The 144,179-nt window shown below is 45.5% G+C and overlaps 1 protein-coding gene across 2 annotated transcripts; it reads right to left on the minus strand.

The window, feature by feature from the left end:
• Positions 1–48,674: 48,674 nt before the first annotated feature.
• LOC138669655 (gastrula zinc finger protein XlCGF57.1-like) lies at positions 48,675–102,709 on the minus strand. Of its 2 annotated transcripts, none has more exons than XM_069756315.1 (7): positions 102,616–102,709; positions 74,612–74,760; positions 74,303–74,482; positions 74,096–74,219; positions 73,915–74,012; positions 73,626–73,716; positions 48,675–50,347 (listed from the first exon to the last, which is right to left on the minus strand). In XM_069756315.1, the coding sequence occupies exons 2-7, from the start codon at positions 74,681–74,683 to the stop codon at positions 49,044–49,046; spliced, it is 1,869 nt and encodes a 622-aa protein (XP_069612416.1). In that variant the 5' UTR covers positions 74,684–74,760; positions 102,616–102,709; the 3' UTR covers positions 48,675–49,043. The 2 variants fall into 2 exon arrangements, with proteins under 2 accessions (XP_069612416.1, XP_069612415.1); XM_069756314.1 differs by having other exon boundaries at positions 48,675–50,350.
• Between the last annotated feature and the right edge of the window lie 41,470 nt (positions 102,710–144,179).

A 144,179-nucleotide genomic window follows, 5' to 3' on the forward strand; every position in this document is an offset into this window, starting at 1 on the left:
GAGATGACAAACATGCATATACTGAGGTGAAAATGAGAGGTGTGAGGTGAAAATGAAAAGGTGTGAGTACAAAATGAGAGGAGTGAGGGAAAATAGTGGAGTGATCAGAAAATGACAGATGTGAGGTCGAAATGACAAGTGTTAGGGGGGAATGAGAGGAGTGAGGGATAAAATGAGAGGTGTGAGGGAGAAAATGAGAGATGTGAGGGGGAAAATGAAAGATGCGATTGGGAAAATGAGAGGCGTGATGGGAAAATAAGAGACGTGAGGTGCTATAACTAACCACAGATATTTACTATGCCCAGGCAACGCCGGGCTCTTCAGCTAGTCTATAATATAACGCTGGGAGCGCCACTCTGTCCGAAGCCTTAATAGACTGCTCAGGCGCGACGCTGCTAGCGTTACATTATAGAAAAAATGCCGCCGAGAGCAGGGGGTTGGGAACACGGGGACGCCGTCTACTTATGTGCGCCATGATTATGCAAATAATCCGCCGCCATAATAAGTTTTTACTTACGCTATTCGTTTCGGGCGCCATTGTCTTGCTCCTGGTGCCGGAATCGGCACCTGCGCTGTCCGCGCTTTCCGGCGCCATTTTCTTGAAGACACACTGCTGTGAATCAGGTAGCGTAAGTAACAAATTGCTGTGCCATGAGGCTGTGGCACTTCATGCCACAGCTATTTGTTACTTACGCCACCTGATGGGGGTCATAAACCTTTATGGAGCAGCGTATGGGGCATATGGATGGGAGCAGCACATGACAGAACGGGGGCGCAGGATGGGAGCAGCACATGACAGAATAGGGCAGCACATGACAGAACGGGGGTGCAGGATGGCAGCAGCACATGACAGAACGGGGGCGCAGGATGGGAGCATCACATGACAATAGGGCAGCACATGACAGAACGGGGGTGCAGGATGGCAGCAGCACATGACAGAACGGGGTGCAGGATGGAAGCAGCACATGACAGAACGGGGGCGCAGGATGGGAGCAGCACATGTCAGAACGGGGGCGCAGGATGGCAGCAGCACATGACAACGGGGGCGCAGGATGGGAGCAGCACATGACAGAACGGGGGTGCAGGATGGCAGCAGCACATGACAGAACGGGGGTGCAGGATGGGAGCAGCACATGACAGAATGGGGGCGCAGGATGGAAGCAGCACATGACAGAACGGGGGTGCAGGATGGAAGCAGCACATGACAGAACGGGGGCGCAGGATGGGAGCAGCACATGACAGGATGGGGATGCAGGATGGGAGCAGCACATGACAGGATGGGGGCGCAGGATGGGAGCAGCACATGACAGAATGGGGGTGCAGGATGGGTGCAGCACATGACAGGATGGAGGCGCAGGATGGGTGCAGCACATGTCAGAATGGGGGCGCAGGATGGGTGCAGCACATGACAGGATGGGGACGCAGGATAGAGCAGCACATACCAGGATGGAGACCATATACCAATATAAATGCTCGCCACCCGGGCGTAGAACGGGTTCAATAGCTAGAATATATATATACTAGATGGCAGCCCGATTCTAAAGAATCGGGAGTCTAGAATCCATATATACTTTATTTATTCAAATGTAAGAATAATACAATTAATAAATAATAGTAAGAAAGAACAAAAATAATAGGCAGCATATGGAGAAAACACCAAACAAAAGTTCAAAATTGGTGTGAAAATGTCACTGAACCACTTCACAACTAAATATATATAGTTTTGGTAAATGGTATTATCATTTTTTTGACGAAATTCGGCAGGAGCTTGAAGAGCAACGTCACTGGGCCCGCCTCCACGCAGTAGAAACTTGCTGTGAGGTAAAAATTCAAAAATCACACCAAAATGGCGGGCGGAGTGTGTCACAGTACGGCACGTTTCTGATTGGTTGCCGCCTGCTGCGAGCGACCAATCAGACACTGGACACTGTTGACGTCACTTATCTCCGGACATTAGCTCCGGACATTAGCTCCGGACATTAGCTCCGGACAAAGCCACGGAAGTTGGCACAAATTGCAGGAAGTAGTATTCTAGGCAATTAATCTCCGGACATTAGCTCCGGACATTAGCTCCGGACAAAGCCACGGAAGTTGGCACAAATTGCAGGAAGTAGTATTCTAGGCAATTATATATTAGATATATATACAGTTAGGTCCATATATATTTGGACAGAGACAACATTTTTCTAATTTTGGTTATAGACATTACCACAATGAATTTTAAACAAAACAATTCTGGTGCAGTTGAAGTTCAGACTTTCAGCTTTCATTTGAGGGTATCCACATTAAAATTGGATGAAGGGTTTAGGAATTTCAGCTCCTTAACATGTGCCACCCTGTTTTAAAAGGGACCAAAAGTAATTGGACAGATTCAATAATTTTAAATAAAATATTCATTTTTAGTACTTGGTTGAATACCCTTTGTTGGCAATGACTGCCTGAAGTCTTGAACTCATGGACATCACCAGACGCTGTGTTTCCTCCTTTTTGATGCTCTGCCAGGCCTTCACTACGGTGGTTTTCAGTTGCTGTTTGTTTGTGGGCCTTTCTGTCTGAAGTTTAGTCTTTAACAAATGAAATGCATGCTCAATTGGGTTGAGATCAGATGACTGACTTGGCCATTCAAAAATATTCCACTTCTTTGCTTTAATAAACTCCTGGATTGCTTTGGCTTTATGTTTTGGGTCATTGTCCATCTGTAGTATGAAACGGCGACCAATCAGTTTGGCTGCATTTGGCTGGATCTGAGCACACAGTATGGCTCTGAATACCTCAGAATTCATTCGGCTGCTTCTGTCCTGTGTCACATCATCAATAAACACTAGTGACCCAGTGCCACTGGCAGCCATGCATGCCCATGCCATCACACTGATTCCGTCGTGTTTTACAGATGATGTGGTATGCTTTGGATTATGAGCTGTACCACGCCTTCGCCATACTTTTCTCTTTCCATCATTCTGGTAGAGGTTGATCTTGGCTTCATCTGTCCAAAGAATGTTCTTCCAGAACTGTGCTGGCTTTTTTAGATGCTTTTTAGCAAAGTCCAGTCTAGTCTTTTTATTCTTGATGCTTATGAGTGGCTTGCACCGTGCAGTGAACCCTCTGTACTTACTTTCATGCAGTCTTCTTTATGGTAGATTTGGATATTGATACGCCGACCTCCTGGAGAGTGTTGTTCACTTGGTTAGTTGTTGTGAAGGGGTTTCTCTTCACCATGGAGATAATTCTGCGATCATCCACCACTGTTGTCTTCCGTGGGCACCCAGGTCTTTTTGCATTGATGAGTTCACCAGTGCTTTCTTTCTTTCTCAGGATGTACCAAACTGTAGATTTTGCCACTCCTAATATTGTAGCAATTTCTCGGAAGGGTTTTTTTATGTTTTCGCAGCGTAAGGATGGCTTGTTTCACCTGCATGGAGAGCTCCTTTGACAGCATGTTTACTTCACAGCAAAACCTTCCAAATGCAAGCACCACACCTCAAATCAACTCCAGGCCTTTTATCTGCTTAATTGAGAATGACATAGCGAAGGGATTGCCCACACCTGTCCATGAAATAGCCTTGGAGTCAATTGTCCAATTACTTTTGGTCCCTTTAAAAACAGGGTGGCACATGTTAAGGAGCTGAAACTCCTAAACCCTTCATCCAATTTTAATGTGGATACCCTCAAATGAAAGCTGAAAGTCTGATCTTCAACTGCATCTGAATTGTTTTGTTTCAAATTCATTGTGGTAATGTCTATAACCAAAATTAGAAAAATGTTGTCTCTGTCCAAATATATATGGACCTAACTGTATATATATATATATATACCTATTCTATGTGTACACATTTATTCTACCTATTCTACTGTAAGCTGTCAGTGTGATTTTACTGTACACCGCACTGAATTACCGGCTTTTCTCTCTAACACCGCTGCGTATTTCTCGCAAGTCACACTGCTGGTCCGTGTGTAATCCGTATTTTTCTGGCTTCCATAGACTTTCATTGGCTTTTTTTTGCGCAATACGGTGACAAACGCAGCATGCTGCGATTTTCTACGGCCGTAGAAAGCCGTATAATACTGATCAGTAAAATACGGCTGATAGGAGCTGGGGCATAGAGAATAATTTTGTGCCGTGTGTAATGCGTGTTTTACGGACGTATTTTATGCGCTCATACGTCCGTAAAACTCGCTAGTGTGACGCCGGCCTAACTGCTGCCTCATGATGGTGAATGGATTCCTCGGAGGTTTCATCTGTCACATCACTTGTAGATTAAGGCTGGTTTCACATTTGCGCTTAAATCTGCAGCGTTTTAAACGCATCCGCAAGTGGTGAAAAAAACGCATGTAAACGTGTACAAACGCTACGTTTTTTAGACGCATGCGTCTATTTCTGAAAAATACCCATGAAGTCAAAATTGTCACTACACCTGTAGATAAATTCCTCAAGGGGTATAGTTTCCAAAATGGGGTCACTTGAGGAGGGATTCTGCTCTTCTAGCAATTAGGGGCTCTGTATATGGAGTCTGCAAACTGTTCTAGGAAGATCTGCGCTCCAGGAGGCAAATAGCCATGTGGAGAGACTCAGGAGGAATGGAGCGCTAAGTAGTACTGTACAGCCACATGTGGGGTATTGCCAGGTTTAGTAGAAATTGTGGGACTAATTTTGGTGCCATTTTTACTCACTTCTTGTGTGAAAATGTAAAATCTGGGGCGAAAACAACATTTTGGTGGTAAAAATGTAGTTATTTTTTCCCTTCACAGCATTGACAACAAACCTGAGAGAGGAATCCGCCCAGCCAGCACAGGACCCCACTGAAATAAAAGGGTGGTACCTCTCCCCTACTTCAGTTGGGTTCTTGTCCTTGATGTAATGGGTGAAGAGAAAACGATGGTCTCAGGCCTGTCCCATCGTCGGAAGAGCAGGCTGCATACCTGTGGTGCTGGCCTTCAAGGTGTCTGGAAGCGCCGTCCACGGGTCCCCCCGGGGGCTTGGTGTACATGCTGGCGGCACAGTCATTGCTGTTTGGGCTCGGTCTGCCACGCCGCCCTTACCCTGCTGCTCTTACCATGTCGGCTCCTTCTGGTCTCATTGGTGATATCCGGCAAGTACCACTGATGTCAGGGGCGCTGGGTATGGGCGTGCCTGAGTGACGTCAGGAGGGTGCGCAGGAAAAAAGATGGCTGTGCAGGACGGCATGCCCTGTCGGCTTTCGTGTGGGGAGGCAATCGTCTGGACCAGAAGGGAGTCACCACAAGATGACGCTGGCTACCCCTTCTTAAAAGTGAACAGCAGAGCAGGTCCCTGCTAAAGGCTCCAAGTCATCTTACCAGGTGAACATGGACCAAGGCAATCTTCAACAGCCACAGCAGCTCACCATCAGCGTGGACACAAAGGAGGCAGCCGTCCCAGTCAGATGTGCAGGGCATCACAAGACCCTTGGTGTCCAGAGAAAAAATACATTATGTGTCCCACCACAACCTCCGAATCCGGTACCCTTGAATGACAGCGTGTGGTGAGTGATCTCCGTGAATGTCACCATTTGTTAATAGGCCCCTTATTGTTTGTTTGAATCATTAGGAGAGGCCTAGGAAAGCTAGCTTAAGAAAAGAAACTGAGTGTGCGCTATGCAACAGCTCACTAGCAGTGGACTGGCAGAAGGACCTCTGCTCCGACTGCATCCACAGGACCATTAGTGAGGAGACCCCTGACTTTGCAACCCTTCGGTCAATTATTAGATCCGAAGGGGAGGGTTCCCTTAAAACCCTGTTAAAAAAAGGGAAGAAAAAGCTCAGAGAGGGTTCTTCTAACTCTCAACTCTTCTCTAAAATCACAAGGACAATGCTATACCGAGTCCTCGTCCTCCTCCTCGGACAGTGACATGGGGGGGGCAGACCGTGCTTTTTAGTGGAGGACACGGATGAGCTGCTTAAAGCCATTAGAACTATGGGCCTAAAGGAGGAGAATGCCAAGTCTCTTGAGGGCGTGATGTTTGGAGGATTAGAGAAAAAGAAGAAACACACCTTCCCGGTCAATGCTAAAGTCCAGGCTCTCATTAGCAGAGAGTGGAAGAGGCCGGAGAAATCTGGTGCGTTGCCGTGATCCTCGAAAAGGAGATATCCTTTTGAGGAAAAGGATAGAGTTGTGGGACAAGGTCCCTAAAATCGATGGCGCTGTGTCTAGGTCTTCTAAGAGGTCAGCACTTCCCTTGGAAGTTTCGGGGGTACTCGGGTACCCATTAGATAAGAAGGCAGACACTTATCTAATGCATACATGGGAAGCGGCAGCAGGAGGTCTGAAACCTGCGATCACCGGAATGTGTACCACACGTTCCCATGTTCTACAACAGCTGGAGGAACAGCTTAAGTCCAACATGCCAAGAGGATAGAATTTTGTCAAAGATGTCTCTGTTGTACGGAGCCGCAGCATTCCTAAACAGATACAGTGGTTACGGAAAGTATTCAGACCCCTTTAAATTTTTCACTCTTTGTTTCATTGCAGCCATTTTTTTTAATTCAAAAAAGTTCAATTTTTTCACATTAATGTACACTCTGCACCCCATCTTAACGGAAAAAAAAATATAGAATTTTTTGCAAATTTAATAAAAAAGTAAAACTGAAATATCATATGGTCATAAGTATTCAGACCCTTTGCTCAGACACTCATATTTAAGTCACATGCTGTCCATTTCCTTTAGGAGTCCAGCTGTGTTTAATTAAACTGATAGGTCTTGATTTGGAAAGGCACACACACCTGGCTATTTAAAGGGAACCTGTCGCCCCCAAAATCGAAGGTGAGCTAAGCCCACCAGCATCAGGGGCTTATCTACAGCATTCTGTAATGCTGTAGATGAGCCCCCGATGTATCCTGAAAGATGAGAAAAAGGTTAGATTATACTCACCCAGGGGCGGTCCCGGTCCGGTTCTGGTTTGATGGAACCTCACAGCAAAAAATCAATAATTGATGGAGTAAAATTCACATAAACAATTCACAGAAAAACACCAAAAATACTAAAAGATACCTTTATTACCTTATTTGTTAAAAACTAGTGCACACAAAACCATCACCATAGAAATTTAGCAGTTAAATAGAAAAGACCTAGGGAGGTGCCTATCACTTATCAACACCCTACTTGACAGCGGAGGTTGGCACCCTAGACCTGCGCAATGGCGCCCCCGCTCACCTTTGACTGTCCCTTCAATCCGAACACTCCCTATGAGGGGAGGGAGAGAAATGTGTATGTATATAATACTAACAGATAGGGGCCAAATGGGGATAAGGACTGTCCCTTAATCTGGCCCTGCCTAACAGCGGAGGTTGGCACCCTAGACATGCGCAATGGTGCCCCCGCTCCTCGACAGCTGTCCCAAAGAAGAAATGCCCTACTAGATTAGTATCAGGGCCACATATAGCTTCAGTGTAAGGCTGTGTGCATACAATAAGCATCCCATCATTTAGAATGAATTCCGCATTTTTTGTGCACATGATGCGTTTTTTTTTCGTGAAAAAAAACGCATCATGGTAAAAAACGCAGCATGTTCATTAATTTTTGCGGATATTTTTTTGCGGATTTACCACTACAAAATGCATTGGGAAATGTCCGGAAAAAAACGCATCAATAACGTGGCAAAAACGCATGCAGATTTCTTGCAAAAAATTTCAGGTTTTTCTCAGGAATTTTTTGTGAGAAATCCTGAACGTGTGCACATAGCCTAAAGGTACCGTCACACTCAGCAACTTTGCAATGAGAACGACAACAATCTGTGATGTTGCAGCGTCCTGGATAGCGATCTCATTGTGTTTGACACGCAGCAGCGATCTGGATCCCGTTGTGCCATCGCTGGTCAGAGCTAGAAGTCCAGAACTTTATTTGGTCGCTAGATCGGCGTGTATCGTCATGTTTGACATCAAAAGCAATGACGCCAGCAACGTTTTTACATGGAGCGAGAACGATAAGTGAGTCGCTGTTACGTCACTGGATCGCTCCTGCATCGTTCTGGAGTTGCTGTGTTTGACGTCTCTACAGCGACCTAAACGGCGATGCTCCAGCGATCTAGTTTACGTCGGATCGTTGTCTATATCGCTGCAGCGTCGCTGAGTGTCACGGTACCTTTAGGTGTTAAAACGTAAGACCGTGGTGAACCATGGGGGAAGGGGAAAAAAAATAGGGGAATCTTGCAATTGGGATTTGCAGGAGTTGTTGTAATCAACAAAATAGAAAAAAAACCTGCATCCCATAAAACCCAGGTTCACACACTTTTAGTAGAACCATGAATAGATCTACATAGATCAGTCTCTCAGACTCTAAAGCTCATACATCCATAGATAGGCATGAATAAATCAGTCTCACAAATTCACAAACTCTAGAACTCATAGTTCCATAGATAGGCATACAAAAGTCAGTCTCATGAACTCAACGCGTTTCTCCTCCCAAAAGAGGTTCATCAGGAGTGTATTCACATATTATCAGAGACCGCTACGTAGCTTGTTGTGTTAGTTGTCCATAACGATACAGGACGTCAGCACGTCAGGTGTATACCCTCCAGATGAAGTGCCTATGGTCAAGTGTCCAAAACGCCCAAAATAAAGATTCACATGATTATTAGATTGAACACACCTGAATAATTCGGCGTGCAACATATCATAACAACGCTCCACCTACCGCAACTGCCCATCACTTGGCGTGCGTGTCGTATACCGGAAGCCCCTCGTCCAAAGCGTTTCACCCAGCGCAGGCGCACACGGGTCCATCTGCATGTGACACCGCATCACCCATAAATTGGTTTGCGTGTCAAACGCCGTCCAATGCGGTCCACCTAGAGCCTGCGTACATGGATCTGCCTGAATGCGAGACACCGGAAGTCGACCGTCTCGATGTATGGAAGCCGAATGCGGAAATGCTGCTGCGCGTGACATAACATCCACTGCGCAGGAGCAGATGTCAATTCTCCTACGTTCCAAATATGTCTCACCCCACACAGGCGCACTTAGGTACTTCAATAAATATAGTGTATATCCAAGATTATCCGTCTAGTCATTTGGATGTGTTGGCTAAAGGAACGATCCATATGATCTCTTAAGTATACATATTCAGGAGACCTGTCATATCATACATAGATCTTACACGTCACTAGCCACTGCTCACATATATATGCATCTGCTCTCCAGTTCAAAAGAACTATCCATCCCATGTGAGACAGTGGCTCAACGCCTATGTCCTCTTCCGATCAAAATACAATCATGGAGACCCCCATGCCATATATGATCTACAAACGTTACAATAATAGGCATATTGCTACAATGTACAATTAATTTGGTGGATGCCATCCTGAAAAGATAGACAAAACAAGGCCCCAAAGGGTTAAATAATAATGAAACTGTAATGAAAGTTCTGAGTCAGTATTTGAGTGGCGAGTCGCAAAATATTTAGCATCGCCAGGTAAGGTTGCCTGGTGAACATTTGCTCTCAACAATGGAGAACCGAAAGCATATATGGCCCATTTCGGCCAATAATTAAGGCTTCAAAACTCACAGGGAATAAAAAAATACGGAATTCACAGGAAACATCCAAAATTCATCTGTTCATTAAGACCCATAGGAGAGACAGTGCTCATCCTATTATCCACCGAAGCTCCTTCTGAAGAATCTTTTTGTCCAAATTTCCTCCCCTGGCTGATGGGTTGATGACCTCAATAGCACAGAAGGAGAAGGACTTGAGATCACCATGATGTACCTCACTAATATGTCTCGAGATAGGAGTATCTCTAGCATGTTTAATATCTCCAATGTGATCCCCAATCCTTCTCCTAAACTCCATTATAGTCTTTCCCACATAGTTCAAGGGACATGTACATGTGAATAGATAAATCAAACCAGTAGTCTTGCAGTTATCAAAATGCCTACTTTTGAATATTTGTCCAGTGCTCACACTCAAACTCTCCACCAGTTCCTACAGTGGGGCAAAAAAGTATTTAGTCAGTCAGCAATAGTGCAAGTTCCACCACTTAAAAAGATGAGAGGCGTCTGTAATTTACATCATAGGTAGACCTCAACTATGGGAGACAAACTGAGAAAAAAAAATCCAGAAAATCACATTGTCTGTTTTTTTAACATTTTATTTGCATATTATGGTGGAAAATAAGTATTTGGTCAGAAACAAAATTTCATCTCAATACTTTGTAATATATCCTTTGTTGGCAATGACAGAGGTCAAACGTTTTCTGTAAGTCTTCACAAGGTTGCCACACACTGTTGTTGGTATGTTGGCCCATTCCTCCATGCAGATCTCCTCTAGAGCAGTGATGTTTTTGGCTTTTCGCTTGGCAACACGGACTTTCAACTCCCTCCAAAGGTTTTCTATAGGGTTGAGATCTGGAGACTGGCTAGGCCACTCCAGGACCTTGAAATGCTTCTTACGAAGCCACTCCTCCGTTGCCCTGGCGGTGTGCTTTGGATCATTGTCATGTTGAATGACCCAGCCACGTTTCATCTTCAATGCCCTTGCTGATGGAAGGAGGTTTGCACTCAAAATCTCACGATACATGGCCCCATTCATTCTTTCATTTACCCGGATCAGTCGTCCTGGCCCCTTTGCAGAGAAACAGCCCCAAAGCATGATGCTTCCACCACCATGCTTTACAGTAGGTATGGTGTTTGATGGATGCAACTCAGTATTCTTTTTCCTCCAAACACGACAAGTTGTGTTTCTACCAAACAGTTCCAGTTTGGTTTCATCAGACCATAGGACATTCTCCCAAAACTCCTCTGGATCATCCAAATGCTCTCTAGCAAACTTCAGACGGGCCCGGACATGTACAGGCTTAAGCAGTGGGACACGTCTGGCACTGCAGGATCTGAGTCCATGGTGGCGTAGTGTGTTACTTATGGTAGGCCTTGTTACATTGGTCCCAGCTCTCTGCAGTTCATTCACTAGGTCCCCCCGCGTGGTTCCGGGATTTTTGCTCACCGTTCTTGTGATCATTCTGACCCCACGGGGTGGGATTTTGCATGGAGCCCCAGATCGAGGGAGATTATCAGTGGTCTTGTATGTCTTCCATTTTCTAATTATTGCTCCCACTGTTGATTTCTTCACTCCAAGCTGGTTGGCTATTGCAGATTCAGTCTTCCCAGCCTGGTGCAGGGCTACAATTTTGTTTCTGGTGTCCTTTGACAGCTCTTTGGTCTTCACCATAGTGGAGTTTGGAGTCAGACTGTTTGAGGGTGTGCACAGGTGTCTTTTTATACTGATAAGTTTAAACAAGTGCCATTACTACAGGTAATGAGTGGAGGAAAGAGGAGACTCTTAAAGAAGAAGTTACAGGTCTGTGAGAGCCAGAAATCTTGATTGTTTGTTTCTGACCAAATACTTTTTTTTTTTTTGTTTAAATAGTTTTTTATTGAAAGCAAATGTGAACAATACAATTTATGCATTTTCCAGTATTTTGCAAAATTTTAACATTTTCCAAGCCCCCAACAATCCCAACAAAACCCAACCCCCCCCTCCCCTGACAGCTCATACCCAGTTATACTTTTGTTACCAGTATTGATGGTTCTTTGAGCCATTTGACTCACTTATGTCCGCTTGTTCCTCTAGCACTCTCTTCCTTTCAGAGGCCCTCATCCTCCCATTTCCCATAACTACTCATCCCAGCTCGAGCCACGGAGACCACATTTTGTCAAATGTTTCTATTTTCCCACGTCTTTTATAGACCCCCTTTTCCAAATTGAGACCATATTTAACATAATTCAGGAATTCACCCCTTGTAGGCGGTTCCTCTTTGATCCAGTTCCTTGCTATTACCTTCCTTGCCATATATAATAGCCTAGCTATTGCTATCTTCCAGGTGTTATCCACTCTGATTTCCTCTACATGTCCCAGTATACACACTATCGGATCCCTCGGCACTCTGCATTTATACGCCCCTTCCACACGGCTCATTACCACCAACCAGAAAGCAACCAGTCTTGGACATGTCCACATCATGTGGTATATTCCTGCATTCTCAGTCCCACATCTCGGGCATTCGGAGTCAGCACGCAACCCCGCTCTGTGCAACACTTCCGGTGATTTATAGACTCTGTGTAAGATGTACAGCTGCGATAGTCTGTACGGCTCACTCAGTGACACTCGTGGAACCCACTCCAACACCGACTCCCAGGTTTCATCCTCCATTGGGCCTAAATCTCTTTCCCATTTCGCTCTCGCTTTTAAAGGGAAGTCTAGCAGATGTGCATGTAGAAGGTCCTTATAAAGGGTGGTAATGACTCCCCTTGTGGACCCTTCCCCACACACGTATTCCAGAACTATGTCCTCCTGGATCTCAATACCACCACCCTTGTTCTGAGCTTTAAAAGCATGTTTCATCTGAGCATATTGATATTCCCCAGTCGGTCTCAGTCCAAACTCCCCTTGCAGCTGCGAAAAGGACTTTAATCCTTGTTGTTGAATTATCTGAGCCACCAAGTGGATTCCTTTGGCCTGCCACTCCGCCAGCACTCCAAGGGCCGCAAACTCAACCAAATTATTATTAAACCATATCGGTGTAAATTTAGTCAGCCCCGTGACCCCCCGAATCTGTCGCAGTCTGGTCCATAATTTATATATCAAAAACATAGTTGGGTATAATTTCCCCAATGCATCCAAGGAACCATCCTCCAGACACTGCGCTACCGGTCGTCGGTCCGTCATCCCCTCCATCAAGTGCTGTACCGCACTGGAAGACGCCTCCCGCGCCCAGCCCTTCAAATGTTGGCTCTGGGCTGCAAGAAAATATAACTCAGGATTAGGTAAAGCCAATCCTCCATCTTCCTTGGGTCGCTGAAGCGTCTCCAGGCGAATACGTGGGCACCGCCTCCCCCATATCAGACTTCTAAATAGAGCATTAATCTGCCGGAATTTCCCACGTGGAATCCAAACTGGCGCATTATGTAGGACGTAGAGTAATTTGGGCATCACAACCATTTTAATGAGATTAACCCTACCTACCACCGATAAGTGTAATTTATTCCACGCATCCACTTTTGCTTTAAGAGCGCCCATGAGAGGTGTCAAATTCCTATATAAAAACTCTGTAACTGGCATCGAGATCCATATTCCCAGGTATTTGAAAAGGGATACTACCTTAAGCCGCCCCTCTCCCAATGGCTCACTTCTACTCTCCTCCACCTCATCCACCTCAAAGAGGACCGATTTATCCCAGTTTATCCTCAATCCCGATAAGTCTCCAAATTTCCCAACGATCTCGATAGCCCCCTTCAAGGCTTCATCCGGGTCCGCCAGGAACAGTAAGATGTCATCTGCATATAATGCAATCTTCTCCTCCACACTCCCATATCTGAACCCAGGGACCTCATCCGATTGCCGGATCTTGGCGGCCAGTGGCTCCACAGCTAAGGCAAACAGAAGGGGCGACAGTGGGCAACCCTGCCTCGTACCTCTGGCCAGCTTTATAGGCTGAGAAAGCTCCCCATTCACTCTAATTCTAGCTGTTGGTAGTGAGTATAACAGTTGAGTCCACGCCACAAATTGCGGACCAATACCCATACATTTCAACACCCGCCAGAGATATCCCCACTCCACACTGTCAAACGCCTTATGGGCATCCAAGGATGCAATAACCCTTCGGCCACAATTGTCAGACTTCAGCTGCAGGTTCATATGCAGCCTCCGCAGATTAACCGCTGTAGATCTGTCAGGCATAAAACCAGATTGATCCGGATGTACAAGGTTAGCAATGACGCTGGACAAACGGGTAGCTAACACCTTGGCCAAGAGCTTGACATCGACGGTTAACAGAGAGATTGGCCGATATGACTCAGGCTTCCCCAGATCCTTATCCTCCTTCGGAATAACCACTATATTAGCCTCCCTCATAGATGCTGGGAGAAACCCTTGGCATCCAGCCTCCTCCAGTACTAACTTTAATCTGGGAATCAGCACTTCCTCCAAACTTTTATAGATTTCGGCTGGTAACCCATCAACCCCAGGTGCCTTCCCATTGGCCATAGACTTCAGCGCCCGACTCAGTTCCTCCTCGGTGATAGGGGCATCGAGGTTCACCCTATCCTCCTCACTCAATTTCGGAAGACCCAGACTCTCAAGGAAAGTCTCCGTTTCTCCGGCTGACTCATTGACCTTGGAGGAATATAAGTCCGCGTAAAAGTCCGCAAAGACCTTTATAATATCCGGTGTTTCAGATACCCTGCTCCCCCCATCCGAAACCAACGAGTGTACATACGAGGTACTACGCTGAGCCGCGGCTACCACCGATAGCATGTGTCCAACTGTCTCTCCCTCCTGAAAATAAGCCACCCTCTGAAACTCCCGCTTCCTTTCAGCTTTCCCCAGCAGAATCTTTTCCATACAATTTTGCGCTGTTCTCAATCTTTTCTCTGCCTCGGAAGTCCCCAGCACAACCATCTCGTCCTCCGCGGCTTTCAGCTCCTCCAACGCCACTCTCTCCGCTTCCCTCGTCTTCCTCTTACACCTACTAATGTCTCTAAATAGTAACCCTCTCAGGTACGCTTTCATTGCATCCCAAACGGTTAGAGCATCTGTACTCCCATCATTTAACGCAAAGAATTCCGTCACCTCCTTCCCTATACCGTCCAAGTCAATGCTCTGTAACCAGTTAGGATGGATCTTCCATTCTCTCCCGCTTGCGGTCCGTGTCCCCAACAACCTAACCTCTACCTCAATTGGACTATGATCCGAAAGGGCCCTCGGCAGATAACGCACCTCCCCCACCATTGTGTCCAACAGGCGATTACCCAGTGCCATATCAATTCTGGATAGCGTAGCATGAGCCGGTGAATAGCACGAGTATCCTCTCTCCCCAACATGTCTGACTCTCCATAGATCAATCATGCCTAATTCACGCACATAGGTTCCAAATGTTGTAGTGTGCCCCTCCGACCTATTCTGGGTGTTCTTATTTTTATCCCAAAAGTCATCACATATATTGTTCAAATCCCCAATAATTAAGATTGGCATTGGCTCCCATCGTCCCACCCTCTCCAATACCTCCCTGATCTTCTTACTTGAATATGGAGGTGGAATATACATTGCCGCAACACACAATCTCACTCCATACAATATACATTGTATCACCACATACTGACCCTCAGCATCCACGCATACTTTCACCTCTTCATATTGCACTCCCATCGGCACCAACACTGACACACCTCTTGAGTACGTCGAAAAGGTAGAATGATACCCCTTCTGTATCCAACGTCTATTCAGTACGTCCACTTTCTCCTGTATCAAGTGCGTCTCTAGCAAGCATATCATAGAAGCCCGTTGATCCTTCGCATACTGCAAGCTCGCAGCTCTCCTAGACTTATCCGCCAGGCCTCTCACATTCCAGCTCAATATCTTAAAGCGGTCCCCTATTATGTGACTCATCATCTTTAGTTGTGTCGTTACTCCCGGTTCTGAGCTGTCTAACTTCCCTCCCCACCCTCACCCCACTCCCCCCTCCCCCACACCCCCCAATACTATACATTCTGCCTCTTATCAAGAGTGGGGCACCATCACCCATTGCGAACACTCTTGTTAACGTAACCTTCTCCTTCCGCCTCCCGCTACCGTTTATAACAGAATTCGGCGCAATTCTTAGAAGAACAATATAATTGAACCTGTATTGTATTACAACTGCAAGAAACTAAATAAACTTTTAGTACGCTGCACACCCTTCCTCCCTCGTACTTCTCCGCCGCATCAGCACTCCCAGTGCTTTCCCTGAGTAATATCCAACTCCACCCTCCAACCTTCACATTTCAATTACCAGTGTACTGTCAATCAATCTCTTTTTTTCCCCCCTTTTTGAAAGATTTAAGATATCTCCCGACCAACCCGCCTCACATTTTCAATCTCCTTTCCCTTTAAGTTTTTTAGCGTTAAGATCTATCCACTGGGTAGCGTCCTCCGGCGTCTGGAAAAAATGAATCTTATCCAACGCTACCACTCTCAGTCGTGCCGGAAACATCATGGAGTATTGCACTCCCAGTTCTCTCAGCCGTCTCTTGATACCCGTGAACATCATCCGTTGTTTCTGTACCAGGGCGGAATAGTCAGGGTAAATAGCAATTCTTTGACCTCCAATTGTCAGATCCGTCATGTCTCTAGCCTTCCTCAGGATAATGTCTCTGTCTCTGTAGTTTAGGATTTTGGCAAGCACGGTACGGGGACTTGCTCCAGGGACAGGTGGTTTCGGTGGGACCCTGTGGGCTCTCTCTACCGCAAATACTTTTGTCAGTGCTGCATCACCAAAGGTCTCAAGGAGCCAGCTTTCAATATACTCCGTGGGATTCCTCCCCTCAGTTTTTTCAGGGACACCCACTATACGAATGTTATTTCTTCTGGACCTATTCTCCAGATCCTCATTTTTTGCAGCTAGCTCCGATATTGTTTGAGCAAACTTCCTCTCCGCTTTCTGCAGCTGCACTATATGGTCTTCTGCAGTGCTCACTCTTTCCTCCACAGCCCCCACACGTTTGTCAATCTTTTGCAGGGCTGCATTTATCTGGGCTGTATCCCCTTTAACCTCCTGTAGCTGCTGGGTCAGGGATTGTTTGCAGGATGATACCAGTGCAAAGACATCTCTAAGGGTGGGCTCTGCTCCTGACTCCTTATCTTCAGGTCCCCCCGCTACCACCGCCATGTCACCATCCCCACTCTCCTGTTGTACCTCCTGCTCCTCTGCTGGGCTTTCCTCCTCTCCTTCTGTGTCTGTGTCCCCTCCGGCGTCCTCCTCTGCTTTTCCTGTGTTCCCTGCGGCTTCCACTCTAGCAAACTGCTGGAGCTTTGCCGCCACCGCCATTCTTTTCTGGCATGCCGCGTTGTCCTTCTCCGCCTTCTCCCTGGCGTCGGCGCCATCTTGGCCGGTCCCTGCCTCGCCGGCTCCGGCGTCTCTTTGTCTCCTCCTGGTCATGTTTGCCGATCTCGGGGCCGCCGCTATTCACCGCCGCACTCCCGGGACTCTCCTGCAGCCGGTAAGCGCTGTGAATCGCCGCTCAGCTGCGGCTTATCAGGATAAACTCAGCGTTAGCAGCGGGAGCGCTCTGTCACGCGTCCGCTTACATGGACGTTCAGGCCACGCCCCCTTCTGACCAAATACTTATTTTCCACCATAATATGCAAATAAATTGTTAAAAAAACAGACAATGTGATTTTCTGGATTTTTTTTTCTCAGTTTGTCTCCCATAGTTGAGGTCTACCTATGATGTAAATTACAGACGCGTCTCATCTTTTCAAGTGGTGGAACTTGCACTATTGCTGACTGACTAAATACTTTTTTGCCCCACTGTATATAGTCACAAAATGAACAACCACCACATCTAAAAGGTTCTCATTTGTCTCTTCTCCAGCCATGTTCCGCCCTTCTTCGGTGGATTGAAGGTACTATGGACCAATTGGTCCTTTATAGACCTTCCCCTTCTATATGTGATAGAAGGTCTTGAAGCTAATCAGTCTTTTATATCTGTGTCTGCCAGCAGGATATCCCAATATCTGGTGATGATGTCTCTTACTTCTGATGAATGGTCATCAAAATTCCCTATAAGTCTCAATAGGGAATCAAAGCCATCTCTAGGTTTAGGTTGAAGAAGGTTAGTCCTCGACAGGGGATCAACTTGTTTAAAGGCATCATGTAAAATATTTCTTGGATAGCCTCTCTCAATAAATCTATCCTTAAGATTACGTGCCTCATGATAAAAGGATACATCAGATGAACAATTCCTCTTTACCCTTAAATATTGCCCCTTAGGGATCCCTCTCCTAAGGCTGAGCGGGTGGTGGCTGTTCCATCTCAGTAAATTGTTGGTGGAGGTGGGCTTCCTAAATATACTTGTTTGTAAACGACCCTCATCTTTTTTAATGGTAATGTCCAAAAAATTAATAGAGTTCACATCAATTTCATAGGTAAATTTTAAACCTCTCTCATTGGTGTTCAAGTCCTGGACAAATCTTTCAAAAGAGAGGATGTCCCCAGTCCACAAAACAAAAATATCATCAATGTAACGCCCCCAGAATAATACCTGGGGGCGCCACCAGGACAATTCATCCTCTCCAAAAATCACAGTGTACTCCCACCAGCCCAGGAGCAGATTGGCATAGGAAGGGGCACAGGGGCTACCCATTGCCGTACCCCTGAGCTGGTGGTAAAACTTGCCGTCAAATAAAAAATAGTTATGAGTAAGTATATATATTGAAGTAACTGGACAAGGAATCGGTTATGCTCCTCAAAGTGGATCCCCTTGTTCTCAGGAAAAAATCAACCGCCTTCAATCCCATGTCATGGGAATGCTACTATACAACGCCTCGACGTCAATAGATGCCAAGTAAGTATTTTTATCAACAATAATGTCCTCAATCTTTAACAACAAATCCGATGTATCGCGTATGTAGGAAGGCAACGCAGTGACAAATTGTCTTAATACCTTATCAATATAAACTCCACAGTTCTAAGAAACTGAGTCATTGCCGGACACAATTGGCCTCCCTTTCAAAGGTGAAAGACCCTTGTACACCTTTGGAAGGGCATAAAAAACTGGTATTGTTGGTGTCTTTTGCAACATAAAATCCTTTTCATTTTTAGATAGCAGCCTGTTGTGAATTCTGTGGTCGAGCTCCCTCCTGTGGTCATGAGTGGTACTTTGGCTGGTTCTGTCTATGAGCTTCCTCTGGTGGATGTGAGTGGGGCTGCGGCTTCTGAGTTTCCTTCCTCAGGTGACGAGGTTAAGTCGTTAGGTGCTGCTCTATTTAACTCCACCTAGTTCTTTGTTCCTTGCCTCCAGTCAATGTTCCAGTATTGGTCTTGCTCTCTCCTGGATCGTCCTTGTGGCCTGCATAAGCCAAGTCTGCTTGTGTTTCTTGGTTTGCTATTTTTTCTGTCCAGCTTGCCATTTTGGTTTGTCTTGCTTGCTGGAAGCTCTGGGACGCAGAGGATGCACCTCCGTACCGTTAGTCGGTGCGGAGGGTCTTTTTGCGCCCTCTGCGTGGTTGTTTGTAGGTTTTTGTGCTGACTGCAAAGCTATCTTTCCTATCCTCGGTCTATTCAGTAATTCGGGCCTCACTTTGCTAAAATCTATTTAATCTCTGTGTTTGTATTTTCATCTTTACTCACAGTCATTATATGTGGGGGGCTGCCTTTTCCTTTGGGGAATTTCTCTGAGGCAAGGTAGGCTTATTTTTCTATCTTCAGGGCTAGCTAGTTTCTCAGGCTGTGCCCGAGGCGCCTAGGTCTGGTCAGGAGCGCTCCACGGCTACCTCTAGTGTGGTGTGATAGGATTAGGGATTGCGGTCAGCAGAGTTCCCACGTCTCAGAGCTCGTCCTATGTTATTAGTAACTATCAGGTCACTTTGTGTGCTCTTAACCACCAGGTCCATTGTGTTTCTGAACCACCAGTTCATAACAGCAGCTCCATGCTGTACGCGTCCGACAATAGGCCATTCAATTCCTTATTAAACCTTTCGGTAGGGTCACCACGTAACAGACCATAAGTAGATGTGTCAGTCAAAATCCTCAGACATATATCCCTATATTTGATATGGTCCATAATTACAAGGTTGCCACTCTTGTCTGATGGTTTTATTACTAATTCACTTTTTGTATCCAAAGTATCAAGAGCCGTCCTCTCATCGCGAGAGAGATTTGATTGTATTGCTCTCTTTTTATCATTAAGCTTCTTCAGATCATTGATCACTAATTGAGTAAAAATGTCAATGCTAGTATTCATGGACAAGGGTGGCATCCTTGTACTGTTTGGTCTTAAATCAGTAAATGGACCAACTCCCATTGGTCTTGAGTTTTCATCCAAGAGATCAGTCAGGATCCTCACATCCGTGAGTGTTGTGAATTCCGCTCTTGGGCTCCCTCCGGTGGTTGTAAGTGGCACTTTTGTGAGTTCTGCTCTTGGGCTCCCTCTTGTGGTTTCTAGTGGTATGGCTGCTCCTTGGAGTTAGTTGTCATCAGCTGCCTCCACTTATCGTCTCTTCTGCTCAGCTATTTAGGCCTGGCTCTTTCTTCAGCCAGTGCCACTTGTAAATGGTTCCTGGTTGGATTCACATCTCTTTGGAGTTCCCTGTTATCCTGACCAGTTCAGCAAAGCTAAGTTTTTGCTTGCTATTTTCTGTCCATAGATTGTGGACTTATCCATTCTGTGCTTTCTATGTTTGTCCAGCTTATCAGTGTGAATTAATTCTGTCTTGCTGAAAGCTCTGGGAGGAAGATTTGCCCTCCACACCTTTAGTCAGGTGTGGAGATTTTTTGTAAACTCTGCGTGGATTTTTGTAGTGTTTTATACTGACCGCACAGTATTCCATCCTGTCCTATCTATTTAGCTAGACTGGCCTCCTGTGCTCATCCTGGTTTCATTCTGTGTATGTCTTTTCCCTCTCCACTCACAGTCATTATTTGTGGGGGGCTAATCTATCCTTTGGGGATTTTCTCTGAGGCAAGATAGCTTTCCTGCTTCTTTCTTTAGGGGTAGTTAGCTCTTAGGCTGTGACGAGATGCCTAGGGAGAGTTAGGAGCATTCCACGGCTACTTCTAGTGTTGTGTTGAACTTAGGGACTGCGGTCAGTACAGTTACCACTTCCTTCAGAGCTCGTTCCATGTTGCTCCTAGACCACCGTATCATAACACGTGAGGTCCATAATGTCAATACCTAAGGCCGTACATTCAGCTTGATCATGATTTTTTTTTTAAATTTCCATTTAAGCTTCCTTGCAAACAAATTTATATCCTTAATCCATTCAAATTCATTGAATCTAACAGTAGGTACAAAGCCAAGTCCCTTATTCAATACCGATACCTCAAAATCAGACAGAATATGCGAAGAAAGATTTATGATCTTATTGTCATCACGTTCTCTAATCAATATCGCGGAGCCCCCAGTCTTTCTCTCAGCTGGTAGGGAAAAGTTCTCTCTGAAAAAGGAGGAGGATGTAGAGGGTACAGAGGTGGAGGGCACCCCAGGTGATGGCATTTGATAGCCCAACCCCCCTCTTGAATGACCAAACCTTTTTCTTCCAGACCTTCCCCATATTTCTCTCCGTGGTCTGCTCTCCCGATATATATTGTTGACACTTGTATTTCTATTTGTATCACTTTTCTCACTGTCTGAAACTTCTAAATCTGAGGAAGAAATGTTAGAGACCTCCCCTGTCCGATTGGGACCCTCTTCAAATAGGAAGCCAAAGACTTGATTTTCCTTGAAATCCCGACTATCTCTACTAAATTGTTTATGCTTTCTATCCTTTATGTCTGCTTGAAATTTTTCTATATTTGTCTGTAAAGTTGATTCATGTCTACTAAAGTCTGGATCACTCTTAAATTTGGTTATATTGTCAATCAGCTCAGTGAGTTTTTTTTACTAGTTCTATCAAAAATATTTCTCTCTTCCTGCAAAAGGATTTGCATAAACTTAACTGAACTATCAATTCATTTTGCCATTTATGTAGGAGCTCAGGTGTGCTAGTTCTCTTTGCTGGAGAAATATACAATCTCAATCCCTTCGGTACAATCCTATTCTTGATATAATTTTCGAGGGACTGGACCTCCCACCAGGACCAGGATATTTTCCCTATAACACCCAGTTAGATCCTGGAAGAGATCTCTGAGGTCTGGCGACCTAGTAGAATTACCTGTGGTCGTACCCTCATTGAATATATCCTTGGCGTCCAAAGCCCATGGTTCCCTATTTATCAGCCGACTTCCGGTGTTTCGCATTCAGGCAGATCCATGCACGCAGGCTCTAGGTGGAACACATTGGATGGCGTTTGACACGCACACCAATTTATGGGTAGTGCGGTAGGTGTCACATGCAGATGGACCCATATGCGCCTGCGCTGGGTGAAACACTTTGGACCAGGGGCTTCCGGTATACGACACACACACGAAGTGATGGGCAGTTGCGGTAGGTGGAGCGTTGTTATGATATGGTGGATTCCTATGTATGAGGGGGCGGCGATTACAGTCCTTCAGCACATGGTATGCACTCCAAATTATTCAGGTGTGTTCAATCTAATAATCATGCGAATTTTTACTTGGGGCGTTTTGGACACTTGACCATAGGCACTTCATCTGGAAGGTATACACCCGACGTGCTGACGTCCTGTATCTTTATGGACAACTAACACAACAAGCTAAGTAGCGGTCTCTGATAATATGTGAATATACTCCTGATGAACCTCTTTTGGGAGGAGAAACGCGTCGAGTTTGAGACTAACTTTTGTATGCCTATCTATGGAACTATAAGTTCTAGAGTTTGTGAATTTGTGAGACTGATTTATTCATGCCTATCTATGAATTTATGAGCTTTAGAGTCAGAGACTGATCTATGTAGATCTATTTATAGTTCTACTAAAAGTGTTTGTACCTGGTTTTTATGGGATGCAGGTTTTTTCTATATGAACGCTTGTACATAATCAGTGGCCTGTTTCAATATTACTGTGTGGCATTGTGCAATATATCTTTGTTATCCAGGATAACTGTTTTGGCACAATCAACATCTTGTGCCTTTTTTTCTAGAGATTTATGGTTATTATTTAGATTAAAACTGTGCAATATTGGTATTTTGTTGCTTACAACTCCTGCAAATCCCAATTGCAAGATTCCCCCTTTTTTTTTTCCCCCTCTTCCCATGGTTCACCACGGTCTTACATTTTAACACCTTACACTGAAGCTATATGTGGCCCTGATACTAATCTAGTAGGGCATTTCTTCTTTGGGACAGCCGTCGAGGAGCAGGGTGCGCCATTGTGCAGGTCTAGGGTGCCAACCTCCGTTTTTAGGCAGGGCCAGATTAAGGGACAATCCTTATCCCCATTTGGCCCCTATCTGTTAGTATTACCGTATTTTTCCGACCATAAGACGCACTTTTTTTCCTCCAAATTTGGGAGGAAAGTGTGGGTGCGTCTTATGGTACGGATGTAGCATGTGGGGAGGGGGGCAGCAGTGAGTGGGATCGCACTGTTATCCCACTTCAGGATGTCCCCGCTGCCCAGAATCAGCTGGAGAAACCATGTGCTCCCGATGATTAAGTGCAGTGAATATTCATTAGCGGCTCCCCGCCCACCTATCAGCTGAGTGGTGAGCCTGGAGCAGCAAATGCTTAAGCAGGGACACACATGGCTTCTCCAGCACTGATTCCTGCAGCAGCTGGGGAGGTCTGTGTGTCCGGGGGAGAGGAGGCAGCAGCAGGGGCCAGAGGAGAGAGGAGATCGCTGCATACCTGCCTGCCATGCCTGGGCTGGACGCTGAGTTCTGTGCAGGAGGACCTGTGATGATGTCAGGAGTGGGCGGGCTGGAGCATCACATGGCAGCTCAGAGCCCTCCCTCTTCCTGACATCATCACAGGTCCTTCAGGCTCTCCAGTCTCCACTAGAATCTGCAGCTTCCTCATAACCTGTGCTGTGGAAAGGAAAGCAGTCATGGGATGCTACAGCTTTAACCTCACCACAGTGTGGCTGCCTGCCACATTTAAGAGGTTAGTCTTTACAAAACACACTAAAGCACTCTGCCACTCCTCTGGTGAACTATAACTCCCAGCATGTCATAGGATCTGCAGGACATGCTGGGAGTTATAGTTCTCCCATGGGATTTTAAAGCAGCACTCCAGTGTTATTTTGCAGTGCTGGAGTGGTGCTTTAAATATAAACCCTGTGCCCCCATTCTTATACTCACCCTCCAGCATCTTCATATAGTGCTTTACAGACACCGCACTGGTCTCACAGCTTCCAACATAATAACATACTATTATATATAATAACACCACATATAATAGTATGTCATTTATGTTATTAAATATTTTACCACATTTTTTAGCTTCAAATATTTTTTTTCCCTATTTTCCACCTCTAAAACCTGGGTGCGCCTTATAGTCCGGTGCGTCTTATAGTCCGAAAAATACGGTATATAAATACACATTTCTATCCCTTCCCTCATAGGGAGTGTTAGGATAGAAGGGACAGTCGACGGTGAGCGGGGGCGCCATTGCGCAGGTCTAGGGTGCCAACCTCCCCTGTCAGGTAGGGTGTTGATAAGTGATAGGCGATTAGGGATAGGCACCTCCCTAGGTCTTTTCTATTCAAGTGCTAAATTTCTATGGTGATGGTTTTGTGTGCACTAATTTTTAACAAATAAGGTAATAAACGTATCTTTTAGTATTTTGGGGGGTTTTCTGTGAATTTTTCTGGTCCGACAGGTGTCACTGTCCGGTCGGGGCCTCCCATCTTCTTACGATGACGTTCTTGTTCTTGTATTCACGCCGCGGCTCCTGTTGAGGGCAGAGCAAAGTACTGCAGTGCGCAGGTGCCGGGACTCTCTGACCTTTCCCGACACCTGCGCACTGCAGTACTTTGTCCGACTTGTTGAGGGCAGAGCAAAGTACACCTGCGCTGGAGCCGCAGCGTGAATACAAGAAGAGGATGTCATCATAAGAAGCTGGGAGGCTCTGGACCAGACCACGATGTCCATCGGACTTGGCCTGCAGCAGGACCGCCCCTGGGTGAGTATAATCTAACCTCTTTTTCTCATCTTTCAGGATACATCGGGGGCTTATCTACAGCATTACAGAATGCTGTAGATAAGCCCTTGATGCTGGTAGGCTTAGCTCATCTTCGATTTTGGGGGTGACAGGTTCGCTTTAAGGCCTCACAGCGCATGTCAGACCAAATGTGAATTATGAGGTCAAAGGAACTGAACAAGGAGCTCAGAGACAGAATTGTGGTAAGGCACAGATCTGGCCAAGGTTCCAACAGAATTTCTGCAATACTAAAGGTTCCTAAGCACACATTGGCCTCCATAATCCTAAGGGTATGTGCACGTGTTGCAGATTTGCCTGCGGATTTTTCTACACTAAATCCGCAGCTCTTGTCAGAAAACGCAGGTGCGTTTTTTATGCGTTATTTGTGCGGTTTTGATGCGTTTTTTATGTGTTTTTGAAAGCTAAATAAAGATGTATTATTGAGCAAAAAAAAAAAAATTGTTTTGACATTTCTTGTCCAACCTCCTCTTTTACATTTGTCCAACCCACACTCCATTACACATAGATAGATTAGATAGATAGAACTATAGATATATGAATAGATATCTATGGATAGATGTATTCAAATGAAAAACAGGCAGCACTCCATCTTAATCAAATGTGCAGGGTTTATTAGACCCACATGTCTATACCACAACGTTTCGGCTCCAAATGAGCCTTTCTCAAGCAGTGGGTAAGCTGTTCAAGTGCATATAAATACATTTCCAACCATAACTTGCCTTAATGAGCCATTAGTGAAACAGTGCATGTGTTCATGATTTACATATTGATCATACTCATTAACATTATAAAGTGCCAAAGTGCATCATACAGTACTTCCCATGTTTGTGCTTTTATATGACATAATCTTTATCTCATATTCCACATCTCATACCTCCGGAGCAGCTACCTGGTAATGGAGGACGTCTTCATATTGTTCGGCGTTCTCTAAGCGCAACTGCGCATGTCCGCTACGTCACAATACTGTGTCTGACCGTAGACCAATCAACCAGCACCAGCGCCTGCGCATTGGCACTCTATACCGCCATCTTTGTAGTGGCACACTTCATTGGAAGGTCAATCTTCCACAAAACGGACATACTGCACTCGTAATTCATGGCAATAACCTGTAATAACCAGTACTGTTTTCGGCCTCTCTATAACCATATTTGTTCTGAATAAGTCCTCATCTTTTAGAGCATACCATCTCCATATATTCATGCCATATGGACATTAAAGGTGCATACATTTGCCCTGACTCTCCAGATCTGACCTGCAGTAAGCCATAATCTGGGGGTCATACAGTCCCATACCTAGTAGCAGGCTAACCCTCTCAGGCTAGCATGCCCCAAGCCTAGCCTGTAATAGGCGACAGCACCTATGTCTTGGCCTTTAAGGCCATGTTCACACAGTGCGTTTTTTACTGCGGAACCGCAGCGGTTTTGCCGCTGCGGTTCCGCAGCTGTTTTCCATGCAGGGTACATAACAATGTAACCCTATGGAAAACAGTCACTGCTGTGCACATGATCCGGAATTTCGTTTAAAAAGCCGCGCAGAATAGCTACGGCAAAAAAGAAGGAGCATGTCACTTCTTTTTCCTGAACCGCAGCGGTTCTGCACCCATAGACCTCCATTGTGAGGTCAAAACCGCAGTAAAACCCGCAGATCAAAAATATATCTGCGGGTTTTACTGCGATTTGATGTGCAGAACCGCTGCAGCAGGAAGTGCGGGGGAGCGGGCGGAAGTGCGTGGGCGGAGTGTGGCTGCCCCCCCGTGCTCCGATCCCGCCCCCCGTGCTCCGATGCCCCCCCCCCGTGCTCCAATGCCCCCCCCCCGTGCCCTAATCTCCCCCCCTTATACTTACCCGGCGTCCCGATGTCCGTCCGGCTGTCTTCTCCCTGGGCGCCGCCATCTTGCAAAATGGCGGGCGCATGCGCAGTGCGCCCGCCGAATCTGACGGCTGGCAGATTCGCTCCAAAGTGCATTTTGATCACTGAGATATAACCTATCTCAGTGATCAAAATAAAAAAATAGTAAATGACACCCCCCCCCCCCACTTTGTCACCCCCATTGGTAGGGACAATAAAAAAATTAAGAATTTTTTTTTTTTTTTTTCACTAAGGTTAGAATAGGGGTAGGGTTAGGGGTAGGGTTAGGGTTAGAAAACTGCATAAAAAAAAAGGATAAAAAAACTCATCAAAAAACGCATCAAAAAAGGACAAAAAAGGACCAAAAAAAGGACCTGCGTTTTCTGCCAAGAGCTGCAGTTTTTTAAAAAAACAGTCCTGAAAAAAAAAGGATGGAAATCCTGAACGTGTGAACATACCCTAAGTTCTATTGAGGTACAGATTGCATAAAAAAAAGTAAAAAATAAGAAATAAATTATTTTAGAATGGTTTTATCTGCTTTTATTAATTAATCCACGGTCTACCACAGTACTGGACCAAAAAGATAATATATTACATTATTGTAACAATCTTTAACATCTGGCATGTATCTATGTGTCCTCCATATCCATATGCTGCCCCCCGGTGGTACTTTGCTCTCATCACATGGAATCTAAATAAAATTAAAAAATGCAATATATGTTACATCACATTTTCCAAGTTCACATGGAATCTAAATAAAATTAAAAAATGCAATATATGTTACATCACATTTTCCAAGTTTCTAAATAAAATAAAAAAATGCAATATATGTTACATCACATTATAATAATTATAGGTCCCTTTGATTCAGTAATGTGATTACTTGCTTTTTAACTTGGAAAATGTGATGTAACATATATTGCATTTTTTAATTTTATTTAGATTCCATGTGATGAGAGCAAAGTACCACCGGGGGGCAGCATATGGATATGGAGGACACATAGATACATGCCAGATGTTAAAGATCGTTACAATAATGTAATATATTATCTTTTTGGTCCAGTAATGTGGTAGACCGTGGATTAATTAATAAAAGCAGATAAAACCATTCTAAAATAATTTATTTCTTATTTTTTACTTTTTTTATGCAATCTGTACCTCAATAGAACTTAAAGGCCAAGACATAGGTGCTGTCGCCTATTACAGGCTAGGCTTGGGGCATGCTAGCCTGAGAGGGTTAGCCTGCTACTAGGTATGGGACTGTATGACCCCCGGATTATGGCTTACTGCAGGTCAGATCTGGAGAGTCAGGGCGAATGTATGCACCTTTAATGTCCATATGGCATGAATATATGGAGATGGTATGCTCTAAAAGATGAGGACTTATTCAGAACAAATATGGTTATAGAGAGGCCGAAAACAGTACTGGTTATTACAGGTTATTGCCATGAATTACGAGTGCAGTATGTCCGTTTTGTGGAAGATTGACCTTCCAATGAAGTGTGCCACTACAAAGATGGCGGTATAGAGTGCCAATGCGCAGGCGCTGGCGCTGGTTGATTGGTCTACGGTCAGACACAGTATTGTGACGTAGCGGACATGCGCAGTTGCGCTTAGAGAACGCCGAACAATATGAAGACGTCCTCCATTACCAGGTAGCTGCTCCGGAGGTATGAGATGTGGAATATGAGATAAAGATTATGTCATATAAAAGCACAAACATGGGAAGTACTGTATGATGCACTTTGGCACTTTATAATCTTAATGAGTATGATCAATATGTAAATCATGAACACATGCACTGTTTCACTAATGGCTCATTAAGGCAAGTTATGGTTGGAAATGTATTTATATGCACTTGAACAGCTTACCCACTGCTTGAGAAAGGCTCATTTGGAGCCGAAACGTTGTGGTATAGACATGTGGGTCTAATAAACCCTGCGCATTTGATTAAGATGGAGTGCTGCCTGTTTTTCATTTGAATCTATGGACTAAGGAGAGCCGGTGGACGGGCTACCTGGAGGCTTTGCACCCAGAAGATAAGTAGAACGTTGTGCTGTTCCGTTTTTTCTACTATTATGGATAGATGTAGATAGATATATGGATAGTTAGGCTACTTTCACACATGTTTTTTTTCCGTCTGGCAGGATCCGGCGAATTTTTGAAAAAACGGATTAGTTGCAAATAGTGAAAAACTGATGCAACTGATCTGTTTTTTTTTTGAGAGAGTGAGAAACAGCTTTTTTGATGGATCCGGTGTACTGTATGTCTATATGTTCTGAATATGTGTACTGTTGTATGTGCTGTTGTATGTACTGTATGTATGTACCGTGTCATATGTTGTATGTACTATTGTATGTTCTGTATGTCATGTGTTATATGTACTGTATGTTGTATGTACCTGTCATATGCTGTATGTACTGTATGTGTGTGTGTTTTTTTATTTTTTACATTTAACACATTAGCCGGATGTTACGTGTTACGGAACCCCACAGCACCCAGTATATGTTGAGTTATATGTATGTATAATAGGTTCCATGTGAGATGCATCAGCCCACAGGCTGCGCTCCTTGGCAGAGGGGACAAGATATCCCCCTTCTGTCCTCCCCCCACCTTTGTAATTCCCACAGTAAATATCGGCAGGCTCCGGCCCCCTGCGGCTATTGTAATGTATGTCTGGCCTGCTGCTTTTCTATTGGTCCGCCCTCTGTATCTGTGTGATATATTCTGTGTCCTGTGAATAAAGTGTTGTCAGACTGGAAATACGTGGAGAAGCAGTGAGATTTTATATGCGCCCATGTAACCAAGCGATTCCAGCCAGCGTCCTTCATTCAGACTCCAGCCAAAGAAGAGTGGACCTCCTGAAACACGGGGTGGTACTAGAAGAGGTACCCCAGCTTGGCAGACCCCGTTACACTGGTGGCAGACAGCGGGATGTGATACCCCTTCTACAGGAGGAAAGGAATGAATGGAAAACAACTACCAGAAGTTAAAGAGGACTACATTAAAAGATCTGGTGGAAGCCCGAGGGTTAATCGCCAGCAACAAAACAAAAGTGGATTTGATAGCAGCCATCATGGAACACGACAGTGCAGTGCACCCCAATGTGAACGTGGAGGAGACTGAATTCCAGAGGGAGGTAAAGAACAGACTGGCGTTCTATGGCCCAAACCCTGCAGTAGAGATCATACGAGAGGTGATGGCTGATGTGCGTACTGATCTGAAGGAAAAGATGGCCGAGCGGACCAGGATAGAGCTAGCCAAGATGGAGATGGCAGAGAGGACCAAAGTGGAGCTGGCCAAGATGGAGATGGCAGAGCGGAGAGAGGAGAGTCAGCGAGCAGGGGGAGCTCTGGCCTCCGACCAGGTACCTTCAACAGTAAGCCACAAAAAGATCCAGTATAATGCCTTCCGACAGTTGGGGGAGGCAGAGGAAGACATTGATGGCTTTCTGCAGGACTTTGAGCGGTAGTGTGCCCTTCATCAAGTGAAGCCGGAGGAACGGGTTCAGATTCTGGCCAGCAAGCTGACAGGACGGGCAGCAGACGCCTATCGCACGGTATCTGATGAGGACTGTATGGACTATGAGCGGATCAAAGAAGTGATCTTGGTCCGATATGCGCTGACACCAGAGGCATACCGCCAAAAGTTCAGCGGACTTATAAAACGAGTAACCGATACCCACGCTGAATGGGCCTGTAAATTACTGCGGTCACTGCTACAGTGGGTACAAGGGAGCCAAGCAACCACTAAGCAGGACGTCCTCCAGCTGGTCTTGTTAGAATGATTCTTTAATGGACTAACCCCCGAGACACAGGAATGGCTTCGGGACAGGCTGCCAACGACTCTTGAGGAAGCCGCTCGTCTGGCCGATGAACATCATGATGCCAGGAGGCCTCAGTTGTCCGGATCAAAGATGGTCACTAGGGGTCCGCCCATGGACCTGGAGGGGCCCAAACCACCGAAGATTGTAGGGGGACCAGCTAGAAACCCGGCCTACCACAGTTCCTCTGGGGCGCGATGCCACACCTGCCGTCAGCTGGGCCACCTGCAAAGACAATGTCCCAACCGGACTCAGCATACCCAGTGGCCAAAGGCGGGAACAGCTACCTTCTTTCGGGCCACTGTACACTGCTACCAAGGCGAAGCTGACCCGGCATTGGGGGCTACAACTAACCAAGGGGTGGAAGAGATGGAGGAAGTGCTGCATGAAGTAGACTCCGTGCAGGCAGCTCGGGCAGATAATCGTCAACAGCATCGACAGGTCGTGTGGGTTAATGGGAAACGTATGCAGGGTATAAGAGATTCAGGGGCAACTTTGACCCTTGTGAAGCCTCATCTCGTCAGAGACCAAGAGAAGATGGACCGGACAGTGGCAGTCCGTGTAGCAGTGGAAGCCATACATCGACTGCCCACTGCCAGGATTCACCTGAACTGGGGAGTTGGGGATGGCCTTGTTGAGGTCGGCTTGATGGAGGATTTGCCTGCAGACGTCTTGCTGGGAAATGACTTGGGGCCCATGTTGTCTGCATTCTCGGTTGCCCCTCTGGCTGAGACATATCCTGTGACCACCCGGAGACAAGCTCGAGCTGCGGAGGTGGAATCACACTCAGAGGAGGCCCAGGTAAGACATCCCAGCTCTACACATATTCCCATAGCCAGACACATTTCTTGGGCCACCCCAGATGAATTTAAGAGGGAGTTACTTGAGGATCCTTCATTGGAGGGATATCGTGGGAAGGCACAGGAGGGGAGAGGGGTACTGGAAGGGGAACAGTTTGTATGGAAGCAGGGACTCCTCTACCGGATCACAGAGCAGCACCACACCGGGACGAGCCCCACTATAAAACGACAGCTGGTAGTTCCCAAGAAGTATAAGCAGGAGTTACTGCGAATCTCTCATGACATACCCTTGGCCAGGCACTTCGGCGTCAGTCGCACCAGGCATTGTCTGACACAAAACTTCTTTTGGCCGGGGGTAACCTATGATGTTTGTCAGTACTGCCAGACCTGTGACAGTTGCCAGCGCATTGGCAAGAGGGGAGATCGATGCAAGGCCAAATTATGCCCCCTCCCCATTGTGGAGGAACCATTTAGCCAAGTAGTGGTCAATCTGATAGGGCCATTAGCCAAACCCAGTCAGTCAGGGAAAAGTTATATATTGACAGTGGTAGATTATGCCACATGGTATCCAGAGGCGGTTGCATTACCTAACATACTGGCAGAGACGGTGGCGGCAATCCTGCTCCAGGTTTTCTCACGGGTTGGATTTCCCCAGGAGATTATCTCGGACCAGGTAGTGAAGAAAATAGCCGACACTACCTATAATGTCGCCGATTGTGACAACCCCAGGGTTATCCGCATGTTCCACGTGAAGATGCTGAAGCCCTACCGGGAGCGCCCTGAAGAGGTAGTGGCCATCTGTGCACCTGAAGCAGAGGATTTAGCCGAACTTCCCTTGCCTGATGTCTTAGGGGAAAGGACTCAGTCTAAAACATGGGACCAGGTACACTTGGGTGAAGACCTAGGCCCCCGGGAGAGACAGAAGGCGGAGGAGTTGTTGAGGCAGCGACAGAGGATGTTTTCGGGGAGACCAGGGTACACTCGTCTGGCACAACGCAAGGTTGAGACCCAGGATCAGACTCCCCTGCGACAACCCCCCTTCCACGTCCCTGAGTCTGTACGAGAAGGGATGCGACAAGAGATACAAGAGATGTTGCGTTTAGGGGGTCATTGAAGAGTCAGATAGTCCCTGGGCATCCCCCGTAGTGTTAGTGCCCAAGAAGGATGTGACTACACGGTTTTGTGTAGACTATCGTAAGCTCAATGAGAAAACAGTGATGGATGCATATCCCATGCCACATGTGGATGAGTTGTTAGACCGGCTGGGGGGGGCAAAGTATTTGACCACCATCGATCTATGCAAAGGCTACTGCCAGATTCCCCTTAGTCCTGACGCTATTCCCAAGTCGGCATTTGTCACCCCGTTCGGCTTATTCCAGTTTCGAGTTATGCCATTCGGGATGAAGAATGCCCCGGTGACCTTCCAGAGGCTGGCTGACCGGCTTCTGGATGGTCTCCAGGACTATGCTTGTGCCTACCTGGACGATATCGCCATCTACAGCGCGACATGGGAAGAGCATCTAAATCACAGAGACACTATTGGACAGGATCCACAAGGCCGGAATCACCCTGAACCCAAACAAGTGTCACGTGGGCAAAGCAGAGGTTTAGTATTTAGGGCATTGGGTGGGAAGTGGGAAACAGAGACCAGAACCAGCCAAGATTGAGGCCATAGCCAAATGGCCCACCCCACACACTAAAACCCAGGTCATGGTGTTTCTAGGGACAGCGGGGTATTACAGGATATTCGTTCCCAATTACAGCAGCGTAGCCAAGCCCCTCACTGATCTGACCCGTAAGAACCAAGCCCGCCAGGTAACCTGGATCCCAGAGTGTGAGGAAGCCTTCCGCCAGCTAAAGGACGCCCTCACCAATACCCCTGTATTGGCCGCACCCAATCCAACTAAACGTTTCCTTGTTCACACAGACACTTCTATGTTTGGATTGGGGGCAGTACTGAGCCAAGTCGGGCCGGACGGCCAAGAACACCCGGTAGCTTACCTGAGTAGGAAACTACTGCCCCTTGAAGTAAGCTATGCGGCCATCGAGAAGGAATGCCTGGCAGTAGTATGGGCACTCAAAAAGTTGCAACCATTTTTGTATGGACAAGTTTTCCCTCCTAACGGACCATAATCCCCTAGTCTTGCTTAATTGGGACTCCGGAGACAACGCCAGATTGCTGCGGTGGAGTTTAGCCCTACAACCTCTGGACTTCACCATCCACTACAGACCCGGCAAACAAAACGGTAATGCCGATGGACTAAGTCGACAAACGGAACTTGTACCAACCCCATAAACTTTGGTCATCCCCAAACCGATCCGTTAAGGATGACTGTGTATGCCGATTGCATTGCTGAAAAGGGGAGCCATGTTACGTGTTATGGAACCTCTCAGCACCCAGAATATGTTGTGCAGTTATATGTATGTATAATAGGTTCCATGTGAGATGCATGTCCCTAATGCATCAGCCCACAGGCTGCGCCCCTGGGCAGAGAGGACACGATATTCCCCTTTTGTCCGCCCCCCACCTTTGTAATTCCCACAGTAAATATCGGCAGGCTCCGGCCACCTGCGGCTATTGTAATGTATGTCTGGCCTGCCGCTTTTCTATTGGCCTGCCCTCTGTATCTGTGTGATATATTCTGTGTCCTGTGAGTAAAGTGTTGTCAGACTGGAAATACGTGGAGAAGCAGTGATCTTTTATATGCTCTCATGTAGCCAAGCAATCAATTCCAGCCAGCGTCCTTCATTCAGACTCCAGCCAAAGCAGAGTGGACCTCCGGAAACACGGGGTGGTACTGAAAGAGGTACCCCAGATTGGTAGACCCCGTTACACGTGTACATTATCAGCAGCTGACTGCCCCTATATATGGTGGCATACTGGGCTCTGCGCATTGGGGGATGCCTGCTCTCCTAAAACCATTCTGATGCACTATATCTATGAATTTTTTTGTATCTATTTCTGTATTTATTTATGTATTATTAATGGATATTTTGTATATCAAATAAAGCTTTACTATTTTTAAACCTATATACTCCTCTTTCTCTTTGCATAGTCTAATTATGGAGTGGGTTACTTTTGCCTTTGGCTTCGGGTTTCTTTTCACTATTTAGTGTAAAAATTCCCTTCCTGTATTCTGGTTCTGTTACAACAGTTTTGATCTGGCTTGCAAATCTCCTGGCCAACATTTAATCCATAGAGCTCTACGGGCTGCGTTAGAAAGGGCTGAAGATATGGCGGCTAATTTAACAGAATCTGCCGACGCGTCTGACAGAAAAGCTGCTGCCTCCTGAATTATAGGTAGGAAGGACAGGATCTCATTCCTGGGAGCCTTATTCTTGAGTTGATCCTCTAAGCAGTCAAGCCACACCATCAGTGACCGTGCTGAGCAGGTGGCTGCAATCGCTGGTCTTAGGGATCCTGCTGATGTTTCCCAAGCCCCTTAAGGCTATGTGCACACGCTGCGGTTTTTGCTGCGAATCCGCAGCGGTTTCCCTTGAGTTTTCAGTATAATGTAAACCTATGGGAAATGAAAACCACAGTGCACATGCTGCGGAAAAAAACATGCGGAAACGCAGCTGTTTACATTCCGCAGCATGTCAATTCTTTCTGCGGATTCCGCTGCGGGTTTACACCTCCTCCAATAGAAAACTGTAGGTGTAAACCCGCAGCAGAAACCGAAATAGAAACCGCGATAAATCCGCAGTAAAAAACGCAGCGGTTTTGAACTGCGGTTTTTCCAAATCTGCTGCGGAAAAATCCGCAGTCCTCCAGAATACGTGTGCACATACCCTTAAGGAAAAAGTCAGCCTTCCTAACTAGTGGATCTTTTAGATTTCCTAGATCTTCAAACAGAAGAGAGGTCCTTTTGCACACCTTGGCCACTACTGCGTCGAGTTTCGGAGCCTTGACCCAGCTTCCTCCTCGAATGGATATTTCCTCTTAAATGCTGGTGGAAGCGAACCTTTCCTTTTGGTTTTTTTCCACTCTTTTGTAATTAATGTATTTATCTTACCACCACCAGAAAAGACCTTCGGGATTTTCGATCTAGGCCTTTAAACATAATGTCCTGCATGGAGCATTCTGACTGGGTCTCCTCAATCCCCATTGTGTTGTTTACCGCTTTAACAATGTGGTTAATTCTGTCCAGCGGCAAGCAGGAGTGACCGGACTCGGTGTCTATAGATGAAGAGGATGACAGAAAGGAATCAGAGCTCAGTTCACCCGAGTCCGAACCCAAATCCGAAACTGGGGACCTAATATGTTTGCTTCTCCCGAGATCAGTTTTCAGGGACATGGATTTAATAGAACCTCTAACTTCCTGTCTAACCATATCCCTTAGAGTGGAAGTAAGGTCAGGGGCTTCTACCTCAATTAAGCGTTGTATGCAGGGTTTATGTAGCTTTCTGTCATGGCCATCTGGGAGTGGTTCCCCACATTCGGCACATTCCCTATGGTTGGCTTTGACGGAACATTTTCTCCCCTAATAAGGAGAGTGGGAATATAAGGAGGAACAGGAAATCACTAAGTGAACTTTCACGTAGATCACTTACCCAAACGTGCAGTGATTGGTACCGTAATCAGCGGGTTTTCCTTCTTAGCCGGCGATGTTTTACGGCTTGAGGACTTGATCTGCCTCGATTTTTGGGTATTCTTTTCTCCACCAGCGCGACTACTGCCACTAGATCACCGCTGGGATATAATTCGAGGCTCCTCAATGGGCTGAATCTGCTGATGCTACTTGTCAGGCAGTGGAGCTCCCTGATTCAGCGACTCCATCATCCAAATGAGTCAGAAGCACTCAGCAGTCGTCACACTCCTCATTAAATAGTGCTGCTACTGGCGGTCACATGTGCCGCTACTTAAGAGAAATTAATATTCTTGGATTCATTCATCATTTGACTATTTAATATTGAACGATATTCAAGCGGGACTAGACGAAGAAAACCCTAAAATCGTGAATCGTGTTAACCGAAACACATATCTACTATATAAAGCTGAATGTGTGTGTGTATGTGTGTATGTCCGGGATTGGCATCTGCACCGTTGCAGCTACAGCCACAAAATTTTGCACAGTCACACGTCTGGACCCCGAGAGCGTCATAGGCTATGTTGTGAGGTGAAATTTTAACCCCGCGCGTTCCAATTCACCAAACAATTTTGCCCCTATCTACATAATGGGGAAAAAGTGAAAGGAAAAGTGTTGGAGGCGTCGCAGCTACAGCCACAAAATTTTGCACAGTCACACGTCTGGACCCCGAGAGCGTCATAGGCTATGTTGTGAGGTGAAATTTTAACCCTGCGCTTTCCAATTCACCAAACAATTTTGCCCCTATCTACATAATGGGGAAAAGTGAAAGGAAAAGTGTTGGAGGCAAATTGACAGCTGCCAGATGTGAACAAGGGGGACTTAAAGAATGAGAGCGATGGCGCCAAAGAGTATATACCGTACAGTTGCTAAGGTGGGGCCCCGACATGGGATACTCACCACACACGGGGATATAAACACACACACAAAATGCGCCACACACTACCACGTGCTTGAACACATATACCACCCTCAGCACACATTTCACCACAAATACACCAACCTCGCCACATCAAAGTCAAAACACAAAAGTCGCCACTCAAAACTCGCCACGCGCAGAACTCCCCACATGCAAAAACTAGGCTCTTGCAAAACTCGCCACAAGTGCAAAATTCTGCTCATGAAAAACTCGCCACACGCAAAACTTGCACACGCGGAAAAATTGCCACATGCACAAAAGTTGCAACACATGCAAAAGTTGCCTCACACAAAACTTGCACATACTCAAAAGGCACCACACATAATACTCGCAACGCGCAAAACTCGCCATGCGCAAAACTTGCTGCACACAACTTGCTACACTAACCTGTCACATGTAACTCGACACACAAAAAGTTGCTACACGCATGTTGCTACACAAAACTCATCTCACAAAAGTCGCCACATGCATGTCGCCACACGCAACTCAACACACACAAATTGACAAACGAAACTCGCCCTAAAACACACACAAGTCTGGTATTATCCTTCAAAAATAAAAATCTGATTAATAAGCAGACAAACTACAAGAGCAACAAATGTACCATATAGGAAATACGGCAGCTGTCAGTCACATGACCTGTCTATTATGTGTATGTGTGAGCTAATATATACTGCCAGGGGGAGGGCTTCCTGTTGGCTGGGGATTTATCAGGCTGCCAATTTAGCTTACAAATACTGAGGTAAAAATACTGACCAAATAATGTGTGAACGAGGTCTAATACAGGAGGAGATGACATACAGATATATACTATGTACAGGGGAGATAACACACAGGTAAATACTATATAGAGGAGATGACATACAGGTACATACTATATACAGGAGGAGATGACATACAGGTATATACTATATACAGGAGGAGATGACACAGGTATATGCTATATACAGGAGATGACACAGATATATACTATATACAGGGGAGATGACACACAGGTATATACCATATACAGGAGGAGAGGACATACAGGTATATACTAGATATAGGAGATGACATACAGGTATATACTATATACAGGGGAGATGACATACAGGTATATACTATATACAGAGGAGACAACACAGCAGGTATACACTATATACAGGGGAGATGACATACAGGTATATACTATATACAGGAGATGACATACAGGTGTATACTATACAGTGGGGCAAAAAAGTATTTAGTCAGTCAGCAATAGTGCAAGTCCCACCACTTAAAAAGATGAGAGGCGTCTGTAATTTACATCATAGGTAGACCTCAACTATGGGAGACAAACTGAGAAAAAAAAATCCAGAAAATCACATTGTCTGTTTTTTTTATCTTTTTTTTGCATATTATGGTGGAAAATAAGTATTTGGTCAGAAACAAACAATCAAGATTTCTGGCTCTCACAGACCTGTAACTTCTTTAAGAGTCTCCTCTTTCCTCCACTCATTACCTGTAGTAATGGCACCTGTTTAAACTTGTTATCAGTATAAAAAGACACCTGTGCACACCCTCAAACAGTCTGACTCCAAACTCCACTATGGTGAAGACCAAAGAGCTGTCAAAGGACACCAGAAACAAAATTGTAGCCCTGCACCAGGCTGGGAAGACTGAATCTGCAATAGCCAACCAGCTTGGAGTGAAGAAATCAACAGTGGGAGCAATAATTAGAAAATGGAAGACATACAAGACCACTGATAATCTCCCTCGATCTGGGGCTCCACGCAAAATCCCACCCCGTGGGGTCAGAATGATCACAAGAACGGTGAGCAAAAATCCCAGAACCACGCGGGGGGACCTAGTGAATGAACTGCAGAGAGCTGGGACCAATGTAACAAGGCCTACCATAAGTAACACACTACGCCACCATGGACTCAGATCCTGCAGTGCCAGACGTGTCCCACTGCTAAAGCCAGTACATGTCCGGGCCCGTCTGAAGTTTGCTAGAGAGCATATGGATGATCCAGAGGAGTTTTGGGAGAATGTCCTATGGTCTGATGAAACCAAACTGGAACTGTTTGGTAGAAACACAACTTGTCGTGTTTGGAGGAAAAAGAATACTGAGTTGCATCCATCAAACACCATACCTACTGTAAAGCATGGTGGTGGAAACATCATGCTTTGGGGCTGTTTCTCTGCAAAGGGGCCAGGACGACTGATCCGGGTACATGAAAGAATGAATGGGGCCATGTATCGTGAGATTTTGAGTGCACACCTCCTTCCATCAGCAAGGGCATTGAAGATGAAACGTGGCTAGGTCTTTCAACATGACAATGATCCAAAGCACACCGCCAGGGCAATGAAGGAGTGGCTTCGTAAGAAGCATTTCAAGGTCCTGGAGTGGGCTAGCCAGTCTCCAGATCTCAACCCTATAGAAAACCTTTGGAGGGAGTTGAAAGTCCGTGTTGCCAAGCGAAAAGCCAAAAACATCACTGCTCTAGAGGAGATCTGCATGGAGGAATGGGCCAACATACCAACAACAGTGTGTGGCAACCTTGTGAAGACTTACAGAAAACGTTTGACCTCTGTCATTGCCAACAAAGGATATATTACAAAGTATTGAGATGAAATTTTGTTTCTGACCAAATACTTATTTTCCACCATAATATGCAAATAAATTGTTAAAAAAAACAGACAATGATTTTCTGGATTTTTTTTTCTCAGTTTGTCTCCCATAGTTGAGGTCTCCCTATGATGTAAATTACAGACGCCTCTCATCTTTTTAAGTGGTGGAACTTGCACTATTGCTGACTGACAATACTTTTTTGCCCCACTGTATATAAGGGAGATGACAAACATGTATATACTGAGGTGAAAATGAGAGGTGTGAGGTGAAAATGAAAAGGTGTGAGTGCAAAATGAGAGGACTGAGGGAAAATAGTGGAGTGATCAGAAAATGACAGATGTGAGGTCGAAATGACAAGTGTTAGGGGGAATGAGAGGTGTGAGGGAGAAAATGAGAGATGTGAGGGGGAAAATGAAAGATGTGATGGGGAAAATGAGAGGCGTGATGGGAAAATAAGAGAAGTGAGGTGCTATAACCAAACACAGATATTTACTATGCCCAGGCAACTCCGGGCTCTTCAGCTAGTATATATATATATATATATATATATATATATATATATATATATATATATATATATATATATATATATATATATATATATACACACACACACAGTTAGGTCCATATATGTTTGGACAGAGACAACCTTTTTACTAATTCTGGTTATAGACATTACCACAATGAATTTTAAACAAAACAATTCAGATGTACGTAGTTGAAGTTCAGACTTTCAACTTTTATTTGAGGGTATCCACATTAAAATTGGATGAAGGGTTTAGGAGTTTCAGCTCCTTGACATGTGCCACCCTGTTTTTAAAGGGACCAAAAGTAATTGGACAGATTCAATAATTTTAAATAAAATGTTCATTTCTAATACTTGGTTGAAAACCCTTTGTTGGCAATGACTGCCTGAAGTCTTGAACTCATGGACATCACCAGACGCTGTGTTTTCTCCTTTTTGATGCTCTGCCAGGCCTTCACTGTGGTGGTTTTCAGTTGCTGTTTGTTCGTGGGCCTTTCTGTCTGAAGTTTAGTCTTTAACAAGTGAAATGCATGCTCAATTGGGTTCAGATCAGGTGACTGACTTGGCCATTCAAGAATATTCCACTTCTTTGTTTTAATAAACTCCTGGGTTGCTTTGGCTTTATGTTTTGGGTCATTGTCCATCTGTAGTATGAAACTATGACCAATCAGTTTTGCTGCATTTGGCTGGATCTGAGCACACAGTATGTCTCTGAATCCCCCAGAATTCATTCAGCTGCTTCTGTCCTGTGTCACATCATCAATAAACACAAGTGACCCAGTGCCACTGGCAGCCCTGCATGCCCAAGTCATCACACTGCCTCTGCCATGTTTTACAGATGATGTGGTATGCTTTGGATTATGAGCTGTACCACGCCTTCGCCATACTTTTCTCTTTCCATCATTCTGGTAGAGGTTGATCTTGGTTTCATCTGTCCAAAGAATGTTCTTCCAGAACTGTGCTGTGTTGGCTTTTTTTAGATGTTTTTTTTTTAGCAAAGTCCAGTCTAGCCTATTTATTCTTGATGCTTATGAGTGGCTTGCACCGTGCCGTGAACCCTCTGTATTTACTTTCATGCAGTCTTCTCTTTATGGTTGATTTGGATATTGATACGCCGACCTCCTGGAGAGTGTTGTTCACTTGGTTGGCTGTTGTGAAGGGGTTTCTCTTCACCATGGAGATTATTCTGCGATCATCCACCACTGTTGTCTTCTGTGGGCGCCCAGGTCTTTTTGCATTGATGAGTTCACCAGAGCTTTCTTTCTTTCTCAGGATGTACCAAACTGTAGATTTTGCCACTCCTAATATTGCAGCAATTTCTCGGATGGGTTTTTCTGTTTTCGCAGCTTAAGGATGGCTTGTTTCACCTGCATGGAGAGCTCCTTTGACCTCATGTTTACTTCACAGCAAACCCTTCCAAATGCAAGCACCACCCCCCAAATCAACTCCAGGCCTTTTATCTGCTTAATTGAGAATGACATAACAAAGGGATTGCCCACACCTGTCCATGAAATAGCCTTGGAGTCAATTGTCCAATTACTTTTGGTCCCTTTAAAAACAGGGTGGCACATGTTAAGGAGCTGAAACTCCTAAACCCTTCATCCAATTTTAATGTGGATACCCTCAAATGAAAGCTGAAATTCTGAACTTCAACTGCATCTGAATTGTTTTGTTTAAAATTCATTGTGGTAATGTCTATGGCCAAAATTAGAAAAATGTTGTCTCTGTCCAAATATATATGGACCTAACTGTATATGTATATATATATATATATATATATATATATATATATACAGTGGGGCAAAAAAGTATTTAGTCAGTCAGCAATAGTACAAGTTCCACCACTTAAAAAGATGAGAGGCGTCTGTAATTTACATCATAGGTAGACCTCAACTATGGGAGACAAACTGAGAAAATAAAATCTAGAAAATCACATTGTCTGTTTTTTTAACATTTTATTTGCATATTATGGTGGAAAATAAGTATTTGGTCAGAAACAAAATTTCATCTCAATACTTTGTAATATATCCTTTGTTGGCAATGACAGAGGTCAAACGTTTTCTGTAAGTCTTCACAAGGTTGCCACACACTGTTGTTGGTATGTTGGCCCATTCCTCCATGCAGATCTCCTCTAGAGCAGTGATGTTTTTGGCTTTTCGCTTGGCAACACGGACTTTCAACTCCCTCCAAAGGTTTTCTATAGGGTTGAGATCTGGAGACTGGCTAGGCCACTCCAGGACCTTGAAATGCTTCTTACGAAGCTACTCCTTCATTGCCCTGGCGGTGTGCTTTGGATCATTGTCATGTTGAAAGACCCAGCCACGTTTCATTTTCAATGCCCTTGCTGATGGAAGGAGGTTTGCACTCAAAATCTCACGATACATGGCCCCATTCATTCTTTCATGTACCCGGATCAGTCGTCCTGGCCCCTTTGCAGAGAAACAGCCCCAAAGCATGATGTTTCCACCACCATGCTTTACAGTAGGTATGGTGTTTGATGGATGCAACTCAGTATTCTTTTTCCTCCAAACACGACAAGTTGTGTTTCTACCAAACAGTTCCAGTTTGGTTTCATCAGACCATAGGACATTCTCCCAAAACTCCTCTGGATCATCCAAATGCTCCCTAGCAAACTTCAGACGGGCCCGGACATGTACTGGCTTAAGCAGTGGGACACGTCTGGCACTGCAGGATCTGAGTCCATGGTGGCGTAGTGTGTTACTTATGGTAGGCCTTGTTACATTGGTCCCAGCTCTCTGCAGTTCATTCACTAGGTCCCCCCGCGTGGTTCTGGGATTTTTGCTCACCGTTCTTGTGATCATTCTGACCCCACGGGGTGGGATTTTGCGTGGAGCCCCAGATCGAGGGAGATTATCAGCGGTCTTGTATGTCTTCCATTTTCTAATTATTGCTCCCACTGTTGATTTCTTCACTCCAAGCTGGTTGGCTATTGCAGATTCAGTCTTCCCAGCCTGGTGCAGGGCTACAATTTTGTTTCTGGTGTCCTTTGACAGCTCTTTGGTCTTCACCATAGTGGAGTTTGGAGTCAGACTGTTTGAGGGTGTGCACAGGTGTCTTTTTATACTGATAACAAGTTTAAACAGGTGCCATTACTACAGGTAATGAGTGGAGGAAAGAGGAGACTCTTAAAGAAGAAGTTACAGGTCTGTGAGAGCCAGAAATCTTGATTGTTTGTTTCTGACCAAATACTTATTTTCCACCATAATATGCAAAAAAAATGATTAAAAAACAGACAATGTGATTTTCTGGATTTTTTTTTCTCAGTTTGTCTCCCATAGTTGAGGTCTACCTATGATGTAAATTACAGACGCCTCTCATCTTTTTAAGTGGTGGAACTTGCACTATTGCTGACTGACTAAATACTTTTTTGCCCCACTGTATATATATATATATATATATATATATATATATATATATATATACACATACATACATACATACACACTTCGTAAGTTTATACACCACTCCAATGTCAGGAATAGATAGTATGTGAAAATACAGTATATACCGCTCAGGAAAACACTTTACTTTCAGAGATAATCTCCATATTCATACTAAATAACGGCACAGATCTTCCAGACATTATGATTGCACACATCCCTAGTCTTTATAACGATATTGCACTCATTCCTTGACAGACCGCAGCATGGCCATTAGTTAGAAGCTGCTATTGATCTTTGCAGCAGGTGAGTTTCCCTGAGTGGTACATATTGGGACGTCTGAAAACGGAGTTTAGTCTAGGACAATTTGTCTGCACTACTAATTAACAGCTGTTACAATACCAAACTAGGGCAGTCCCTATAGGAGAAAAAAAAACACAAATTATACTGTATTTTCACATACTATCTATTCCTGACACTGGAGTGGCGTAAAAACTTATGAAGTATATAGTTTGAGGTCTGAGATTTGCCAATATGTGGCTGGTTTTCTGACTGCTTCGGATAACATGATACATGATTTTTTTTTTTTTTTGTCTACTCTTGCTTGAAAATAGGTCAATATTAAATAGTCTCCTGATGAGTCGCCTTTGGTGAGGACAATGAAACCCGTAGAAATGAGAGGCTTGGAGAGTGAGTGTGTATACATCTCCTCACCCTATATACTGAACCGTGGGGTACACGTTTTTTCTGTTAGTCACCTACTGACTAACCTTCAGAGGGTGAATTATGGGTATAGTTTTACATTTGGAATTAATAAAGTTTAGTTTTATCCTTTTGTCAGCAAACATGAGGAATGACAAGAGACAAACCATATAAGATTACATTTTGGTTAACCCCTTAACGACCGCCGATACGCCTTTTAACGGCGGCCGCTAAGGGTACTTAAACCACAGCGCCGTTAATTAATGGCGCTGTGGAAAAAGTAAATAGCGCCCCCCAGAGTCGGATTTTCTCCGGGGTCTCGGCTGCCGGGGGTAGCAGAGACCCCAGAGAACATGATTCGGGGGGTTTTTTACCGACCCCGCATTTGCGATAGCCGGTAATTAACCGTTTACCGGCGATCGCAAAAAAACAAAACAAAAACGCAATTTCTTTTTAATTTCTCTGTCCTCCGATGTGATCGCACATCAGAGGACAGAGAAAAGGGGTCCCAGATAGCCCCCCGATACTCACCTGTCTCCCCCGGTGCTCCTCGTGGCTCCCGATGGGCGCTGCCATCTTCAAAATGGCGGGCGCATGCGCAGTGCGCCCGCCGGCCGGCACCGGGAGAGTCTTTGGGGTCTCAGCTGCCGGGGGTAGCCGAGACCCCAAAGAACATGATCGGGGTCGGTTTTACCGACCCCTGTTTTGCGATCGCCGGTAATTAACTGTTTACCGGCAACCGCAAAAAAAAAAAAAGCAAAGTGTAATTCTCTGTCCTCTGATGTGATCGCACATCAGAGGACAGAGAAATAGGGGGATTCGGGGACCCTATCATACTCACCGGTGTCCCTGGGTCCTCCTGCTGCTCCTCCTGGCTGCCGGGGAAAAGAAAATGGTGAGCGCATGCGAAGTGCGCCCGCCATCTATCTCCATCTGCCGGCCGGCAGGAAAAGAGCAGTTGGAGCTAAAATTAGAGTTAGAGCTAGGGTTAGGGCTAGGGTTCGGGCTAAATTTAGGGTTAGGGTTGGGGCTAAATTCAGGGTTAGGGTTGGGGCTAAATTTAGGGTTAGGGTTGGGGCTAAATTTAGGGTTAGGTGTTATGAAAGGTAATTCAGTACCACAATGGACATAGAGATCAGCGCACATACAGTGACCTGGCAATAACCCAAAAAACAAGAACGAGCTCTGAGACGTGGGAACTCTGTTGACCGCAATCCCTAATCCTCTCCAACCACACTAAAGGCAGCCGTGGATTGCGCCTAACGCTCCCTATGCAACTCGGCACGGCCTGAGAAACTAGCTAGCCTGAAGATAGAAAATAAGCCTACCTTGCCTCAGAGAAATCTCCCCAAGGGAAAAGGCAGCCCCCACATATAATGACTGTGAGTTAAGATGAAAAGACAAACGAAGAGATGAAATAGATTTAGCAAAGCGAGGCCCAACTTTCTGAACAGAGCGAGGATAGGAAAGGTAACTTTGCGGTCAACACAAAACCCTACAAAAACCACGCAAAGGGGGCAAAAAGACCCTCCGTACCGAACTAACGGCATGGAGGTACACCCTCTGCGTCCCAGAGCTTCCAGCAAGCAGGAAAAAACAAATAGACAAGCTGGACAGAAAAAAACAGCAAACAAAAGGCAACGAATAAATTAGCTATGCAGAGCAGCAGGCCACAGGAACGATCCAGGAGGAGACAGGTCCAATACTAGAACATTGACTGGAGGCCAGGATCAAAGCACTAGGTGGAGTTAAATAGAGCAGCACCTAACGACTTCACCTTATCACCTGAGGAAGGAAACTCAGAAGCCGCGGTACCACTTTCCTCCACCAACGGAAGCTCACAGAGAGAATCAGCCGAAGTACCACTTGTGACCACAAGAGGGAGCTCTGCCACAGAATTCACAACAGTTAGGCTTCTTTCACACTTACGTCGGTACGGGGCCGTCACAATGCGTCGGCCCAACATACCGACGCACGTTGTGAAAATTGTGCACAACGTGGGCAGCGGATGTAGTTTTTCAACGCATCCGCTGCCCAATCTATGTCCTGGGGAGGAGGGGGCGGAGTTACGGCCACACATGCGCGGTCAGAAATGGCAATCGCGACGTACAAAAAAACATTACATTGAACATTTTTTGTGCCGATGGTCCGCCAAAACACAACTGATCCAGTGCATGATGGACGCGACGTGTGGCCATCCGTCACGATCCGTCGGCAATACAAGTCTATGGGCAAAAAACGCATCCTGCGGGCACATTTGCAGGATCCGTTTTTTGTCCAAAACGATGGATTGCGACGGATGCCAAACGACGCAAGTGTGAAAGTAGCCTTAGGGCTAGGGTTAGGGTTGGGATTAGGGTTTGGATTAGGGTTGGTATTAGGGTTAGGGTTGGCATTAGGGTTACGCTTGGGATTAGGGTTAGGTTTGGGATTAGGGTTAAGGTTAGGGTTGTGATTAGGGGTGTATTGGGATTAGGGTTAGGGTTGAGATTAGGGGTGTGTTGGATTTAGGGTTTTGATTAGGGTTATGGTTAGGGTTGACATTAGGGTTGTTTTGGGGTAAGGGTTGTGATTATGGTTAGGGTTAGTGATTAGGATTATGGATCGGGTTGGGATTAGGGTTAGGGGTGTGTTGGGGTTAGGGTTGGAGCTAGAATTGGGGGGTTTCCACTGTTTAGGTACATCAGGGGGTCTCCAAACACGACAGCCAATTTTGCTCTCAAAAAGACAAATGGTGCTCCCTCCCTTCTGAGCTCTGCCGTGCGCCCAAACAGTGGGTTACCCCCACATATGGGGCATCAGCGTACTCGGGATAAATTGGACAACAACTTTTGGGGTCCAATTTCTCCTGTTACCCTTGTGAAAATTAAAACTTGGGCTACAAAATCTTTTTTGTGAAAAAAACAAATATTTTTTTATTTTCACGACTCTGCATTCTAAACTTCTGTGAAGCACTTGGGCATTCAAAGTTCTCACCACACATCTAGATAAGTTCCTTGGGGGGTCTAGTTTCCAAAATGGGGTCACTTGTGGAGGGTTTCTACTGTTTAGGTACATCAGGGGCTCTGCAAACGCAACATAACGCCCGCAGACCATTCTATCAAAGTCTGCATTCCAAAACGGCGCTCCTTCCTTCCGAGCTCTGCCGTGCGCCCAAACAGTGGTTTACCCCCACATATGGGGTACCAGCATACTCAGGACAAATTGGACAACTTTTGGGGTCAGATTTCTCTTGTTACCCTTGTGAAAATAAAAACTTGGGGGCTAAAAATATTTTTTTTCCACAAAAAAGATTTTTTTATTTTCACGACTCTGCATTCTAAACTTCTGTGAAGCACTTGGGCATTCAAAGTTCTCACCACACATCTAGATAAGTTCCATGGGGGGTCTAGTTTCCAAAATGGGGTCACTTGTGGGGGTTTCCACTGTTTAGGCACATCAGGGGCTCTCCAAACGCGACATGGCGTCCGATCTCAATTCCAGACAATTCTACATTGAAAAAGTAAAACGGCGCTCCTTCACTTCCAAGTTTTGCGGTGCACCCAAACAGTGGTTTACCCCCACATATGGGGTATTGGCGTATTCAGGAGAAATTGTGGGAAGCTGAAGGCGAGGGACGTGACCAGACACCGGAATGTAAGTATGTAGTGTTTTTTTTTTTCCTTTAAAATGGTAACCAGGGTAAACATCGGGTTACTAAGCGCGACCCTGCGCTTAGTAACCCGATTTTTACCCTGGTTACCCGGGGACTTCGGCATCGTTGGTCGCTAGAGAGCTGTCTGTGTGACAGCTCTCCAGCGACCAAACAGCGATGCTGCAGCGATCGACATCGTTGTCTATATCGCTGCAGTGTCGCTTAATGTGACGGTACCTTAAAGGGAACCGGTCACCCCGTTTTTTCAAGATGAAATAAAAATAGCGCTAAATAGGGGCAGAGCTGTGCTTTAAATTAGTGTATTTTGGAGCCTTTATTCCCCACCTATGCTGCCGAAATACATTTGTAAAGTCGCCGTTTTGGGCTGTCACTCACGCTGGTCTGGTCATATGGGCGTGGTGACAGCGCTGTTTCTCCCCCAGATCTCCGTTGGTGGCGTAGTGGTGTGCGCATGCCCAATAGGCGAATCCAGTGCGCAGGTGAAGGAAAAGAGCGCGATCTGCGCTATTCCGCGGTTTATCGGTGGGCGCGGCCATCTTTGTGAGGCCGCGCGTGCGCAGATGGTACTTCTCGGCTTCCCGGGGCTTCAGGAAAAGGGCTGCGGGATGCCGCGCGTGCGCAGATGGAGATCGCGGCGGCTATTTTCCTGAAGCCGAGATGCGAACTCGGCTTCAGGAAAATGGCCGCCGCGATCTCCATCTGCGCACGCGCGGCATCCCGCGGCTATTTTCCTGAAGCCCCGGGAAGCCGAGAAGTACCATCTGCGCACGCGCGGCCTCACAAAGATGGCCGCGCCCGATAAACCGCGGAATAGCGCAGATCGCGCTCTTTTCTTTCACCTGCGCACTGGAATCACCTGTTGGGCATGCGCACACCACTACGCCACCAACGGAGATCTGGGGGAGAAACAGCACTGTCACCACGCCCATATGACCAGACCAGCGTGAGTGACAGCCCAAAATGGCGACTTTACAAAGGTATTTCGGCAGCATAGGTGGGGAATAAAGGCCCCAAAATACACTAATTTAAAGCACAGCTCTGCCTCCATTTAGCGCTATTTTTATTTCATCTTGAAAAAACGGGGGTGACAGGTTCCCTTCAAGATGTTTATTATCAGTTGTTATTAATCCCACTACAAGTTCCTAGTTTATGTTGTCTACGCTGCGCACGTAGACTATACTTGTCTTCTCTCCCTCCCCCTGTCCTTCCCCCTTCGTCTTTTCCCCCTATGTTCTCCCACCCCCCCTTCCATACACCCTCCTACTCCCTATCCTTACCCTCCCTCTCGTGTTCTGTCTTGTTGGCGTGGTTAAAATTTTCAATAAAAATTATTTGAAAGAAAACTATGCCAACATTATGAACAGAAAAAAGGCTTCTCCCCTATGTGATGTCTCTGATGTTTATTAACATTTGATTTCCAAGTAAAATATTTCCCACATCAAGAAAATGTAAAAGCCTTCTCCTCTGTGTGACTGCTCTGATGTCTAACAAGAAGCGGTTTCCATTTAAAACATTTCCCAAATTCTGAACAGGAAAAAGGATTCTCCCCTGTGTGATTTCTCTGGTGACTAACAAGCAGTGATTTTCTTGCAAAACATTTCCCACATTCTTAACAGGAAAAATGCGTCTTCCCTGTGTGAGTTCCCTGGTGACTAACAAGAGTCCCTTTGAAGGTAAAGCATTTCCCACATTCTGAACATGAAAAAGGCTTCTCTCCTGTGAGTTCTTTGGTGTTTAACAAGATGCCCTTTCTGGTTAAAACATTTCCCACATTCTGAACATGAAAAAGGCTTCACTCCTGTGTGAGTTCTTTGGTGTTTAACAAGATTCCCTTTCTGGTTAAAACATTTCCCACATTCTGAACAGGAAAAAGGCTTCTCCCCTGTGTGAGTTATTTGGTGTGTAACAAGATACCCTTTGGAGGTAAAACATTTCCCACATTCTGAACAGGAAAAAGGCTTCTCCCCTGTGTGAGTTCTCTGGTGCCTATCAAGAAGCACTTTCCATTTATAACATTTCCCACATTCTGAACAGGATAAAAGAGTCTTCCCTGTGTGAGTTCTCTGGTGACTAACAAGACTCCCTTTTAAGGTAAAGCATTTCCCACATTCTGAACAGGAAAAAGGCTTCTCCCCTGTGTGAGTTGTCTGGTGACGTACCAAACATGATTTCTTGTTAAAACATTTCCCACATTCTGAACAGGAAAAAGGCGTCTTCCCTGTGTGAGTTCTCTGGTGACTAACAAGACTCCCTTTTAAGGTAAAGCATTTCCCACATTCTGAACATGAAAAAGGCTTCTCTCCTTTGTGAGTTATTTGGTGTGTAACAAGATGCCTTTTCTGGTTAAAACATTTCCCACATTCTGAACACGAAAAAGGCTTCTCTCCTGTGTGAGTTCTTTGGTGTGTAACAAGACTCCCTTTCTGGTTAAAACATTTCCCACATTCTGAACATGAAAAAGGCTTCTCCCCTGTGTGAGTTATTTGGTGTCTAACAAGATTCCGTTTGGAGGTAAAACATTTCCCACATTCTGAACATGAAAAAGTCTTCTTTCCTGTGTGAGTTATTTGGTGTGTAACAAGATGCCCTTTGGAGGTAAAACATTTCCCACATTCTGAACATGAAAAAGTCTTCTTTCCTGTGTGAGTTATTCGGTGTGTAACAAGATGCCCTTTGGAGGTAAAACATTTCCCACATTCTGAACATGAAAATGACTTCTTTGCTTTAGGAGCAGTTTGTTTTTTAATGCCTCTTTTGTGACTTTGATTTTCCTTAGTAGTCAGTAATGAATTAGATGATGGGACCTGTTTCATAGGATCAGATGACAGATCTTTGCTGTGAATGGATGATATATCTGGAGTAATGGCATTCACTTCAGTTGTATCTTGTAGGATCTCAAGATCAGATTTAAAAATTGAAGATGTCTGCTGTCCCTCTGATCTCCTGGTACAGTCATCTGCTAAGATTAAAAACATTTTTTTTAATAAAAATACCCTTGAGGTTTTTATTTTTGAACATTTCTACATAAACTGTCCATAAAAATGGTAAGCTATGTAGAAAAACTTTATTTACCAAGACAATGACAGTTCAGTTTCACAGTAGAAAACCTTGTTGGATGAACCAGTAGTTCAACTGTTTGCTCATTCTGCCTCCCAAGTATCGAATAAAAAGAAACCAATCAATGTTATGTAGGCGAAAATAATACCAATTCTCATCTCACAAAAAAAGTCCCCACTCAGGTTCATCATCTGTCAATGGAAAAACAGAGGTTCCCACACTATTAGTGGCTCAAAGGCTGTTGAAAAGCAGCAAAGATTCTATAAACCAATCCAGCAAAATCCGCTCTCACTTCTGAGTTTGCAGTGAGCTCAAACAACATTTGGGATCCCTGTATTTACCAATATTATAGTGAGAAGAATCCACTTAATTTGCGATGTGTGTCTCATGGAGCACAAACTGGGCATTATGTGTTGGGTAATAAAATGGCAAATGTGTAATTTTCACTCTCCAACATCCACTGCGTGTTAATTTCCAGAAAGTGGCTGTGGAGTCAAAATATTCATTCCACCTACATAAGTGGTCAAAATTATTGGTACCCCTCGTTTAAGGTCAGGAAAACCCACAATGGTCACAGAAATAACTTGAATCTGACAAAAGAAATATTAAATAAAAAAATCTATCAAAATGAACAAATGAAAGTCAGACATTGCTTTTCAACCATTTTCACAGAGTTTAAAAAAAAATAAAACTCATGAAATATGCCTGGACAGAAATGATGGTACCCTTAACTTAACTGCTTTGTGACCACCAACAGTAGATAGACGTTGGCGCTAGCAAGGCTTTATTTAGCGCCGACGTTTGCCTACGGTCGGCGGTTTTGTGCTCATTGGGACCCCCACGTACCTTATAACAAGGGGATTCTGGTGCCCCACACTTCCCGTGACCCCCGACCTCATCGAGACCGGATTGGTTCAGGTCCTGATGATGTCAGCGTCACACCAGCCAATGAGACAAATCACTAGGAAAGTTTGTTTTGGCAATGAACTTTCCCGGGCGATCTGCCTTATAAAAATGCTGTTTCTCCTCAGATCTCCTGTCAGTGAGAGATTAGAGGAGAAACAGTGTTACAAGTGCTGCTGGCAACAGCTGTGTCAGTAAGCGATCTTGTTATAATGTAAAAAAAACAGATAAGGCAGGTTAGGGTTAGTGCTATAGTTAGGGTTAGTGTTGGGGCTAAAGTTAGGATTACTGTTAGGGTTGGGATACTGTTAGGCTAAAGTTAAGGTTACTGTTATGCTAAAGATAGGGTTACTGTTAGGATTAGGGTTACTGTTAGACTAAAGTTACAGTTACTATTAGGCTAAAATTTAGAGTTACTAATAGGATAAAGGCTGTTAGGGTTAGGGTTGCTGTAAGGCTAAAGTTAGGGTTACTGTTATGGTTATTGATACTGTTAGTTTAAAGTTAGGGTTACGGTTAAGATAAAGTTAGGGTTATGGATACTGAGACTAAAGTTAGGGTTACTGTTAGGCTAAAGTTAGGGTTACTGTTAGGGTTAGGGATACTGTTAGGCTAAAGTTAGGGTTACTGTTAGGCTAAAGTTAAAGCTACTGTTAGGGTTGGAGTTACTGTTAGGCTAAAGTTAGGGTTAGGGTTTATTCTAAAGTTAGGGTTAGGCTAAAGAATTAGGCTTTTCTCAATTGTCTCTCCAATAATTTGGTCACCTCAGTCACGTCACGTCAGTCAGTCACGTCACAGTTTTCTATTTCCGAAAAAAAAAAAAAGAGTAAAATGGTCCGTCAGTATTATAGTGCAGAGGATGCTTATGCACTTTTATGTTCTGACAGCGAAGAAAGTGCAGTGCCAGATGGCGATGTGGATAGCTCAGAAATGAGCAGTGATTCTGGTCCATCCTCACACACAAGGACCAGTACAACAAGAAGGACAAATAGCGCTTCTGGAGAAATGTCTCCAACTCAGGGAACAATGCCCAGTACTAGCGCAGTCTCTAGTACTCGTGAATTGGTGCACATCAATGTCCAAGGGGCTTTGCCTCTTGATGTAGCACTTCCCAGATGGGAGGCTTAGGATTTGGCTATTCCATTCATCCCTAATTTTAATGCCATTCCTGGTATAAATGTGGAAGTGGAAAATTTTGGACCAGTTAATTTTTTTTATTTGTTTCTGACAGATAGCTTGCTAGAGCATATTGTCCTACAAACAAATTTATATGCATCCCAATTCATCAGCCAGAATCCATGATTCTATTATGATAGGTCAAATTTATGGACACCAACTAATGTCCTAGAAATGAAAAGCCGGATTACTTACCGGTAATGCCCTTTTAATGAGCCACGACAGCACCCACAATGAGAGAGGGACCCGCCTATAGGAACAGGAAACCTACAGAGATAAAAGGGCGGTCCCCCTCTCCTCCTCAGTTGTTTTTCAGAGTACGAGAGGAACCGCCGTTGTTAAATTAGTATATATATCCGCAATTTGTTTGTATGTTATCTATATTCACTCATGAAAATAGCCTGTATACATAATTAATTAGGGTGGGAAGTGACAGGGTGCTGTCGTGGCTCATTAAAAGGGCATTACCGGTAAGTAATCCGGCTTTTTACCCTTCGCCACGACAGCACCCACAATGAGAGATTTACAGAGAACCTTCACCTGGGTGGGATCACCGTGCCGAGGACAGCTCTCCCGAATGCCAAGTCAGATGAAGAAGATAGGTCAAGCCTATAATGTTTATAAAAAGTCAAGGGTGACGACCAGGATGCGGCCTTACATATGAGCTCGATGGAGATGTCTTTATTCTCCGCCCAAGAGGATGATACGGCCCGAGCTGAATGTGCTTTTACTCCTTCTGGAGGATCTTTGCCTTTTGATAAGTATGCAAGATGGATGGCGTCTCTGATCCAAGGAGATAAAGTAGCCTTTGTGACCCCGTGGCCTTTTCGGTGACCCTGAAAAGATACAAACAGAGCCCTACTCTGTCTGCAGGACTGGGTTCTCTCTATATAATTTAAGATTGCTCTTTTCACATCCAACATATGTAGTTTCTCTTCCTCTGGATTTGACGGATTGTCATAAAAGGAAGGCAGAAAAATCTCCTGAGATCTATGGTAGTTTGTTGCTACTTTGGGGAGATATGATGGATCTGGTTTGAGAACTATCCTGTTCTGGTATGTCATTAAGAATGGAGGGTCTATAGAGAGAGCCTGGATATCTCCCACTGTTCTGACAGAGGTCAAGACTATCAATAAGGCTACCTTATATGTAATATTCTTTAGAGAAATAGAATCTAAGGGCTCAAAGAGAGGTTCAGTCAAAGCATCAAGAACCAGATTCAAGTCCCAGGGTGGTAAACGTGGAATATGCACTTGTGTACATCTTTCACATGCTCTAATTAATCTTGCTATCCACCTGTCACCAGCTATGGTAGCACTATAAAGGGCTCCTAAGGCAGACACCTGAACTCTTAAGGTATTGACTGATAAGCCCAGCGCATGACCTTTGTGTAAAAATTCTAGGATAGCTTTAATAGGCACCTTATTAGAGAAGGGTTTTATGTAGAAATTAAGGAATTTTCTCCATACTCTGCTGTATATTAAGGTTTTAGACTTTTTTCTACTTAGCAGTAAGGTATCAATTAGCTCTTGAGAAAACCCTCTTAATGTCAGTATTTGCCTCTCAAGTTCCATGCCGTAAGGTGGATGCCCTTCTTTACTTGTGGATGGTAGAATGGAACCTGAGACAGTAGGTCTGGTGTCATTGGCAGAATCCAGGGATCGCAGACTGACATCGCTCGAAGATAGGAGAACCAAGGCCTCTTTGGCCAAAATGGTGCCATCAATATTACTCTTGCTTTCTCCTCCCTTATTTTTTTGATGACCAATGGGATTAGCATCATTGGTGGGAAAGCATATGCCAGATCGTAGTCCCACGGATACTGGAGCGAGTCTATTATGTCTTGATGGTTTGCTACATTCAAGGAAGCGAATGCCTGTACCTGTTTGTTGTTCCTGGTTGCAAACAAATCTATTTGCGGAAGACCCCACATGTCCACTATGCTCCTGAATATTTGAGGATTCAGGGTCCATTCTCCCTGGCATAGCGTGTGGCGACTTAGGAAGTCGGCCCTTGAGTTTTCTATACCTCTGATGTGGAGAGCTGTGAGTGATAGAAAATGGAGTTCTGCTAAGTTGAAGAGGTTTGCTGCTGAAGACATCAGACTTTCTGATCGCGTTCCGCCTTGACGATTTAAATATGCGACGACTGTTGTGTTGTCGGACAGGATTCTGATATGAGATCCACGGAGCTGGAGAAGGAAAAAATTCAAGGCATAATAAACCGCATTCAATTCTTTCCAGTTGGAGGACTGCTGGATCTCTTACGAACTCCAGCGACCTTGAGCTATATATTTATCCAGATGGGCCCCCCACCCTTCTGGCCCTGCGTCGGAAGTGACTAATTTAGAGGGTGTAATTGTCCATGAGACTCCTCTGGACAAATGGGTTTTATCTAACCATCAGCGAAGTGAATTAAGTACATCTTTAGACAGGGTAACTTTCGTATTTAAACGACCATGGCAACGAGATTGCGCATGAAGTGTCTGGTGTTGTAAGGCTCTAGTATGATATTGGGCCCATTGGACCACAGGAATGCAGGAGGAAAGTGAGCCCAAAAGAGACATGGCATCTCTAAGGGACATTTGAGGATTTGCCCTTGCCATAGTGACTTTTGAAATTATGGTTAATTTTTTGGATTCTGGTAAGAAACATTTTTGACTTACAGAGTCCAAAATTAGTCCTAGGAAGGACTGACGGGTTTCCGGATGTAGTCTGGACTTTTTGAAGTTCACAATCCAACCTAAAGCCTGTAACGATGAAATAGTATTAGTCAATCGTTCTTTACATTGAGAGGCCGAATCTCCAATTATTAAAAAGTCATCTAGATAAGGCACAATTAGCGTCTCCTGATGACGCAAATAAACCATCACCTCGAGCATAACTTTTGTGAAAACCCGAGGAGCCATAGACAGGCCGAATGGCATGGCTGTAAATTGAAAGTGACGGATCCGGCCTTGTAGGTCTACCGCCACCCTGAGGTACTGTTGGTGCTCCGCATATATGGGAAGATGATAGTACGCATCCTTCAAATCTAGACCCGTCAAAAAAGCACCTAGGAAACAAAAGTTTAATCGTAGATCTTATTGATTCTATTTTAAAGGTATGATCGTACAAAAAGGAATTTAGTCTTTTTAGATTTATTATAGTACGAAAAGCACCATCTGGTTTTGGAACCAGAAATAAAGGGGAATAAAATCCCCTCCTTTCCTGATTTTTTGGTACTTCTATCAGAACATTCTTAGCCAAAAGGCTTAGAATTTCTAACTGAAGCGCTTTTTGCTGTTCCGGCGCTTTTAGTGATGTAACAATGAAAGTATCCTGTGGTAGTTTAAAGAATTCTAATTTTAATCCAGATTTTACTAGGCAGAGAATCCACTGATTTGAAGTTATGTGTTCCCACTGATGATAAAAAAACTTCAGTCTTCCACCCACCGGAATTTCATCATTGGTGGTATCTGCCACGTTTAGATGTTTCGGGATTACCGAAAAAGGCACCTTTCGGTTTCTCTTTCGTTTCCCAACGCTCTCTTTGCGGCTCATACGGCCTTCTCCTGTTAAATGGCCACCTTCTAAACGCTCTCCTATAAGAAGGAAAAGACGGTTTAGGGAATCCCTTCCTTCTGTCTCCTGCTTTATTAAGTAGGTCATCAAGAACCTTCCGAAACAGGAACTCACCCTGGCACGGGATTGTACATAATCTAGATTTAGATTGTGCATCGCCTTTCCATCCATTCAGCCAAAGGGCACGTCGGGCTGCATTGACAAGGCCCGCTGATTTTGCTGCCAGTCGTTAGGAGTCCACTGAAGCATCTGTCAAGAATGCAGTAGCACTTCTAATTAAAGGAATTTCTTTCAAGATTTTTTCTCTCGCCACTCTACCTTTAACCTGCTGCTCCAGCTGGTCTATCCATACCAAAAGTGACCTAGCTGTGCAAGTACTCGATATGGCAGGTTTAAAGGCTCCTGTATTTGTTTCCCATGACCTTTTAAGAAGAGCTTCAGTCTTGCGGTCTAATGGGTCTAGTAAGATCCCTGCATCTTCCACAGGGAGGGATGATTGTTTTAAGGTGGATGCCACCGCCACATCCACTTTTGGCACCTTGGACCAAATTTCTAACTCTTCGTCACTGAAGGGGTAACGCCTTTTGGAAGAGGATGGAAGGAACCCTTTCCCCTGTTTGTCCCATTCTTTCTTTACAAGATCTTTCACGGCGGAGACCACTGGGAAAGTTCGCCGTTTTTTGTGACCTAGGTCTGCGAACATAATGTCCTGGGCTGATCTGACCCCTTTAGTGTCTGGACAACCCATGGTATTCCTTACTGATTTTATAAGGTTATTTATGCTGTCCAGTGGAAAGCATGCTCCGCTCTCATCCTCAGAAGAACCGGATGATGATTCCGAGGTATTAGAGGACCGGATTAACCCTTCAGACTCTGAACTAGAAGGAAGGGGACGGCTTTTACTTCCTTGTTTCTTTTGGCTTTTTGATCCTAGAGATCGGATCTCCTGCCTAATTATGGCCCTGATATTAGTGGTGGTAACTGCAGCCTCATCCTGTAAGGTTTGATTTATGCAATTTTGAGACAACCTCTTTGAATATGAATCAGGCAGGGGTTGTATACACAGGGCACACTCTTTATGCTTCGTTTTACTGGTCCTTTTAGCCTATGGGGAGAGGGTAGAGAAGGAAGGGATCAGCTTATAGGTAGAGGATTATATACACTCACCCAGTGAAGCATTCATTGTACCGGTCTTGGAGGAGGAGACGCTGTGCGGCTTCTAAGTAGATCTGACTCTCTACTTCTTCTAACATGAGTGTCAGACTCATTAGCAGAGCGACCACTCTTCTTTGCAGTTTTCGCTGTGGACTTTGAGGCCTTAGCGCTGCTGTCCTTGCCAGCGCTCACCTGCTTCACCGCTGGTGGATGCTCTTCACGCGTTGGGGATGACATTCCGAGCACAACCGCTCTGTGTCCCGACTCCATATTTGAATGGGCGGTGATTTGCCGCACACCAGGCCGTGAACCGGAAGTGCTCTCACTACTTCCGGTTCAATCAAGACAGAGTGCACTTACCCGGGAGACGCTGCTGCCGCCGGCCCCTAGAAGCGCCGCTCCTGCGTCCTCCTCACCATAGGCCGGGCTTAGCGCCCGGAACCTGCCGGGAACGTGACCAGATGAGGGGGGGAAGCAGGATACAGTGGCTCCCCCGACGCTGCTACTGACGCCGCAGCCCCTGCTGTTCGCAAGGAGACTGCATAGGCGGGTGCATGGGTCAGGTACTATGGAGGTGCTCCAACCACCTCCGACATGTAGGTTATCCAGGGATTTCCGATAGGAACAGGAAACCAACTGAGGAGAGGGGGACCGCCCTTTTATCTCTGTAGGTTTCCTGTTCCTATGGGCGGGTCCCTCTCTCATTGTGGGTGCTGTCGTGGCGAAGGGTAAAAACATTTTTAAGACTTGCATTTGCTATGGGGCTTGTTAACAAAAATTTGGTCCTATTGGTCTGTTCAAGCCACACCTATGTTTCCTGCAGTTTTTCCTAGGACCCGTTCTGAAATGATCATGAGATTTTGGCATTTTAACGACAACAGTCGATGCCTGCGCAGAGATGCCCCAGAACATGATATACTATTCAAAATCAGACACATCATCGAAGACTTGACAGAAAAGTTCTTAAAGCTTTACACCCCAACAGAAAACATTTCCATTGATGAGTCCCTTGTAAAATTCAAAGGAAAACTGCTCCTCAAGCAATTTATTCCTTCTAAGAGGGCAAGGTTCGGAATAAAGCTCTATAAAATGTGCGAGAGTTCATCTGGATACACATCAGCTTTTCGCATTTATGAGGGGAAAGATAGCCAACTAAACCCACCAGGATGTCCTACTTATCTGGGGACATCTGGAAAAATCGTTTGGGAACTGATTACTCCATTTTTACAAAAAAGCTACAATCTGTATATTGACAACTACTACACCAGCATACCCCTATTTAAGAGTCTGGTTGAACAACATAACATGGGGGCTTGTGGGACCATTCGCAAAACCATCCGGGGTTTCCACAATCATTGGTCAATGAAAAGTTCAAACTCCAAAACCTGTCTGTCATTGAGTACAACAAATATATGGGGGGTGTGAACCTTGCAGAACAGGTTCTACAGCCATACCAGGTATCAATAAAATCATATACCTGGTATAAAAAGTTAGTCTTATTTGTTTCAGGTGGCCTCATATAATTATTTTGTGTTATACAAAAAAGCTGGAAATGCAGATACTTTCCTTGATTATCGGGAAAAGGTCATTGAAAATCTTGTTTTTTTAAATGTTGTCCCCGCAAATCCTTTAGAAAGTGAAGATGTCAGAACTCACTGAGCGACATTTTATTGCACTCATTCCAGCAACTGAAGCAAGAAAGGACCCCCAGAGATGTTGTGTATGTTCCAAGAGAGGAATGAGGCATGATACCCGCTATTATTGCCCACAATGCTCATCATTGCCAGCCTTATGCCTCCATGACTTATTTAAAATCTTCCACACAGAACCACGTTTTTAAACTGTTTTGACATTCAAGCATTTGGTTTATTTAGGGACAGACACATCTGAGTAGAGCTGACTTAAAATTCCGGGGGTAGGTGGGGACAATATATTGGGCACTACAATGACATTTTTGCAATTTTTGCTCTAAAACTTCCACTACGTGTTTCTGGAAATCATCCATGTAGTGAAAATGGTCACTATATCCATAGATGAATATGTAGAGGGGTGTCATTTCCAAAATGGAGTCACTTCAGTGGGGATAACAGCAGAATCCCCCCTGAAGTGACCCCATTTTGGAAATGACACCCCTCTGGGAATTGGAAATGACACCCCTCTGTGAATTCATCTATGGGTGAAGTGACATTTACCTATCTACCCATTTTCCAATTTAAAAATTTAAATCTTTTTACATTTTAGTGGTAAAAATGTAATTATTTTTTCTTCACTGCCCAATGGTATAATTTTCTATGGAACAGCTGTGGTGTCAGTATGCTCACTGCACCACTAGAAGAATTTATTCAGGGAAGTATTTTGTAAAATGCAGTCACTTTTGGGGGCTTATGCTGTTCTGGCACCGCAGGGGCTCTTACAATGTGACATGTCACCCACAAACAATTCCTGCAAAATCTGCTCTCCAATATGGCGCTCCTTCCCTTCTGAGCTCTGCCGTGTGCCCAAACAGTGGTTTACCCCCACATATGGGGTTTCAGCATACTCAGGACAAATTGCACAACAACTTTGGGAGTCCAACTTCGACTGTTACCTTTTGGGAAAAAAATTGAGGGCGAAAAGATCATTTTTTTGTGGAAAAAATATGATTTTTTACTTTCATGGCTCTATGTACCGTATATACTAGAGTATAAGCCGACCCCCCTAATTTTGCCACAAAAAACTGGGAAAACGTATTGACTCGAGTATAAGCCTAGGGTAGGAAATGCAGCAGCTACCGGTGAATTTCAAAAATAAAAATAGATACCAATAAAAGTAAAATTATATATATATATATATAATGCTCTGCACCGTTCATTATTGCCCCATAGATGTGCCATAGAAAGCTGTGCCCCATATTGAATGCTCTGCACCGTTCATTATTGCCCCATAGATGTGCTATAGAAAGCTGTTCCCCATATAGATTGCTCTGCACCATTCATTATTGCCCCATAGATGTGCCATAGATAGCTGTGTGTTGTGAGTTCCGTTCTGGAGCTCCCTCCTGTGGTTGCTAATAGTATTTTTGCGAGTTTTGCCCTTGGGCTCCCTCTGGTGGTTTCAAGTGGAACTGCTGCTCCGTTTGGTAGCTGTAGCAGCTGCCTTCACTAATCGCCTTGCCTGGGTTTGTTATTTAAACCTGCTCTGGGCTTTAGTCCTTGCCTGCTGTCAATGTTCTTGGTTGGATTTGATTCTTCCCTAGAATTTCTCATATGGCCGGTCCTTGTCTGCAAAAGATAAGTTTTGCTAGTTTTGTTTGTCCATTTGTTTGGACTCTATTGCTTCGCATTTTGTCTCTTTTGTCCAGATTGTCACTATGTCTTATTCAGGCTAGCTGGAAGCTCTGGGAAAGCAGATTTGCCCCTCCACACCGTGAGTCGGTGTGGAGTTCATTTTTGTGAACTCTGCGTGGATTTTGTAGTTTTTAATACTGACCGCACAGTATCCTTTGCTCTCTGTCTATCTAGTTTAGTTTTGGCCTCCCTTTGCTGAAATCTAATTTCATTTCTGTGTTCGTCATTTCCCTCTCCTTTCACAGTCAATATTTGTGGGGGGCTGTCTTTCCTTTTGGGGGTTTCTCTGAGGCAAGATAGCTTTCTATTTCCTTCTTTAGGGGTAGTGATATCTGAGGCTGTGACGAGGTATCTAGGGAGTGTCAGGAACATCCCACGGCTATTTCTAGTTGTGTTGTTAGGATTAGGGACTGCGGTCAGTAGAGATACCACCTTCTCAGAGCTTGTTCCATGTTGCGTTTTAGCCACCAGGTCATTTCAGTGTGGCCTCTTAACCACCAGGTCATAACAGTACAGCAGGCCAAGAATGAATTGAATGCATCTCAAAAGAATGAAAAAAGAAGAGTTCTGAACCATTTTTTTTTCTGTGCTCTGTTCTGTCTTCTTTTTCCTCTTGATATCTGGGTGGTGTTGGATATATGCTCTGGTATGGAGGTTCAGGGTTTGTTTTCTCGTGTGGATCAACTTGCTGCAAGAGTCCAGAGTATCCAAGATTATATTGTTCAGACTCCGGCTCTAGAGCCAAGAATTCCTACTCCTGATTTGTTTTTTGGGGACAGATTTAAGTTTTTGAACTTTAAAAATAGCTGCAAATTGTTTTTTGCTTTGAAACCCCTTTCTTCTGGTGATCCCATTCAGCAAGTGAAAATCATCATATCCTTACTGCGTGGTGATCCTCAAGACTGGGCATTTGCTCTTGAAACAGGGAATCCGGCATTATTGAATGTAGATGCATTCTTTCAGGCGCTCGGATTGTTGTATGACGAACCTAACTCTGTAGAGCATGCTGAGAAAACACTGTTGGCCCTGTGTCAGGGTCAGGAAGCGGCAGAGTTATATTGCCAGAAATTTAGAAAATGGTCTGTGCTCACTAAATGGAATGAAGAGGCGCTGGCTGCTATTTTCAGAAATGGTCTTTCTGAAACCCTTAAAGATGTTATGGTGGGCTTTCCTACGCCTACCGGTTTGAGCGAATCTATGTCTCTAGCTATTCAGATTGATCGGCGCTTGCGTGAGCGCAAGGCGGTGCACTATATGGCAGTATTCTCTGAGCAAAGTCCTGAGCCTATGCAATGTGATAGGATTTTGACTAGAGCAGAAAGGCAGAAATTCAGACGTCAGAATGGCCTGTGTTTTTACTGTGGTGATTCAGCTCATGCCATTTCCTATTGCCCTAAGCGTACTAGGAGGGTCCCTAGGTCTGTTACCATTAGTACTGTGCAGCCTAAATTTCTCTTGTCTGTTACCCTGATTTGCTCATTGTCGTCCTTTTCTGTTATGGCATTTGTGGATTCTGGCGCTGCCCTGAACTTAATGGACTTAGAATTTGCCAAGCGCTGTGGTTTTTCCTTGGAACCTTTGCAGAGTCCTATTCCCTTAAGGGGGATTGATGCTACGCCATTGGCCAAGAATAAACCTCAGTACTGGACACAGTTAACCATGTGCATGGCTCCAGCACATCAGGAAAATATTCGTTTTTTGGTGTTGCATAATTTGCATGATGTTGTTGTGCTGGGTTTTCCATGGTTACAGGTACATAATCCAGTGCTGGATTGGAGATCTATGTCTGTGACTAGTTGGGGTTGTCAGGGGATACATAGTGATATTCCTTTGATGTCCATTTCCTCATCCCCTTCTTCTGAAGTTCCTGAGTTTTTGTCGGATTTCCAGGATGTATTTGATGAGCCCAAGTCCAGTTCCCTGCCTCCTCATAGGGACTGCGATTGTGCCATTAATTTGATTCCTGGCTGTAAGTTCCCTAAGGGCCGACTTTTCAATCTGTCTGTGCCAGAGCATGCCGCTATGCGGAGCTATGTAAAGGAGTCCTTGGAGAAAGGGCATATTCGCCAGTCTTCGTCACCGTTGGGAGCGGGATTGTTTTTTGTTGCCAACAAGGATGGCTCCTTGAGACCCTGTATAGATTATCGCCTTCTCAATAAGATCACTGTCAAATTCCAGTATCCGTTACCTTTGCTTTCTGATTTGTTTGCTCGGATTAAGGGTGCTAGTTGGTTTACTAAAATCAACCTCCGAGGGGCGTATAATCTTGTGCGTATTAAACAAGGTGATGAATGGAAAACAGCATTTAATACGCCTGAAGGCCATTTTGAATATCTTGTAATGCCATTCGGGCTCTCTAATGCTCCATCGGTATTTCAGTCCTTTATGCATGATATCTTCCGGAATTATCTGGATAAATTTATGATTGTGTATTTGGATGATATTTTGGTTTTCTCCGATGATTGGGAGTCTCATGTGAAGCAGGTTAGGATGGTGTTTCAGGTCCTTCGTACTAATGCGTTGTTTGTGAAGGGGTCTAAGTGCCTCTTTGGAGTTCAGAGGGTTTCTTTTTTGGGTTTCATTTTTTCTCCCTCGGCTATTGAAATGGACCCTGTTAAAGTCCAGGCCATTCATGATTGGACTCAACCTACATCTGTAAAGAGCCTTCAGAAATTTTTGAGCTTTGCCAATTTTTATCGTCGCTTTATTGCTAATTTTTCTAGTGTGGTGAAGCCTCTGACCGATTTGACGAGGAAGGGCGCTGATGTGGTGAATTGGTCCTCTGCGGCTGTTGAGGCCTTTCAGGAGCTTAAACGTCGTTTTACTTCTGCTCCTGTGTTGCGTCAGCCAGATGTTTCTCTCCCTTTTCAGGTTGATGCTTCTGAGATTGGGGCAGGGGCCGTTTTGTCTCAGAGAAATTCTGATGGCTCTTTGATGAAACCTTGTGCCTTCTTCTCCAGAAAATTTTCGTCTTCTGAGCGTAATTATGATGTCGGCAATCGGGAGTTGTTGGCTATGAAGTGGGCATTTGAGGAGTGGCGACATTGGCTTGAGGGAGGCAAGCATCGCGTGGTGGTCTTGACTGATCACAAGAATCTGATTTACCTCGAGTCTGCTAAGCGGTTGAATCCTAGACAGGCTCGGTGGTCTTTGTTTTTCTCACGTTTTGATTTTGTGGTCTCGCATATTCCTGGATCTAAGAATGTGAAGGCTGATGCCCTTTCTAGGAGTTTTTTGCCTGATTCTCCGGGAGTTCTTGAGCCGGCTGGGATCCTTAAGGAGGGGGTGATTCTTTCTGCCATCTCCCCTGATTTACGGCGGGTACTTCAGGAGTTTCAGGCTGATCAACCTGACCGCTGTCCTGTGGGGAAATTGTTTGTTCCTGATAGATGGACTAGTAGGGTAATTTCTGAGGTTCATTGTTCGGTGTTGGCTGGTCACCCTGGGATTTTCGGTACCAGAGATTTGGTGGCTAGGTCCTTTTGGTGGCCTTCCTTGTCGCGGGATGTGCGTTCGTTTGTGCAGTCCTGTGGGACCTGTGCTCGGGCTAAGCCTTGCTGTTCCCGTGCCAGCGGGTTGCTTTTGCCTTTGCCTATTCCTGAGAGGCCCTGGACACATATTTCCATGGATTTTATTTCTGATCTTCCTGTTTCTCAGAAGATGTCTGTCATCTGGGTGGTTTGTGACCGGTTTTCTAAGATGGTCCATTTGGTGCCGTTGCCTAAGTTGCCTTCCTCTTCTGATTTGGTTCCATTATTTTTTCAGCATGTGGTTCGTTTGCATGGTATTCCGGAGAATATTGTGTCTGACAGAGGTTCGCAGTTCATTTCTAGGTTTTGGTGGTCCTTTTGTGCTAGAATGGGCATTGATTTGTCTTTTTCTTCTGCATTCCATCCTCAGACAAATGGCCAAACGGAGCGAACCAATCAGACCTTGGAAACCTATTTGAGATGCTTCGTGTCTGCTGATCAGGATGATTGGGTGACCTTTTTGCCGTTGGCCGAGTTTGCCCTTAAAGGGACACTGTCACCTGAATTTGAAGGGAACAATCTTCAGCCATGGAGGCGGGGTTTTGGGGTTTTTGATCCACCCTTTCCTTACCCGCTGGCTGCATGCTGGCTGCAATATTGGATTGAAGTTCATTCTGTGTCCTCCGTAGTACATGGCTGCACAAGGCAATCTTGCTCTGCACCTTTAATTATTGCCCCATAGATGTGCCATAGATAGCTATGCCCCATATAGATTGCTCTGCACTGTTCATTGTTGCCCCATAGATGTGCCATAGATAGCTGTGCCCCATATAGATTGCTCTGCACCGTTCATTATTGCCCCATAGATGTGCCATAGATAGCTGTGCCCCATATAGATTGCTCTGCACCGTTCATTATTGCCCCATAGATGTGCCATAGATAGCTGTGCCCCATATAGATTGCTCTGCACCGTTCATTATTTCCCCATAGATGTGCCATAGATAGCTGTGCCCCATATAGATTGCTCTGCACCGTTCATTATTGCCCCATAGGTGTGCCATAGATAGCTGTGCCCCATATAGATTGCTCTGCACCGTTCATTATTGCCCCATAGATGTGCCATAGATAGCTGTGCCATTGCTGCTGCTGCTGCAATAAAAAAAATGACATACTCACCTCTTTTGCTTGCACCTCCTCGTCCCGTCTCGGCGTCTCTCCTCACTGACTGTTCAGGCAGAGGGCGGCGCGCACACTAATGCGTCATCACGCCCTCTGGCCTGCACAGTCAGAGCTAGAGGATGGGAAGATGGAGCGGCGCCCGGTGTGTGGAACGTGGACAGGTGAATATGTAATACTTACCTGCTCCCGGCATCCCGCTCCTTCTCCCGGACAGCTGGTCTCCGGGTGCCGCAGCCTCTTCCTCCATCAGCGGTCACCGTTACCGCTCATTAGAGAAATGAATATGCGGCTCCATCCCTATGGGAGTGGAGTCCATATTCATTTCTCTAATGAGCGGTCCCACGTGACCGCTGAACAGGGGAAGAGCTGCAGCACCGAAGACCGTGGGACGGGCAGAGGGAGCGTCAGGAGCCCCGGAAGCAGGTAAGTATGCCTCAGACCTCTCTCCCCCTCACCAGGCGACCCTGCCGCCGACCGTGACTCGAGTATAAGTCGAGAGGGGCACTTTCAGCCCAAAAATTTGGGCTGAAAATCTCGGCTTATACTCGAGTATATACGGTAATTAACTTCTATGAAGCACTTGGGGGTTCAAAATGCCCACAACACATCTAGATAAGTTCATTGGGGGGGTCTAGTTTACAAAATGGGGTCACTTTTGGGGGGTTTCCACTAGACACTGTTATGCTGTAAGAATCAGGCTGCTCTCAGATGTCACCCGAGTGCAGTCCAATAGTGAAGAAGGAAAACGGAAAGTGGACCCTCTAGACCGCGACGACGAACCCCTCACGGACGAGCTGACCAGATAGACCTTCCCCTATACAGGGAGAGTTAGGGGCAGGCCCGTGAGGGACAATCGCCACGGAAGCTGGAGGACCAGGACGGGAGAAGACCAAGAAGAGGCGGAGAGAGTAGGACCACAGAGTTATGCTATAGAATCAGGCTGCACTCAGATGACACCCGAGTGCAGTCCTATAGAGAGAGTACTGCAGAGACACAGGACTGATGGGTAAACTGCAGCAGTACAGGGACTGGCGGAGGAACTGGGGAAACGCAGAGGCTAGCAGGATACAGGAAAGACAGGAACTGCAGAGACACAGGACTGATGGGTAAACTGCAGCAGTACAGGGACTGGCGGAGGAACTGAGGAGACGCAGAGGCTAGCAGGATACAGGAAAGACAGGATATACCCAAAGTCAGAGGGAACATGAACTTCACAGACACTAAGAGCGGCCAGGAACACCTGAAGGAACAAATTATAACCAGGCACAGAGGGACGGCAGGAAGCAGTTTAAATACCTACAGGCAGGGTAGCACTTCCAGGTAACAAACCCCCAGAACCATAGAGAGGACAATAAGGAGAACTGACCTCCGGGTACTAGTCCTCCAGGACTATAGAGGAGAGGAAGAGGAGGACCGACTGAAGATCAGAAGTGCACACGCGCAGCACTGAACCTGGTATGCGTGCGTGCACGAGAAGCAGAGGCCGGGAGCGAGCGCGGAGAGAGAGACGCTGACTGGCGAGGCGGCAGCAACGGTATGATAGACACATCCGGGGCTGACAATTTGACATGTGACTCAAACAATTCCAGCAAAATCTGCTCTCCAATATGGCGCGCCTTCCTTTCCAAGCTCTGCCATGCACTCAAGTAGTAGTATTCCCCCACATATGGGGTATCGACGTGCTCAGGAGAAATTGTACAACAAATTGTATGGAACAATTTCTCATTTAACCCTTATGAAAATGCAAAATATGGAGCTAAAAAGATTTGTAAAAAATTTTATTTCCACGGTTCTACGTTATAAAATTCTGTGAAGCAGCTGTGGGTTCAAGGTGCTCAATACATATCCAGATAAGTTCCCTAAGGGGTCTATTTTCCAAAATGTTATCACTTGTGGGGTGTTTCCACTGTTTAGGCACATCAGGAGCTCTCCAAACGTGACATGGCAACCGCTAATAAATTGCAACATATTTTACATTCAAAAAGTGAAATGGCCTTCCCTTCCAAGCCCTGCTGTTTACCCAAACAGTAGATTTCCCCACATATGGGGTATTGGCATGCTCAGGAGAAATTGCAAGCCAAAATGTATAGTCCATTTTCTTCTGTTACCCTTGTGAAAGTAAAAAAAAAATTACCGTAGGTCTAAAGTTAAATTTTTGTGAAAGAATAGTAAATGCTTATTTTTTCCTTCCAAATTCCATTCATTCCTGTGAAGCACCTGAAGGGTTAATAAACTTCTTGAATGTGTTTTTGAGCACCTTGAGGGGTGCAGTTTTTAGAATGGTGTCACTTTTGGGTATTTTCTGTCATATTGACCCCTCAAACTCACTTCAAATGTAACATGGTCCCTAAAAAAAATGGTTTTGTAAATTTTGTTGTAAAATCGTTGGTCAACTTTAAACCCTTATAACTTCCTAACAAAATTGCGCTGATGTAAAGTAGACATGTGGGAAATGTTATTTATTAACTTTTTTGTGTGATATGACTCTGATTTAAAGGGCATAAAAATTAAATTTTAGAAAATTGCTAAATTTTCGCCAAATTTTTATTTTTTTAACAAATAAACGCAAGTCAAATTTTACCATCATAATAAAGTACATTATGTCACAAGAAAATATCAGAATGACCAGGATTCATTGAAGCGCAAGAGTTATGACCTCAAAGTGACACTGGTCAGAATTGAAAAAATTGGCCCAATCATGAAGGGAAAAACAGGCTCTGGTGCAAAAGGGTTAATATTTTGCTGCATAACCTTTTGAGGCTATCACTGCAATCAAACCAGTCCTGTAACTGTCAATGAGACTTCTGCACCTCTCAACAGGTATTTTGGCAGCTCCTCAAGCGCAAACTGCTCCAGTTGTCTTGTGTCTGAAGGTTGCCTTTTCCAGACAGCATGTTTCAGCTCCTTCCAAAGATGCTCAATAGGATTTAGGTCAGGACTCATAGAAGGCCACTTCAGAATAGTCCAATGTTTTCCTCTTAGCCATTCTTGGGTGTTTTGGGTCATTATCCTGTTGCAAGATCCATGACCTATGACTGAGACCAAGCTTTCTGACACTGGGCAGCACATTTCTCTCTAGAATCCCTTGATAGTCTTGAGATTCCATTGTACCCTGCACAGATTCTAGACACTATGTGCCAGATGAAGCAAAGCAGCCCCAGAACATAACAGAGCCTCCTCCATGTTTCACAGTAGGGACACTGGTCTATTCTTGACAGGCTTCATTTTTCTGTCTGTGAACATAGAGCTGATGTGCCTTGCCCGAAAGTCCCATTTTTGTCTCATCTGTCCATAGGATATTCTCCCAGAAGCTTTGTGGCTTGTCATCATGTAGTTTGGGAAATTCCAGTCTGGCTTCTTTATGATTTTTTATCAGCAATGTTGTCATCCTTGGTCATCTCCCATGAAGTCCACTTTGGCTCAAACAAGGACAGATAGTGCAATCTAACACTGATGCTCTTGAGCTTGAAGTTCACCTTTATTCTGTTTAGAAGTTTTTGTGGGCTCTTTTGTTACCATTCGTATTATCTGTCTCTTTGATTTGTCATCAATTTTCCTCCTGTAGCCACATCCAGGGACGTTGGCTACAGTCCCATGGATCTTACATTTCTGAATAATATGTGTAACTGTAGTCACAGGAACATCAAGTTGCTTGGAGATGGTCTTATAATTTTTACCTTTAACATGTTTGTCTATAATTTTCTTACTAATCTCCTGAGACAACTCTTTCCTTCGCTTCCTCTGGTCCATGTTGAGTATGATACACACCATGTCACAAATAGCACAGAGAGTATCTGTAGCCCTATATACAGGCCCACTCACTGAATCCAAGACTGTAGATACCTGTGATGCCAATTACTGGACACACCTTGATTTAACATGTCCCTTTTGTCACATTATTTTCAGGGGTACCATAATTTCTGTCCAGGCCTATTTCATGAGTTTTATTTTTTTTTAAATTCTGTGGAAACATGATTGAAAAGCAGTGTCTGACTTTCATTTGTTCATTTTCATAGATCTTTTATTTTTTATTACTTTTGTCAGATTCAAGTTATTTCTGTGACCATTGTGGGTTTTTCTGTCATTAAACAAGGGGTACCAACAATTTTGACCACATATGTATAGATTATAACCCTCAGTGAATTCATTTATAAAATAGAATCACTTTATGGGGATTTTGACTATTCTGGTTTTCTGTAATTTATTCATATTAGGGCTTCTGCATATGGTGTGTCCAATCTCATCTGGGATCTGTTCCTGCTGTCCAAGTGGAGTAATCTGCTCTCTACTTCAGCCAATTGGAAAGTACCACACCCTACTAATGCTCAAAGAATATGGCCGGAATCTGCCAGAAACAGCATTGTTCTGCTCCGGTTCAGTCCTTTATGCTCAGCTTGTGTATATGTTTACTGCTGTGACTATGGCCCGTTTACCGACTACTCTTGTGTCGTCTGATTCTGTCCATCCGGTTCTGACCCAGCTACCTGACTATTCTAATAACACAGAATAGGAGGTAACACCATGGTCCAAGACTAGGGGTTCCAGTGTAAGTCCAGATCCATGTAATGGTGATAAAGAGCGATGAGCAAGGCAATCCTTGGGATACGGAAAGCAGAGAAGATAATGCCAAGCATGTTCATGGTGGAGATCTTTTGAGCTGCCAGTTGACCACGAACAGTGCTCCCAATACATTGTGTCTGCAAGCTATTCCAACTAGATCTGCATTCAAACAGCTAAATGGCGCTCCTTCCCTTCTGAACACTGCCATGTGCCCAGAGAGTAGTGTACAATCATATGTAGGGTATACACCGTGTTCCAAATTATTATGCAAATTGGAAGTGTCATAAAGATTTAATTGTTTTTCAAATAAACTCATGGATGGTATTATGTGTCAGGGATCAATGGATCACTGAAATCAATCTTAAACACATGTGATAATTAGTTTTCCAGGTGATTCTAATTAAAGGAAAACTACTTAAAAATGATGTTCCACATTATTAAGCAGGCCACAGTTTTCAAGTAACATGGGAAAGAAAAAGGATCTCTCTGCTGCCGAAAAGCATCAAATAGTGCAATGCCTTGGTCAAGGGATGAAAACATTAGATATTTCCCAAAAACTTAAGCATGATCATCATACTGTGAAGAGATTTTGGCTGAATCTGAGCACAGACATGTTCGTGCTGATAAAGGCATAATGAGGAAGGTTTCTGCCAGGCAAGTTCATCGGATTAAGAGAGCAGCTGCTAAAAAGCAATTACAAACCAGCAAACAGATATTTGAAGCTGCTGGTGCCTCTGGAGTCCCTCAAACATCAAGGTGTAGGATCCTTCAAAGGTTTGCTTTGGTTCATAAATCTACTATTCGGCCAACCCTAAACAGTGTTCACAAGCAAAAACAGTTGCAGTGGGCCCAGACATTCATGAAGACTAATTTTCAAACAGTCTTGTTTACTGATGAGTGTCGAGCAACCCTGGATGGTCCAGATGGATGGAGTAGTGGATGGTTGGTGGATGGCCACCATGTCCCAACAAGGATGCGACGTCAGCAAGGAGGTGGAACAGTCATGTTTTGGGCCGGAATCATGGGGAAACAGCTGGTAGGTTCCTGAAGGTGTGAAAATGACCTCTGCAAAGTATATAGAGTTTCTGACTGACAACTTTCTTCCATGGTATAAAAAGCAGAAACGTGCCTTCAGGAGCAAAATCATCTTCATGTATGACAATGCACCATCTCGTGCTGCAAAGAATCCCTTTGAGTCATTGGCTGCTATAGGCATAAAAGGAGATAAACTCATGGTGTGGCCACCATCTTCCCCTGACCTCAACCCTATAGAGAACCTTTGGAGTATAATCAAGCAAACGATCTATGGGGGTGGGAGGCAGTTTACATCTAAATAGCAGCTCTGGGAGGCTATTCTGACTTCATGCAAAGAAATACAAGCAGAAGCTCTCCAAAAACTCAGAAGTTCAATGGATGCAAGAATTGTGAAGGTGATATCAAAGAAGGGGTCCTATGTTAGCATGTAACTTGGCCTGTTAGGAGGTTTTGAAGTTAAATAGCTTTTTTTGTTCAGTGAATGTGACCTCCTAATACTGCAAATTCCACAAATGAGCATTTTCAGTTCTTTATATCAAAGGTTTAGAAATTCTACTGTGCCTAATAAGTGCGTTTTGAGTTTATATTCATTTTGGAGATTATACTGTTATTATAGGGAGGTTTCTTCAATGAAATTCGATATATACTCTAACGGGTGATGACTTATTAGACTAACTGTCATTTGCACCGACTATTTAGGAAAATCCGAGAAAAATGTCATTTGCATAATAATTTGGAACATGGTGTAGTGAGAATTTGGAAAATAATTAGTAAGATCCATTTGTTTTCTATTATCCTTTGTGAATAATTCCAAACTTATCACCAAATAAAGTGACACATGTCAGATTGTAAAAATGGGGCCTGATTAAGAACACAAAACTGGCCGCAGGAAGAGGTTAAATCAGATTATTTTGGACACTACTGTAATCAAAAACTGTGACTATAGACAATAACATCTACTGAAATGATCAAACTGAACAGTCTCCATCAGTAATAAATGAGTAGCTAGTGGTGAAACCTCTCTGCGGTAATTAGAGCACGGGGCTCAGTGACTTCACAATCTAAACTATCGTAAGCTCCAATATTTTCTGCCAGATGAGTTTCAAGAAGAAATATTACACATTTAAAGAGAACTGTGTATAATAGTGCAGAGCAGAGATGTCTTATAGGGAACCTGTCAGCAGGATTGTGCACAGTAACCTACAGACACTGTCAGGTCGGTGCCGTTATACTGATTACACTGATACCTGGTGATGAAATCCGTCTTGCGGTTGTTGTTTAATCTGTATTTGTAGTTTTCGGTTAATGAGATTCTCGTGCTCTGGGGTGGGGCTTTGTGTGTTGCTCTGGGGCCTGGCTGTGGTCGGGGCTTTATGTGGTGCGCTGATTACATATTCATCTGTATTGGCTTATGACAGGTCACTGATCTGCCCCCCTTTTTACATAATGCATATAATAGCATTGATAATTATTGTTGATAATGCCTATAATATTGTGGCTAAATGTGAGGCTTAGAAAAAATAAATTACATCCAGCAAAATGTCACCGGTGATGGCGACGCCTTCGCAGTAGTAACTATAAGTAAGAGATAGATGCTACTGGACAGGCGCCGATGGTGACATTTTGCTGGATTTTATTTTTTTTCTAAGCCTCCCAATAGCCACAATATTATAGGCATTATCAACAATAATATCAACACTATTATATGCATTATGTAAAAATGGGGGGCAGGTCAGTGAGGGATCAGCGACCTGTCATAAGCCAATACAGATGAATATGTAATCAGAGCACCACAAGAAGTCCCGCCCACAGCTCCGCCCCAGAGCAACACAAAGCCACGCCCCAGAGCACCACATAAAGCCCCGCCCACAGCCCCGTCCCTGAGCACAAAAATCTCGTTAACTGAAAACTACAAATACAGATTAAACAACAGTAAACCAGAGTTGCATTCATTTATGGTGGACCATTGGAGCTACTATGAATCCTGACCAGAAGATTAGAGAAAATAATATTGCTCTCCAGTTCAGGAGAGATTGTGCAGTAATCTGAATTTCTTAGGATCAAAAACAATGTAATTTATGACGTGGAGTGAATCCATGAATCGAGCCAACACATCTCCTGCAGGCGGGAATAAATGTATATTACAGCCATCAGCCATGCACAGCTCAGAGATATATCATGGCACAGGTGGGATGTGTTTTATGTAGATTATCACAATCCTCCTTGAAGTTAGTCGGTTTTAATACAAATTGAAAAGTCAGGATAAAGGGAAACTCTGTTACTGTACAGAAATTCACACTTGGCCTCACTGCACATTTAATGTTGTCGATTATAAAAGTGAAGTTTGGCCAGAAAGACTGGACCTGGTCTTGTAAGGACCATATGATCACATTCAGCAGCACAGAAGGGAGATTCATCCGATAAGATCTCAGGGTTCTAGGAAGCCAACAGCATCATTACCCTCCGCTTTCTCTTACAGGCCCATCATAATATTTTTCTTCAAGTGATGTTCTATCTTGTCAGCACATTCTACGTAGCTGTCATTTGGCTTTGTAGTTCACAGATCTGGGCAGGTAATAGCGTCTCCTAAACCCAGGGGGTAGCTGGAGCCTCCAGGTCGTAAGTTCTATAGAAAAGAACTTTTAATGCCCAAAGTCATTTGAACAGTTATGGGTGGGAGGAGAATGTTGTGGTCTAGAGGCAAAATGGTGATCATAGTAATACGGATGGACTACACCACCGATAAAGCAGCCACAGCCAGTGACTGAGAAGAATCTGTGACTTCTCTGCATTTAGTGGTTACTACTCACCTGGGTAGCCATATGTGGGAATCTCCTCTTTACACCACTCATCCCCCCTTCCATATGTCTCTGTAGTATTAATATGGGTCAGATCTTCGCCCTGAAACAAATATTATAAAAGTCACCAACAGATGAAGAAGTCACATCTATGACCAGCTCTAATCCTGCCATCTCCACCGTTCTCATTACACAAGTATAAAACATATAATACTGGTGGATAAAACAAGACTGAGCACAAGACCTTCACCGGCATCTACACATCATAGGGGAGATCTCCTGACACCTTCTCTCCATCTACCTGATGATCTTGAGGAGCATTGGGATCTTCTTGTTTACAGTCCTGTGGAAGAACAAGACGGGGACATCTCTCTGGTGTTGTCATCTTACTGGATAGATCTGGAGGAAACACATACAGGGAGTGAGTGAATTCATTCTTTACATACAATTATAGGCCGTGTGTATTTAGTCCTGTCTATTACCTGGAGATGTGAGGGGCTGGGGAACCTCCATTATGATGTTCTTGTACAGATCTCTGTGTCCTTCTAAATACTCCCACTCTTCCATGGAGAAATAGACAGTGACATCCTGACACCTTATAGGAACCTGACACGTACAATGATACCGTCATCCCCCCGGTCCCTTCATAGAGTTACTGTATAATGTCCCAGCATTCCCAGCAGTGTCACCTCTCCAGTCAGCAGTTCAATCATCTTGTAGAGGAGTTCTAGGATCTTCTGGTCATTGATGTCCTCATGTATCAGGAGGTGATGTGGAGGCCCCGTGATTGGGCTCGGGGGTCTTCTCCATCCCTCAGACACAGGGTCCTGACAGCGATCACTAGATGTCTTCTTCACCACTATGTAATCCTGGTAATGGAGAGACACATTAATAAATCTCACTACAGACATTTCCAGAGTCCTCACCTCTCCAGTTCTGTCCATCTGTCATTGCCATAGATAAGAATGATGTAATGTCACGTCATCAGAATCTCTCACCTCTCCAGTAAGCCGGAGGAGGATCTCTAGGGTGAGCTGTGATATTTTTTCTGCCATCTTGTCTTTGTCCATATCTATCTTTGATGGGTAAATCAGGAAATTTTCTTTTATAGAAGATCTTCACTGAGAAAATCCGATATTGTAGAGACCTGAATGAGAAGATTAGCCGAGGTAACATCATGAGAATCTTGTGTAATTACTGGAGATAAGAGAAACATATGAGGAGATTTATTATTTTACTGTATTTAGTCTTCTTCTTTACATCTACTAATAAAACCTATATATTTAGGCCACAGACAACAAGCAGTTTCTTCCTCGGAGTCGGCAGCTGAATACGTTTCTCATAGATTCATGTTCCATAACGCTAATTCTCGTCTCATTTACCGACCTTGGAATTGGCATTAGCAATACTACAGGAGATATTCATTACACGCGACGAGAAATAACTACTTCATGATGAGGACGACATCTTCATCTTCTACTACGGCTCTAGAAACATATTTGTCCAGAGTCCGTCACTGACTCATCACCACCGGCCGTCTATATGAAGGTTTCCCGTCTTCCCCGCACTGTAATCTTCTATCACGTTAGATCTCAGGTCTGATTCACACACAGAAGTTTGAGGCTTTTAGAAAAGCTTTTTTGTTTCCACAATCAACACGGATAGAAATGATCTGATCCCAAAGTCTCCATGTACAGTGATTTATGGGGTTTATTTCTGGCCTTAAGCTTTCACCAGAAAAAAACAACATATTGACATGTTTCTAAAGAAAATTGGCTCCAACAATTCTTGTAAAATGAAAAAAACATGGAAAAAGCAGAAGACACATTTTATAATTTTTAACATGTTAAACATTTATTAAAAAGAAATTAATCTTTTTGTGCACCAGAACATAAATGTACACCGCAGGGATGGCCCAGATGAGGCTTCAACAAAAACCCTGGCAGTTTAACCACTTGCTGCTGTGAAAAAGCAAACATGACATCTAAGTAGGTGTGACAGAGTTTGGCGTAATTCCCCCCCGCCCCCAAGTACTCGATAGTATGGGGCGGCCTAGTTATTACGATACTTACATGCCTAATAATGGTGTCCGGCCTGCAATGTATGAAGGTCTATTAGGCCGGGCCAGGGGCGGCATCTAATAAGTTACCTTTTACCGCCCCCATATACATTAGACTATAGTTCCATGAAAGCACTGATTTCGGAGGTTTGGGCGACCATATAATGTATTTGGGGGCCTCCCGACAAATGATGTCAGGGCAGAGAAGGATATGACATCCTGAATTTCAGAGGATAATCCGTTTGTTCTTCCTGTAGATAATCCACTGGGGAACAATTTCTGTTGAGTTAGGTTTTTGAGCTGATTTATACTAAAATTGGCATGCGGATTCCAAAAATGTAGTCAGTTTTTTTCTAGCACGTCAAGTTTTTCCTCCACAACTTACCTGCCAGAGAAGCACAATTGCACTGATATCTGTAATAAGACTTGTTATCTGATTACAATTCGACTCATATAGAGCTACGTGGCAACTTGTAAGAGTAGTCACAACTGAGACAGTGTGGTGAGAGGTGTGTGCAGCTCCCAATACGTCATAATTATCAATATCTTTACACAAAAAATTTATCATAGTAGGAATAAATAGGATTTGTGATAGCTTTTCTCTTTACATTGGGCGCTTCGTTGTAATTTATATATCTTTTATGATTTTTTTCTTTGTTAGTTTTCAAAGCTTGTAACTTTCCATCTCAGTGTTTTATTTACATATGTACATATTTCCTTTGTTTCAGATCATGTCTGCTCCTTCTTCCTCTCATCGTAAATGCCTAAACAACCCTGACTCCTTCTGCTATATTTGTGGTGTTTTCACCATTCCAGTTCAAAGGGCAAACATCAGTGCATTTGTCAAACAAGCATATTTTAAAGTAAAACTCGGTGATCAAGATAAGCCATGGGCCCCTCACATAGTGTGCAAGCAGTGTGTCGAGAGTTTATGGATGTGGACCAAAGGAACGTGTGAAAAGTTGGCATTTGGTATTCCCATGGTGTGGAGAGAGCAAAAAAGTCATTCCACAGACTGTTACTTCTGTTTAGTGAAAACATCAGGATTTAACAGGAAAAATAAAAGTAAAAAATATAGTTCTTACCGATAACGGTATTTCTCTGAGCCCATGACGGCACCACGGAGAGAGGGGATCCGCCCACCAAGGACAGGAAACCTACAGATAAAAAGGGCGGTACCACTCTCCCGCATCAGTTGTTTACTAGAGAACAATGGGAGACTATGGAACAGCTTATTAGTTTCAATATTACTTAACTTAATTGAGATACCGCGTGACCTGTCATAAATAAACTATGGCACTATATTAACGTGCACACCCATGAGTGAAGGGAGGGAATGTACGGGTGCCGTCATGGGCTCAGAGAAATACCGTTATCGGTAAGAACTATATTTTTCTCTGTCGCCCATGACAGCACCACTGAGAGATTTCATAGATTTGTACATTCAGGGAGGGACCACCGCTTCAAAAACCCTTTGCCGAAAGTAAGGTCCGAAGAGGAGATAAGGTCCAATCTATAGTGCCTATAGCATGTGGAAAGTGATGACCAAGTAGCAGCTCTACATATCTGGTCAATCGAAGCTCCAGCCTTCTCCGCCCAAGAAGCTGCCACTGCTCTCGTTGAGTGAGCCTTGACATTCCCCTTGATGAGTATGATAGGCTGATAGCATCTGTGATCCATCTCACCAGAGTAGCTTTGGAGGCTTTTTTTTTTCCCCCCTTCCAGGGATCCTGAAAGCACACAAAAAGAGATGCATCCTCCCTACTCTCTCTGGTGGCTTCTAAGTACTGCATGAAGCATCTCCTGACATCTAGTGTATGCAATGATTCCTCCTCCCTATTTTTAGGGTTAAGACAAAAGGAGGGGAGAGATATCTCTTGAGTTCTGTGGAACCGGGATGCCACCTTCGGGAGGTATGCTGGATCTATTTTGAGAGTAACACTATCCTCTAAAAACCGTGTATAAGGAGGGTTAGCAGATAGAGCCTGTATGTTGCTTATTCTACGAGCAGATGAGAGGGCGACGAGCAGGGATGTTTTGAGGGATAGGAGTTTTAATGGGATATCCTCTAAGGGTTCGAAGGCGGTTTAGACAGGATTTTAAGGACCGAAAATAAATCCCGTTGAAGGGAACTTTACTGGAAGTGGCCTCGAACTACCTGCTGCCCTGATGAACCTGGAAACCCACCGATTCATAAAGTGATGTTTTAAGGGACAGATTCCCAGAGAAGCCTCTGACTGGGGTTCAAAAGGAGGTTTGGATAGGGATATAATATCAAAGTTTAAATTCCAAGGAGGAGTAAACCGAGAGGGGATGGGTCTAGACCTGGCCAACGCTTTGATGAACCTGGATATCCCCGATACCCAGCCGGGTCGTAATTGTACAGGGCCCTTAAAGCCAAGACCTGAACTTTTAAAGTATTTGTGGCTAGCCCCTGTTCCAATTCCTTGCAGAAACTCTAAGACAGCTGTTATTGGAAACTCCCTCTTCTAACTTGGAACCTGAAAGGAAGTTCCTCCAGGTTCCCCCCCCCTCCAGCAGTTTGGTGGTTCCTATATGGTCTTCTCTACTCCTGGAAACATTCACGATCAATATTATGGCTAATATTCTGAGGAGTTGCACCAGAGAAGTCTGGGTGACCAGCCTTTTGACCGTTGCCACATATTAGGGCTCTGAGTACCGGCCCCCGACCACCTGCTCTATATTTCCACGAGGAGGGGACTTGGAGAAGCAACATGTGCCTGTTCAGACTGGATTACCCAGTCATGCACCGCGGCATCTGCTTGCGTCATAAGGGCGCGCTCTCACCCCACGCGTGTGCACTAGCCTCCGGTCCTGGACTGCGGAAAGAACAAACCAATAACAGTTAGTACATGGATAATGGCAGAGCATTAGGGTGTACACACATTACTCATCCAGGAGATCACGTCTATTCCGAATCCTTAGGTGTCTAAACCCCAAACAAGGGTTGGATATTATTGCAACTAAGGAATACACAATCCGGCAGGTAATATTTCCTAACATTATCAGATTTGGCCTTCTCATTAGAAACGCTGAAAGGGAAACGTGGATCATCACTCCTATTTTACGGATATTACACGCATATACATATCCTAAGGGGCAAGCTTGTCAGTGTTATTTAGCCACCCAGACAGCCATGGAGGGAGTAGCCATACTCTATGGCTAGAGAAAAACAGGATTCTTTTCACCAGAGAGGTGCTGATTCGCAACAAGGTGCCAACGGCAGACGTGCCGTCCCTGGTTAACATAATACAATAGACTTATGGGACGAGAATCTGTCTACTGGATGTTAATCAAGGAAACCAGCCTGATTGTCACATGTGGAATTGGGAAGGATTTTTTCCTTCCACCTCTTGGTATTTTCTGCTCCCAGGACAGTAGTATGTCCCTTTATAGGTTGAGAAAAACTGTTCCATACGGAAGAACTGCTAATTTACTCAGACAATTCAAGCAAAGCTGCTTGCTCAGCTAAGCCCTGTTGTAAAGAATGAATCAACAGAAGTTAGAACTGGGTACAAAACCACTAGGACTCTATAAGCCAGGGTTGGGGCCCAAGACAAAAATGTGAAATGGTAGACCAACAATATGCCTTGTGCGTGGCTGCATAACCTAAATCAGAAGGTCTAAGGCTATTTTCACACTAGCGTCGGAATCTCCCCGTCGCAATGCGTCTGGCAGAGATTCCGACGCTAGCGTTTAACGCACTGAACAACGGAGGCAGCGGATGCATTTCTCCGGCGCATCCGCTGCCCCATTGTGAGGTGCGGGGAGGTGGGGGCGGAGTTCCGGCCGCGCATGCGCGGTCGGAAAAAGCGGTCCGTCAGGAGCAAAAAACGTTACATGCAGCGTTTATTGCTCCCGACGGTCCGCCAAAGCACGACGCATCCGTCGACGTGTGGCAATCCGTCGCAATGCGTCGTCAATACAAGTCTATGGGGAAAAAACGCATCCTGCAAGCACTTTTGCAGGATGCGTTTTTTTCTGCAAAACGACGCATTGTGACGGATTGCAGAAAACGCTAGTGTGAAAGTAGCCTAACCCAGAGCCAACCGAAGTACTAGAAAGCACAGATGCTCTATGATACTAATGATACCCCCTGAGCATAGGAACACTGAAGCAATATGATGCAATAAGATGACCGTAAGCACACATTTTGATGCATGGAGGCGCTATTGATGCAATGTGAAGCAAAAAAGCACAATGAAGCACCACGATGCAATATGATGCAATACAATGCATAAAGGTAATATGAAGCACTACGATGCAACATGATGCAATATGATGCAACATGATGCACAGAGGCAATATGAAACACTATAATACAACATGATGCACAGAGGCACTATGATGCAATACGGCACTCAATATGATGCATAGAGGCACTGATGCAATATGAAGCACAAAGGCACTCAGTATGATGCATAAAGGCACTATGATGCAACATGATACACAGAGGCTCTCAATATGATGCATAGAGGCACAATAATGCAATATGAAGCACAGAGGCACTCAGTATGATGCATAGATGCACTATGATACCTGCAATATAATGCATAAAAGCACTATGATGCAATATGATACACAGAGACATGCCATATAATGCATAGAGGCACCAAGATGCAATATGACACTTAGGCCATGTTCACACAGTGCGTTTTTAACTGAGGAACCGCCGCGATTTTGCCGCAGCTGGTCCGCAGCTGTTTTCCATGCAGGGTACAGTACAATGTACCCTATGGAAAACAGGAACCACTGTGCACATGATGCGGAAATGCAGTAAAAAAAAGCCGCGCTGAATAGCTGCGGTAAAAAAGAAGTACCATGTCACTTCTTTTTGCGGAACTGCAGCGGTTCTGCACCCATTGACCTCCATTGTGAGGTCAAACCCGCAGACGAAAAAAATATCTGCGTGTTTTCTGCAGTTTGTGGTGCAGAACCGCTGCAGCAGGAAGTGCGTGGGCGGAGTGTGGCTGCCCCCCCGTGCACCAATCCCACCCCCCATGCTCTGATGCCACCCCCCATGCTCCGACGCCCCCCCCCCCCCGTGCCCTCATCTCCCCCCCTTATACTTACCGGGCCTCCCGGTGTCCGTCCGGCCGTCTTCTCCCTGGGCGCCACCATCTTCCAAAATGGCGGGCGCATGCGCAGTGCGCCCGCCGAATCTGCTGGCCGGCAGATTCGTTCCAGGCACATTTTGGTCACTGTGATAACCTCACAGTGATCAAAATAAAAAAAAAAGTTAAATGACCCCCCCCCCTTTATCACCCCCATAGGTAGTAACAAAAATAAAATAAAGAATTGATTTTTTTTTTCCCCCCACTACAGTTAGAACTAGGGTTAGGGGTAGGGGTAGGGTTAGGGGTAGGGGTAGGGTTAGGGTATTTTCAGCCATTTTAACCCTAAAAAAAACTTCCTAGAAAACACACAGACTCTGCAGAGAAAAATGCATAAAAATGACCCCCCCCCCCCCCTTTATCACCCCCATAGGTAGTAACAAAAATAAAATAAAGAATTGATTTTTTTTTTCCCCCCACTACAGTTAGAACTAGGGTTAGGGGTAGGGGTAGGGTTAGGGTATTTTCAGCCATTTTAACCCTAAAAAAACTTCCTAGAAAACACACAGACTCTGCAGAGAAAACTGCATAAAAAAACTGCACTAAAAACCGCATCAAAAACCGCACCTGCGTTTTCTGCCAAGAGCTGCGTTTTTTAGTGCAGAAAAAAACAGCAGGGAAATCAGGAACGTGTGAACATGGCCTTAATATGATGCATAGAGGCACTATGATGCCATATGACGCACAGAGGCACTCAGTAAGATGCATAGAGGCACCGTGCTGCAACATGATGCAGAAGCACGCAACGTAAGGCATAGAGGCATCATGATGCAATAGGATACGTAGAGGCATGTAATATAATGCATAGAAGCACTATGATGTGACATGATACAGACACGCGATATAATGCATAGAAGCAATATGATACACAGACACGCAATATAATGCATAGAGGCACCGTGAAACACAGGGGCACTCGGTAAGATGCATAGAGGCTCTAAGATGCAATGTGACACACAGAGGCACTTAATACGATGCATAGAGGAATCATAATGCAACGTGTTGCAGTCAATATAATGCATAAAAGTATCATGATGCCATATGATATCCAGCAACACACAATATAAAGCATAGAGCTACAGTCATGCTTGAAGATGACAAACCGGCCCATAGTTAAAAGCAAAAGAACAATCTCTTAGAGATACGGATAAGCCTCCACATTGAATAGTGTACTTCATTTGTCAGACTGACCCCACCCGAAGTAGCTACTATATATACTCGAGTATAAGCCGACCCCCCTAATTTTGCCACAAAAAACTGGGCAAACTTACTGACTCGAGTATAAGCCTAGGGTGGAAAATGGAGCAGCTACCGGTTAATGTCAAAAATAAAAATAGATACCAATAAAATTAAAATTAATTGAGACATCAGTAGGTTAAGTGTTTTTGAATATCCATATTGAATCAGGAGCCCCATATAATGCTCCATACAGTTCATTATTGCCCCATAGATGCTCCATATAAAGCTGTGCCCCATATACAATGCGCTGCACCGTTCATTCTTGCCCCATAGCTGTGCCATATAGTGCTCTGCACCGTTCATTATTGCCCCATAGCTGTGCCATATAGTGCTCTGCACCGTTCATTATTGCCCCATAGCTGTGCCATATAGTGCTCTGCACCGTTCATTATTGCCCCATAGATGTACCATAGAAAGCTGTGCCATTGCTGCTGGTGCTGCAATAAAAAAAAAAAAAAAGCCATACTCCCCTTTCTTGCTTACAGCTCCCGGCGTCCCTCCGCACTGACTGATCAGGCAGAGGGCGCCGCGCACACTATACTAGTCATCGCGCCCTCTGACCTGCACAGTCAGAGCGGAGAGACGCCGGGAAGATGGAGCGACGCCCGGCATGTGGAACGGGATAGGTGAATATGACATACTTACCTGCTCCCGGTGTCCCGCTCCTTCTCCCGGACAGCTGGTCTTCGGTGCCGCAGCCTCTTCCTCCATCAGCGGTCACCGTTATCGCTGATTAGAGAAATGAATATGCGGCTCCACCCCTATGGGAGTGGAGTCCATATTCATTTTCTAATGAGTGGTCCAACGTGACCGCTGAAGAGGGGAAGAGCTGCAGCACCCGAAGACCGTGGGACGGCAGGGGGAGCGTCAGGATCGCCGGGACAAGGTAAGTATGCCTCAGCGCCCTCTCCCCCTCACCCGCCGACCCTGCCACCCACCGTGACTCGAGTATAAGCCGAGAGGGGCACTTTCAGCCCAAAAATTTGGGCTGAAAATCTCGGCTTATACTCGAGTATATACGGTAACTAATGAGCCTCAGCTGAAGGGCAGTCTTCATGGAGACAAAGTGCTCTATTAACACTATATGTCCTCACAAGGCATAGAGTAGTTAAGTTGCAAAGAAAAGTGAGACACCTGTTTATCAGACCCCCCCCAAAAAAAAAAAATGAAAACCATGCTTCCAATGGTCACTTTGAAGTCCAATCATAAGGCTCTGCGCGGACAAGACATGCAACTAACTTAAGCCAAATCATGAGATGTAGCCTGGACATATGGCCTTATCATAGCCTAGAGGTCCAAGGTCTGGCTGTGTATATGTGAAAACATACCTCGCATATGAAGCTCTAGCACAGCTTTGCACAAAGGTATGAGCTATCAAAGGAACATTCCACCATGCACTTACCTGTGCTGGCTCCATACCTGCTAAAAAACAGGGGGAGCTGGTAACGCCGAGAGCCAATCATTAGGGGAAGCGGCGTCCCATCAGGAATGCTGTATTGCTGTCAACGATTTTCTCTCCCCCATGAGGTCCAGGCCTGGCAACCGAAGTAGCGGTGGCTTGCCAGTCGGCGTTGGCGCAGAGTGCCTCCACTGCGTGCAGAAGCGCTCCACCCAGGAGTCTCTTCACTGGTCTCTGTGGCTGAAGGACTCCCCCCTGGAGGGTTTCAGCCCCGGGCTCAGCTCCAGTGTTTCTCTGGAGAAGATTCTGGGAGAGGCAGCATGCGTATTTTTTTTTTTGCTGCACACCTGGAGCCCCGGCTTTTGCAGATTGCGGGCTTATGTTGCAGGAGGGAGAGCGACACTACCCGTAACCACAGAGGGACCCCCTTGTATGTTTATCGCTGCTGCGGCATTTTTTTTTTAGTGGCTAGTGCTGCGGCCTGTGCTGTGTTTTTTTTTTTTTTCTTCAGGAAAAACTAGCAAAAGTCCATTTGTAATTTCTAATGTTGGGCTTTGAACCCTGGACTGCCATGCTGCAAAATACCAGTGATTTCCACTAGGCCACCGTGCTGCTCCTGCAGTTCCTTTACCAACAGATTACTGAAGCAGCCCGTGTTATCCAGCTCGCGCAGTTTGCTCAAGATGGTGCCGCACATGACCCGCTGCTCACCGGAGCTCCCTGTCTCTTTGCAGCCTGCAGCCTGCCCTAACGTGCGGTTCCCTGCACGCCGGGCTATGCAGTGTGCAGGCTGACGCTTCTAAAGGGAGAGCCGCGCCGCTCCTCCCGCAACCACAGAGGGACCCCCCTGGATGTTGCCGCTGCTGCATCTTACCTAGGGAGGTGACCGCGATCTCCATGTCACCTCCCCCGCACACCCTAGAGGCCCACTAGCCCCAGCGGTGGCGCTTCGGGTCACCACACCAGCCGAGGAAGAGGGACCCCAGCTGCCTGAGTCAGACTGATTGGCCCCGGAATCCCACGACGATCTTCCTTCTGGTAAGTCTGTAGGTCTCCCATCAAGGACAGGAAACCAACTGATGCGGGAGAGTGGTACTGCCCTTTTTATCTGTAGGTTTCCTGTCCTTGGTGGGCGGATCCCCTCTCTCCGTGGTGCCGTCATGGGCGACAGAGAAATAAAATATCCAAATCTACCGTCAGCTATCAGACCAATGCCTCATTCAGCTGAAATTCCAGTGCCAGTGTTCGAACAGCTACCATCTCTAGAAGTTCTGAGTGATGTTGACGAACACAATGACAGCAATGATGCAGAATTTGAAATTCACAAGGATTCAGTTCGTAAGGGATTTGATCAGCACGAGTAAAATGATTTAGCACGTGAATTAGGCTTATCAAAAAAAGCTTCAGAATTACTAGCATCAAGGCTGAATGAGAAACAGTTACTTGAACAAGGAGCGAAGGTATCATACTTTCGTACTAGAGAAAGTAAATTTTTGCAGTACTTTCGGTGTGACAGCGGTTTTGTGTTTTGCCATAATATTCCTGGTTTACTACATGAATTAGGGCTTTCAATGTACAATCCAAATGAATGGCGACTGTTTATTGATAGCTCAAAGCGGAGTCTTAAGTACGTCCTTCTACACAATGGCAATTTATTTGGTGCAGTCCCTATTGGGCATTCTGTCTCTCTTCGTGAAGAACATGGAGATGTAAAGAGAGTTATTGAAATATGACACACACAATTGGATCATCTGTGTTGACCTTAAAATGGTTTGCTTCCTTCTTGGTCAGCAACGTGGGTACACAAAGTATCCCTGCTTTCTCTGTATGTGGGATAGCAGAGCTCGAGAAAAGCATTGGGTTGAGTCGAATTGGCCTCCAAGATCTGGTCTTAAAGGGAACCTGTCACCCCGTTTTTTCAGATTGAGATAAAAATACTGTTAAATAGGGCCTGCGCTGTGCGTTACAATAGTGTATGTAGTGTACCCTGATTCCCCACCTATGCTGCGAAATACATTACCAAAGTCGCCGTTTTCGCCTGTCAATCAGGCTGGTCAGGTCGGGTGGGCGTGGTCAAATCGGGCTGGTCAGGCCGGGTGGGCGTGGTCACAGCGCAGTTTCTTCCCCAGCTTTACGTTGGTGGCGTAGTGGTGTGCGCATGTCCAAGTGCCGAATCCACTGCGCGGACGTGAAGAAACAGCGCGCGATCTGCGCTATTACGGTCATCGGTGGGGGCGGCCATCTTCCTGGGGCCGCGCGTGCGCAGATAGAGTGCTCTGCTGCACGGGGCTTCAGGAAAATGGCCGCGGGATGCCGCGCGTGCGCAGAAGAGATAGCGGCGGCCATTTTCCTGAAGCCGAGATGCAAACTCGGCTTCAGGTAAATGGCCGCCGCTATCTCTTCTGCGCACGCGCGGCATCCCGCGGCCATTTTCCTGAAGCCCCGTGCAGCAGAGCACTCTATCTGCGCACGCGCGGCCCCAGGAAGATGGCCGCCCCCACCGATGACAGTAATAGCGCAGATCGCGCGCTGTTTCTTCACGTGCGCGCAGTGGATTCGGCACTTGGACATGCGCACACCACTACGCCACCAATGTAAAGCTGGGGAAGAAACAGCGCTGTGACCACGCCCACCCGACCAGCCTGATTGACAGGCGAAAACGGCGACTTTGGTAATGTATTTTGCAGCATAGGTGGGGAATCAGGGTACACTACATACACTATTGTAACTCACAGCGCAGGCCCTATTTAACAGTATTTTTATCTCAATCTGAAAAAACGGGGTGAGAGGTTCCCTTTAAACCTGGAGATCCTAACATTCTACATTAGCCACTTGTTGACAGGAAGAATATACTATTCCAGAAGTACATCATGTTGGCACTTCCTGGACTGTCCATTGAAAAAAATCAAGGCTGGTGTGTTTGATGGTCCACAAATTCGACAGCTCATCAAAGATGAACGTTTCACCGGGACTATGTCAGATCTTGAGAAGAATGCTTGGTTATCATTCAAAGACGTCGTCAAGAACTTTCTTGGAAATACACGTGCAAGTAATTACAAAGAAATTGTTCAGAAACTATTGAAGAGCTACAAAGCGCTTGGTTGCAACATGAGTATTAACCCCTTCACCCCAAAGCCTGTTTTCACCTAAGTGACAGGGCCAATTTTTACAATTCTGACCACTGTCACTTTATGAGGTCATAACTCTGAAACGCTTCAACGGATCCTGGTGATTCTGACATTGTTTTCTCGTGACATATTGTACTTCATGATAGTGGTAAAACTTCTTCGATATGACTTGCATTTATTTGTGAAAAAAACAAAAATTTGTCGGAAATTATGAAAATTTAGCAATTTTCAAACTCTTAGTTTATATGCCCTTAAATTAGAGAGTTATATCACATAATATAGTTAATAAACAACATTTCCCACATGTCTGCTTTACATCAGCACAATTTTGGAAACATAATTTTTTTTTGTTAGGACGTTATAAGGGTTAAAAGTTGACCAGCGATTTCTCATTTTTGCAAGAAAATTTGCAAAACCATTTTTTTACGGACCACCTCACACTTGAAGTGACTTTGAGGGGTCTATATGACAGAAAATGCCCAAAAGTGACACCATTCTAAAAACTGCACCCCTCAAGGTACTCAAAACCACATTCAAAAAGTTTATTAACCCTTCAGGTGCTTCACAGGAATTTTTTGAATGTTTAAAAAAATTGAACATTTAACTTTTTTTTCACAAAATTTTTACTTCAGGTCCTATTTGTTTCATTTTACCAAGGGTAACAGGAGAAATTGGACCACAAAAGTGGTTGTACAATTTGTCCTGAGTACGCCGATACCCCATATGTGGGGGTAAACCACTGTTTGGGCACATGGCAGAGCTCGGAAGGGAAGGAGCGCCATTTGACTTTTCAATGCAAGATTTGCTGGAATTGAGATCGGAGCCCATGTCACGATTGGAGAGCCCCTGATGTGCCTAAGCAGTGGAAACCCCCACAAGTGACACCATTTTGGAAAGTAGACCCCCTAAGGAACTAATCTAGATGTGTGGTGAGCACTTTGAACCTCCAAGTGCTTCACAGAAGTTTATAATGTAGAGCCGTAAAAAAAAATTTATATTAATTTTCACAAAAAAATGATCTTTTTGCCCCAAATTTTTTATTTTCCCAAGGGTAAAAGGATAAATTGGACCCCAAAAGTTGTTGTGCAATTTGTCCTGAGTACGTCGATACTTCATATATGGGGATAAACCACTGTTTGAGCGCATGGCAGAGCTCGGAAGGGAAGGAGTGCCATTTGACTTTTCAATGCAAAATTGGCTGGAATTGAGATCGGACGCCATGTCGCATTTGGAGAGCCCCTGACGTGCCTTAACAGTGGAAACCCCCCACAAGTGACCCCATTTTGGAAAGAAGACCCCCTAAGGAACTTATCTAGATGTGTGGTGAGCACTTTTAACCCCCAATTGTTTCACTAAAGTTTAGAATGTAGCATTGTGAAAATTAAAAAATCATTTTTTCTTTCCACAAAATGATGTTTTAGCCCGCAATTTTTTTTTCCCAAGGGTAACAGGAGAAATTGAACCACAAATGTTATTGTCCAATTTGTCCTGAGTACGCTGATACCCCACATGTGGGGGGGAACCTCCGTTTGATTGCATAGCAGAGCTCGGAAGGGAAGGAGCACCGTTTGAAATGCAGACTTAGATGGAATGGACTGCAGGTGTCATGTTGCATTTGCAGAGCCCCTGATGTACCTAAACAGTAGAAACCCACCACAAGTGACCCCATATTGGAAACTAGACCCCCCAAGGAACTTATCTAGATGTGTTGTGAGAGCTTTGAACCAACAAGTGTTTCACTACAGTTTATAACGCAGAGCCGTGAAAATAAAAAATATTTTTTTTCCACGAAAATGATATTTTATCCCCTATGTTTTTATTTTCCCAAGGGTAACAGGACAAATTGGACCCCAAAAGTTGTTGTCCAACTTGTCCTGAGAACGCTGATACCCCATATGTTGGGGGGAACCACTGTTTGGGCACACAGGAGAACTCGGAAGGGAAGGAGCCCTGTTTTACTTTTTCAAAGCAGAATTGGCTGGAATTGAGATCGGACGCCATGTCGCGTTTGGAGAGCCCCTGATGTGCCTAAACAGTGGAAACCCCCAATTATAACTGAAACCCTAACCCCAACCCTAGCCCTAACCCTAGCCCTAATGGGAAAATGGAAATAAATACATTTTTTTACATTTTATTATTTTTCCCTAACTAAGGGGGTGATGAAGGGGGGTTTGATTTACTTTTATAGCGTGTTTTTTAGCGGATTTTTAGGGTTGGCAGCCGTCACACACTAAAAGACGCTTTTTATTGCAAAAAATAGTTTTTGCATCACATTTTGAGACCTATAATTTATCCATATTTTGGCCCACAGAGTCATATGAGGTCTTGTTTTTTGCGGGACGAGTTGACGTTTTTATTGGTAACATTTTCAGGCAGATGACATTTTTTGATCGCTTTTTATTCCGATTTTTGGGAGGCGGAATGAACAAAAACCAGCTATTCATGAATTTCTTTTAGGGGAGGCGTTTATACCGTTCCACGTGTGGTAAAATGGATAAAGCAGTTTTATTCTTCGGTTCAGTACGATTACAGCGATACCTCATTTATGTAATTTTTTTTATGTTTTGGCGCTTTTACACAATAAAAACTATTTTATATAAAAAAATAATTGTTTTTGCATCGCATTATTCTGAGAGCTATAACTTTTTTATTTTTCTGCTGATGAAGCTGTATGGTGGCTTTTTTTTTGCGGGACAAGATGACGTTTTCAGCGGTACCATGGTTATTTATATCCGTCGTTTTGATCGCGTGTTATTCCACTTTTTGTTCGCCTGTATGATAATAAAGCGTTGTTTTTTGCCTTTTTTTTTTTTTTTTTTTTTGCGGTGTTCACTGAAGGGGTTAACTAGTGGGATAGTTTTATAGAGCGGGTCGTTACGGACGCGGCGATACCAAATATGTGTACATTTATTGTTTTTTTTTAATTTACATACATAAATGGATTTATTGGGAAATGTTTTTTTTTTTTTTTATTTGGGGATTTTTTTAAAATTTTTTTTACACATTCTATTTTTTTACTTTCTAACATTGTCCCAGGGTGGGACATCTCTGTATTAGATCAGATCGTTAATCTGACACTGTGCATAGCACTCTGTCAGATCAACGATCTGACAGGCAGTTTAGGTGGCTTTCTGGCGCCTGCTCTCAGCAGGCGCCGGCTAGCCAGGTCACTTCATGACCCGGAAGGAGTCCGGCGGCCATCTTGGATCCGGGGACTCCTTCCGGGTCACCGGAGCAACGCGATCTCATTGCGTTGCTCCGGTGGGAGAGCGCAGGGAGCCCCCGTCCCTGCGCGATCCCCCTCTATGCCACTGTCACTACTGACAGCGGCATCAGAGGGGTTAAATGCCCGCGATCGGCGATAGCGCCGATCGTGGGCATTGCTGCGGGGTGTCAGCTGTCATATACAGCTGACACCCGCACCCGATCACCGCGGCGCTCAGCGCGAGACCGCGGTGATCGGTGCGCCGTACTAGTACTGCTGCTGGCACTAATGCAGTGCCGGCAGCGCAGTACTAGTACGGCGCATGTCACGAAGGGGTTAAACTACATTTTCTGCATTGCCATATTGCCAACTTTCCGGAAAATCTTGGTGCTGTTAGCGATGAGCAAGGTGAACGATTTCACCAAGATTTGAAGGTTATGGAAGACCGTTACCAGGGTAGATGGGATGTACATATGATGGCTGACTATTGACGAGCATCAAATGTGATTGTCCTCAAGTTAAACACTCCAGAAAAAGCTATAAATGTACATTTTTACCTTAAATACTTGCATATGTATAATATATATCTCCTTTGTAAAAAACATGATGGTGTTAAAAAACATTTGTCATGCTTATTTCTTATATATTTCATTTTTTGTTCATATTTGTACTATTTAAAAAAAAAAACACTTTAGGTACAGTAGTTTACATATTTTTGAGAAGACAAAAATCCTATAGTTCAAAAACTTGACGTGATAGAGAAAAACTGAGATCATTTCTGGATTCAGCATCCAAAAAATAGTTAAGAACAGTTGTCTGACCTAACTCCTAAAAAATTGTGTTCCCCAGTGAATCTTACGCTGGAGGAGTCTGCAGGCAACTCTCTCATACAGACCACAGGAAAGATGGAATATTTGTGTGTATGGGGGAGTCAGGAGAGATGGCCATCTGCCAAATGACCATTCAGCCAACTCTTATCTCATGTGTATGGGGCCGTTAAGGTACCTTCACACTGAACAATTTAACAACGATATCGCTAGCGATCCGTGACGTTGCAGCGTCCTGGATAGCGATATCGTTGTGTTTGACACGCAGCAGCGATCTGGATCCTGCTGTGACATCGTTGGTCGGAGCAGAAAGGCCAGAACTTTATTTCGTCGCTGGATCGTCGCTGGATCACCCACAGACATCGCTGAATCGGCGTGTGTGACGCCGATTCAGTGATGTCTTCACTGGTAACCAGGGTAAACATCGGGTTACTAAGCGCAGGGCTTTACCAGTGTAAATGTAAAAAACAAACAAACACTACATACTTACATTCCGGTGTCCGTCCCCCGGCGCTCTGCTTCCCTGCACTGTCAGCGCCGGCCGGCCGTGAAGCACAGCGGTGACGTCACCGCTCTGCTTTACGGCCGGCGGGCGCTCACAGTCAGTGCAGGAAGCAGAGCGCCGGTGGACAGACACTGGAATGTAAGTATGTAGTGGTTTTTTTTTTTTTTTACATTTACACTGGAAACCAGGGTGAACATCGGGTTACTAAGCGCAGGGCTGCGCTTAGTAACCCGATGTTTACCCTGGTTACCAGGGGACTTCGGCATCGTTGGTCGCTGGAGAGCTGTCTGTGTGACAGCTCTCCAGCGACCACACAACGACGCTGCAGCGATCAGCATCGTTGTCTAGATCGCTGCAGCGTCGCTAAATGTGACGGTACCTTTAGTATTACACTGACAGCAGTGACGATACACGGCACTACAGTAGTACAGGGCATCACCGGAGCCATCAGAGGCTTGTATGTTGTATGATCGCACTAATCAGAGGGGTTTAACAAAGGTTTAAAGTGAAAAACATCATAGCTTCAGCATCAAGAAATATCTGTCCCTATAGTTAGTTAAGTCTCGTCCATAACTACTTTATTATACTCTATCATCCCGTACACAGTGGAGGAGAAAGAAATCACAGGTCCGACAGCAATAGGTGGAATTGGGCACTCCAACGTAAAGAGAAAAAAAAAAAAAAAAATTATATTATAATATATATATATATATATATATATATATATATATATATATATATATATATATATATATATACACACATATATGTGTGTGTGTGTGTGTGTGTGTGTGTGTGTCCACGCCCGTTCCACATAACAGCTATGAGCAACAGTTTTCCCACTACATAACACCTCAGCAGACACTACAAATAGAGAACAAGACCAGCACATCCAAGTTAGTGTGAACAGGCGCCAACCAAAAAAAACGATAAAGGTTGCACCATCATTTACCAAGAATGATTACTCTAGAACATTGAAAATGCATTACTGCCATAGAAAATAAGAGCTACCGTATATACTCGAGTATAAGCCGAGATGCCCCTCTCGGCTTATACTCGAGTCACGGTAGCGGTGGGGTCGGCGGGTGAGGGCGCTGAGGTATACTTACCTAGTCCCAGCGATCCTCGTGCTGTCCCTGCCGTCCCACGGTCTTCTGTGCTGCAGCGTCTTCCCCTCTTCAGCGGTCACGTGGGACCGCTCATTAGAGAAATGAATAGGCGGCTCCACCTCCCATTTCTCTAATCAGCGGTGCTGGTGACCGCTGATAGAGAAAGAAGCTGCGGCACCGAAGACAGCTGTGACAGGCAGAGGGAGCTGGACGTCGGGACCAGGTAAGTATGTTATATTTACCTGTCCGCGTTCCAGCCGCCGGGCGTCGCTCCATCTTCCCGGCGTCTGCGCTCTGACTGTTCAGGTCAGAGGGCGCGATGACGCATATAGTGTGCGCGGCGCCCTCTGCCTGATCAGTCAGTGCGGAGACGCCGGAACGAGACGCCGGGAGCTGCAATCAAGAGAGGTGAGTATGTGTTTTTTTTTTTTTTATTGCAGCGGCAGCAGCGGCAGAAAAGATTTATGTGGAGCTATATGGGACAAAATGAACTATATGGGGCACAACAATGGAACAATATGAACGGCGCAGAGCACTATATGGGGCACAACAATGGAACAATAAGAACGGTGCAGAGCACTATATGGGGCACAACAATGGAACAATAAGAACGGTGCAGAGCACTATATGGGGCACAACAATGAAACAATAAGAACGGTGCAGAGCACTATATGGGGCACAACAATGGAACAATATGAACGGTGCAGAGCACTATATGGGGCACAACAATGGAACAATATGAACGGTGCAGAGCACTGTATGGGGCACAGCTATGGAACAATAAGAACGGTGCAGAGCACTATATGGGGCACAGCTATGGAACAATATGAACGGTGCAGAGCACTATATGGGGCACAACAATGGAACAATATGAACAGTGCAGAGCACTATATGGGGCACAACAATGGAACAATATGAACGGTGCAGAGCACTATATGGGGCACAGATATGGGGCAGTATGAACGGTGCAGAGCACTGTATGGGGCACAGCTATGGAACAATATGAACGATGCAGAGCACTGTATGGGGCACAGATATGGGGCAGTATGAACGGTGCAGAGCACTATATGGGGCACAGCTATGGAACAATATGAACGGTGCAGAGCACTGTATGGGGCACAGCTATGGGACAGTATGAACGGTGCAGAGCACTATATGGGGCACAGATATGGGGCAGTATGAACGGTGCAGAGCACTGTATGGGGCACAGCTATGGAACAATATGAACGATGCAGAGCACTGTATGGGGCACAACAATGGAACAATAAGAACGGTGCAGAGCACTATATGGGGCACAACAATGGAACAATAAGAACGGTGCAGAGCACTATATGGGGCACAACAATGGAACAATAAGAACGGTGCAGAGCACTATATGGGGCACAACAATGGAACAATAAGAACGGTGCAGAGCACTATATGGGGCACAACAATGGAACAATAAGAACGGTGCAGAGCACTATATGGGGCACAGCTATGGAACAATATGAACGATGCAGAGCACTATATGGGGCACAACAATGGAACAATAAGAACGGTGCAGAGCACTATATGGGGCACAACAATGGAACAATAAGAACGGTGCAGAGCACTATATGGGGCACAACAATGGAACAATAAGAACGGTGCAGAGCACTATATGGGGCACAACAATGGAACAATAAGAACGGTGCAGAGCACTATATGGGGCACAACAATGGAACAATAAGAACGGTGCAGAGCACTATATGGGGCACAACAATGGAACAATAAGAACGGTGCAGAGCTCTATATGGGGCACAACAATGGAACAATAAGAACGGTGCAGAGCACTATATGGGGCACAACAATGGAACAATAAGAACGGTGCAGAGCACTATATGGGGCACAACAATGGAACAATAAGAACGGTGCAGAGCACTATATGGGGCACAACAATGGAACAATAAGAACGGTGCAGAGCACTATATGGGGCACAACAATGAAACAATAAGAACGGTGCAGAGCACTATATGGGGCACAACAATGGAACAATATGAACGGTGCAGAGCACTGTATGGGGCACAGCTATGGAACAATAAGAACGGTGCAGAGCACTATATGGGGCACAGCTATGGAACAATATGAACGGTGCAGAGCACTATATGGGGCACAACAATGGAACAATATGAACGGTGCAGAACACTATATGGCACAGCTATGGAACAATATGAACGGTGCAGAGCACTATATGGGGAACAGATATGGGGCAGTATGAACGGTGCAGAGCACTGTATGGGGCACAGCTATGGAACAATATGAACGATGCAGAGCACTGTATGGGGCACAGATATGGGGCAGTATGAAGGGTGCAGAGCACTATATGGGGCACAGCTACGGAACAATATGAACGGTGCAGAGCACTGTATGGGGCACAGCTATGGGACAGTATGAACAGTGCAGAGCACTATATGGGGCACAGATATGGGGCAGTATGAACGGTGCAGAGCACTGTATGGGGCACAGCTATGGAACAATATGAACGATGCAGAGCACTGTATGGGGCACAGATATGGGGCAGTATGAACGGTGCAGAGCACTGTATGGGGCACAGCTATGGAACAATATGAACGATGCAGAGCACTGTATGGGGCACAGATATGGGGCAGTATGAACGGTGCAGAGCACTATATGGGGCACAGCTATGGAACAATATGAACGGTGCAGAGCACTGTATGGGGCACAGCTATGGGACCGTATGAACAGTGCAGAGCACTATATGGGGCAGTATGAACGGTGCAGAGCACTATATGGGGCACAGCTATGGGGCAGTATGAACGGTGCAGAACACTATATGGCACAGCTATGGGGAAATAATGATCTATTTTTATTTTTGAAATTCACCGGTAAATGCTGCATTTCCACCCTAGGCTTATACTCGAGTCAATAAGTTTTCCCAGTTTTTTGTGGCAAAATTAGGGGGGTCGGCTTATACTCGGGTCGGCTTATACTCGAGTATATACGGTATATAATGTACACACGAAATATTTATCTGCAAAATAAATATTCCTTTTTTCATAGCAATTTTTGCAGATAAATATTTCATGTGTACATTATATAGCACTTTTTTCCTATTTTCTATGGCAGTAATGCATTTTCAATGTTCTAGAGTAATCATTCTTGGCAAATGATGGTGTAACCTTTATCGTTTTTCAACTTCTATGTTTTTTTGGTTGGCACCTGTTCACACTAGCTTGGATGTGCTGGGCTTGTTCTCTATTTGTATTAAGCCTTTTTGGACATGTGCACTCCCATTCCCAATGGCCACAGGTGATTTTAAGTAGTTAGCTGGTCCACTCCTGACCCATAAATTGTAGACTTTTTTGCCCAAGAGAGGTGACAAAACAGGACAGGGACCCAATTATGAAGGATGCCTTGACATGGCAATTGTGCTCATTGGCCAATATATGCGCAAAGCACCTTCCTTTTTTCATAGCAATTTTTGCAGATAAATTTTTCATGTGTACATTATATAGTGCTTTTCTCCTATTTTCTATAGCAGTAATGCATTTTCAATGTTCTAGAGTACTCATTCTTGGCAAATAATGATGCAACCTTTATTATTTTTTAACCTCAGCAGACACTGACCAGGTGGGAGGAATCTAGCATCACTGGGAATATAAGCTCCCAGCCATTGTCTGCCCCCCCAGAAAGTTGTATAGCCACATATTTCCATGATTGCTGAGGCAGTAGCATAGATCAGATTATTAGTTTGAGTTATGGTGGAGGTAGGTATTGATGCAAGATATGCTCTTTTGGCATCCTCTATCATTCTATACACCCACACACTCTCTGACTCTATCCTACCACTGGCATCCATATCCTCACTCCACGACACAGACAGTTCCACTGCTTTCTACAATGCCACTCTCGCATCAGCTATTGACACGGTTGCCCCTTTCTTTCATGGCAGAGTGCGATGTATCAATAGACAACCCTGGCACAATAACACCACTAAAAAGCTCCGGAAAATGTCCAGGGTTGAAGAGCGGCATTGGAAGAAAGAACATTCGCAAGACGAATTCACTGCATTCAAACAGGCAACACACGCTTTCAAATCCACTCTCACCTCTGCTAAACAGGTCTACTTCACAACCCTCCTATCTTCCCTATCCTACAACCCCAAACAGTTATTCAAAACCATTAACACCCTCCTCTGCCCCCCACATCCCCCTCCAATCTCCCTCATCTCTGCTGAGGACTTTGCCACACACTTTAAAAATAAGATCGACCAAACAAGGCAAGTCTTCATTGTTAAACCACCACAACCCCTTTGTATACCAGACCAATGCCCAAACCCCATAACCTCCCTACCCAACATCACTGAAGGGGAGCTTAATTGTCTCCTCTCCAAATCGCACCTCACCACCTGTGCGCTCGACCCCATACCATCCCACCTCCTCCCCAACCTCACCACCAATCCTATCCCATCCCTAACCCACCACTTCAAGCCATCACTAACTTCTGGTACCCTCACTTCTGCTTTCAAACATGCCACATTCACACCTATCTTTAAAAAGCCAACCCACAATCCAACTGCTATGTCCAGCTATTGCCCAATATCGCTGCTCCCATTCGCTTCCAAACTCCTGGAGCAGCACGTCCACTCTGAACTTTCCTCATTTCCTCATAAAATCTCATGGATTCCAGTACCACCTATATGCTGATGACACTCAGATCTACTGCTCTGGCCCGGATGTCACCTCTCTGCCGTCCAGAATCCCAGAGTTTCTATCAGCCATATCCTCCTTCTCCTCTCGCTTCCTCAAACTCAATGTGGACTAATCTGAACTCATCATCTTTCCTCTATCTCATAAACCTTCCTTACCCATCTACTGCAATTAACGACATTATGCTTTCCCCCGTACAAGAAGTCCACTGCCTCGGAGTAACCCTTGCCTCTGCCCTGTCCTTCAAACCGCACATCCAAGCTCTTTCCACCTCCTGTCGCCTCCAGCTCAAAAATATATCCAGAATCCGTCCTTTCCTCAACCGTCAATCTACTAATGTGCTTGTGCATGCCCTCATCATCTCCCGCCTCGACTACTGCAACATCGTTTTCTGAGGCCCTGCTAAAACCCTTGCACCTCTCCAGTCCATCCTTAACTCTGCTGCCCGACTAATTCAGCTCTCTCCTCGCTACTCCTCCGCTTCCCCCCTCTGCCAGTCTCTTCACTGGCTCCCAATTCCTCAGCATATCCAGTTCAAATTACTAATACTGACCTACAAAGCCATCCATAACCTGTCTCCTCCATATATCTCTGAACTAATCTCCCGATATCTTCCCTCACATAATCTCCGGTCCTCGCAAGACCTCCTTGTCTCCTCCACACTTATTCGCTCCTCACCCCAATCGCCTCAAAGACTTTTCCCTAATATCCCCCATCCTCTGGAATTATTTGCCCCAACACATTCGATTATCATCCACATTTGGATCCTTCAGACGGAATCTGAAAACCCACCTATTCAGGAAAGCCTACAGCCTGCACTGACCCTGCTGCCTCCTTATCACCACCGGAGCTACCACCTCACCATCACCGGAGCTCCTGCAACCTTCAACCTACTGTCTCCTTCCCTACCATCCTGTAGAATGTAAACTCGCAATGGCAGGGTCCTCGCCCCTCTGTATCAGTCTGTAATTGTTAGTTTGTTTACTGTAAGTGATATCTGCAATTTGTATGTAACCCCTTCTCATGTACAGCACCATTGAATCAATGGTGCTATATAAATAAATAATAATTATTATAATACTGTCTGGTAATGTTTCTTTGCTGAGCCTTGGCAGTTGATCTCTGGTATTGATGGTATTTAGTTTATCTAAGATCTTCTGTTTCAGACAAGCTGCAGTGCACTCTAGTTGCAGGGTTGGATCAGGATCTTCAGGGGGTTGCACATGTTGTTCTTCCAGATCTTCATGTGGGGTGGATCTGCAGTGCAGTTTTTTCATCTCAAGTTGTGACAATAGCTTTCTCTTTATGATATTGAAACGCTGGGTGACTAGTTGTTTCTCAGTTAGTGGACATGCAGGTCTTGTATCCATCCAGAGTTTCCTCATAAGCTTCATATATACTCTCCCATTTGTTCTGCTGTTATAGTAGCATTCAATCAGATCCTGGCTCTCATGCCTTGTCCATGTATGGTTTGGTCCAGTAGCCCATTTATCATCAGACTGTCCTGGTTCCTCGACATCCGATTCGGACCTTGTTTATCCAGGTGACATCCGAGCCGGCATGACTGTCTTTGCTCGTGACACTCTCATGTTTATTGAGGTAGGCACCATAGTGTTATGGACCACTACTGGTATATTATGTCCAACAGGGCAGAGCCAGGATTTGAACCCCAATCTCCCACATTGTTGGCTGTGATTTTGCTAAATGCAGCACATGTACTGCCGGCTTCTTTTATATCTTTTACCGAATGTTACCGACTTTTTCTGATCTTAAGAAAAATGCTTGTGTTAGGCTACGTTCACATTTGCGTTGTGCTTGTTTGCGTCGGGCGACGCATGCGTCCCTATATTTAACATGGGGGACGCATGGACATGCGTTGTGCTGCGCATGCGTTTTTTTTTGCCGCAAGCGTCGGGCGCAGAAAACGCAACAAGTTGCATTTTTCTTGCGTCCAAATTTCGGCAAAAAACGACGCATGCGTCGCAAAACGCAGCGTTTTTGCGTGCGTTTTGATGCGTTTTTATTTGCGTTGTGTCGCCGACGCAGCGGCGCACAACGCAAATGTGAACGTAGCCTTACCGATCATGAATCCGAATGTACAATATTCGTGCCGAATTTATGTTTGGAGATCGTTTTCCAAACATATTCGCTCATCTCTAATTATGGCCACCACAAGCTGCTGCACAAAATAAAAAAAACCCACTCAATATGGAGGCATTTACAGTCCACCACAACCCCAGTATAATGGCCCCTAGATCCACACATTCAGTATGAGAGTCCCAACAGCTCTTCCCTTAATATGATGCCCCCACAATTCCTGATATTAGAAAAAAAAAAAAAAAAAACACACACACACACACACACACAACTCAGCCAACTCGGTTCCTGAGGTGCACTGCTCTGGTCTGTGAGGTGTGAGTACTGAGGCTCCATACTACAGGTGTGATGTAGCAACATCATTGTGCCTGCAGTGCACGGAGTCTCAGACTCAGAAGTGAAGGCTGAATGGTGGATCAGGAGTTTTCGACTCCCTGATTCACTAAGGCTACTTTCACACTAGCGTCGTACTCGGCCCATCGCAGTGCGTCGGGCTGAAGTACCGACGCATACTGTGGAAGCGCCGCACAACGGGGGCAGCGAATGCATTTTTCCAACGCATCCGCTGCCCCATTGTGAGTTGCGGGGAGGTGGAAGCGGAGTTCCGACCGCGTATGCGCGGTCGGAAATGGCGGACATGACGCTCAAAAAAACGTTGCAAGCAACGGTTTTTTGTTCGGACGGTCTACCACAACAAAGTGCCGCTAATGTTAGTTAATGGGGAAAAAAACGCATCCTGCAGACAAACTTTGCACGATGCGTTTTTTCGCCAAAACAACGCATTACGACGTATCCCAAACGACGCTAGTGTGAAAGTAGCCTAATCTATTCAGCGGTATCACCGTCATGGCAATGTGGATACCGCTGAAATTGTGATGATGGGAAGGAGAGGTGACCAATACCACACCCCACCGAGCCCTGTCAATTCATAGGCATCATAGCAACCGTGTGAGCTACCGTTTTGAATGATACATTCCTGCCTATCCAACTATGGTATGGTAAATATCTCATAGATCCTGGGTTCATTAGTATTTGCACCAAGAATGAGGCTAAGTGAGTATTTATTAATTGTTGGAGGTCGGAGGTAGTCAGCGAGGTGGATTGTACCATATTGTGCATGTAGGGGGCAGTACTGTGGGAGCATTAGAAAGTGGGGGGATGGCAGTACTATGGGGACATTATACTGTCTGTGAGGGGGATGCCAGTCCTGTGGCAACATTATCCTATGTCTGTGGGAACAAAATACTGTGTGTGGTGGGATGATGGTACTGTGGGAACTTTATACTGTGTGTGTACCACTTTATAGTGGTACAGTTAGAACATTATATTGTGTGTGGGGGTATGGCGGTACTGTGAGAACATTATACTGTGTGGGGGTATGGCGGTACTATGAGAAGATTATACTGTGTGTGAGGGTATGGCGGTACTATGAGAAGATTATACTGTGTGTGGGGGTATGGCGGTACTATGTGAACATTATACTGTGTGTGGGGGTATGGCGGTACTATGAGAAGATTATACTGTGTGTGGTGGGATCATGGTACTGTGGGAACTTTATACTGTGTGTGTACCACTTTATAGTGGTACAGTTAGAACATTATATTGTGTGTGGGGGTATGGCGGTACTGTGAGAACATTATACTGTGTGTGGGGGTATGGCGGTACTATGAGAAGATTATACTGTGTGTGAGGGTATGGCGGTACTATGAGAAGATTATACTGTGTGTGGGGGTATGGCGGTACTATGTGAACATTATACTGTGTGTGGGGGTATGGCGGTACTATGAGAAGATTATACTGTGTGTGGTGGGATCATGGTACTGTGGGAACTTTATACTGTGTGTGGGGGTATGGAGGTACTGTAGGAACATTATACTGTGTGTGGTGGGATGGAGGTACTATGAGAACATTATACTGTGTGTGGGGGTATGGTGGTACTGTGAGAACATTATACTGTGTGTGGAAGTATGGCGGTACTATGAGAACATTATACAGTGTGTGGTGGTGGGATGGAGGTACTGTGAGAACATACTGTGTGTGGGGGTATTGCGGTACTATGAGAACATTATGCTGTGTGTGGTGGGATGGAGGTACTGTAGGAACATTATACTGTGTGTGGTTGTAAGGCGGTGCTATGAGAAGATTATACTGTGTTGGGGTATGGCGGTACTATGAGAACATTATACTGTGTGTGATGGGATGGAGGTACTGTAGGAACATTATACTGTGTGTGGGGGTATGGCGGCGCTATGAGATTATACTGTGTGTGGGGGTATGGCGGTTCTATGAGAACATTATACTGTGTGTGGTGGGATGGAGGTACTGTAGGAACATTATACTGTGTGTGGGGGTATGGCGGTGCTATGAGAACATTATACTGTGTGTGGGGATATGGCGGTGCTATGAGAAGATTGTACTGTGTGTGGGGGTATGGAGGTACTGAGAGAAGATTATACTGTGTGGGGGTATGGCGGTACTGTGAGATTATACTGTGTGTGGTGGTATGGCGGTACTATGAGAACATTATACTGTGTGTGGTGTGATGGAGGTACTGTAGGAACATTATACTGTGTGTGGGGGTATGGCAGTGCTATGAGAAGATTATACTGTGTGTGGGGGTATGGCAGTGCTATGAGAAGATTATACTGTGTAGGGGTATGGCGGTACTATGTGAACATTATACTGTGTGTGGGGGTATGGCGGTACTATGAGAAGATTATACTGTGTGTGGGGGTATGGCAGTGCTATGAGAAGATTATACTGTGTAGGGGTATGGCGGTACTATGTGAACATTATACTGTGTGTGGGGGTATGGCGGTACTATGAGAACATTATACGGTGTGTGGAGGTATGGCGGTACTATGAGATTATACTGTGTGGGGGTATGGCGGTGCTATGTGAACATTATATTGTATGGTGTGGGGGTATGGCGGTACTATGAGATTATACTGTGTGGGGGTATGGCGGTACTATGTGAACATTATACTGTGTGTGGGGGTATGGCGGTACTATGAGATTATAGTGTGTGGGGGTATGGCGATAGTGTGAAAATACCTTTTTTACGAGAGATGCCAGTACTGTGGAAACATTATACTGTGTGAGTGACATCATATATATTACATAAGGGGTGTAAAAAGGAGTGTCCCAGATGGGACCATGTGAAATCAATGGGAAGAGGAAGGGTTTCGGGAAGGAATGGTCTATGGTACACCTGGTCAGGTGACCTGGATGACGCAGGTTACTGATATTATAAAGGCCAGAGCCCCAAAGGAAGAACAGATTTGTCGCCAAGCAAAGGAAAGGGGTGCGGGGAAGAATCTGAGGTACCAGCTCATGGTAAAGTGCCCGAGGCAGCTGGTTGTGGGGCAGAACCCTGCTTACAGGGGCATAATGGGGGCATTACACTGTGTGGGGGCCAAGAAAGGGGCCCTGTACTAGGTGAACAATCCGTTCCCTCACTTCCTGTCCTCCATAGTTGGGTCGTATGTATGTATTACAGGAAACAGAACAAAAACGTTATGATTCTTATAAAGTGGCAACAACGGCAAAAGAGTCTTAGTGCAGAAGGGGTTAATGCTCCCCGCGCTCAGTAATAGAGAATCTCCACATACCTCCACCTGCAGAGCCGCTCTCCACATATATGGCTGATGGGCGGTAAATGCTAGACTCTATGGTATGGTGGCGTCTACATTGCAATTGGAGTTGATTTCTTGAAATGCTGATGTCACCAGAAGGGCGGGGCCTCCTTTAGTCCAATGAGGACACGAGCCGATACCAGGAAGCTGCTGCTGGAGAACGAGACGCTGGAAATGAGATGCTACACCATGGAGCCTTGTGAGGAGAGGACTCAGGGGCTGCACCATGGACCCTAGTACAAGGGAATGACGACGCAGGAATCTGTGTGCGTGATCTGAAGTTGTAAATTGGTGTGAGGGGGGAGCATGAGGTATGTAGAGGGGCATCCAGGGGGCTGGTGTGAGGGGGCATCCAGGGGTCTGTATGGCTGGTGTGAGGAGGCATGGGGTATGTAGAGGGGCATACAGGCGGCTGGTGTGATGGGTTATGTAGAGGGACATCCAGGGGGCTGGTGTGAGGGGGCATCCAGGGGTCTGTATGGCTGGTGTGAGGAGGCATGGGGTATGTAGAAGGGCATACAGGCGGCTGGTGTGATGGGTTATGTAGAGGGACATCCAGGGGGCTGGTGTGAGGGGGCATCCAGGGGTCTGTATGGCTGGTGTGAGGAGGCATGGGGTATGTAGAGGGGCATACAGGCGGCTGGTGTGATGGGTTATGTAGAGGGGCATCCAGGGGGCTGGTGTGAGGGGGCATCCAGGGGTTTGTAGGCTGGTGTGAGGAGGCATGGGGTATGTAGAGGGGCATACAGGCGGCTGGTGTGATGGGTTATGTAGAGGGACATCCAGGGGGCTGGTGTGAGGGGGCATCCAGGGGTCTGTATGGCTGGTGTGAGGAGGCATGGGGTATGTAGAGGGGCATACAGGCGGCTGGTGTGATGGGTTATGTAGAGGGACATCCAGGGGGCTGGTGTGAGGGGGCATCCAGGGGTCTGTATGGCTGGTGTGAGGAGGCATGGGGTATGTAGAGGGGCATACAGGCGGCTGGTGTGATGGGTTATGTAGAGGGGCATCCAGGGGGCTGGTGTGAGGGGGCATCCAGGGGTCTGTATGGCTGGTGTGAGGAGGCATGGGGTATGTAGAGGGGCATACAGGCGGCTGGTGTGATGGGTTATGTAGAGGGGCATCCAGGGGGCTGGTGTGAGGGGGCATCCAGGGGTCTGTATGGCTGGTGTGAGGAGGCATGGGGTATGTAGAGGGGCATACAGGCGGCTGGTGTGATGGGGTATGTAGAGAGACATCCAGAGGGCTAGTGTGAGGGGGGCATGAGGAATGTAGAGGGGCATCCAAGGGGCTGGTGTGATGGGGGTATGAAGTGGGGCATCCAGGGGGCTGGTGTGATGGGGGTATGAAGTGGGGCATCCAGGGGGCTGGTGTGATGGGGGTATGAAGTGGGGCATCCAGGGGGCTGATGTGAGGAGCATGGGGTATGTAGAGGGACATCCAGGGGGCTGTGAGGAGGCATGGGGTATGTAGAGGGTCATCCAGGGGGCTGGTCTGAGGGGGATATGTAGAGGGGCATAATGTAGCCCCCTGGATGCCCCTCTACATACCCCATGCCCCCTCACACCAGCTCCCTGGATGCCCCTCTACATACCTCATGCCCCCCTCACACCAGCCCCCTGGATGCTCCTCTATATACCCCATGCATCACACAGCCTCCTGGATGCCCCTCTACATACACCATCACACCAGCCCCCTGGATGCCCTTCTTCATACCCCATTCCCTCTTAAACCAGCCACACAGCCTCCTGGATGCCCCTCTACATACACCATGCCCCCTCACATCAGCCCCCTGGATGTCCCTCTACATACCCCATCCCCCATCACACCAGGTGGGGATTTGTATCTCTCTTAGCCCAGGGCTCCCTCCCTTCTTTCAGCTTTCCAGTGAATCTGTTCCACTTCCGCAGTCCTTTGTAAGCGATCATTGGGTGGAACTGTAACGGTTCCAGTAGGGTTCACCACTTCGCCGAGGCCTGCTCCCCCATAGTCACGCCACTTTGCAGTCTTGCCATGTTCCCTCTTATTGCATTTTTTTTTTTTTCCTTCTCTGCCGGACAGCCTATCAGTTTACTTTTTTTTCTTTTTTTTTTTTTTATCTCAGCCAAAGTTTACGCCAATGCCCCAAGTACAGCACCTTCATTATGCAAGCCCCCAAAGAACCCCCCATCCCTCCACTGCCCAGGATTTGAGCAAACTATCTCTTCCTGAAAGGGTCTCTGCTCTGTTTCCTGCCGTCTCTGATCTTGCCAAGGTGTCTCAATATTTGCTGTCTGATAACATCGATTGAAGGTGCAGGAGGCAGGTTTCACTGGTCAGCGGAGAGTGGGGACAAAGCCCTGGAGCTGTGGGGGGAGGGGAGTGCGGTGGAGGCTGCCATTTTCCGTATGCTTGCCTTCATTCCCAAGCTGCAACTTGTCCTCTAGCGTCCAGACTTCCAGAAAATGGCTGTGGAGGCTGATCGAGATCTGCAGCAATTTTCTGGAAGTCTGGACACTAGAGGCTGAATTGCAGCCTGGCAATGCAGTCAGGCAAAAGGAAAATGCCACTGTGACCTTTTTCTCCCCTCCCCCGCAGGTCCAGGGCCTCAGCTTTGCCCCCACACTCTGTGAATCTGTGAAACTTATCGAGGGGGGTTGCGGGGGTGGAGCAGTGATGCAGGCATCACAGCTCCACCACCGCAACCCCCTCGGTAATTTTTTTTTTTTTTAAAGATTCAGGTTATAAGATGCACCCTATTTTCCCCCCAATTTGGGGGGGAAAAGTGTGTCTTAGGCTATGTGCACACGTTGCAGATTTGCCTGTGAAATATTCTGTGCAGATTCTGCATCTCTTGGCAGAAAACCCAGTTAAAAAATCCGTGAGGATTTGATGCTGATTTTCATGTGTTTTGTTTGTTTTTTCATGCGGATTTGTGTGCATTTTGGTAAGCTAAATAAAGGTCTAGTATTTAACCCCTTTATGACCTTGGGATTTTACCCTTCGCCACGACAGCACCCACTATGAGAGAGGGACCCGCCCATAGGAACAGGAAACCTACAGAGACAAAAGGGCGGCCCCCCTCTCCTCCTCAGTTGGTTTCCTGTTCCTATCGGAAATCCTGGAACACCTACATGGAGGGAGGTGGTTGGAGCACCTCCAGGTTACCTGACCCATGCACCCGCCTGTGTGGTATCCGAGGGAACAGCAGGGGCTGCGGTGGCAGCGTCGGGGGAGGCACTGCATGCATCCTCCCCCCTCGTCTGGGCACCATCCGGCAGGTTCCGGGACACTGAAGTCCGGCCTATGGAGGAGGCAAGTGTGGGAGATCGGCCGCTCTCCAGCGGCGCTGCGGCATGAGTGTGCATAGGAGCGGCGGCGGCAGCAGCATCGCACGGGTAAGTCTGCGCTGATTCACTGAACCGGAAGTGGATGGGTACACTTCCGGTTTGCGGCAGGCGGTGTTCTAAATGACCGCGCTTTTCAAATACAGGCCGGGGCACAGCGCTAATCGCTCACTATGCTGTCCCTGGCACATAACGAGCTTCCACCAGCGGTGGATGAGAGCGCTGACATGAGCAGTGCTAAATCTGCAAAGAAGAGTGATCGCTCCATGGCAGGAGCTGATACTCACAGGAGCAAGACAAGAAGTAGAGATTCAGCTCTACTTATTCCCCACACGAAATCTCCACCTCCAAGATCGGTATGACGTTAGCTTCACTGGGTGAGTGTTTCATGGTCCTCTACCTATAAGCTGATCCCTTCCTTCTCTGCCTCTCCCCTTAGGCTAAAAAGACCAGTAAAACCAAGCACAAGCAATGTGCTCTTTGTTTGCAACCCCTGCCTGACACGTACCCCAAGAGGTTATGTCAGGACTGTATAAAGCAGACTTTGCAAGACGAGGAGGCTGTAACAACCACGAATATTAGGGCCATGATACGACAGGAGATCCAGTCTCTCGGATCAAAATCCTTAGAGAAACATGGAACTTAGCGTCTCTCCCCTGCCTCTAGTACGGAGTCCGAAGAGGGCCTCATCCGGTCTTCCAGTACTTCAGGATCATCTCCCAGCTCGTCTGAAGATGAAGGCGGAGCATGTTTCCCTGTAGAAAGTATAGATAACCTCGTTAGATCCGTCAGGAACACTATGGGGTGTCCAGACACGAGAGCTGTAAAATCTGCACAGGATCTCATGTTTTCAGGTCTGGGTCATAAAAAAAGGCGAGTTTTTCCAGTGGTTTCTGCCGTCAATGACCTTGTAAAAAAAGAGTGGGATAAACAAGGAAAAGGGTTTCTCCCATCCTCTTCTAAGAGACGTTACCCCTTCAGTGACGAGGAACTAACAGTATAGTCCAAGGTTCCCAAAGTAGATGCAGCAGTGGCATCCACCTCCAAACCGTCATCTCTTCCTGTGGAGGATGCCGAGATCTTGCTAGATCCTTTGGATCGCAAGACTGAAGCACTCCTGAAAAGATCCTGGGAGACAAACACAGGAGCCTTTAAGCCTGCCATATCTGGCACGTGTACTGCAAGGTCATTACTGGTATGGGTAGACCAGCTTGAACAGCAGATAAAAGGGAAAGTCGCAAGGGACACAATCTTACAAGCAGTCCCTTTAATTAAAAGTGCTGCGGCATTTTTGGCTGAAGCTTCAGCAGATTCTCTAAGATTGGCGGCAAGATCTGCAGGACTTGTCAATGCGGCTCGTCGAGCCCTCTGGTTGAAGGGATGGAAGGGCGATGCACAATCTAAGTCCAGATTATGTACAATCCCATGCCAGGGTGAGTTCCTGTTTGGAAAGGTTCTTGACGAACTCCTTAATAAAGCAGGAGAAAGAAGGAAGGGATTCCCTAAACAGTTTCTTCCTTCTTATAGGAGAGCGTTTAGGAGACGGCCGTTCAACAGAAGGAGGCCGTATGAACCGCAGAGAGACCGTTGGGATCAGAAGGAAGCAAAACCGAAAGGTGCCTTATTCACTAACCCCGAGACCTCTAGACGTGGTAAATACCATCAGTAGTATCCCAGTAGGGGGAAGACTGAAATATTTCCATCAACAGTGGGAGCAAATATCTTCAAACCAATGGATCCTTAACATAATCAAAAGGGGACTAAAATTAGAGTTCTTCAAATTACCATCAAATACTTTTGTAGTTACATCATTAAAAGCGCCGGAACAACGTAAAGCGCTTCAAATAGAAATTCTGAGCCTTTTGGCTAAGAATGTTCTCATAGAGGTACCAAAAAATCAGGAGAGGAAAGGATTCTATTCTTCTTTGTTTCTGATTCAGAAACCAGATGGTACCTTCCGTACTATAATAAATCTAAAAAGATTAAACTCCTATCTCCGTGAGTATACCTTTAAAATGGAATCGATAAGATCAACTATTAAACTTTTCCCTTGGTGCTTTATGGCGGGTCTAGATTTGAAAGATGCGTACTACCATCTTCCCATCTGTGCAGAACACCAACAGTATCTCAGAGTAGCGGTACAGCTACAGGGCCGAATCCGCCACTTCCAGTTCACAGCCATGCCGTTCGGCCTCTCCATGGCTCCTCTGATTTTCACAAAGGTTATGCTCGAGGTGATGGCTTATCTGCGTCATCAAGATATGTTAATTGTCCCTTATCTAGATGACTTCCTGATAATTGGTAACTCAGCTTCACAATGTAAAGAACGTCTGACTAATGCCATTTCATCATTACAGGATTTGGGTTGGATTGTGAACTTCAAAAAGTCCAGACTACAGCCAGAGACTCTCCAGTCCTTCCTAGGTCTAATCTTGGACTCTGTAAGTCAAAGATGTCTCTTGCCAGAAGACAAAAAATCAGTTATAACTTCTAAGGTGACTACGGCGAGGTCTAACCCTAGGATGTCCCTCAGAGATGCTATGTCTCTCTTGGGTTCTCTGTCCTCTTGTATCCCTGCGGTTCAATGGGCCCAATACCATACTAGAACCTTACAACATCAAGTTCTGCAGGTTCAGTCGTATTGCCATGATCATTTAAATACAAAGATGACCCTGTCTAAAGACGTACTTAGTTCTCTCCTTTGGTGGCTAGATAGAACACATTTGTCCAGGGGAGTCTCATGGTCAATAAAACCCTCAAAATTAGTCACTACTGACGCAGGTCCAGAGGGTTGGGGGGCCCATCTGAATCAAGATATAGCTCAAGGCCGCTGGAATTCTAATGAAATTCAGCAGTCCTCTAATTGGAAAGAATTAAGAGCAGTTTATTATGCGTTGAATTTGTTTCTTCCCCAGCTCCGAGGATCTCATATTAGAGTCCTATCGGACAATACGACGGTTGTCGCGTATTTAAATCATCAAGGAGGAACGCGATCAGGAAGTCTAATGTGTTCAGCGGCAAACATCTTCAACTGGGCAGAAAACAATTTCTTATCACTAACAGCTCTCCACATCAGAGGAGTAGAAAATGTAAAAGCCAACTTCCTAAGTCGCCACACACTCCATCAAGGAGAGTGGACTCTCAATCCTCGGATATTCAAGAACATAGTGGACATATGGGGCTGCCGCAAATAGATTTATTTGCAACCAAAAACAACAGACAGGTACCGATGTTTGCCTCCTTAAATCCAACAGACCATCCAGACATGATAGACTCACTCCAACATCCGTGGGAATACGACCTGACTTATGCGTTCCCTCCAATGATGCTGATTCCTCTGGTCATCAAAAAGATAAGGGAAGAAAAAGCGAGGGTGATATTAATAGCACCGTTTTGGCCAAAGAGGCCCTGGTTCTCATGTCTTCGAGCGATGTCAGTTTGCGATCCCTGGATTCTGCCAATGACCCCAGACCTACTATCTCAGGGAACATTCTATCACCAGCAAGTCAAAAATATTCGCCTAACGGCGTGGAACTTGAAAGGCAGATACTAACCCTAAGGGGATTTTCTCAAAAACTTATTAACACGCTGCTGCTAAGTAGGAAAAGGTCTACAACCCTAATATATAGCAGAGTATGGAAAAAATTCCTTACCTTCTATACAAAGCCCTTCTCTAGTAAGGTTCCTATTAAAGCTATCCTAGAGTTCCTACAAAAGGGTCATGAGCTCGGTCTATCAGTTAATACCTTAAGAGTTCAGGTGTCTGCTTTAGGTGCCCTCTACAGTGCTAACATAGCAGGTGATAGATAGCTAGATTTATTAGAGCATGTGAACGATCTACTCCGGTTCATGTCCCACGTCTACCACCTTGGGATTTGAATCTTGTTCTAGACGCCTTAACGGGTCCTCCCTTTGAGCCTTTAGATTCCATCCCTCTAAAAAATGTTACATACAAGGTAGCTTTACTGATAGCCTTAACGTCAGCCAGACGAGTAGGAGACATACAGGCCCTCTCCATAGACCCTCCATTCCTAATGACATACCAGGACAGGGTGGTTCTCAAACCAGATCCATCATATCTCCCTAAAGTAGCGACGAAGTACCATAGATCAAGAAATTTTCCTATCTTCCTTTTATGATAATCCACTAAATCCAGAGGAAGAGAAGCTACATACGTTGGACGTTAAAAGAGCAGTCCTAAGCTACATAGAGAGAACCCAGTCCTGCAGACAGAGTATGGCTCTGTTTGTATCTTTTCAGGGTCACTGAAAAGGCCACGGTGTCACGAAAGCTACCTTGTCCCGTTGGATCAGAGAGGCTATCCATCTTGCATACTCGTCAAAAGGCAAAGATCCTCCAGAGGGAGTGAAAGCACATTCAGCTCGGGCTGTATCATCCTCGTGGGCGGAGAATAAAGACATCTCCATCGAGCTCATATGTAAGGCCGCAACCTGGTCGTCGCCTTCAACTTTCTATAGACATTATAGACTTGATCTGTCTTCAACATCTGACTTGGCATTCGGGAGAGCCGTCCTTAGTACGGTAATCCCACCCAGGTGAAGGTTCTCTGAAAGTCTCTCATAGTGGGTGCTGTCGTGGCGAAGGGTAAAAAGCCGGATTACTTACCGGTAATGCCCTTTTAATGAGCCACGACAGCACCCTGTCACTTCCCACCCTAGTTATATATAAATAAAAAAAATATTCCACGGGTGAATATAAATTAAATGATTTATGCAATAATGAGCGTATATGCTAATTGGACAATGTCGGTTCCTCTTGTACTCTGAAAAACAACTGAGGAGGAAAGGGGGGCCGCCCTTTTTGTCTCTGTAGGTTTCCTGTTCCTATGGGCGGGTCCCTCTCTCATAGTGGGTGCTGTCGTGGCTCATTAAAAGGGCATTACCGGTAAGTAATCCGGCTTTTTTCGTTTTTCCATGTTCGTTTTTCACTCCCCTCCTTCCCAGAGCCATAACTTTTTTTATTTTTCCGTCAATTTGGCCATGTGAGGGCTTATTTTTTGCGTGTCGTGTCCTAGAAAACGGGGAAAAAAATTCCAAGTGCAGTGAAATTGCAAAAAAAGTGCAGGCCCACACTTGTTTTTTGTTTGGCTTTTTTGCTAGGTTCACTAAATGCTAAAACTGACCTGACAGTATGATTCTCCAGGTCAGTACGAGTTCATAGACACCTAACATGACTAGGTTATTTTTTACCTAAGTGGTGAAAAAAAATTCCAAACTTTGCTAAAAAAAAAATTGCGCCATTGTCCGATACTCGTAGCTTCTCCATTTTTCATGATCTGGGGTCGGTTGAGGGCTTATTTTTTGCATGCCGAGCTGGCGTTTTTAAAGGGAACCTGTCACCCCGAAAATCGCGGGTGAGGTAAGCCCACCGGCATCAGGGGCTTATCTACAGCATTCTGTAATGCTGTAGATAAGCCCCCGATGTTACCTGAAAGAGGAGAAAAAGACGTTAGATTATACTCACCCGGGGGCGGACCCGCTGCTTGTCCAGTTGGATGGGTGTGTCTGGTCCGCTGCGGCGCCTCCCATCTTCATTCCAAGACGTCCTCTTCTGATCTTCAGCTCCGGCGCAGGCGTACTTTGTCTGCCCTGTTGAGGGCAGAGCAAAGTACTGCAGTACGCAGGCGCCGGGCCTCTCTGACCTTTCCGGGCCTCTCTGATACTCCCTGGTCCGACACAATCCATTTAATAATGACTGTCCAACAGCGATCTCCCCTATAGAGCAGTCGCATCAGGAGATGTGACTTTTCTATAGGCCTCCAGTGATACACTGACAGGAGACAATGGTTCCTGCAGTGTTATCACTGAGGGTTCAATGGGCTCTCACTTTACGGCACTGTGGCATGAGAATTTTCCCACGCAGCGGTGCCACAAGTGACGGTATGAACTCTGCACTCACAGCGGCGGAGTGATACAGTGCAGAGAGTTACCTCCTGTCACCATATCACCAGAGCCCATGGAGAGTGGATGCATCTGCCGATGTGACAGCTCTCCACGGGAGATCATCGTGGGACATTTGTTATTAAATGGATTACATCAGATCAGGGAGTATACTGTTGGTTAATTATTTTTTTTTTTTTTACAGGTGATTGAGAGCTTTGGGGACTAGGTGATTGCTGAGTATGTACTGAATGTCTATATCTGTGTACTTTTTTTTTTTAATACGCTTCAACACAGTAGCCGGATGATGGGACTACTACTGTCCCATCATCTGGCTAGCTGTCACTGTAGTAGGCATAGCTGGATGGGACTAGTAGTCCCATGAGATGATGCCTGCCTACACACAGCCCCGCAGAGACACACAGATACACACACATGCAAATCTTCTCCGCCCACAAACTCTTCCTCCTACCGATCTGCAGCGTTTATCGCAGGCACATCCACAGATCTTTTTCAAACCTGCGGATGTGCCTGACTCAATGTAAGTTAATGGGTGCAGAAACGCTGCAGATCCGCAAAAAGAATTAACATGGTATGTAAAAAATGCTGCAAATCCGTGTTTTTTCCCGCAGCATGTGCACAACAATTCTCACTTTCCCATTGACTAATATTGCTTGTGCACTACAATGCAGATTTGATGCAATTCCACACATCCAGCTAAGCTGGGGATCTGCATCAAAATCCACAATGTGTGTACATAGTCTTACAATCCCCCCAAAAAACTAATTTTTCAGTAGCCCCTGGTGTTCTGAACGCTCCACGAGGTGTGTCTGTTTCCATTCTGATGCACTCCGTCAGTGACGATTGCATAGAAGATCCAAAAAGCAGACACACTCCATTTACTCTTCTGGTTCTCCCTGGACTTCCACATTTTCCAGGTTGACATCTGTCAATTGCTCTTCATCGTTCGACCCACAGGCTGCTCAGGCTTCTGACTAAGTTGAACTCTGATCTAGATTCTGACCATGCCGTCAAAGCTTCAGGATATGGTGAACAATCTGATCTTGGTAGTCAACCAGACTCTTCAGGTCAAGGAAGATGACATGCTTCCCACAGAGCTGCTGGTATCCTTAAAAAGGCAAAACATACCCCTATGTTTTCTTACCACAATGAGTTTGAAACCATTTTATCCAGGGAATGGGACCATCTGGAAAGACTTTATAACACCACAATAACAGCAACACTTGACTTGGCCGCCCCCCCTCACGCATAGCAAAACTTGTACAATCAACAGGCAGCCCTGGCTGACCAAAGAACTGAGACGGGCTTCCAGGGTCACTGAGCAGAGATGGAAGCGATCCTGCTCTGCCGAGCACTTCATCGCATACAAGCAGTCCCTCGCCAGCTTAAAGTCTACGCTCACTGCCGCAAAACAAACTTCTCATCTCTGATATCCTCCGTCTCACAACCCTAAACAGCTTTTCAACACTTTCAATTCTCTACTCCGTCCCCCAGCACCTCCCCACTCTCATTTCTGCTGAAGACTTTGCCTCTTTAAGCAGAAGATTGATACGATCAGAGAAAGCTTTGGCCCGCAGCCCCCAATGCCCCTCTTAGCTGCTCAACACAGTTCCTCCAAAACCATCTTCTACATGACAGAAGATCAGCTCTCCACCCTACTGTCAAGATCGCATCTCACCACTTGCACGCTTGACCCGCTCCCGTCCCACCTCATCCCTAACCTCGCCACAGTCTTCATCCCAATCATAACACACATCTTCAACCTCTCACTCACAACTGGTGTCTTCCCCTCACCCTTCAAGCATGCCTTGATCACACCCATCCTCAAAAAGCCCTCCCTCGACCCATCCTCTGGGACTAGCTATCACCCAATATCTCTTCTCCCTTATGCCTCAAAAATACTGGAACAGTGTCCATCTTGAACTGTCCTCCTCTCCTAGTGCTCCCTCTTTGTCCGGTTATAATCTGGCTTCCGACCTCATCACTCAACTGACACTGCCCTAACTAAAGTCACCAACGACCTACTAACTGCCAAGAGCAAACGACACTACTGTACTCTGTCTTCCTTCTCCTGGACATGTCTTTTGCCTTGGATACTGTCGACCATTCCCTCCTGCTACAGATTCTCTCTTCGCATCACAGACTTGGCCCTATCCTGGATCTCGTCATATCTAATAGACTGAGCATTCAGGGTATGTGCACACGTTGCAGATTTCCTGCAGAACTGCAGCTTTTTTTTTCCGTGCAGAAACTATGCAGTACTGCAAGTGATTTACAGTACAATGTAAATCAATGTAAAAAAAAAAATGCTGATGGTGCGGAAAAATCTGCATGGAAAATGCAGCAGATTAAAAAAAGGAGCATGTCAATTCTTTGTGCAGTATAAAGTGACTAGCACACTCCAGGGTGTTGTGATGCAAAAAAGTGGGGATTTATTACATACAGTAAATCACAAACGTTTCGGTCGATACTGGACCTTCATCAGTGTGCTAGGTATAATTGTATACTTGTATGGCCCCAAAAACAATAGACTACTCGGATTTGCATCAATCAGACATGCTGGAAAAAAAGCAACAAGCCGGGAAGAAACAGAACCAGGCTGGTCAACTGACGGTGAGTCAGAATAATGGGTGGCGCTGAGGCTCAAAAGAGCTGTCAGTACGCCAGGACACTAGGGATAAATGCGGTATCCACCGCTAATAGAGTGGATACCGCATTTATCCCTAGTGTCCTGGCGTACTGACAGCTCTTTTGAGCCTCAGCGCCACCCATTATTCTGACTCACCGTCAGTTGACCAGCCTGGTTCTGTTTCTTCCCGGCTTGTTGCTTTTTTTCCAGCATGTCTGATTGATGCAAATCCGAGTAGTCTATTGTTTTTGGGGCCATACAAGTATACAATTATACCTAGCACACTGATGAAGGTCCAGTATCGACCGAAACGTTTGTGATTTACTGTATGTAATAAATCCCCACTTTTTTGCATCACAACACCCTGGAGTGTGCTAGTCACTTTATATTGTATACGTTCAGGTTTGGGCACCTATGACTGTGCACCTCCCCTATTTAGGCTGTGCTTAGCATCTTCTATATCACAATTCTTTGTGCAGATCTGCTGCGTTTCTGCACCCATTCCATAATAGAAATCTGCAGGGGTGAAAAAAAGGAAGAAATCTGCACAAAAATCTGCAACGAGTGCAAGCCCTTGCCTCCTCCTGCCGAATTAAACTCAAAAATATTTCCCGTATCCGTGCATTCCATGACCATCAAACCACAAAAACGCTAGTGCACACCCTTATCATCTCCCCACTCGATTACTGCCACCTCCTACTCTCTGGCCTCCCCTCCAGCACTCTGGCACAACTACAATCCATCCTACACTTTGCTGCCCGACTAATCCACCTGTCTCCCCGTTATTCCCCAGCCTCTCTGCCAAGCCCTTCACTGGCTTCCTATTGTCCAGAGGCTCCAATTCAAAACCCTAACTATGACATACAAAGCCATCCACAACCAGTCTCCTCCATACATCTGTGACATTGACGAAGCTGAAGTTGGTTTCTTATTCGTTCAGTTTCTTATTCGGAGCTGAAGTTGGTTTCTTATTCAGCATTTTTTTCTTTTCTGTTTTTTATAGGTTTAACAACAAAAAATAATCATCATAATAATAAAAGACAATGCAGCGAGGAGCCCTGATGTGAATAATAAAAGACAATGCAGCGAGGAGCCCTGATGTGAATACACTTAAAAATGGCTACAAAAACAATAAAACTGGCACAAAAATGGGCATCAAAGTGGGCACCAAAGAGCGCTGAAGAAAGGGTTAAATGCCTTTGGGCCACTGATCTCACACTGCAGACATATAGAACAGGGCGCCCCACATCCAAACCAGTTATTTTCAGCCTGGCCCAAATGGGTTCTGGGCATCAGAACTGGCATCAAAGTGGGCAAACAGTCAATTTAGGCCATTTGAATAAGTAACTGATGTTTTTAAGGGGTTAAATGCCTTTGGGCCACTGATCTGATGCACAAAATACACAGACAGTGATGCCCTGCATCAAATCCACGTCCCTCCAGCCTGGCCCAAATGGGTTCTGGGCACCAGAACTGGCATCAAAGTGTGGCAAACATCCCATTTTCTTAGATTTGAATAAGTAACTGATGTTTTTAAGGGGTTAAATGCCTTTGGGCCACTGATACAACACTTACAATTCACAGACAGTGATGCCCTGCATCAAACCCAGGTCCCTTCAGCCTGGCCCAAATGGGTTCTGGGCACCAGAACTGGCATCAAAGTGGGCAAACAGCCCATTTCCACAGATTTGAATAAGTAACTGATGTTTTTAAGGGGTTAAATGCCTTTGGGCCACTGATACAACACGTAAAATTCACAGCCAGTGATGCCCTGCATCAAACCCAGGTCCCTTCAGCCTGGCCCAAATGGGTTCTGGGCACCAGACCTGGCATCAAAGTGGGCAAACAGCCTATTTTCACAGATTTGAATAAGTAACTGATGTTTTTAAGGGGTTAAATGCCTTTGGGCCACTGATCTGATGCACAAAATACAAACAGTGATGCCCTGCATCAAACCCAGTTCCCTTCAGCCTGGCCCAAATGGGTTCTGGGCACCAGAACTGGCATCAAAGTGGGCAAACAGCCCATTTTCTCAGATTTGAATAAGTAACTGATGTTTTTAAGAGGTTAAATGCCTTTGGGCCACTGATCTGACACTTAAAATATACAGACAGTGATGCCCTGCATCAAACCCACGTCCCTTCAGCCTGGCCCAAATGGGGTCTGGCCACCAGAACTGGCATCAAAATGGGCAAACAGCCCATTTTCACAGATTTGAATAAGTAACTGATGTTTTTATGGGGTTAAATGCCTTTGGGCCACTGATATGACACTTACAATACACAGAAAGTGATGCCCTGCATCAAACCCAGGTCCCTTCAGCCTGGCCCAAATGGGTTCTGGGCACCAGAACTGTCGTCAAAATGGGCAAACAGCCCATTTTCACAGATTTGAATAAGTAACTGATGTTTTAAAGGGGTTAAATGCCTTTGGGCCATTGATATGACACTTAAAATACACAAAGAGCGATGCCCTGCATCAAACCCAGGTCCTTTCAGCCTGGCCCAAATGGGTTCTGGGCACCAGAACTGGCATCAAAGTGGGCAAACAGCCCATTTTCTCAGATTTGAATAAGTAACTGATGTTTTTAAGGGGTTAAATGCCTTTGGGCCACTGATATGACAGTTAAAATACACAGAAAGTGATGCCCTGCATCAAACCCAGGTCCCTCCAGCCTGGCCCAAATGGGTTCTGGGCACCAGAACTGGCATCAAAGTGGGCAAACGTCCCTTTTTTACCGATACTAATAAGTAACTGATGTTTTTAAGGGGGTTAAATGCCTTTGAGCCACTGATACCACAGTGCATATGTCAGGAAACAGGAAGAAGTCCTGATTACTTCAATTACACATACAGCGCTCTGAGCTGCAATTTCCTCTGCCTGCCCACACATGTCTGGAAATCTAAGCCACTCTTTCTCCCTCCCCCCGCTATACAGCCGTAATGTACGACGAGCCTGCCAGCGTCATTGAAGAATTTATATGGCCCTGTGCTGCTGTCACGATGATGCCAAAAAATGTCTTATTGTGAGTGTAGTTTCAGAAGGACATGGCTAACTACACACACACACTCACAATGCAGCTGCGACCCCTTTCTCTTACCCCCACGCCTCAGCTTCACTCCTACCCGAAACAAAGCCTATGATAGAGACTGGGCAACCTGATACTAATGGTGGGCAGGGTGTGGCTTTAAACTGCAGGTGACCAATCCGGCAAAGCCACCCGTTGTCCCTCCCCTCTCACTCAGGAATGCCTTTGTCTGAGACCTTGGAATAAGGTAAAGAACTGTCCGATCAGTGCATATCATTAACCAGCCCTTTAGTGATGTCACAAGCTCAGAAGTATAAGTCACTATACTCTTAGAACAGCCATCAGTCTTGGCCGGGAAGCGATCTAACACAGCTTGGCAAAGCTGTTCCATGCATCTGGATGTATTTATCCTCCTAAGGCTCCTTTCACACTAGCGTCGTTTTGGAGAAAAAACGCATTCTGCAAAGTTGTCTGCAGGATGCGTTTTTTCCCCATAAACTAACATTACCGACGTATTGCCACACGTCGCAACCGTCGTGCGACGGTTGTGGCGGATCGCCGGCACAAAAAAACGTTCAAAGTAACTTTTTTTGTGCGTTGTGTCCGCCATTTTCGGCCGCGCATTCGTGGCCGAAGCCACGCCCCTCCTCGCCGCAACTCACAATGGGGCAGCGGATGCGTGGAAAAAATGCATCCGCTGCCCCCGTTGTGCGGCGCTTCCACAGCATGCGTCGGTACCTGGGCCCGACGCTCTGCGACGGGCCGAGCCCGACGCTAATGTGAAAGTAGCCTAAGCCACAGGCCAGCCAAGATGATACCATGACATAACCTGTAAGTTCTCTTTTCAACGTTAATCCTTTTTTATTTTGTAATCTGTAATGTACCGTATTTTCCGGTGTATAAGACGAATTTTTAACCCCTGCAAACCATCTCAAAAGTCGGGGGTCGTCTTATATGCCGGATACGGCATGTGCAGGGACCGGTCCTGTATGGTTCCCAGGATCTAAAGGAGAGTAGACTCTCCTTCAGGCCCTGGGATCCATATTCATGTAAAACAAAAGAATAAAAAGAAAAAATATGGGATATACTTACCCTTCGACGGCCCGCGGCTCTCATCGGTGCAAGGGCCAGCCTCCGATCCTAAGGATGCATTGAGCGAAGGACCTTCGGTGACGTCACGGTCACCCGACCAGTCACGTGACCGCGACGTCATTAAAGGTACTTCGTTAAATGCATCCTTAGGAACGGAGGTCGCCGCTTGCGCCACTGAGAGCCGCGGGCTGTCAGAGGGTAAGTATATCCCATATTTTTTATTTTTATTCTTTTTTTACATGAATATGGATCCCAGGGCCTGAAGGAGAGTCTCCTCTCCTCCAGACCCTGGGAACCATCCGCACCGCACATACTGTATAAGATGACTGGGCGTATAAGATGACCCTCGTCAATATATCCCAAACTCCATATTTTATATGGAAAAGCTGGGGGTCGTCTTATATGCCCAGTCGTCTTATACACCAGAAAATACGGTATATATGAATTGTCTCCTTTCTAATATCTTTTTATACTTTGTAAACACTGCCTAATTTTCATGGAGTAAAATATTTAATTGCTAGCTTGTCTCTTCTGCTCTATAATGAACTGTGTCCTCTGAAGTGAATTGCGCTACTGATTTGGGTTGGCTCCGGACCCGTTAATCGGAGTTGGTGGCAGCATACTTTGTTCTGTGCGATTGGGAATCTTTGCAGCAATGGCAGCGTTGATAATTATTGTTCCCGCCTGTGTGGGAGTAGTTATATCACCCTCGCTGCAGTGTGCCCAATAGCCAGTACATAGCAGGCAGCCTTTCTGGCGACTAATTACCCTAGGTGCAGTCTCTAGTCTGACCTGAGGGTAAGGGGGCGCCAGAGAGCTGCACGTTCCAAACCGGAACTGGGAAATGGAATATAGGTTAATCCCCTTCAGAAGGAACCAGGGGCAACCAAACAACCCCGGTTCATGACCAATTGGTGTGAGTAGTGGGAACGATAAAGATATCCTCCCTGGGATCCCTGTGTTATGATCTGGTGGCCTAGGAGCAGCATGTGACGTACTCTGGAGAAGGTGGTACCTGTACTGACCGCAGACCCTGAACTTAGCACCGCGACTAGAAGTAGCCGTGGGATTTACCTAACACTCCCTAGACACCTCGACACAGCCTAAGGACTAACTTCCCCTAAAGATAGAAACGGGAAAACTATCTTGCCTCAGAGAAAATCCCCAAAGGATAGACAGCCCCCACAAATATTGACTGTGAGAAGAGAGGGAAATGACATACGGACACTGAAATCAGGATTTAGCAAAGGAGGCCTTTCTAGCTAAAAAGAAAGAATAGGACAGAGTACTATGCGGTCAGTATTAAAACACTAGAAAATATCCACCACAGAAAATACAAATCTTCACATCTGACTAAAGACATGGAGGGTATATCTGCATCTCCAGAGATACAGCTTGGCTGCAAAAAATCCTTACACAGACAAAGCTGGACAAGACAAAACATGAAAATGCACAGAACTATAAGGCTCACAGCATGTGGACAGCAAAAACAAAGCCAGAACTTATCTTTGTTGAAAAGAACAGCAAACAGGAGAGACCAGTCAGGGATGTGAATCCTCCAAAAACAATGGACAACTGTCACTGACTAAAGGATCAAGCAAGACTAAATAGCCCAGTCCAAATTGCAATAAGTGTACACACCTGATAAATGCTGCGATCCAAAGACAGCAGCACTACCACTCATAACCACCGGAGGGAGCCCAAGAGCAGAATTCACAACACCCTGTGGCTGTGAGGGAGCCTTCCAGGCATTGAAAACAGCCCTGTGCAACTCTCCCGTGTAAAAAGCTGTCGACAGCAGTTGACCGTTCGTGGTGCAGACCGTCGCCAGCGAGTTTGGCCTCGGTGCTGTGCTCAGCCAGGTCGACTCAGGGAACCAAGAGCACCCCATGTTGTACCTGAGCCGGAAGCTTCTGTCGAGGGAAGTGGCCTATTCCACCATCGAGAAGGAGTGCTGGGCCATAGTCTGGGCCCTGCAACGTTTGCAGGCCTATCTGTATGGTCGCACCTTTACTGTGGTGAACGACCACAACCCTCTGCACTGGCTAAAAGCCATGTGTGGAACCAACGGAAGGTTGCTACTCTGGGGCCTTGCCCTCCATCAGTACGACTTTCCAGTAAAACACAAAACGGTCAGGGAGCATGACAATGCAGACGGGTTGTCCCGCCGGGGCAAACCTGCTGAGGTGCGCATGGAGGAGTACCGCGAGGTTCTGCCTCCGTAACGCAGTCAAAAAGGGGAAGGTGTCAGGAAATGGGAAGAAGTTCTGATTACGGCAGTTACACATACAGAGTTCTCAGCTGCAGTTTCCTGTGCCTGCCAGCAGAAGGCTGGAATTCTAAGCCTGCAAGCAACTCCCTCCGCACTGCTATATAGTTGTAATGCGAGACCAGGAATGTTTATGCCTCTGCTGTGACAGACAAGCCTCCCTACACTCCTCATTCCCCCCTTCCGCCTGTCACTAGCTAAAACCAGTAAAGCAAGCATGGGATTCTATTGTTCTTTTAAAGTTTAAGTATATTGGCACCGATCAAAGCTGTAGATATAAGGATTATATATTCTGGATGTCCATCGAGAGATCTATAGCTCACGGAAATCGCTAGGAGCTAAACACAATGAGTGCAAGGAGCGGGTTCCTCTGTAAGCGGGTTATGTAACTATGCCATATTTTCACTTAAAGGAATCCCCCCGATGGGGTGCACATCCTAATCATTGTGTATTTCATATCGGTGGTTCTTACAGCGAGCTATGAATAAAAATGGTTGGCAGTAATCTAAGAAAAGGGGAGGATTCAGCCTCTAAGCGAGGTCAGCACAGGGGGAGTGCCTTGGTTTTAGGCTGGTAAATAAGTGAGTGAAGCAGCAGTCATCACGTTTTTTTTGTCCTGGGTCTGAGAGACAGGGGTGTGATGCATCTGGAATTATGCTCGCCATTACACAGCACACGGTCAGCCATGAGATGAAATGACATAACGAAATGTAAGTGTTTTTCAACTTTAATCCCATTTTATTTGCAATTGTACTGTACATACGATATTTGTCTTCTTTATAATATCTATTTATACTTCTGTCATGGATCACGGGGAGGATACCTTTATCATCCCCACCACTCACACCAATTTGACATGAACCGGGGTTGTTTCGTTGCCCAGTTCATTCTGAAGGAGTTTTATCTATATCCCAGTTCCAGTTTGGAACTTGCAGTTCTCTGGCGCCCCCCTTACCCTCAGGTCAAACAGGGTACTGCACCTAGGGTAATTAGTCGCCAGAGAGGCTGCCTGCTATGTACTGGCTATTGGGCACACTGCAGCGAGGGTGATATAACTACTCCCACACAGGCGGGAACAATAATTATCAACGCTGCCATCGCTGCAAAGATTCCTAATCGCACAGAACAAAGTATGCTGCCACCAACTCCGATTAACGGGTCCAGAGCCAACCCAAATCAGTAGCGCAACTCACTTCAGAGGACACAGTTCATTATAGAGCAGAAGAGACAAGCTAGCAATTAAATATTTTACTCCATGAAAATTAGGCAGTGTTTACAAAGTATAAAAAGATATTAGAAAGGAGACAATTCATATATACCGTATTTTCTTGTGTATAAGACGAATGGGCATATAAGACGACCCCCAACTTTTCCATATAAAATATGGAGTTTGGGATATATTCGCCGTATAAGACGGGGGACATCTTATACGCCCAGTCATCTTATACGGCATGTGCGGTGCGGATGGTTCCCAGGGTCTGGAGGAGAGGAGACTCTCCTTCAGGCCCTGGGATCTATATTCATGTAAAAAAAAAGAATAAAAAATATGGGATATACTTACCCTCTGACGGCCCGCGGCGCAAGAGGCTGCCTCCGTTCCTAAGGATGCATTGAACGAAGGACCTTTGATGACGTCGCGGTCGGGTGACCGTGACGTCACCGAAGGTCCTTCGATCAATGCATCCTTAGGATTGGAGGCCGGCCCTTGCACCGATGAGAGCCGCGGGCCGTCGATGGGTAAGTGTATCCCATATTTTTTATTTTTCTTTTTTTTTAACATGAATATGGATCCCAGGGCCTGAAGGAGAGTCTCCTCTCCTTTAGATCCTGGGAACCATACAGGACCGATCCCTGCACATGCCGGACCCGGCATAGAAGACGACCCCCGACTTTTGAGATGCTTTGCAGGGGTTAAAAAGTCGTCTTATACGCCGGAAAATACGGTACATTACAGATTACAAAATAAAAAAGGATTAACGTTGAAAAGAGAACTTACAGGTTATGTCATGGTATCATCTTGGCTGGCCTGTGGCTTAGGCTACTTTCACATTAGCGTCGGGCTCGGCCCGTCGCAGAGCGTCGGGCCCAGGTACCGACGCATGCTGTGGAAGCGCCGCACAACGGGGGCAGCGGATGCATTTTTTCCATGCATCCGCTGCCCCATTGTGAGTTGCAGCGAGGAGGGGCGTGGCTTCGGCCACGAATGCGTGGCCGAAAATGGCGGACAACGCAAAAAAAAAAGTTACTTTGAACGTTTTTTTGTGCCGGCGATCCGCCACAACACGGCACAACCGTCGCACGACGGTTGCGACGTGTGGCAATACGTCGGTAATGTTAGTTTATGGGGAAAAAACGCATCCTGCAGACAACTTTGCAGAATGCGTTTTTTCTCCAAAACGACGCTAGTGTGAAAGGAGCCTTAGGAGGATAAATACATCCAGATGCATGGAACAGCTTTGCCAAGCTGTGTTAGATCGCTTCCCGACCAAGACTGATGGCTGGTCTAAGAGTATAGTGACTTATACTTCTGAGCTTGTGACATCACTAAAGGGCTGGTTAATGATATGCACTGATCGGACAGTTCTTTACCTTATTCCAAGGTCTCAGACAAAGGCATTCCTGAGTGAGAGGGGAGGGACAACGGGTGGCTTTGCCGGATTGGTCACCTGCAGTTTAAAGCCACACCCTGCCCACCATTAGTATCAGGTTGCCCAGTCTCTATCATAGGCTTTGTTTTGGGTAGGAGTGAAGCTGAGGGGTGGGGGGAAGAGAAAGGGGTCGCAGCTGCATTGTGAGTGTGTGTGTAGTTAGCCATGTCCTTCTGAAACTACACTCACAATAAGACATTTTTTGGCATCATCGTGACAGCAGCACAGGGCCATATAAATTCTTCAATGACGCTGGCAGGCTTGTCGTACATTACGGCCGTATAGCGGGGGGAGGGAGAAAGAGTGGCTTAGAATTCCAGCCTTGTGTGGGCAGGCAGAGGAAATTAACAAACAAACACAAAAAAATACCGCGCTATAACCGCCCCTCTAAGGAGGCTACTAGTGCATGAATACCCTATTGGTATATGTAAGACCAACTAGCTGCGGGCCCAAAGTGAAAGTGAAAGTACAAATAAAGTGCACGCTTATATTACGCCCCTAATTGGCACCTGGTTCCACAGCACAATCTAGCTCCAACAGTATTAATATTTACTCACATCTACCTGCTTAAGGGTAGAGAATTACCTACTTCAGCCACAGGGTTGATGAGGCTGGCGTGCAGGGGTCCCGTGGCGTTCCTATACAGCGGGTGGGGCGGAAGAAATGCTTTGGCCGCAGGGTGGATGTGACCGGCGTGCAGGGCTGCTGCGCCGCTCCGGATCAGCGGGTAGGACGGAGGAAGTGTGGGCAGTGCAGAGCCAGAGGCGCCCCGGCCGGTAGCGATACTGGATGCACGCAAGAAACAGGACGGTGGCCGATACCAGTCGGCCACTCGACCTGGCAGTGACGTCACTAGCTCACCTTAACCCTTTGCAAGCCTGATTAACCTATCGGTATATTGTGAGCTGTCCTTCATAGATACTCTTTCCTATTAATGAGGTCAATCGGTCCTTTTTATTAATCTAATATTATTTTTATCTTTATTTTTATCTTTATTCATATATATATATTTTTTTTTCTAGTGTTTATATCAATATCATAGCAGTTTGTTGTCTTTTTAATGAATTACTGTTCACTCAACCAATTGCACGCATGTGCATTTTTATAGTATTTTCAGTATTTATAGTATTTATAGCTATTTTATTATCTATTATTATTTATTGTTGTCTACTTGTAGTCTTAAATGTATGGTAATAAAATTTAGCTCTCTTTTTTATATATATTATTAGATTAATAAAAAGGACCGATTGACCTCATTAATAGGAAAGAGTATCTATGAAGGACAGCTCACAATATACCGATAGGTTAATCAGGCTTGCAAAGGGTTAAGGTGAGGGGGCGGAGGTAATTAGTTTACATCAATATATGTGGCTTCACAGGGAAGGGTCCGTAACCCTGACGAAGAGGTGCGTCCCACCTCGAAACGCGTTGGTTGAAACTGACCCTTCGCTGCTTCCATAGCTAGTGACGTCACTGCCAGGTCGAGTGGCCGACTGGTATCGGCCACCGTCCTGTTTCTTGCGTGCATCCAGTATCGCTACCGGCCGGGGCGCCTCTGGCTCTGCACTGCCCACACTTCCTCCGTCCTACCCGCTGATCCGGAGCGGCGCAGCAGCCCTGCACGCCGGTCACATCCACCCTGCGGCCAAAGCATTTCTTCCGCCCCACCCGCTGTATAGGAACGCCACGGGACCCCTGCACGCCAGCCTCATCAACCCTGCGGCTGAAGTAGGTAATTCTCTACCCTTAAGCAGGTAGATGTGAGTAAATATTAATACTGTGGGAGCTAGATTGTGCTGTGGAACCAGGTGCCAATTAGGGGCGTAATATAAGCGTGCACTTTATTTGTACTTTCACTTTCACTTTGGGCCCGCAGCTAGTTGGTCTTACATATACCAATAGGGTATTCATGCACTAGTAGCCTCCTTAGAGGGGCGGTTATAGCGCGGTATTTTTTTGTGTTTGTTTATTGCTATTTAGTTTATTGACAGAGGTCGGCACAACCCCTGCCTAAGTACCAGCTGCTTTCCTGTAATTTTTATTTATTTGTTCTTTCCCTCTCTCCTCTTGGATTCATAGTAGTGCAGCGCCAGTGTGGTCATTGGTTGAGTATATTTTAGGCAGAGGAAATTGCAGCTCAGAGCGCTGTATGTGTAATTGAAGTAATCAGGACTTCTTCCTGTTTCCTGACATATGCACTGTGGTATCAGTGGCTCAAAGGCATTTAACCCCCTTAAAAATATCACTTATTCAAATCTGTGAAAATGGGCTGTTTGCCCACTTTGATGACAGTTCTGGTTCCCAGAACTCATTTGGGCCAGGCTGAAAGGACCTGGGTTTGATGCAGGGCATCACTATCTGTGTATATTAAGTGTCGTATCAGTGGCCCAAAGGCATTTAACCCCTTAAAAACATCAGTTACTTATTCAAATCTGTGAAAATTGGCTGTTTGCTCACTTTGATGCCAGTTCTGGTGCCCAGAACCCATTTGGGCCAGGCTGATTGGACCTGGGTTTGATGCAGGGCATCACTTTCTGTGTATTGTAAGTGTCATATCAGTGGCCCAAAGGCATTTAACCCCTTAAAAACATCAGTTACTTATTCAAATCTGTGAAAATGGGCTGTTTGCCCACTTTGATGCCAGTTCTGGTGCCCAGAACCCATTTCGGCCAGGCTGAAAGGACCTGGGTTTGATGCAGGACATCAATATCTGTGTATTTTATGTGTCTTATCAGTGGCCCAAAAGCATTTAACCCCTTAAAAACATCAGTTACTTATTCAAATCTGTGAAAATGGGCTGTTTGCCCACTTTGATGCCAGTTCTGGTGCCCAGAACCCATTTGGGCCAGGCTGAAGGGACCTGGGTTTGATGCAGGGCATCATTATCTGTATATTTTAAGTGACAGATCAGTGGCCCAAAGGCATTTAACCTCTTAAAAACATCAGTTACTTATTCAAATCTGTGGAAATGGGCTGTTTGCCCACTTTGATGCCAGTTCTGGTGCCCAGAACCCATTTGGGCCAGGCTGGAGGGACGTGGATTTGATGCAGGGCATCACTGTCTGTGTATTTTTTGCATCAGATCAGTGGCCCAAAGGCATTTTACCCCTTAAAAACATCAGTTACTTATTCAAATCTAAGAAAATGGGCTGTTTACCCACTTTGATGCCAGTTCTGGTGCCAAGAACCCATTTGGGCCAGGCTGGAGGGACGTGGATTTGATGCAGGGCATCACTATCTGTATATTTTAAGTGTCAGACCAGTGGCCCAAAGGCATTTAACCCCTTAAATACATCAGTTACTTATTCAAATCTAAGAAAATGGGCTGTTTGTCCACTTTGATGCCAGTTCTGGTGCCCAGAACCCATTTGGGCCAGGCTGGAGGGACGTGGATTTGATGCAGGGCATCACTATCTGTATATTTTAAGTGTTGTATCAGTGGCCCAAAGGCATTTAACCCCTTAAAAACATCAGTTACTTATTCAAATCTGAGAAAATGGGCTGTTTGCCCACTTTAATGCCAGTTCTGGTGCCCAGAAACCATTTGGGCCAGGCTGGAGGGACGTGGATTTGATGCAGGGCATCACTGTCTGTGTATTTTGTGCATCAGATCAGTGGCCCAAAGGCATTTAACCCCTTAAAAACATCAGTTACTTATTCAAATGGCAAAAATTGACTGTCTGCCCACTTTGATGCCAGTTCTGATGCCCAGAACCCATTTGGGCCAGGCTGGAAATAACTGGTTTTGATGTGGGGCGCCCTGTTCTATATGTCTGCAGTGTTAGATCAGTGGCCCAAAGGCATTTAACCCTTTCTTCAGCACTCTTTGGTGCCCACTTTGATGCCCATTTTTGTGCCAGTTTTATTATTTTTATAGCCGTTTTTAAGCGTATTCACATCAGGGCTCCTCGCTGCATTGTATGTTATTATTGTGATGATCATTTTTTGTTGTTAACCCTATAAAAAACAGAAAAGAAAAAAATGGCGAATAAGAAACTGACGAATAAGAAACCAACTTCAGCTCCGAATAAGAAACTGAACGAATAAGAAACCAACTTCAGCCTCGTGTGATATTGTCTCTCGGTACTTACTCACACGCAACCTTCGATCCTCTCAAGATCTCCTTCTCTACTCCCCTATTATCTCCTCTTCCCTCCCACAACCGCATACGAGACTTCTATGTCTCCCCATACTCTGGAACTCTACCCCAACACATCAGACTCCCGCCTACAAGGGAAACCTTCAAAAAAAACTTGAAGACCCACCTCTTCCGACAAGCCTACAACTGCAGTGATAATTAGTCTGCTGAACCACCGCACGACCAGCTCTACCCTCTCCTAGTGTATCCTCACTCATCACCTGTGGACTATGAGCCCTCTCGGGCAGGGTCCTCCTTCTGTACTTGTGTGTGCCTTGTTTTGCACATGCTTATTGTGCTTGTCTATATCTGCCCCTTTAACATGTAAAGCGCCATAAAATAAATGGCGTTATAAAAATGTATTATAATAATAAATAGTAAATCAGCTTCAACGGAGTTGCTAAAATGAGGAACTCAAAAAATCCACTCCAATCCTGTGTTGTAAATTATGAGGCCTCTGTTGCTGCGCTCTGTTATGTTTCTCCCTGCAAAGCTCCGCTCATTCTTTGAAAAACTCGATTCCAGTCACCTCAGCACCAAAATGTACAGATTGGAGGCTACAGGGAGATCCTCCAAAAATCCACTCCGATCTAGACAGTTTACTAATGAATCAGCTACAATGAAGTTGCTAAAATGAGGACCTCAAAAAATCCACTCCAATCTAGTCGGCTCAATGGTGAATCAGATACAATGGAGTTGCTAAAATGAGGTCCTCAAAAAATCCACTCCGATCCAATGTTGTAAATTATGAGGACTGTTGATGCGCTGTTACATTTTTCCCTGTGAGGCTCTGTTCACTCTTCCAATGTCGGTGCTGCGGCTAGGACTGGAGGAAATACACTAAAAGTAAAATTCAGGCAAAAATGAACAATCAGGGCTGTGTGTAATTCTTTATATTACAAAAAGCGATAATAAAATGCAATTTTGATTAATGATGAAAAAAATGTGCCCTTTGGAAATACATAATAAATAACAGTTTGCAAGTATCTAAAAAATAAAAATATTAAATGATTACAATTATATATATATATATATATATATATATATATATATATATATATATATATATATATATATATATATATATAGTGTGTGTGTATACATTCCAATTCCACTACATTACAGTCTATGAGGATACTGGAATCAGCTCCATTCTGAACATTGGAGTTTATTTTTTGAGGAACATCACTGTAGAAACTGAACTGTCTAGAATGGAGAAGCTGCAGAGAGATCATCAAAAAATCCACTCCGATCTAGTCACCTCACCAGTGATCCATCTAGAGTGGAGTTGCTGGAATGAGGTCATCAAAAACATGTGACTGCAGTGAGGCCTCAAAAATTCAACTCCAATCTAGTCACCTCACCAGTGAACCGTCTACAGTGGAGTTGCTGGAATGAGGACCACACAATATCCACTCCGATCTAGTCACTTCAGTAGTGAGCCGTCTAGAGTGGAGTTGATAAAATGGGGCCTCAAAAAATCAACTCCGATCTAGACGGCTCACTAGTGAATCAGCTAGAATGGAGTTGATTTTTTGATGGCCATAAAAAATCAACTCCGAACTAGACGCAACCCTATCGCCAGTCTGTGGCTGCCCCCCTTATGTACTAATAGTGGGCAGTCACAGGTTAATCAGTTGTGCTCCGCAGTGTCCCTAATGCCCCCGGAAGGGCCCAAACTTCCTATTTGTGCAATGCCCCAGCCTGGCAAGAAAGGAAGGAGGTCTCTGCACAGTAACCAGTGCTGTACGCAGCTTGTCCGTCTCCAATGGGCATCCACACCCGAAAATGCTGCACAACAGGTCGCACGGTCACTCTGCACCATTAGAGTCTATAGGGCCCCGTTGGCGCATACACTGCCAATCCCATTTTGCGAGAGGTTCGGACATAATCCCCTATGTGACCACCTAGCTCATAAAAATGCTTACTAAAGGACGCCGCAGCGCTGGGTCAGTGCGGAAAGTGACATCTGATTCCTTCACTGGAAGAGCGGCTGTGGAAAATTGTGGGATCCCGCTTTATATGCCAGCCACCTGGAAGTTCTGCCTGACTCCCTACCTTCAGGGGGATATTAGGCTCAAAAGGGTCCCTGTCTATTAAAGAATCATCAGTCTGGGGCAGCCCACTGTTTTGTTCAATATAAAGAGCAGCACCAATTGTGATCGGTAGAGCTCGGCCGCTCTATTCCCTGTCCCTCACTAGGCTCTGTCTGCTGGACGGGAAGTTGTCGAATCTCTTACCAGAGACTACTGACCTGGCCAATAGACTGGAGTCCCACAAATCGATACTCTGACCTCTAGTGATACTCAGTAAATGTAACCCTGATGGCTTATGTGGTGGTAAGCGAGCCCTGATGGGCAAGAATGCCTGTACCCGCCATGGCTGCCGCTGCACCTGTTCAATAGACACAACTAGGGTTGAGCGAAACGGATCGGACAAATAAAAAAATCGCCGACTTTCGGCAAAGTCGGGTTTCATGAAACCCGACCCGATCCTAGTGTGGGATCGGCCATGAGGTCGGCGATCTTCGCACCAAAGTCGCGTTTCTTATGACGCTTTCAGCGCTATTTTTCAGCCAATGAAGGAGGACGCAGAGTGTGGGCAGCGTGATGACATAGGTCTCGGTCCCCACCATCTTAGAGAAGGGCATGAGAGTGATTGGCTTGCTTTCATCGGTGTCACAGGGGCTATAAAGGGGTGTGCACGCCGACCGCCATCTTACTTCTGCTGATCTTAGCATAGGGAGAGGTTGCTGCAGCTTCATCAGAAGAAGGGATATAGTTAGGGAGGAAAGATTATCCCCCAAACTGCTTGTGCTGTAGCGATTTCCACTGTCCAACACCACCATTTTTTTTGCAGGGCAGTGAAGGCTATATTTTTATGCATCAGCTCTGTAGCTTATTAGGCTGCCTTATAAGGCTAATTTATAAACAAAAGTAAAAGCGGCGCTGGTGATATAGGGTATATAGATACCTGCAGCTAATTAAAACAATCACCACCAGATTGTAAAAAGGAAGCAAAATATTAAAAGATTATTCGCGCTGGTATACCCTCAATATTAAATAACAATCCAATTGCCAAGGTAAATTTTATAAATTTAAATCGCATATGCAATATAGTCTAGATGTTCACATGGGTGTCTTCCCACAATCCGTTCTTTCTAATCAATAGTCCAATGTCCGATTGTCACACAGTCAATACCCCAGTAAGACCATCAATCTTATTTGCCAAATGAAACGTACTCCAGTCCCCTGTAAAAATATACACTCAAATAATAGTCAATACCTTAAACGGTGAAAATCAGTCATCTGACTGGAAGAAGTTTTCCGGCTGTACTACACAGCTCGTGCAGACTTAGGCCGGCCTCACACTGGCGAGTTTTACGGACGTAAGAGAGGTGCCGAAAATACGGATTGCACATGGTACAATGCTTCTCTATGGCCAAGCTTCTACCTGCCGTATTTTACGGATCCGTATTATACGGGCTTCTACGGCTGTAGAAAATCGCAGCATGCTGCGTTTGTCACCGTAGTGCGCAAAAAAAATCGCCAATGAAAGTCTATGGGGGCGAGAAATATACGGATTACACACGGACCAACAGTGTGACTTGCGTAAAATACGCCAGACATCTCCAGACATCGCCAGGTGCAAGGAATTGAGCCAAGCCCTCAATCATGAATCCCAGACATGCTAATTAGCTCAAAAAGCCACACAGACATCCAGGAAGTCTGGTGCTCGCCTCCACAGAGTTCCAAGCAGCATGGCCAGCATAATCAACGTAGATATGCTCCTCATCCTGGTCCAAGAAAGGCCTGAAATATGGGACCAGCGGGATCCAAATTATTCAAACCGGGCCAGGAAAGAGGCAGCTTGGAGGGCCATCTGTGGGCTATTATTCCCTGATTATGCCCAACGGCCACGTGCGGAGCAGACAAGTCTATGTAAGTACATTCATGTATTCACAAGATTTAACTTTAAAAGATGCTTTCCCTACATGATTACTTGAGCAATCCTTTTTATCTTTATATGTCATTTTTGGCCATTTTTTGCACTTTCTAAAGCTGAGTAACATGCCAAAGTGTTTCTGGACATAGTTCATCTTGATCTTGCCCTGCTAAATTTGTTATTGCCCTCATACCCCGTCCAGAGGGTTGTTGTCCCTTGTCTTATTTTAACATAATTTCGCTCATTATTCTCATTATAGCACAAGTCATTTTCCTTTCCTATCCTATCTTACCTAATGTCTGTTTGCAAGAACAGGGTTCTCTCCCCTCTCTACCAGTTTACTGTCAAGTTATTAACTGTGGGCGATATATAGACCTATGCATGTAACCCCTTTTTCATCTGACTCACCATGGAAATTATTGTTCTCTACCAACTTTTTTGCTTAAAAAATCAAAATATGACTGACAACTGGAATAAGCTATGTTCAGAATTATATCGACCATTATTTGTGCCCTTGTAATTGCAGTGGATGATGTTATGACACGATGGCGCAGCATCCGAGACCAATACCGGCGGGAAAGACAGCAGCGTGCTAAAAGTGGGTCAGCAGCCCCACTAAAGAAGCGGAAGTATATATACTATGATCGTCTTTCCTTTTTGGATGCCAGTATGGATCTTAGGCAGTAAGTAAAAACCACTCATCACATTTGTAATTTTTTGTTTTTTTGGATTTTTGTGGATTAGGGTTATGACATTGCAAATTCCATGTAAGGATGTGAAAATATAGTGCAAACAATAATGTAAACAAGCATAAATTCAAAAAGTGTCATGGAGGAGAGAGGACCCTGGCCGCCAAGCATCCCAAGATTCAACAAGGGATGGGTGAGAATGTAGTATGCAAGTTTAGAGATGTTCATGCAGTGTTTTGTTGGATGGGTTGTTACTGCATGTTATCTGATTGTTTGAAGAGATGGTTCTGCCTGGTTTTGGTCTAGCTTGAAATGGTATGCCACATTATGATGTGTCGTGATAGTGTTTGGTACATTTGTGTGGCTCGACAAGACACATTTTGTATATTCTTGTGTGAATATGAGATAAGAGGGGAGTAGAGAAGGAGATGTGCTGATCTGAGGTTTTTTTTTTTTTTGGGGGGGGGTTAATATTGCACACAGATGTGTAAATAAACAATGTCAAAATAATAATTACCTTTTATTGTTTTATTACCAGAACACAGTCAAACCTCACAGAGAGGGAAACCGGATCAGAATCTGACCCTATCATTGATCCTGTGAGTGTGGAGGAAGAGGTTGCAGGACCATCTTTGGCTTCATCAGCATCCATCATTGAGGACCCATCAGCATCAGCATCACTGCAGGCAGCAGCAAGTGAGGAAGATGCTGCACCACCACCCTCAGCAGCACATGATGCAGAAAGACTTGTGGAACATGGCCAGAGCAGCAGCCCTGCAGGCCCACTGGTGTCATCCCCACAGGCAGCTGGGCCTTTACGGAGATCCTGGCGAAGGAGAGAGCTTGAATGTAGAAGAAGTGATGTTGATGCTGGGGTCCTCAATTATTTGGCCAGGGCAGCCACGGATGATGGTGAGGAGGCCTTTTCCCGCAGCCTTGCCCGTTACCTTAGACCCCTTCCCCGTGAGGTGAGGCTACGTGTGAGAGGGTGTATACAAATCCTGATTGATTTAAGCACCCCTCCAAATAACCCCTATGAGGTTTTTGAATACCTGGAGCGAAGGCAGCTTGGCCAAACCAACCTCTTGCGCCTTCAATTCCCTCAACAGGACCCAAATCAATCAGGATTTGCTGCACCTACTCCACGTATGCCTCCACTTCAACCCCTCCCATCCCAAAATCTACAAAGGCCATTAGAGTACCAAATGGCAGGCTACAACCCTCAATCCCAATATGGCCACTTCTCCAGACCCAGTGATGTTGGCTGGTCCCAACCTGGGTTTGGACAACATGGCCATTTTGGGTTGGGGTATGATGCAAGGCAATCTGTACCTCAGCATGATGCACAGAGCCAAATGGCTTATGGTCAACACACATCTGGCCAATATGGACAAGGCCAATATGGACAAGGCCAGTATTCTGGCCCACAAGCCATTGCATCCTCACAGGATGAACTGCCATCGGCCCAACAAAGGCCCCCTGACCAGGACCCAGAGCTGGCAACATCTGTCCCACCAACTTACAGGGATCTGTAATCTGTTTGGGTTTTTTTGTTTTGGGAGCTGGCTACCATGTTAATTTTGTGTTTGCCAAACATTTCCACTTTGTTGTGGATCCTTGTTATATAAAGCAACCCATAAAAAAGGCATATACAAACCATATGGCTAAAATATGGTGTAAAAAAACAAACAAAAGGGTTGCAAAGTTAGTAAAAAGTTTACAAAAATGCCAAGTGTTGTTTGTAGACTAATCATTTTTGCATCACACACATATTCTGAAAAAAGAAGCATATGGTCATTAAGGAAAAAAACACACACAGTACGTTTTCAGTGGATGAAAATAGTATATTTCACAAACATAATAAAAAATATAAAAAATCACAACTGAGAAACAGCATAATCTTGCCAGGGAGTAGAACCCTGAGGAGAAACAAAATAATTGGTCAATACATCCCTAACTTTTAGGCCAGAAAGGGGGCGGCGCGGAGGAGGGACATGTGGTGTGGGCCTAATTACACTACGCAACATGTGTTCATCATTACCATCTGAGAAGCAATCATGTATGCGGGTATAGTTGTGCAGAATTACTGATGCTTTGATTACGTCATTTACTGTAGCCTCACTGAGCTGCATGGCAGTCTGTAGGACACGCCATTTGGCCACCAGAATACCAAAGGCGCACTCGACCAGTCTGCGCGCCCTAGAAAGGCGCAAATTAAATATCCTCCGATGGTGGTCCAGGTTGCGCCGGGGATAAGGCCTCATGACGTGTCTGGTGAGTTGGAAGGCCTCATCTCCAACAAAAAAAAAGGAAGTGCTTCTGCAGTGGAGCCTGGGAGTTGTTGTGGTGGTGGGAGGTCTAACTGGTTTTCACGTAGCCACCGACCCATTATAGACGAATTGAAGACCCTAGAGTCTCCAGTTCGGCCATAGGCCCCAATGTCTACAATTATAAACCTGTAGTTACTGTCAACTACAGCTAACAGAACTACAGAGAAAAACTGCTTATAGTTGTAGAATTGGGAGCCAGAGTTCGGCGGCTTACGTACCCTGATATGTTTCCCATCCACAGCTCCAATGCAGTTTGGGAAGTCACAATTGGCTCAAAATAGCCCGTGGGTTCCAGGACAATCAGCCTGTTTTGGCTCAGGCATCACAAGGTCCTTAAGTCTATCCCATATTAGGCGACAAGTTAACTGCACAATCCAAGAAATGGTGGACCGGCCAATCAAAAATTCCAGGTGGAGACCCGCAAAGGACAATCCAGTGGACAGAAATCTGTAAGTGAAAAAAAAAAAGGAAAATCAGGTCTGTTTCAAGAGTGAACACAAAACATGAATAAGCACAATCATATTTACATTTGTCTGATACTAGATTAATGCTGGAAAGGGAAAAACTTAAGGGCCTTAACTATAACAGTTACGTCACTTTGTCACATCTGCTTGGGACATAATGTACACATATTCCGGAACAAAACAGATTTAAAACCAAAAAAGGTCAAATTAAAACATCATCAACATACAGTATGTGAGGATGTAGAATACATACCGTAACGTGAGGAGAAGACGCTCCTCTGCAGAGATGGCTTTGCGCAGCCTTGTGTCCTGAAATGTTATTCCTGGCCGTAATATCTCCAACAATCTGTCAAATGTTTGGATAGACATGCGACAGTAGAGATAAAACTTGTCTGGATGTTCCCGCAGAGCTGTATATAGCCGATGAAAATGGCCTTTAGTGACGCGTTTAGTCAGAAGAGGATGCACCCACATTCTTCTGCTCCTCCTTCGCGGATCCACAATCACAGGGTATGGGTGGCCAAACCGACGAGACAATAGCCAGTTAAACAAAACCCGCTGCGTTGGGGTGAACTGCAGGTGGTCAGACATGGTCCAAATGTTACAACAACACTCCAACAGTTGACAAACCACAAAATGACCATATGGGAGTGAGACACATGTTGTAGAGGCCTTAAATAGGGTTGATGAGGGTAATTTAAATCAATTTCAGCCGCCAAAACCGTTAAATGTCCATTTTGTCAGGTTGCGTGAAAAATACGCATTACGGTGGGCATACGGATTACATACGCAACATTACATGCGCAAAATACGCGACCACACCTTGTCTACGGAGTTCTTACGGATCACCGTATTTCGAATTTTGACGCGTATTACGGCCGTAAAATACGGACCGTATTTTCATACGCTGAGTGTGAAGCCGGCCTTATGTAGAAAGGCGTGATGCCGGAGAGCTGCCCCGGCCGGTGGCAGCTAACTCCGGATGTTGGATTCCAGTAGGTGGCGGAGATCCTGTGTCCTGGTTCAGCGGCACCGCGAAGTGCGAATAGTGTAAGCGGCGCATCTAGGACCTGCGTGACGTCAGTGATCAGGTGACCGCCCCACGTGACCGTGAAACTCCGTACGGATCGCTGTAAGGACCAAAACTAACCAACGCGTTTCGAAAACAACTGTTTTCTTCCTCAGAGCCCTGAGATCATTGTAGGGAGATTGAAATTGTACTACAGTCCTTGTATTTTTTCCTATATCTTCCAGCCACTTACATTGTGTAGTTTTATACACTGGGCCTGAGTTTTGGTTCAGTCTCCCCCCAAAAAAGTGAGATTCAGATTCTCACAAAGTGGAAATACTTCATTCCTGTTTGTTTGTCGTATATCAGCCAGCCACTTTCTGCCACCTACATTGTGTTGTTATATACACTGGGCCTGAGTTTTGGTTCAGTCACCCCCAAAAAAGTGAGATTCAAATTCTGACAAAGTGGAAATATTTCAGTCCTGTTAGTTTATCGTATGTCAGCTAGCCACTTTCTGGCTATAGCACCTTACACGGTGACACAGAGGAAGGTGCATATGACATTGAGGAGGAGGTGATAGATGGCCCAGTTGTTGACCCTGATTGGCAGCCATTGGGGGAAGAGGGTGCCGCTACCAGTAGCTCAGAAGCGGAGGAGGATGATCCGCAGCAGCCATCTACATCGCAACAGCTGTCATCTGGCAGGCCCGTATCAGGCCAAAAACGTTTGTCAAAATCAAAAACAGTTTTAGGACAGCGTGGCCATCCGGTGAAAGTAGCACAGTGTGCAATGCCTGAAAAGGTATTCCATAGTAGGAAGAGTGCAGTGTGGCAATTTTTTAACCAAGATCCGAATGATCAGTCAAAAGTTATCTGTAAGAAATGCTCAAAGACCTTTAGCAGAGGGAAGAATCTTCAAAATTTAAATACAACGTGCATGCTTAGACATTTAACCAGCATGCACTTGCAAGCCTGGACTAACTACCAAACGTCCCATACCGTTGGTGCACCTGCTCAGAATGAAGGTAGTCAGCAATGCTACATTGCTTCCCTCACTGTAAGCCCACCGGTTAGGACACCACCAGCAGCAAATGTGGAGGTATCGTCACAAAGCCAAAGCAGTCAGGGAATTACAAGGTTTTTGGTAGGACTGTATGTAGGCCAACATCAAGAATACCATCACCAACCCTCTCAATCCGCCATGTCTACCACCCCCACCGCTAGTTCCACCATATGCAGCTCTCCAGTCCAGATCACCGTACAAGAGACTTTTGTTAGGAAAAGAAATTACTCATCTCATCCGCGTACACGGGGTTTGAACGCCCACATTGCTAGACTAATCTCGTTAGCGATGATGCCCTACCGGTTGGTTGAAAGTGAAGCTTTCAAACACCTGATGGCCTACGCAGTACCACGCTATGACCTACCCAGTCGGCACTTCTTTGCGAGAAAAGCCATCCCAGCCCTCCACCAAAGACCGCATTGTCCATGCACTGAGGCAATCAGTGGAAAGGTGCACCTCACAACAGATGCATAGACCATTAGGCATGGCCAGGGACGTTACGTGTCCATCACGGCACACTGGGTTAATGTGGTGGATGCAGGGTCCACAGGGGACAGCCATAGTGGGACAGTTATGCCTAGCCCACGGTCTAGGAAACAGTTGGCTGTAGGTGTTCGCCACCCCTCCTCCTCCTCCAGAAGCGACAGCTCGTCCACAGAGCGCAGTCGCACGACCACTCCATCCGCAGCTGCCAGTGTTGCACACGAGGTGTCCCATTATCGAACAGCTAGTGGTAAGTGTCAGCAGGCTGTGCTACAAGTGAAGTGTTTGGGCGACAACAGACACACCGCAGAAGTACTGGCCGGAGTACTTGCAGTAAGAAACTCAGTCATGGCTGGGCAGTGTATATCTTGAGGCAGGCAGGGTAGTCAGTGATAACGGAAGGAATTTTATGGCTGCCATAGCCCTTTCAGAACTGAAACACATACCTTGCCTGGCTCACACCTTAAACCTGGTGGTGTACTGCTTCCTCAAAAATTATCCGGAGTTACCAACCCTGCTCCTGAAGGTGCGAAGACTGCTTGCACGTCCGCCGGTCGCCCGTACACTCCACTGAATCTTCCCCAGCACCGCCTGATAATCGACGTTGCAACAAGGTGGAACTCCACACTGCACATGGTTCAGAAGCTGTGCGAACAGAGGCGTGCTGTAATTAATTTGTGGGAGGATACACATACACGTGCAGGCACTTGGATGGCAGACATGGAGCTGTCTGGTGTGCAGTGGTCAAAACTACAAGACCTCTGTCAAGTCCTTCATTGTTTTGAGAAATGCACACAGCTGGTAAGTGCAGACGACGCCATCATAAGCATCCCACTAATGCATCTGCTGATGCAAAGTTTGACGCACATTAAGGAGCTGGCGTCTGCAGCCGAGGAGGAGGGAAGCCTTGTCAGTCAGTCATTGTCTGCTCAGGGAACTCTCCTGGACTAGGTGGCGGACAAAGAGGAGTCGGAGGATGATGGGGATGAATATTTATGGGAGGAGGATGCTTCTCAGGGGGCAATAGAAACTGTTGACGTTGCAAGGTCAGGTACAGGGTTTTTGCGGGACACAAGTGATGTTGATTTGCAAGAAAGTGCTCCTCAACTCAGCACAAGCAGTGAATTGACACCTGGAACATTGGCCCACATGGCTGAGTATGCCTTGCGTATCCTAAAAAGGGACCCCCGCATTATCAAAATAATGACCGATGACGACTACTGGTTGGCCTGCCTCCTGGATCCACAATATAAAGGAAAATTACAAAATATCATGCCTCATGAGAACCTTGAGCAAATATCGGCTACCAAACAAGCAACTCTTGTAGACCGTTTGGTTCAGGCATTCCCAGCACACAGCGGCGGTGATGGTTCTCACACGAGCCGTAGGGGGCAACATGGCAGAGGTGTTAGAGGTACACAAATCCGAAGTGGCATTGGACAGAGGGGTTTTATGACCAGGTTATGGAGTGATTTCACAATGACCGCTGACAGGACAGGTACTGCTGCATCGATTCAAAGTGACAGGAGACAGCATTTGTCCAGTATGGTTACGAACTACTTTTCCTCTCTTATCCCTCACAGGTCATCCCCCTTTGATTACTGGGCATCTAAAATAGACACCTGGCCTGAATTGGCAGAATATGCATTACAGGAGCTCCTATGCCCTGCTTCTAGTGTGCTATAAGAAAGAGTCTTCAGTGCTGCTGGTTCAATACTGACCGAAAAAAGGACACGACTGGCTACCCAGAATGTTGATGATCTAACCTTTATTAAAATGAACCAATCATGGATTTCAAATTATTTTGACCCGCCTTCCCCTGCTGATACGTAGCTTGCCTGAAAAATTTCTTGCTTTTGGCCTCTGATTTCTCCATTTGCAGCTGCAGAATGTCCACCATAGGCCATTTTTATACCTCCCTAAATGGGCTGTTACGGAACCACTCAGCACCCAGAATATGTTGTGCAGTTATATGTATGTATAATAGGTTCCATGTGAGATGCATGTCCCTAATGCATCAGCCCACAGGTTGCGCCCCTGGGCAGAGGGGACACGATATTCCCCTTTTGTCCACCCCCCCACCATTTTAATTCCCATAGTAAATAATCGGCAGGCTCAGGCCACCTGCGGTTATTGTAATGTATGTCTGGCCTGCCGCTTTTCTATTGGCCTGCCCTCTGTATCTGTGTGACATATTCTGTGTCCTGTGAGTAAAGTGTATTCAGGCTGGAAATATGTGGAGAAGCAGTGTTCTTTTATATGTGCCCATGTATCCAAGCAATTCCAGCCAGCATTCTTCATTCAGACTCCAGCCAAAGCAGAGTGGACCTCCGTAAACACGGGGTGGTACTGAAAGAGGTACCCCAGATTGGTAGACCCAGTTACAGGCTGACTCCACCCCACAGAGCTGTGGTCACCACCTGGCGCAAGAACCCTTGCGAGTGCCGTTTGCCTGGACAGGTGGTTGCGCCCACTCTTGGGCGACGGCACAGGGTCCCTCATAGTACAATGAAGTGTCTCTGACGGTGGTGGTGCACAACCGTCAGACACACCGTCGTAATGAGGGGCCCTGTGCCAGTACCACCGCCCACGAGAGTGTTCCCCCCCCAGCTCGAACAGTGCTCTACCACTTGCAACACTTACCTCTCCCTACTCCACCACTGTGTAGTCTGTGCTGTTAAATCCTTCAATGGCACTGCTTATACAAAGGTGTTGAAATGATACACGATAGTTTAAAATATACAGGGGCCCTGGCCTCCATTTAGACCAGTTAATACTTTGCGCCTACTACCACTGTCTGCTTCTCAGCAGAGGAGCCCACCCCTGTACCTAGCTATGCCACCTGTTTAACAACTATTTATTGGCAGACATTTAGCATACGTTATCATTTGGGCCTACCAACTGTGCCTGCCACCCATTACAGTTGTCCTCCACTGAACAAACCAATGCCACCTGTTTAGTCCTGTTACCAATTTTGAACTGCATTTAGCCTACTTTTGTATTTGGGCCTTCCAACATTGTCTGTCTTTCACTCATTACAGTTGTCCTCCAATGAACAAACCAATGCCGCCTGTTTAGTCCTGTTACCAATTTTGAACTGCATTTAGCCTACTTTATTATTTGGGCCTACTAACTGTGTCTGTCTGCCACTCATTACAGTTGTCCTCCACTGAACTAACCAATGCCGCCTGTTTGTGGACGCATATTACTCCCCATTCCTGCTCATTTTCTAGAACATAAGCATCAGGTAACCCAATTGAAATATCAAATTATTGATCATGTACCCATTATGAGAAGAGGCAGAGATCGCATCAAAAAATTGAAGGAGCGTGAAGCGTTTTAGATCTATACCTTACAGACCTTATCCCCCCTGGGATTAAATAGGGAATATGAGGTTTCACACTAATCCCTTATGCTATGATTTCATTGTATCATTATCCTCAGATTACCTTTCCTTTAGGCTCCTGTTGTACATTTATCCATTATGCATATATGTGATTTGGGTTTTGTTTGTTGCTGCTTTTTTCTTCCTTTTTTTCCCCCTTCATTTTCTTTTCCTCTCTTCCGTTTACCTGATTCTCCATTGCAGCCCTTTCCCCCCCCCCTTCTTCCTTTTTTCACCTTTGTTTCTTTAATATTTTTGCTACTTATACGCATATAATTGTGTTGTCACTTTAATTCTCACATGTACTTTCTATACCGCAGCACGCAGGCGCAGATGATTTTTATTCCCCATCAAACGGCATGGACGCATGCGCACTACCACTTCGTGCCAACACTCCGGAACATCAGACAGGCTTTGGCTCACACGTGCGCACTCCCGACTTCACCTAGAATCCACAACCCGGAAGCTCTTTTCTCCTGTACGGACATGGCACACTTAAAAATGCACGCACGCCATCTGCCTTTTACTTTGGAACGCAGCCAGGATCCACATCCCAGACTTCACTAAGCTCTTTCTGCCCTGCTGGCGATGTGAACTTCACATTTTGTTACAGGTAGTTCAGTGTTTACCGGTCAATTATTCTGATCGGTCTCTTATATTGATATGCTTATTTGCTGTTGCCCTTTGTTATAGTGGGATGCCATACCTCATATCCATATAGGAACTTATATACTAGTAAAGTATAAATTTGTTTATTTTGTTCCCTTTTTTTATTTATCTAGTGATTCCCTTAGAACATCTCGTTGTTGACCAGAGTGTTTGGGTCTTCCCCCCCCCCCCCCCTTTTTTTTTGCTTTCTTCTTTTTTCTCCCTCTTTAGGTATATTCATACCACAGTATGTGTTATAATAGACTTTGTATCTCTCTATGTTTCAGAAAACAGACATAACTTGGAAAGGGCATGATATGAAAAAAAGTTGTGTAAATAGTCTGTAAACCATTTTTTTGTTCATATTACCATCACCTGTAGCATCATATATGAGAATCGATTGAGAATAAATTGGTTATAATAAAAATATTCACATGAACTAATTTTTTGGAGTGCCGGAGGTCATCGAAGTTTGAGGCCTGTTTAGTCCTGTTACCAATTTTGAACTGCATTTAGCCTACTTTCTTATTTGGGCCTATATCTGTTTCCTCCTCATCCTGCCCATTGGCCAGCCACCGCTAGATGAGTCTGCTGGTACATTGACCCAGACCACTTCATTCCCCTTGCACTCTACACAGCCAGAATCTGACCCTGCTGAAAGTCAGGTTCCCCTTCCGGCATACTATACCACCTTACACGGGGACAAAGAGGAAGGTGCAGATAAAAGTGCAGGTTCCATCATCAGGTGGGGGGAGCATACTCGTTGGCACTGGCACAGGGCCCCTCATAGTGCGCAAAAGTGTCTCTGGCAGTGGGAGGCGCCACCCGCCATCAAACACACCACCGTACTATGAGGGGCCCTGTGCCAGTGCCAACGAGTGGGCCCCCCCTGCTTGCTCAGGATCACAGCACTTGCAAAGTTGAAATACTTACCTCTCCCTGCTCCACCGCCGTGACGTATTCCGCGTTTCCAGGGCCCACGAAAATCTTGAGCCAGCCCTACCCCCCCCCCCACAATTTTAGCCAAATAACCCCCAGTTTTCAATGCCTAACTATTATAAAGTAAATTAAGATTGACAAGCTTAAGTAATAAGAATTGATGTTTTTGGCATTAAAATGGGCACTGTAGGTGTTTTCCTGTCCTCCACTTACTGCCGACTTTGATTCCCCATTGACTTGCATTGGGTTTCGTGTTTCAGTCAGCCCCCGACTTTTCGTAATAATCGGCCGATTTCACCCGACCCGACTTTTGACAATGTCGGGTTTCGCGAAACCCGACTCGATCCTAAAAAAGTAAAAAGTCGCTCAACTCTAGTCACTACACCTGTAGATAAATTCCTCAAGGGGTATAGTTTCCAAAATGGGGTTACTTGAGGGGAGAATCTGTTCTACTGGCAATTAGGGGCTCTGTATATGCTGTCTGCAAGGGCCGGTGTCAGCACCCGGCCTACCCGGGCAAGTGCCGGGGCCCTGGTGAGACAGGGGGGTCCATTCAAGGCCGGCGTTAGGGGCAGGCTGCTGCCAGTGCCTAGAACCACCGCTCCCCCAAGGGCCCTCAGCTAGCAGCACATCACACAGCTGACTCGGCAGGGGAGGGGCAGCGGGGGCTGTTTAATTAAATTATACTCACCTGCTCCTGGCGCGGTCGCTGCAGGTCCCTGGCTTTTTCCTGTACTGAGCGGTCACATGGTACCGCTCATTACAGTAATGAATATGCGGCTCCACCTCCCATAAGGGTGGAGCCGCATATTCATTACTGTAATGAGCGGTAACGGTGACCGCTCAGTACAGGGAGAAGCTGGGAAGCAGGGACTGCACCGCGCCAGGAGCAGGTGAGCATAATGGGGAGCGCTGTGCGATATTCGCCTTTCCTCGTTCCAGCCGCCACTGTCTTCAGCGTCTTCTACAGTGACGCTGAGGTCAGAGGGCGCGATGACATGGTCAGTGCGCGCCCTCTGCCTGAACGTCAGTGCAGAAGACGCTGAAGAAGATGGAGCAGTGGCTGGAACGAGGAAAGGTGAATATTGAAAGTGTCGGGGGCCTGAGCGAAGGAGAGGTATGTGATTTTTTTTTATTGCAGCAACAGCAAATGGGGCAAGTGTTTGTATGGAGCATCTATGGGGCAATAACGTTTGTGCAGCACTATAATGGGTTAAGTGTCTGTATGGAGCATCTATGGGGCCATAACATTTATGCAGCACTATAACGGGGCAAGTGTCTGTATGGAGAATCTATGGGGCCATAACGTTTATGCAGCACTATATGGGGCAAGTGTCTGTATGGAGCATCTTATGGGGCAATAGCGTTTGTGCAGCATTATATAGGGCAAATGTCTCTATGGAGCATCTTATGGGGCCATAATTAACATTTCTGCAGCACTATATTGGCCAAATGTGTCTATGGAGCATCTTATGGGGCCATTATTAACCTTTATGCAGGATTATATGGGGCTCCTGATTCAATATGGATAT

Source organism: Ranitomeya imitator, chromosome 3 (assembly GCF_032444005.1).
Source record: "Ranitomeya imitator isolate aRanImi1 chromosome 3, aRanImi1.pri, whole genome shotgun sequence".
Taxonomy (NCBI): domain Eukaryota; kingdom Metazoa; phylum Chordata; class Amphibia; order Anura; family Dendrobatidae; genus Ranitomeya; species Ranitomeya imitator.

Coding starts and splice junctions, on each gene's coding strand:
- LOC138669655 (XM_069756314.1), bottom strand. CDS start 74,683: ATGGACAAAGACAAGATGGCAGAAAAAATATCACAGCTCACCCTAGAG. Junction 74,483..74,611: donor TCCTCCGGCTTACTGGAGAG/GTGAGAGATTCT, acceptor CTCCATTACCAG/GATTACATAGTGGTGAAGAA. Junction 50,351..73,625: donor TCCCACATATGGCTACCCAG/GTGAGTAGTAAC, acceptor TTTTAATCTTAG/CAGATGACTGTACCAGGAGA.